Source organism: Ochotona curzoniae, unplaced genomic scaffold (assembly GCF_017591425.1).
Source record: "Ochotona curzoniae isolate NIBS_2020 unplaced genomic scaffold, NIBS_Ocur_1.0 contig_2599, whole genome shotgun sequence".
NCBI lineage: Eukaryota > Metazoa > Chordata > Mammalia > Lagomorpha > Ochotonidae > Ochotona > Ochotona curzoniae.
The window spans coordinates 3,783,566-3,927,744 of NW_024465520.1; the positions used below are offsets into that span (position 1 = coordinate 3,783,566).

The 144,179-nt window shown below is 40.2% G+C and overlaps 2 protein-coding genes across 2 annotated transcripts; both read right to left on the reverse strand.

The window, feature by feature from the left end:
- Positions 1 to 580: 580 nt before the first annotated feature.
- PLSCR4 (phospholipid scramblase 4) lies at positions 581 to 41,912 on the reverse strand. The gene is made up of 9 exons (XM_040974896.1): positions 41,880 to 41,912; positions 27,766 to 27,793; positions 25,900 to 26,004; positions 10,866 to 11,101; positions 6,713 to 6,755; positions 5,619 to 5,845; positions 3,074 to 3,235; positions 1,283 to 1,441; positions 581 to 628 (listed from the first exon to the last, which is right to left on the reverse strand). The coding sequence occupies exons 1-9, from the start codon at positions 41,910 to 41,912 to the stop codon at positions 581 to 583; spliced, it is 1,041 nt and encodes a 346-aa protein (XP_040830830.1).
- Positions 41,913 to 93,190: 51,278 nt separating this feature from the next.
- Positions 93,191 to 109,686, reverse strand: LOC121152724 (phospholipid scramblase 2-like). The gene is made up of 7 exons (XM_040974907.1): positions 109,583 to 109,686; positions 104,969 to 105,131; positions 103,997 to 104,036; positions 101,598 to 101,818; positions 98,133 to 98,294; positions 94,960 to 95,121; positions 93,191 to 93,339 (listed from the first exon to the last, which is right to left on the reverse strand). The coding sequence occupies exons 2-7, from the start codon at positions 105,059 to 105,061 to the stop codon at positions 93,310 to 93,312; spliced, it is 708 nt and encodes a 235-aa protein (XP_040830841.1). The 5' UTR covers positions 105,062 to 105,131; positions 109,583 to 109,686; the 3' UTR covers positions 93,191 to 93,309.
- Positions 109,687 to 144,179: the final 34,493 nt, after the last annotated feature.

Below are 144,179 nucleotides of genomic sequence, written 5' to 3' on the forward strand. Positions count from 1 at the left end.
TAAACCTTATAATAATAAAGAATACATATTTTACTTTAGTATAAAATCTAATTTCTCATAGAAACTTCTATAAAGTGCTCAGAATAAAATTTTAATACATGCATGTGCGTAACATTTTTTCTGTTACAATAAAAATCTCATTTCTGTGTGGTTTCCTCACTGTTTTAAAGACAAAGAGCAGCACAGTTGTCCAGGGGACCCAAGTTTCTCTTCTGTAACAGGGATTGGTGAAGAAGCACAGAAGCAGGAGAGAGAAACAGAACCCTTGTGACTGTATTCCAATAAAGATCCATCCTTTCACCACGTTCCACCCCAGAGCTTGGGGTCATCTTCCCTTACCTCCTCTTTATAGCATTTTCTGTGTCCATTCACTTGGCTCATAGGTCTTAGATTTCTGGAAGAAATCCTAGTCTCCAGTGGACAGATGCACAACGGAAACACGATTTCTGCTTGTGCTGTTGCAGAAGTTCCCAGCCTACCAGCCAAAGCTAACATAAACCAGTCAGCAAAGCTGAGAAATACAACTGCAAGTGGTTGAGATGGATTGTAGACCCAATAACTCATGATTCTCTGGGCAGCTCTACGCTGACGAATGTTGTGATGGAGATCTTTCAAAGTACATGAAGTCCTAAAATTAAAAACGTAATTTAAATGCATACAGAGTCAGGGATACTTTATGTAATGCATACGATATTATCATTCATAATTTATCAGTTGCATATCCTGGTGCAGCAAAAAAAATCAATCAATCTGATAAATAGTAAGATCTAATGTGAGAAATAACAATAACACATAGAAGTGTTGGTGCACAATATGTTTTCCAATGAGTAACAGTGAAGTAAATTTTATTATTAAAAGGAAGACGAATTTAATAACTCTGACGATATATCATAGCAGACTGACAGAGCAGGGAAGAGAAAGGTATCCTTAAAATTATCACATTTCATTAAAAAATCAGAAGATGGGGCATTTCAAATATGAGAATAATTAACATCATTGCCAAATAATATTCAATGATGGTAAAATGGATTTTTAATATCTCCAGGCATTCTACATTACTTTACTTACATAGTTACTATTAATAATCATGAATACAATATATTGATTTTGCAAATAATAAAACTGGTTTTCATGAATGAAACATTTTATAATTCATGCCATTGGTAAGTGGCACAGACAGAACTTGGCCTGGTTTTAAAACATCTTCCATTTTCTACGGCATTGTATTTCTTGTCCTCAGAAAGACAGTCCTTTCAGGAAAACCCCAAAACCAAAGACTTACAATGAGGAAACAGGTTCCAAAAATCATGGCTTTCACCTTCACATCCATGTCCAGTGGGAAGTGAATGTCAAAATGGTCAGCATCCTCCATTGCTGATAACAAGCCGTTCCACTTCCTGATGATATTGCCAATGTTGGACACGCCATCAAGAGATTGAACCTGGAGTGATAAGGACGTATCCTCACGAGAATTGAAAGGTATTAAAGCACATGGATTAGACATCTCTGCTGCGGCAGTGTGCACTGAGACAGCACACATACAATGCAGGAAAGAATATAATTAGACACAGTTGTGGTGCAGCAAGTTAAGCTACTGCTTGAAACAACATCATCCCGTAACTCAAATAATTATAACTTCACATGAAGACTTTATGGCCAAGAAGGGGTCAGGGCCTTGAAACTAGTTACTAACTGTTCTGAGATATATTTTACAGTTCTTAGGGTAGTTATCTTTTTTTTTCATCTCCAAATGAATTTCAGAAGAGTTTATCAGAGCAGCTATGATTTGAATCGTTTATGTGGTTCTCTATGTTGCAATGGGTGGAAATTTGGAATTGAGAAGTCATATCTGATCCAGGGAAACCTGTACGTATAAGGAGGGGTGTGGCACCATATACTTTATATACCGCAAGTTCTGGATCAGTCCACCTACGTCTTTTAGCACATGTCAGAGTTGCAAAGTGCTTCAGCTTTTAATATGGGCACACAGGCAGCTGCCACGGGGGAAGATCCCCAACCACTAACTTCCAATGTCACTTGGGAATAGGAATTGTTACACACTGCCGCTGCAGCAAGTGGCTTATCTATGTTTTCTCTAGTCGTTTCTTAAATAAGCAATGATGAATCACACAGTAATTATAAATTAAAAAATTAGAAACGTTTAAAAGGCATCATAGGAATTCTCATGTGAAGGAGCAGTTTTAGTATATGGTTAGCTTTCCGAGTTGCAAGGTGCTCCACGAATTCTCTTTCAGCAGTCTGAGAAATGTTACTAGGAATTTCTCTTATCAGATGTATAAGGTAACAAATTACAATTTTACAGTCACTGTGGGATAAGGCAAAAAAAATCTTTTTCTTGAGAAAATATTACAAAATATGATCTATTATGTGTTTCATCTACACTGTCAATGGTATCTTACTACTTGAAAATGTATACAGACTTTGAATAAACAATTCACACACGTAATGAAGCAACCATGTAATCCTTGTTCTTTAAAATACTAAATCATTTTAAAAAGCACTCTATACATCTTGTGATATGTGCAGCACTTGTGTTACCTACACGCTACATTCCTATCTTTGGAAAAATGGCTAATTAATTATATACAATAATTGAAAACTTTTGGAGAGAGAGAGAGAGAATTCCATCATCTTGTCACGGGTCTTCTCCCCTAGATGCTTGTGGAAGCCAGAACAGAACCAAGGACTTGAGCCACACCTGATGCCTCTGAATGCTCATTTGCAGCAAGGTGAGCTGAGAGCAGGGTAGCCAGGACACTGAACTAGGGACTTGGATATGGCACGTGGGCATTCCAAGTTATGCTTTACCCTACATTTTCACAGCATCAGCTCTCAGAGTTTAGAATGTGAAATCGTTTCTTTTGATCCTCATCCAGCACTGAAGTAATAATAATAATAATAAAAAAGAGCTCACATTCTGGGAACCATCAACTTGGCAGCTCTTTTCTTAGGCCACTTTATTCATTCGTGTGAAACAGAAAACACCTAAAATAAAACCATTCTGTAGTCTGTTAGGAAAAACTCTGCAGATAACGTTTTTATAAATCCTCACCTCAAAAACAGAATCGGAACCACAGCCGTACGTTGAGCACGGCCCACGCACGTTCAGTACATTCTCTTTCCTCTCATTTTGGATACTGTAAACCGCCCTGCACAGATTCCAATGCTCTGCAACAAAGCCAAGGGTGACCCCGGGGGGACACTGCACCTCCAGCTGCAAGTGAAATGATGAGGGTTAGGAAGCTACAAAGCCATAGACTTACATCAACACAAGCCAGATGTGTTCTTAATTTATTCACAGATTGGAGAAATGACTGTTGAGAGAGTCATCCTCTTGGTTTATGGGCTCCATTCTGAGGGTTCTGTATCAGCGAGCCACCTGACATGATGCTTCATTCTCTCTAGGACAAAGAGCTTGCATTATTACTACTTGCTATGAAACAGCTAGGAGCCCAAGCTCAGAGTTTAGAAGATCTTTCTTTCTGTCTCTTCTCTCTATAAAAGTGCCTTTCCAATGAAAATAAACAAATCTTAAAAAAAAATTGAAATTACAAAATTATGGAGCTGGAGAACAGGTTAGTTATACCCAAGGCCTGAGGATGAAGACAGCTGCGGGGTAAAGGGAGCGAAAGGGTATAATAAAAGAGGATTCAGGCATAGGCATGTGACATAGAAGTTAAGATACTGCTTGGGTGCTTCCATCCTGAATCAGGTACCTGGGGTTGAATCCCAGATGTGCTTCCTAGTCCAGCTCTCTGCTAACGCACACTCTTAGAGGCAGCAGAAGGGGACTCAAGTGACTGGATCCATGCCGCCTTCCTGACAGACCTAGACTGAGTTCCAGGACCCCGGCTTTGGCACGACTCAGCCCTTACTGCTGTGGGGATTTGTAAACCAGGCCGTGGAATAGCTTTGTCACTCTTTCTCTCTTTCATTAATCATAATTAAAATTGTAAAAGAGAAAATAGGGTTTTCAGTGGTGGTGGTGGACACAGGAATTGTGACAGCTGATAAGACTAAATAAATGCCATGCACGAAATAATGTAAGAATGAAAAAAAGCGTAAATTTGACAAATTTGGGATGTTGATTTGCTTTGCACTGTTCCTAGGTTTCTGTATTGTCAGAGGGCCTCATTCATAGGTTTTCATTTAAAAAATTCATGTTACACATCTGAAGAACAATGGCCATTATGTTGCAAAGATCAAAGAGGTAGAGGTTTACTTCAAATACATTTGTTATTGCAAGCAGTAAAAATAAAGCGGCAAAATGTTTGAGGACAGCAGACCATATTCATTGAACATAATACTGCTCATAGGATACTACACGCACAGTGTGTCAGGTACATATTTGCTCTGCAACTTCCAAACAATAGACTATCCTGACAGACAGGCACTGTTCATAGTTCCACTTTACAGGTAAAAAAAAATTCAGGTATGGAGATGCTTATAACTACAGTTTAGCAAACACTGACCCATAGCGCAGCATGCACCTGTCCCAGTGGTCCTATGTGGTGCCAGTGAGCGCAGTTTATGAGTCAGAACATTGAGCCTCAGAGAGGATAAGGATCTTGTCCCATAAAAGTTTTGTATCTAAAATTCAAACTCTGATTAGCTTCTTTTTTCCCCTGTAACAAATATTTTCTTAGAACTTCAGAGGTAATAAAAAAGCAATTCAACTCTAATTTGGTACATCTATAGTCTAGTTCCAGCTCTGGCTTCCGCCAAATGTGCCAATCTCATCAAGCTCTTAACCTTTGTGAAGCACTCTCTATCTGTCGAAAGGAAGGATGGTTGAGAGGGTGTAGAAAGGATAGCGTTATACAAGTCTCTTAAGATATTATCACTATCTGAACGCACGTGTTTGAATTCAGCATCAGCTATGTGGTGGCATGTAGGTACTTTTAGGAAAACCTGGGTGACTACTTCGTCAGTCCTGGTAAATTTCTAAATCAGTAGACACAACTCACATGATTGTAATCATTGTCTAAATAACCCTCAAATGCTCGGCCCACCAACTTTCCCTTGAAAAACTTAAAACTACTGTAAAAAAAATAATAAAAAGCCCTCTAATACTTCCTTGGTGAGATGATTCCAGCTCCTTCCTTCCTGTAATCATGTTTTGCTCTGACTCAAAGAGCCCGGAAACGCTCCCCTGTAAGGTTTGGAAGGAGTACGGCCATGCTTGAAGAGTTGGATCAAGAAGAGAATAGGGCCCGGCGCGGTGGCGCAAGTGGTTAAAGGTCCTCACCTTGCACGCCCGGGATCCCATATGGGCGCCGGTTCTAATCCCGGCAGCCCCGCTTCCCTTCCAGCTCCCTGCCTGTGGCCTGGGAAAGCAGTCGAGGACAGCCCAAAGCTTTGGGAACCTGCACCCGCGTGGGAGACCCGGAAAAGGCTCCTGGCTTCGAACCGGCATAGTATCGGCCCGTTGCGCTCACTTGGGGAGTGAATCATCGGACGGAAGATATTCCTCTCTGTCTCTCCTCTCTGTATATCCACCTTTCCAATGAAAAAATAATAAAAATAAATCTTTAAAAAAAAAAAAAAAAAAAAAAAAAAAAAGAAGAGAATAGCAGGTTAGACTTCCAGTGTCTGACCTCTTGCCTAGCGGAGGGGCAACAGAAGCAGCAGCAGGTGCATCTGAAAGGCCTCAGCATTGTCATAATTTCCCGTCCCATGCAGTCAGTGACCCGAAGCACAAAGGGTCTTAGTGTACGATAAGAATTTCTGCCGTAGTCATCGGTGTCTTCGGTCACGGAGTAAACCATCTGGTTGGAGTTGTTTTTAATATCGTAGCTATTATTAGTTTCGAAATGTGTTCTCACTAAAAAAGAAAACCATCTTGAGTTAGAGCCACTTTAAATAAGCATCTACAAGGATTTGTTTACTTACTTCTTAGGAGTTGAAGACATCGCAAGTGGAAAATATGCAATTGAATAGAGCATTAAAAATAACCATTCTGTAAATTGTAAGTAATTCTGAATATTTAAAACATTTTTCTAAAGAAGTTGAGTGTAAAGTGACATTTCAAACTCTCCCATGTAAAAGCAGGGACTGAGACACCCTTCCTGGAGTATCTAAATTTGGAACAATTATAAAACCATTAAAGTATAATTATATATTGGACCACAAAGAATGCACCAGAATGACTAGCTTCCACACTAATTTCAAGTAAGAAAATTAACCAAGGACAGTGAAAGGCCATATGTGGTGGCGAGACAAATATGTCAAGCCAGTACAGAGAGAATCAGTAATCTTATAAAGATATAGTAAGGACAGGCATTCGTTTAAGCATAATCAGCTCTTTTTTTCTTCCAAAGCAAGGGCACTGAAACAGAAGGAAGCAGCGCTGGGTTCAAGTTCAGCCCTGCCCTGTGTGAGCTAGCTGTAGTGCCCGCGCTAAGTCCTTGACCTCTTTACTCCTTTGCCTCATGTAGGAAAGGTGCATACAAGGAGAAAGAATGAGCATGCGAATGCTGATTAGACAAAATGAACGTCCTTTTGAAGTTTAAGAACTTACCAGTCAATGAAAAATATGTACACAAATATTTAAAATAATGTCATTTATTTCTTAAAGATAATACAAAAGAATTTCTTGTTGAACTGCTCAAAATGACATAAAAGAATTAGCTATTGAATAATAAAAACAACCGTCTGATTAAAATACTGAATACTAAAAAGTTAGACATACTTTCCAGAGGCTCAAAATGTTGAAGAACGTGTATATTGTCCAGCTGTTGAGAAAGAGCAAAGAAATTATTAATTAGAAAATGAGCGGACGTAACAGGTATCAAAACATATCCCTTGATACCAAAATACATTTTTGAAACTGGACAGAACAATTATCAAGAGAAATTAGATAATTTACATCTGATCGTATGGGTAACAGTGAACTTATTCAGTCAAGAATACCAAGAATACTTTCCTCATGTGTTACTTAAAAGCAAGACCAAAATAGGCAGGTATTTTGCATAGCGGCTGAGATATCACTTGGAAATTCTACATTCCATACCAGAGCTACCTGTGCTTGAGTCCCAGCTCTGATTTGGACTCCTGCTTCCTGCCAGTGCCTACCCTGTAGGCAGAAAGTTATGGCTCATCCGATAGGTTCCCATGTACATGAAGGATGCCGGTGTTGGTTTCCTGGCTCCTGGCTTTGACCTAGTGCAGCTCAGGCTACTGCAGCCATCTCAGAATTGAACTAGTGAGTGGGAGATTTATCTTTCTGTCTGTATCTGGCTGTTTTTCAAATAAATCAAATAACTAAATAATAATCAGATGCCTGGTATGGCAGAACATCTACTTGCTATGGTAACAGCTTCTCGAAGAAGTGGCGTTGTATAGATTTTTTTCTAGATGATGCCTTAGTGACGAATCTCTCTGACATGAAATCCACAGGCTGAAGATGTTTAGGAAGTTCAGCACCATTAAACAGGAAAAGGCCTCTCAGAAGGCAATTCTCTTGATGAGTTGGGGACAGCAGATCAGATGGAGTAGCTTGCATGGAGTGCTCCATTTTAAATCACTTAACAGTAACCTCTGGGAGAAGTCAATCTATAGACTTGTACTCATACTTGAATAAGGACAGTTACTAAAGAGGGCAGAAATCACATGAGCAGTATTAGGAGGGGAGAGAAGATCCTTAGAAAGCAACACAGGAAAAGGGAAGGTTGGGAAGCCTATGGAAAAATCTGTACCTTAACTTAGGAATCACTCTGGAGATAGCTTGATGGAGCAATTATCTGCTCTGAAACACTCTATCTGAAGAGAAGCAATCTCCTTTAGGCCAAACTGATCAATTCCATGGAACTCTAAATTCTTAGAGTATTCCAAAACCTCGAGCCCACAACATGGCCTGAAATGCCATACTTCACCAAATACTCATTGAATGCATTCATTTCAATATGTGCGTGAGGGAATGAATAGACTTTTAGAATATCTGAACATGAATCTTCTGTGCCATTATTAATTACAGGAGGGTATAGCAGGACACCATCCATGCTTACAAACATTCCAGAATGAAAGTACAATTAGGGGAGCGGTTAAAATGTCTTACAAATTGTCAAAAGTGGCCACTAAAGCATATTTTTAACCTCTTGAAGTTTGCATTTCATTCTCGCATAAAAGAGCACGGATGATGCCTACATGATGATAATGTAAAATCCAAGAGATCAGGAAAGTTACTGAGGTTTTAGAGTTAGTAGGGGTACCATTTTGGGCACTGGCAGGTAGTTCAGTAGATTCAGCTGTTGCTAGGATACCCGCATCCCATATTAAAATGCTCTTTGGAATCTTGGCTGCTCTGTTTGTGACTACGCTTCTCTTAATGTGCTTGGCAATACGATGGATAATGGCTCAATTACTTGGGCTCCTGCCAGCCACGTGTAAGTCACAGGTGCAACTCCAGGATCTCGTCTTTGGCTTGGTCTGTTTCCCATTCCTGTGGCCATTTGGGCAGTGAACCAGCAGATATAAGATCTCTCTGTTGCTCTGCTTTGCAAACAAATAAACCTTTCTGGAGTCAGATATTTTTTTAACTGCGAATACGTGATTTACTAGTTTTCCCCGTCATTTTAATTAAAAATGTTATTGAAAGGGGAAATGGAACTAAGTATGTTAATTGAAGTTCAATCACCATTATAGGAGGAATTGAAGAACAGCTTTAAATTGCTTACATAAATGCAGCACACACCTTTAAAAGAGAAATGATTCCTGAGAATATTAAATTGATTTCTTAATTTATCAACAAGTACATAAGGAAACTTTCTAAATTTTATGCATTATAAAAATCTGCAAGCCTGCAAAATAATGTGGCAGTTTATTCTGGTATTTTAAAGCTTTTGCCTAATGCAAAAATCCAAGGTTCTCTTTTTTAAAAGTGTTTATTCTGAACAAGAGAGTTACTGAGCAGCACAGGTGCACGCACGCAAACACACACACACACACACACACTCACTCACACACTCACACACACACACCTTTCCTCCTCCACTTCATTCCCCACAGTGACTGACAAAGCTACGTGACAGGAGTTTCATCTGGATCTCATACAGGGGTTGCAGAGCTCAAACACTTCAATGATTTGTGCTGCCTTTTTCTGAGTGTTAGTAAAGATCGGGATCACAAATGAAGCTTTCAGGACATGGACGGGTACCCACATGGATGCAGATGTCACAGACGGTGGCTTCACCTGCCATGCCAGAACAGTGGTCTCCAAGTCTTTTTTTTTTTCCTAATCCAGTAGGTTAAGGTGCTTCAAAGATTTTGTGGAAGAAATGAAATTGTAAAGTAATGCACATTTCTACAAACCTTTTGAAGATTCCTTGAATTATATTTCACACATAAACACTGTAGTATCATGCCAATGAGTTTCACTGCATAAAACGAACAAAGGCCCTCCCTATCAATACATAAAACTAAAAAAAGAAGTAAGTCAACTCCATGGAATAGTCAACTACCTGCAGAGACACATGAAGTGGGAAGTTCTGTTAATGATGGTTTTTATTTCTTTTTAAAAATGTACATTTGAAATGTAGAGTGAGAAAGAGTAAGGGGCAGAGAGAGTTAAGAGGGAGAGATTTTTATGCTCCAGTTCACTGCTCAAACACTTGCAACAGCTAGGGATGTTAGAAAATAGGCCTGGACCATGAAGTCCATCCGTGTCTCCCAGATGGGCAGCAGCACAAGAACTTGAACCACCAAGTGCTATTTCCAATAGTGGGCATTAGTAGGGAACTGCTTTCGGAGTCAAGCCAAGATTCCAGCACAGGCACTCTAGCAGAGAATAAAGCTACACCAACAGGGTCCCAACCACTACTCCAAACAGCACCCTTTTGATTTAATGATTATTATTTTTAAATTGTTCTTTAAAATTTATTCAAAAGGCATGGAGAAGGCTGCAGTGAGGTGGGGTGAGGGAGAGAGACAGAAAGAGACAGAGTCAGGAGCAAGAAACCAGAAGTGTGAGTCAGGTCTCCCTCTCGGGAACAAAAAAACTCTAGTTATTTGGGCAATCTTCCTGGTCTTTAAGGGCTTGCAATATGAGACACTAGAGTTAGGAGTTAGAGCACAGAAGTCAGGTACTCCAATGTGAGACAACGATGTTCTCAAACTCTTTGGTTAAACTTCTGGTAGCATATAGTGCTTGCCAATGCGTCCTGCTTTCAGAGACAAAACAAGATCAAGAAAGAGATTTCTACCACAATTTGTATTATTTTCATTAAGCAGCTTTCTTTTAAGTTTCTGAAATGGATTTTAAAATAATATTATTTGCAAAACAACTTTGCGCATCACCCCAGTTTTTGCATCAGAATGTCTTTGCAGATAGACATTTGTGCTTTGTCAAGGAGTCTCTGGAACTTGGCTTGAAAGAGAATTCTAGATCGGTCTATAGTTTGCAATTTTACTGTATATTTTGGGGATTGACAGAAGTGGACAGTGACCCTTTGGGAAGATGAGGACAGAAGTGAGCTAAGACTGTCTTTAACCCACCCTCTGTCTAATGCTCTGTCATTTGTTGTTGATTTCCTTGATGATAACTTTCCTTGCAAGAGGTCGGCCTCCACGACTGCTTTTTCCTACCGCTGTCACTATTCCTGCTTTTCTATGTCCATGGAGAATATATCCTGAATGTCATAAAACTCAACAACAATCCTTTATAAAGATTATATTCATTACACAAAGCCACCCCTCTTCACGTTTGGAAATTAATACCACAATTCCTATAGCCTAACAAACTGGGCATCTGCCACCATTGCCTCATCTCTTCATTTACTCAGTCTTTGTCTCCTCTGAGATCCCATGGTCATTCTTCACATACAATAATCCGTAATTGTATTGCATACCTGAGCTAAGTATTCCAGGCCTGGAGGGCAGTTTGGTATAGGAGGTGGCACTGGCATCCAAGTTATTGCAGCATGTTGGTTCGGTGTAGGGTATTTGCCAGGCTGAGACTGGATCAGTTGAGTAGTACCGATGGGCTGGTACAAGGGGAAGGTACTGGGATTCTGAGTAACATGACGTCCTATTGGCAAGCCTGCTGTGTTGGCTGTAGGTGGAGGGACAGCTGTTCCCGAGGGCCCTGTGTTTAAAACAAGTCAAAGTGTTGAACATTATTATCACTGTAAAATACTGAAAGAGAACATGAGCTTTTACATGGACGTGAACTAGACCATACTAACACACTTGCGCAGAATACACTGTTCTATTACCTGTGTATCGTGTCCCAGCAATGTACTCAGTGGAAGATATACCTTCATTTCTTCTTCTTCACACTTGTGAGACAGTTTTTTTCTTTCTCATAGATGCAGAAATAAAGTTGTGGCACTAGGTAACATGCTGACCTCTTAATACATGAGAGCCCTCTTTTGGCAATAACATATTTTATTAGATTGCAGTGGAATTATCACAAGGCTTAGTAGCACAGAATCCCCATTGTAGATTTCTGTTATCTTCATTCTTGCTGTTGCTTAAGGTCACAAACATTGTAGGCTCATTTACTTCCTCTGTTGGGCTGCCTTTGATTCCGTCATGTTTCTATCACCACAATCAAGTTTTCACACTCTTATTTCAGTCTGATGTGTTGGATATTACATTTCTTAAGCTTATTGTCTTAATAATTGGAGCTGATATGACAAAAGTCCCAGACTGTAGTTGTTTAAACAAGTATTCGTTCTTCCAATTCTGGGGACTGGTCAGCACAAATTCAAGTGCTTGGCATGATTGTGTGGAATGAGAACCTTGATCTTGATTTGGAAACAATCACCCTCTTCCTGTGTCCTCACTGGCTAGAGAGAAATGACCCCTGGCACCTGTCTCCTTTAAGGGCACTAATCTCACGAAGAGAGATGAAGGGCTCACCCTCATAACTTAAATGCTTCTGAAAATCCTCATCTATGAATAATGTTATGTGGAGAATTAAAGCTTAATGATGTGGATTTGTGGTGGAGTGGTGGGTCGTGTGAGGGGAATTGTATAAGTGTCCAGGTCATAGAATGTATCTTTCAATTGAATTTCTGTGAATGCAAGAGCAGAGCAGCCCACAAGCCTTTTTTTCTGAACTGCCAGGAACGCCACACCTAGATAAAGACTTCCTTCTTCAAAATATTTTGTAAAATAATGTCTTACAGGAATTCTTGTGGTTAAAAACAAATTACATGATTACATAAGCTATTTTGTGTTAAGATTTTAATACTGATGTATTTCAGTTAAAATTAAAAAGTCAACTTGGTATTATCGGGATGTCCTAGATGCGATCTGACTTTTAAAATGTGATGAATCCTTGGTCACTGGGCATGAACGAATTTGAAAATATAAAACGAGATTTTCTACATTTTCAAAAGGAAACGTTTAAATTTGCTAGTAAATTTAGGAAAGAAAATGTCAATATAGTCTTAAATAGCAGCTCAACATAGCAGGTGTTTTAAAATAATTAGGAAGCTGTTCATAAAACTGCAGATATCTGGACTCCAGGCAGATCTACTGCATGAGAAACTGTACAGCAAAATGCAGTAAGATCTCCTTTTACTGATCCTTTTTTTGGAAAAATATACAATTCAGCATCTTTTAGAATATATGCACAAAGTTGTACAAGCAAAAGTATTATCGAAATTCTGAAGTTTCATTACTCCAGAAAGGACACATTCACATTTCTCCTTCCCAGAGTCCCCAGAAACCACTGTCCTGGCAGCTTTGCTTAAAGTGGACATTTCATGTAAATGGAATAAATCGTGCTGTATGGTCAGTTCCTCTCAATTAGCATGCTTTCCGTATTTATCGACATTATAGTACACATCGATACTTCATTTCTTTTTATTACTAATACTTTACCATATATATATATATATAGGAACACTCTAGGCATTATTTATTTTGTTAAATTTGCATCCACTTATTTGTTTAATGGAAAGGTACTGAGACAAAGAGCAAACGACAAAGGCAGAGACATGAAGCCAGAGAGACAGAGAAAGCCTAGAAGCACCCTCTGCTGCTGTGCTCCTCAGACGCCTACACAACCAGGGCAAGGCCAGGCTGATACCCACAGGCAAGAAGTGAATCTAAGTGTCCCATGTGGATGGCAGGCCCCCCTCCTACATCTGTCAAGATATGTGCCACAGGGGCTGGAACTCCAACAAAGGCACTCCAACATGGAATGTGGGCATTCCATGTAGCATCTTAATAGTTTTTCCAGATGCCTCTCCTTCTGTGCCCTTTAATTAGTGACTGGCATTTGGGTTGTCTTCGTTTTGGTCTATTACAAATACTTCTGCAATGATCCATGCGCAACTTCTGTGTGGGTGTATACTTTCCATTCTCTTCTTATGAGTGAACTTGGCTTGGGTATTGAGTATTCTGAGGCACTAACAGACTACGTTTCAAAGTGACTTCACTGTTTTCCATTCCTGCCCGTAGTGTATAAGTGTCCGCTTCCTCTACATCCTCCGCAGTGCTTGCTCGTTGTCTGGTTTTCGTTTTAATCAAGTGAATGGGTTGAAAGTGATGCATTACTGCGACTTTGATTCTGTTTTACTGAAGATTATTGATGTTCAGCACCTTTTCATGTTCTTGCTTATCTGCACATATTCTTTGGAGAAATATCCATTTGAATCTTTTGCCTGTTGTAAAATAAATTTGCCTTTTTTTTTTTTTTGCTGTTGCATTGAGAGAGGATATTCAAAATAAAACTACCTTGTCAGACAATTGTTTCATAAGCATTTGGTCTCCTTTTGTAAGCTGCTTTTTCTTTTGCTTGATAGTGTCCTTGATAAAAACAATTAAGTTTTAAGACAGGCTTAATTTTATTATGCTTTGTTTCATTGTACTTTGCAGATAATTTTGTAACACAAGATGTAGGGCAGTCCTATTTGCTCTATCTTCCCAGCAGCAAGCCCTCAGTGAGATTGTCCTTGTCACATGTTGATTCTCACAGCATTTCTAATGTTCTCATTATTATTATTGTCTCTGTTATGGTGACCTGTGATCAGTGCTGTTTGATATTACTCTTGTAATTATTTGTGATGCCATGGATTACATCCTTATAAAATTGTGAACTTAACTGATAACTGTGTGTTCATTCTGATTGCTAGACTGGCATCTATTCCTTCAGGACTCTGCCTTTCCTCTGTCGCCTATGTTCCCTAAGATAGAACAATGTTTAAATCAAGGCAGCTAATAATTCAATAATGACCTCTATAAGTGTTCAAACGAAAGAAGAGTCATATACATTCTACTTTAACCAGGAATGGGAAATCTGTTTTCTGCTGAAAGTCATTTGAAAACTTACAACATCATTCATACATCATAAGAAATTATCAGCTTCAAAATTAACCTGCTATAGACTTATTGATCTTTGAATCCTGCCTGTGGTTGCCCTGGCAGGACTAGACCAAATGATTTTGTGGCTCTTACACTGCCCACAGGCCTGATGTTGCCCACCCTGCCTTAAATTCAAAGCTAGGAATGATTAAGTTTAAGAAGTAAGGCGTGTTGCATCTGAGATAGGCCCAAAGCTGTCTTGTGCCAAACAACAAAGCTACAAATGCAAATGAAAAATTCTTGAGGAAAATTAAAGTTCTGCTACAGTAAATCTGTACATGCTAAGATAAATGGTAACAATACCGAGCAATAATATGGCTTTCACAATTAGGTTAAAAGACCAAACCATCTGTAATTTCTTACGCCAAAGCCTACTTCAGAGCAAGGGCCTACACCTCTTACAGTCTGAGGACTGAAACAGGTGAAGAATCAGCAAAAGAAAGTTCCAAGCTGGCAGCACACTTTCCTGGGCTTCAGCAAGTAAGCCCGTTACATAACATACTTGTGTAAGATGATACAGCAAGTGCTGATGTAGGTGTGGGCAATAAGCTAGCCAGAAGGTCCAGCAAACACAGTTGCTGAGTGTGGCTGCATTGCACAACATATTTTTCAATGTAGGCTGAACACCATTATAACAATAGAGATGAATCCATCTTCAAAACTTTAAAGAACAGGCAGAGTCTCTGGTTATAGGCTGAAGCAGAAGTTTGCTTTAAGTTGAAGCCAACACCCCTTCACCATTCCAAAAATCCTAGGGCTCTCAAGAATGATATTTATTCTGTTTATACTCTATAAGTGGTATCAGATATGATCATATTTGTTTACAACATGGCTTATTGGATTGTAATAAGACCACTATTGACATCTACTACTCAGAAAAAAAAAAAAGACTTATTTAAAAACACTGAGGGCTTGGCACAGTGGCTCAGTGGCTCAACCCCTGTTTTGCAAGCATCAGAATTCCATATGCACACCAGTTAGGGTTCCAGCTGCTCCACCTCCCTTCTAGCTCCCTGCTTGTGGCCTGGGAAAGCAGTCGAGGATGGCCCAAAGCCTTTGGACCCTGCACAATGTGAGACCCAGAATAAGCTCCCAGTTCTTGGCTTTGGATCAACTCAACTCTGGCCATTGTGGCCACTTGGGGAGTAAACCAGCAGATTGTTCTCTCTGTCTCTCCTCTCTGTAAATCTGCCTTTCCAATAAAAATAAAATAAATCTTTTTTCAAAACGTACAGATCTTTTAAAATAAGATTTATTTATTTTTATTGGAAAGAGGGATATACAGAGAAGAGGAGTGACAGAGAGGAAGATCTTCTGTTCGATGGTTCACTCCCCAGACAGCTACAGCAGTTGGAGCTGAGACAATCTGAAGGCAGGAGCCAGGAGCCAGGAGCTTCTTCTGCGTCTTCCACATGGGTGCAGGGTCCCAAATCTTTGGTCGTCTTCGACTGCTTTCCCAGGCTACAAGCAGGGAGCTGTATGGGAAGCAGGGCTGCCGGGATTAGAACCGGCGTCCATATGGGATCCTGGGTGTGCAAGGTGAGGACCTTAACCATTATGCTATCATGCCAGACCCTAAAATAAATCTTTTTGAAAAAATGCTTCAACTCACTGATAATGTGCCTTCTTATTCAAGAATAGAGGGGCACAATTAAATTAACATCATTTGCTGGCATACTCATGCATACTGTAGCCCATAAATCAAAATTTAATTACAACTTTTAGGTCTGGTATTTTAAGTCCCAGTATTCCATACAGATGTCATGTTAGTTAACAGATGCTCTGCTATGTTTTAAATTTTTTACTTCTCATGATAAATTTCCTTAGGCTCATGGTTCCCCCTCTCCCACACCCTCCATGATTTATCCCAATTTATTTCAATAATACAGTCCTTCAACAACAGTCACAAAGTCCATCATTCTTCAATTGGAGTGCATCATGACTTAGGTATAGATTAGGGTCGAAAGTCCAGCATCCTATTGTTAAGATATATTTAAGTTTCATTGGGAGTCCATCTTTTATTCAGAAGTATAGATGCCTATTGCAATGCATCTTTACTTCATGGTATACTTGTCTACCAATCAAATGAATAGCAAATAAAAACCACATTGATGTTCCACCTATCTCCAGTGAGACTGGCTTATATTCACACAGCTCTACTAACACCACCTGCTTGCATGGATGTGGGGAGAAAGGTATCCTATTTCACTGCTGGTGTGAGTGTACAAGCATTATGGAAGTCAGTATGGAGAGTGCTATGAGAACTGAAAATTAACCTACCATATGACCATCAATCCCACTTCTGGAAATAGATCCGAAGGAAATGAAATCTGCTGATACCATCACAGTCTACAACAGTGAAGACATGGAAACAACCCAGATGCCTCTAGATAAAGAGTCTCACCATCTACTTCATTTTCCATCCAGCTCTCTGTTGCTGGACCTGGGAAAGCAGTGGAAATGGCCCAAAATGTCTTTGGGTCCCTGTTTTCCACATGGAGAACATGATGAATTCCTTTCTTTCCATTTGGAGAGGGAACCAATGGATGGAAGCTCTCTCTAATTCTCTCTCAACTCTGCCTTTCAAATAAAATTAATCTTTCAAAAATGAATTACTATTAATAATGCAAATGCTGCAACACCAAGTGATTCCTCTGACGTATATATGTAAAGTAGATTGAAGACCTAATGGAAAAGAGTCACTAGTCTCAGAGGCAGACAGAATATCAGCATTAATAGAAGTTTGGTAGAAGTTGATTCTGGTCAATCTTGACCCAAATGTGGCTCAAGATTCAATGGGCAAAGTCATGACAGACACGATAGAAATAGTAAAAGTGCGATCATGCAAGTGAAATTAAGGTTGGAGCAGCCAAAGCTGGGAGCTGAGAACTCAGTACGTATCTCCCATGGATGACATCTGGCATCTTTCGCCTCTGGGAGTGCACACGAGGAGGAGGCTGGAATGAAGAGTGGAGCTGGGACTAGAAGCCAGGCACTGCCACATGGGATGCTGGCTTCCCAATAGGCTCTTAACCATCAGTCCACATGCTTCCCCCTCATGGCAGAACTTTATTTAATAAGCAAGGAGTTGATTCCTGAGATGGAATCTATCCCTGGTGAGTAGTAGGGTTTGAGACAATTCATTCCAATTTAGAATGACTTTCTAAAAATGGTTTAATCAGTAGTTATTCTTGGAGAATGTCCAAGGCACAATCAAGAAGGATGTGTGGTCTACTGTTTTGGGTGGAGTGTTCTGAAGATATCTATTTTCGTTTGTCATGTGCTATGGGTTTTCTATCTCATTTTACAATTTTTGTTTATTTGTTCGAACCACAAATTGAAACAGAGTGCTTCAGCTTCCAACTGTCACTTGCTGTGTTGTCTGTTTTACACTTTGCTCTTGTCCATTTTTCCTTTTTCCATTTATTTCTATCTCATATGTGTGTATGTGTGTGTGCATATATCACTGATAGGACTACTTAACGGAGCTTAAATACCAACTTTTCATGAAGATATATTTTATGTTATTAATATAGTTATTCATTAGCCCTTTGCAACTACTGTATTTAAGAAATATTGCTCTGATTGTTTTATACAAACTAAATGCATATTTGTGAGCTGTACAATGAAATGATTCAAATTTCAATTGATAAAAGTAAAATCAGTGTGAAACCAAATAAAATAGATTGTATCAAACTATGTTGTTTTAGTATATACTCACAGAATCAAGCATTCCTTAATAAAGCTTATTGGGCCTGACGCAATAGTCTAATGGCTAAATCCTCACCTTGCATCTGATGGGATTGCTTATAGGCACTGGTTCGTGTCCCAACCGCTCCACTTCCCTTCCAGCTCGTTGTTCGTGTCTGGGAAAGCAGTAGAAGATGGCCCAAAGCTCTGGGAACCTGCACAGCTGTGGGAGGCCTGGAACAAGCTCCTGGCCTCACGTTAGTTCCGCTCTGGCTGTTGGGCCACTTGGAGAGTGAACCAGCAGAATGAAGATCTTTCTGTCCTTCCTTCTCTCTGTAATTCTGCTTTTCCCATTAAAAGAAAAATCAATCAATCAATAAATAAACCTATATAATATTGAGTTATAGTGTCTTCCTGAAAGTGATTATATTTTTTATCGTGCGTGCGTGTGCACATACATGCATATTTTCTCATATATCTGCTAAAAATGATAGAGTGAGGAGTGCAGATGGCAACAGAAGCTGACATTCACTTGGTGTCCTTCTAAGGAAAGTCTGCTAAAGGAAACAAGACTGCAAGAGAAGGCGCTTGCCTCGGGCTGGGCTGTTTATAACAAATTGTTCTTGATTACACTAAGTAAGCTGGGCTCAGGCCACTGGGCTGCCCTTCATTCTGATGTGGAGACCAGGGAATCTGATGCCTTTTTTGAGCAAAAGGGTAATGCTACGCAGATACTACACAAAAAGTACTGATACCCATGAAAAATTGTGTATAGCCCCATCGGCAGCTGTTTTCAGAAAGAAGGAAAAGACTTGAGGGATGGAGTAACGGGGAGACCGTGCTCTGGCTCCCACCATCCCTGTAGACTTGCACACAACAGAGCTTTGGGAAGAGGTCATGTTAGAAAAGTCCATGTGCCATGAAAACCAAAAACCTCGGGCTTCCAGTGCACTCCAGTCACTGCCCTAATGATTCTACAATGAATAATGTTATAAGATTCTTCAATTACACTTGGTAGCCATTATGATAATCCTTCATTTACATGAGGAAACTGAGATACAGGGTGATTCAGGAACCTGCAAGATGATTAGCTAATAAGTGGCAGAGTGGGACTTGGCAATGCAAGTGTTCTAATAATAGCTGCATGTTAACTGAACTACGGGGCACTCTTCCCTAGATGGGAGGTGAGGAAGCGGAACTCCCAAATGGGGATCTGTGACAAGAATTGCCCCTGTAGCTGCAAGAGCAACTCTGGTTGCATCCTCACCTCCGCAAGACACAAGAAAGGCAAAGCCAGTGTGAGTTAACCAACAAGGAGAAACCCAGATACGGGTACTGGCAGGGAGAGGAGTTAGAAGAGGAGAAGCTGAGACTTGAATCAGCACTGCAGTGTGCTAGGTCAGAATCGTGGGTGGCTTGACTGGCCGAGCCACAATGGCCAACCTACACTATCGTTTTTTAAAAGAGTGGTAGGTTAGAAAACAGGAGTGATTAATCTGTGCAAAGAAGGTAGACAATAACAGAAGTGTTAACACATTAAACCTAGCCAGGACCTCTCTCATAGAAAACGTTTTTTCACAAGGAAACAGACCAGATGAACAGGTACATACTGGAGACTCAGCACTCCAAGAAGTAAAGGCTGTGTAAGGGCAGTGAGTAGATGAGGCCAGACAGAAAGACAGGAGGAAGTAGAAATCACAAAAGACATTTACTCCATGCATGGAAAGCAGAACAATTGGCTTTGTTTAACGCAACTCTTAAGCAAGATTAGGCAGGAGGTGTTATATGTAAAAGATCAGATAGAAGGCAAGTTTGGATTTTGGCAATAAGAGCAGAAAGTAGAAAAGCAATAATTAAATAATTACCCAGTACTGGCTGGGTAATCAACTGGATACAGGGAACGACTCAAGCTTCTGGTTGTTCTGCATGCCTCCAGAGTAGAGAAAGAGCAGTGCGGGAGATGGGGCGAAGCCGGCAAAGCTGGATTGATGTTCACTGGCTTAGATTCCCACAGGTATCCTTGGGAAGAGAAGTACTGGCAGTTGGAAGTGCAAGTTCAGAGAGGAGTGCATGTGGTCTGTGACTGTGGGATTCATATGTGATTACAGACCAAGGGAAGGGTTGCTTTTACTAAGCTCTCTTAGGGCACAGTGTAAACGATAACGTGAAAGGAAAAAGGGAAGTCAGGGCAGGGCAGGAAAGGACAGGAGAGGGACCAAGACTCAAGAGAATATCTTCTTAAGGACAGAGGACGCAGATTCTTGATAAACTCTGACAGTTAATAATCTTAAGGAACAAAAATATAACCAAAACACAAATCTCAAAACAGATGTAGGCAGGGAGAAAAATCCTAACCTCTTTTTAGAAACAGGGAAACCATCAAGTCTGTCATGAAGAAAATACTTTGATATCTTTATTGTGCTCCAATTTGACTAAAAACTAAGTACTTTTCAACCCTTATAATAGTCTTTAATAAAAACAACAGTGCTACTAAAGGCATACAAATTATGCTGAATTTTATATTCCTTCAATAATCTGTGAATAATTTATTATGAGTTTACTTTATACAAATATACCTTATAGGATAAGGATTGAACATTAGAAAGTCAGAAAGAAAATTATAATTTATATTTAAGGCTTATCCTGAACAGAGATTATATCTTTTTTTATTTTTATTTTTTGAAGATTTATTTTTTTTATTGGAAAGTCACATATACAGAGAGGAGGAGAGACAGAGAGGAAGATCTTCTGTCTGATGATTTGCTCCCCAAGTGAGCGCAACAGCCGGTACTGAGCCGATCCAAAGCCAGGAGCCAGGAACTTCCTCCAGGCCTCCCACGTGGGTGCAGGGTCCCAAGGCTTTGGGCCATCCTTGACTGCTTTCCCAGGCCACAAGTAGGGAGCTGGATGGGAAGTGAGGCTGCCAGGATTAGAACCAACGCCCATATGGGATCCTGGCATATTTAAGCTGAGGACTTTAGCTGCTAGGCCTACTGCGCCAGGCCCATTCTCTCTCTCTCTCTCTCTCTATATATATATATATATATATATTTTTTTTAAAAGATTTATTTTGTATTTATTGGAAAGTCAAATATACAGAGAGGAGGAGACACAGAGGAGGATCTCCCATCCATTGATTCACACCCTAAGTGGCTGCAACAGCCGGAACTGTGCCAATCCTAAGCCAGGAGTTAGGAGCCTCTTCCAGGTCTCCCATGCAGGTGCAGGGTCCCCAGGTTTTAGGCCATCTTCAACTACTTTCCCAGGCCACAAGCAGGGAACTGAATGGGAAGCAGGGATGCCAGTATTAAAACTGGCATGTGCAAGCCGAGGACTTTAGCCTTTAGGCTACCGCACCTAGCTGCAGAGATTATATATCTAAGAAAAGTATAGAGGGAGAATCTAGGATGGCAGAATAGGGTAAGGACACATTTAAACAGAGAAACACTAGCTAGAGTGAAGCAGAGAGAACACATTCCAGCAAACAGGAGAAGACAGAAAGACAGCAGAGGGGCACCTAGGACTGATAGACATAGGGAAGCAGCAGACACAGCGGTGTGGTACTGCAGTGAGCAGATATCCTGGTGGCATTCAGCGAGCGGTGATTTGAACTGCACTGGCAGCTGGAACTCCATGAGGAACAAGGTGGGAAGGGATGTTCACCAGGAGCTCAGGAGGTGACCCTAGACAAAAAAACTGCCCTTCCTGCTCATTTGTTTGATTTGACCAGAAACAGACACAGAATTGCAAATCCCCAACTGGCAGTGCAGGAACAAGGTGGATTTCACAACCCAGCCTGTCCCCCACTAGATCAAAATCAGGTGTCATTTTATGTAGGGAGACAAAGGGTGTGAGACAGGACTGCACATGCATTAAGCTGGGAGTGAACTCATTCTTTGCTAAGTGAATTGCAATGTGGGATCCTTTGGGTTCTACCAAAAACCGGACCAAGTTGCCCCCAGATCTAACAGCTAGTAGATCAAGAACTCCACCAGTGGACCTCAGGTACCATTCTGTATAGTGCTTTGAGACTGCAGGGACAACAGTGAGCTGGGAGCAAACCCACTGAGTTCAGTGCATTGCACTGGTCCCAAGGGGAAAATAATATTGACTTTGGCATCATACAGTTCAAAATAAGTTCACATATCCCTCAGATCTAATGGTCAGCAGGTTCTGGCATGATCAACACCATCTACAACCTAGCTACTTAGGGCACCTGCTGTCTCCCTAATCCCGGGACCTGCTCCAACCAGAAGTGGGATAAAGTTTGTACAGACAACATCGCAGCCTTAGCACAGGCAAACAGGAGGTCGAGAGTGGTGAGCCAGGAGCTGGGGCTATGGGACTGTGGCAGAAGTCTGCCACAAGAATTCAGACCTGAAACTCGCTTGAGGGAGTGGCACAAGTGACAGTAAATTAAAAAAAAAAAGTGTGCTATCTCAATAAGTAAAATTCTGAACCACACCTGTGGGTGACACAGCTTAGAAACTTGCCCTAAGGAGAAGAATCTGCTAATTAAAAGTACCATGACCAAGAGCAGAAGAAGAGACATAATCAGAATGAATATCACCGAAGATCCCCCTGCAAAGGAGTCAAAGCCAGCTCTCCCACACGGGTGCAGGGTCTCAAATCTTTGGGCCATTCTCGACTGCTCTCCCAGGCCACAAGCAGGGAACTGGAAGGGAAGCGGGACTGCTGGGATTAGAACCGGCGCCCATATGGGATCCCGGGTTTGCAAGATGAGGACTTTAACCACTACACTATTGCGCCGGGCCCCCACCCTTTCATATTAACACTGAGTGTGAATAGCTTAAACCCATGAAACATCATAGATTAGAGACTGGATTAGAAAATAAAAACACATCAATTTGTTGCCTACAGGAGACATACCTCAGCAACAAAATCGACAGAAACTATATCTCATGGATTTTGAAGTTTTTGCTTTTAGTTTCTTTTATTTAAAACAATTTTCTCATTATATCGTTCCCTGACATGAATTATACATTAGCATCATTTTCTTAAAGAAGGTTCTTGATTTTTCTTTTCATTTCTTTCACAACACATTAGTCATTCAGGAGAATGTTGTTTAATTTCATGGTGTTGTAAATTTCTATTTTTCTTCCTGTTGTTGACTTTGTATTGTGGTTTTTCATTTAAGAGGATATAGAGTAACTGTGTAATAGAGACTATAATATCCAGATGTGAGGATACAATGTAGCATGCATTTGTATTGCCAGATCAAAAATGGACTCCCAATGAAACTGACAAATATACCCTAACAGTAGGATGCTGGGCTCTCTGTCACTGTCCTTGCTTACAATAATGGGCTTGTGACTGTTCATGAAAAACTATACTATTTTAACAATATAGGGAAAATCAGTTGGGACAGGGGATGGAGGGATTAAGGGAAATCCCAGGGCCTATGGAACTGTATCATAAAATAATAACAAAAAACGAAAAAGAAAAGTATACACAAATTTTAGAATGATTTTCATTTAGATATGTATACATGCTCTCTAGTGTTAATTAAGTGGGGAGAAAAATGCTCAAATAATGTGTTGGAAACTGGAATATTATCTCCCTTCTGAGTTTTGAAGCTGCAGTTTATGGTTCTGAAAAGTTCCACAGGAAAAGAAGAAAGACAAAAGCCACACCTGACACTGTAACTGAGTTATCTCACAGTTGGTCAGAGCTGTCTGATGGAGCACTGGAGCAGCTGTCCTTCCAATGAAAACCTGAGCAAGACTGCACCACACTTGAGTTGCCTTAGTTATTTCAGTCAGCTACTTTAGACATACCATTTCTTTTTCATTTCAAGAAATCATGTCAGTTGCTTTTTAAACAGATGGCCTCTAATGACGATGTCTTTATTAACTAGTCTTCTAGACACGAGTAATGCAGAGTAGTTGCCAGCGTGAACATATTCAGTACAATTATTCTAATGAAATTGTAATTGAACAGAAATAAGTTAATTAAGGCCCAGCTCGATAGCCTAGTGGCCAAAGTCCTAGCCTTGCACGCGCCAGGATCCCATATGGGTTCAGCTTCAACCATTGCGGTCACTTGGGCAGTGACTTAAAGGACGGAAGATCTTCCTCTCTGTATCTCCTCCTCTCTGGATATTTGACTGTCAAATAAAAATAAATCTTTTTTAAAAAAAGAAATAAGTTGATTAAAATAAAATAATCCATGGTGGATATTTTCAATTTCTTAATGTGAATTGCTGGAACAGTTATCCTATGTGGATAATCAGCCACTAGGTGGCAATCACAGTGAAGTTTTTCTATATTTCGTAACTAAATATTTTCTATATTTCATAACTTCGCATTTCGCATTTTTAAACAGTCGATCTGAAAGACGTTTCCCCCTTTGCTAATTTTCTGACCTACACTACAAATAATTTGCCAAAGAAGTAGAATATGATTGTAACTACTGTTTGCTCCTTAAAAATGGTAGAATTCCTATGTAAAAGGAATATAGATTCTTGGATACCAGTTGGTTGACGAATATAGGATTGATCGTGTACATTATGTTGATGGTCACTGCAGAAAAACAGGGAAATATTTAGATACAAAACAATAATTTAGGATTGTCACTACTTTGATTTAGAAAACATTGAGCCGGTAGAGCTATAACAGCTCTTACCTGAAAATCATTCTTACAAAGTGGAAAAGGGGAAAAGAATCTTGTTATTTTTTGGAAGATTTATTTTCTTTTTATTGGAAATCCAGATCTACAGAGAATAGGAGAGACAGAGAGATAGATCTTCCATCCTCTGGTTCACTCCCCAAGTGGCCTCAATGGCCAAAGCTGTACTGATCTGAAGTCAGGAGCCAGGAGCTTCTTCTAGGTCTCCCATGCAGGTGCAGGGTCCCAAGGTTTTGGGCCGTCCTTGACTGCTTTCTCAGGCCACAAGCAGGGAGCTGGATGGGAAGCAGGGCGGCTGGGGCTGGGATTAGAACTGGTGCCCATGTGGGATCCCAGTGCATGCAAGGCTACTGCCCCAGATCCGAAGCCTGCTATTTTCACACTGTAGGGAAAGAGACTCAATTCCATGGGTCACATGTTCAGAGTAAAAGCTTTTTTCTAAAAAACCTGTAGACAGTTTTCCAAAACTCAATGCAGTATCTTCCACCTCTAAAATGCCCTTCAGTGCACATTTAAGGAAACATTGTTATAAGTTTTGTTTTTCTGTCGTTAAAATGTACAACTCCGATTAGAATTTTTCTTGGTTAAAATCAAGTGTAATTTTAATTTTAAAAATGTTGTGCATTGTACAATTTTTTTCCCAAAAAGGAAATTTACAGGAGCAGAGTGTGAGTATCCATGAATCTGAGTCACCACCAGCGGTTTCTGCAGACTTCTAGAAACTTCCAGCAGAAAGCCAAGTTCCTTCAGCAGCATGCAAGGGCGTTCACTTCCATTTCTCCGTGATGCTTCAGGGTTTTCCCATGTGCGTGGCATGCCAGAACTTTGTGATCATATGATTGGAGACATATGGTTCCTTCTGCAAGACACACTTCCTTCTCTGCTCTCTTTGACTGCCAGATTCTTTTCCTAACTGTCCCATTTGACTTTCTCAGCCAGGCTTTTCTCAGATGCCTGACAGTTAGGTGACATCTCGCACTGTCACAGCCTTCCCCTCCTGTCTCTGCCTGGAGCATGGAGAGCATCAGTGTGTACACAGGCTTTTGTTCAGTTGCCCATATACTCCGGGAAAACAGGGATGTGTTCTCCTTGCTGTAGACTGCCTAGCATCTGATTACACTTCACTTGTAGTAATTACTCAGCTCATTCGTTAGCTTAAAAAGCAAGGTTAACTACTGATACGGTTTTCTTGAGGGAGAAAAGATATTTCCTGATTTTTTAACCCACCTGGTACAAAGTGAGAACTGTAGTCAGGAGGCGATGGTGGCCTTGGGTCTGGCGACGTGACTTGATCCTCCGTTTCACCTGCAGGCTGCTCAGGTGCTGTCGGTTCTGCATGTTGTCCAGGGGAGAGGGGACAGGATCACATGGCAATAGATTTTTAACTTGCTATGCATCAAAGAATAAAGTCAAGATGAAGATACTCATATTTCATACAAAGGCATAATTCATCACATGACTGACACTCTTATTAATTTTTATATATTTTCAGGCTGAACATGCAGTTAAAAAAAATAAAACTGAAGAATTATACTTGCTTGTCAGCAAAGCAGTGACTTGTTCAGCTGACCCGATGGTCATTCCTAACTATGTTGTAAATTTCTTGAATAAGTAGCAGGCTTTCTACTTCCTACTATGCCAGTACAACATGGAAAACACAGATATATGAAGATGAAAGGAATTTGAAAGAAAATGGTATCTAAATACATTCAAAATGTAACATCATACTTAATAATTTAAAAAATAGGGGCACGTATCATATGTGACTCTATTACTGGGAGGTCAGTCTATACCTGCAGGTGACAATCATTTTTAATAAATACTTTCTAAAAGTGGCCTGGATTACAGCGACTGCTTCAGCACAGGTGTTATGGTTTGGGCATTACTGGATAACCCACCAAAGCACCTGAGTTCAAGCCTTGGTCTCTGGGGAGCTGCTTCTGACAGATGTGGGCACCTCTGGCAGGTGGGGGCAGGTGTCTTCAGAAGGCAGCTCCGGCAGGACTCCCTGGAGTTCTCAGAAGAAAGTTGTTTAAAAAGCTCGAGTTTGGGTCCACCCATCCTAGTCAAAAATGTGATCCTTCCTCCTGCAGGTGCTCCGCCGTGTGTAAGACCCCTCTGTCAAAGCCTGCCTCATGCCTCTTGGACTTCCAGCCTCTAACACGTGAGCTACGTAAACTGTAACTTCATCATTTCAGGTAGTAAAAAGCTCATTCATACAGTCACTTTTCGGCATGTTATGCCTTATTCGTTTGTTACGATTATAGAAGTGCCTCTCCGGACACATGGGAAAGCTCTGGTTAATTCATCTCATGCAAATTCCACAAATATGTTTTTCTCTAAATTACTAGAAAACGTAAGACTTGGCTTCAGCTCTCCTTCATCAAACCATGTCTTAGTACTCAGTACTAAGTACTACCCAAGTAACTAAGTACTGTTACTTAGTACTACCACTTCTGTTTGCAGAATGCTTCTCCTATTCTTATTCTCTTTCCCTATTTCTCCCTGCATGCTTTTTTTTTCTTAAAAAAAAAAGATTTATTTTATTTTTATTGGAAAGGCAGAAATACAGAGAGGAGAGACAGAGAGGAAGATCTTCCGTCCAATGATTCACTCCCCAAGTGAGCGCAACGGGAGTGAGCCAGGAGCCTCTTCCAGGTCTCCCACGCGGGTGCAGGGTCCCAAAGCTTTGGGCCGTCCTTGACTGCTTTCCTGGGCCACAGTCAGGGAGCTGGATGGGAAGCGGGGCTGCCGGGATTAGAACCGGTGCCCATATGGGATCCCGGGCGTGCAAGGTGAGGACCTTAACCACTGCACCACCGCACCGGGCCCAGCCCTGCATGCTTTAAAGAACTCCTCACACATTTGTGCCAGTGCTGGTCTCCTATAAATTCTTCTCTGATCAAGACAGATAGAATTGTCCTTGTGTATAAATGTGTACACTTACTCATATATTCGCCTACATTTATATTTATATTGTCTAAAGGAAAACTAACGAACTACTAAACAAATACAATTTCTTTTCTAAGTAAATAACTAAAATAATTCACATTTTGCAATGAAACATATTCAAATGAATTCACAATTACTTACCTGACATTCTGAAGAATTCCAATTCACCCTGAAAACAAAACATTTTAGTGACTTAAAAATATATAATTACTGCTATGCACAATACGTGGTGAAGATGGCAGAAATTGTGTGAACATTTAAACTTTTTTTTCTTTCACTTATCTTTTTCACTAACAAATACTTACTGAGTATGAGTTATGCACCAGGCAATGTTGCAGAAGTAGAGGACACTGCATTTTTCAGAAGATTGATATATTTTCATTGGAAAGATTTATAGAGAAAGATAAAAAATGATCTTTGATCTGCTGCTTCATTCCCCACATTGTCCCCAGGCCTATGATTAAGCCATTCAGGAGCCAGGAGCACCCTCGGGCTCTTCTACAGGGGACAGGATCCCAAAGACTTAGGCTCTCTCAGACTATCTTCCTAAGCCATAAGCAGGGAGCCGGATGGGAAATGGAGCAGTCAGGACTAGAACTGGCACCCACAAAAGATGGCAGCGCTTGCCCGTGAAGTGTTAGCCTGTTGAGCGGTTGTGCCGAGCCCAAGAATGTTGCAATAAATCAGGTAAGACACTCTGCTACCCACCCTGCTTGATTTTATATTCTAATGGGATGAGATTTTTTTAAAAAGTCACTAAATCCATAAGTTTACATTTAGATACTGTTAGTAAAAAAGAAAAGGAATTTTTCAAAAAACAATGAAAATAATTCTCAGAAAGAGACTTTTGACCTGTTGGAACAATGAAAGAAAACAATACATTAAAATTATAGAGAATCAGGAAGGCATAAAAGTAATTGGAAAGTTCCAGAGATGAGAGTGAGCTTGGGGTCCTCAAGGGAGAGGATGAGAAAGAACCCAGATACGAATAGGCCATGGTGCATGAACCAATGTGATGAGACACAGACAGAGGTGTGACCCCAGCGGAAGGTCATGGCGAGGCGCATGGAATTAGCTGTGATTGCAACTGGGAAATCTTTGGAGGATTTTCAGCAGTGCAGCCATCAGACCTAATTTACAGTATTGCCTGGCGTGGGAAGAGTGCAGGCAGGCATTCAAGGTGGAGGGCAGTGGGCATTCAGGTGAGAGCTGATGCTGACTTAGAAATGGGAGGGTGACAAGCAACGAGAGATGTGACAGGAGGAGGGACTGATGGACTAGGGAAAGGAGCAGTCTTGGGGTCTCGGTCTTTAGGTTAGGGTTACTGAAGTGCGGGTGATGCCTGCAACTAGCCAAGAGGGGATGATGGTAGCCATTGGAGAGCAGAAATAAACAAAAACCAAAATTGAAACTTGGTTACATTACATTTAGGAGAAAATGAGAAGAAAGTGAAACATTTAAATGGAAAAACTGCAAATGTGAGCATCATAAAAATAAGTGAGGGGAGGAAACAGACACTAAAATGAAGTTTCATATAAGGGGTATCAGACTAAGGGATGTCGGTATTTCTGAGTTATCATGATGATAAGTAATAAGGCACGCAGCATTAACACAGGCTATCATTGAGTGATCATTACGTGACAGCAAAGAGCCAAGCAGTTTTTCACAGATCATTTCCATTATAATAACACCTGTTAAATATGTAAATAGCCAACCTATGTCTAACTCTGAATGCCACTCAACTATTAGAGCAGAGGATCTGGTTATTCGCGTTATCCAAGTTGAACTAAAGGCCATCAACCTAGAGGAGATGGGGGAACCAAGATTACAGGAATCCAGCAACAACAGAATCCTGAGTGAACAACATGAAAGTTCCCTGGGTATGTGCCTGTATGGAGAGGCATATCTCATATGATTTTACTCTCACATGCCCCAGCATACAGTCAGTGTGACACCATCTCAACCATGGGGAGCTGAAGTTGGTTTATGCAACGTCATTCATTGTGAGAAATTGTAAAAATAAAACATTACAGGGTGCACCAAAAATGCAGGCCCATGAAGTTATGGTGAAGCAGCTAAAGCTACTACCTGCAATGCTAGTGCCAGTTAGTGTCCCAGCAGCCCTACTTCCAACACAGCTCCCTGCTAGTAGCCTAGGAAAAGCAGAGGAAGACTCACATAGGATGCCAGGAAGAAGCTTCTGGCTCCTTTCCGGATTCAACCTGGTTCATTGCTGGCCATTTTGGAGGTGAACCAATGTATGAATCATGAATCTCTTTCTTTTCTTTTACTCTTTCTGTATCTCTGATTTTGAAACAAATAAATAGATCTTTTCAAAAGCCAGTTCTAATTGTGTTCCAAAGTAGTTCAAATAATTGGTCCTATTCCGCAGTCATGGTAAACCCTGCTGTTTATAGACACGATTACAGCTTTCCAGGACTTTAAATCCCAGGCATTCCCTGATGGGTACACCTGAGTGATTCTGGCACATCCACATAGGATAGAGGCAGAAATGCTCGTGATATCATTGCTTATATCAAAAGAAGCCAAAAACTTCCCTAATGTCCATTAATGGCAGACTGCTATAGAAACTATCGAGAATGTATATGATACAGTGATACGTGCACATGAGTGAAGGCAAGTTACAGCCACACACATTAACAAAGATAAATCTCAAAATTACATCATGATAGGAATGCTGACTCACTGGAGAACACCTATAGTACAATTCCATTTGTAAGCAGGAAATCTAAATGAAGCTATCTGACATATTATGGAATAAATATACAAAATTCAGGAAAATGGCTGCAGATAGAGCAGAAAGATCAGAAAGATGAGGAGTCAATATTTAGCAGTGACTCATGATGAGCTTTAAGATACTGAGAATTCTAGTCTACCAGGATGATGGAAAGCACAGAAAGCTCTAAAGACATCCTTACATTCTAACTAAAACCACTTGGCCATTATATCATATATATGCACTTCTAACTTCAAGTTTTGCTGTTCTTTTTTTCCTACCTTAAGTTCAGGGGTAGAAAATTACCCCAGAGCCACAGTCGATACTAATCAGAACACATAATTAAGTGCTATAATGCAAAAGGACAGATCGTCTGTCCGTGCACCATCCTGCTGGGGACCGTGTGGTGGGTGTGGAAGTCACAAAGGCGTCAAGAGAATTGTTCCATTGCAGGCAGGGCCGCAAGAAATTTCCTGCCACATGGCAGTGCTCGGTGGATGTCTCCACATCCACCTGAAGGCATTTCCACCTCCCTTTGCATGGACACCATACAATCCTGCTGAGATTTCTGTAATCTATTTAGCCATTGTCTGACATTGCGGAGTTGGTCTTTACTGTCAATGTGAGTTTGGAAGTTGATGTTGCTGGTAACGTCTTAGCAAAAGGCCTTTTACTATTCATGCTGTCTCAGCTGCCTCCATTGACCATATACTAATCAAGTCCCTAGGTGTAGTGGGAATCTATTCTTTCCCTCTTTCCTTGATCTTGAGGTCCTTCCTTCTGTGATGCATTTCTCCCTTAGGTGATTCAAGACTAAGTTTTAGAATGAGGATTGCAGTGGGAATGTGTTACTGATTGATATGTGCTGTCTACTGAGAACCTCCTGACCACAGGATTAGGACTGCTGACCTCCTGCCTCAAGGTGAAACAACTGGCAGAACTATCCTTAGGAATGCCCACTTGACCAGGTGTGGGAAGTCTGTGCCAGCCTTTGTGACTGCTTCTGTATAAATAAAGCAGACAGCTTTGTTGCATTGTCCATTATGCTCCTGAAATTTTAGTGCTCCGTTTCTTTTCCCTGCGCTTATTCCATGCACCCTTCTCGAGTTCCAAACTTGGCTGGAGTTGGACTCCAGCACCATCCACTATCCACGTGGCCTCCCATAATTCCTACTAAGATGAGTTTTAATAACTGCCGAATCTAGGTGAACACATAGGTTTGAATATTATTACTATTAAAATATTTCATCTTGGAAATAAAACTTGATGGAAAAAATATAGAATTTCCAGCCTGAAAAGTTTCAATTTTACACAGTTCCAGATGATCCTCGTGTTTAAGTATTTCTGAGACTAATAAAATATAAGGAGAAATAGATCTCAAGGATTATAGGCAGAAATTATGAATTCAAATAGGACTCAAGTGATTTACTAAAATCAAAACAGTAACAACCAGTAAAAGGAAAGCATCCTTGCGCCTTACTGCACAGTCTGCAGGTTCTAAGTGCTTTCTTTGTCCCCCACCCTCGAACACTTTCAGCATATGTTCTCCTCCCTTTATTATGACATTTTAAAATATGATCTTAGTGGAAATGTGAATCAGGATAATATCCAGCTAGTGCAATATTGTTAACTTAAACCTCCCGTAATATTTAGTGCCATCTGTTCAGTTTTTCTTGCCTCTCCCCAATAACAAAATTTCTATATTGGAAGAGAATGACACACACATACAAATAGATTGACACACTTAGCAGACTCCTCTTAAAACTAGAAGCTCCAAAACTCCACACCAGGGATACCTGAAACTTCAATCACAACATCCAGAAGGCAAACATTTCACAGCTGGGCATTTCCTGGACTCTGTATCGCTCTTGACCTTGAAGCTAGGAGAGCTCGGGCAGGGTGAGACTCTTGGGACACAGGCTCGGACAGCTGCACCTGCTAACCCCTTGGTTGTGCCTGCATCCAGTGCCTTCAGCAGCGAGAGGACAGAAGAGAAACCAAGCCACATTCTGGACATCCACTGCTTCTCATGCGCAAGAGAGACTACTCCCAGCAACACCCCATACCACTGAACACCACCTCCCATCTTTCTCTAGGAGTTCAATAGGAAAAGGTATTTTCAGCATGCATCCATCTCCCCTTAAAGAAACCTAGAGGGGCAGAAGAGTGGGAGGTTAATGAAGGGCATAAAGTGGCACCTTTACACAGTATGGAGAGTGATCTATATCATGGGTTCAAATCCTACATCTGTCCCTGGTACCTTTGTAACCTGGAGTGATCTGTTTGTTCCTTAAGCCTGTGTGTTCTGATTGTGTTGACAGCAACATCACTGAACACTACAGTAACAGAAATGTTACAAAGACTGGCTAGTACTTACAGCATGCCAGGACAAAGCAACTCCTGCATAAATGTGCCTCAATAAAATGATCTCACTAGTAGAAAAAAAAATGCCAGCTGATGAAGCGATCAAAAATGTCTGTATGGGAAAAGTAATGTAAGCTCAGGCTGTGTGCCGTTCAGCTGTTGAGTATGCACTGTTGGTCAGTCATGCGCAGGGTCGTATGCTGGCTTCTAGGCTGACAGCACTTCCACCTCCCAGCGCCAGAGATAATGCGTGAGCCATGTTTACACGTGGAAAAACCTCTGAAGGGAAGAAATGAGCACGCTGCTGGACGCCTTCATCTTGTCGGCAGCAATGGTGCTGGAAGAGTTTAAGGGACTCCAGGGTTTAGTTTCATCTCATGACAATGACATTAGCTATGTAATACACGTGAACGGATTTATATTGTAATAGACTTGAAGAAGACAACTAAAATTACACTAAGCACGTTTCATTATATTTTAAACAACTAAAAATAGAAAAAAATCTAAAAATAATTCCACAGAAGGGAACATTGGGATGTTAACTCCTTGTTAAGGCAGTACTTTATAGTATGAAAATTAATGAGATGAAAAAAAAAGCACTTCAAAAATTTCTTGGAAATTGAATAAAAATGTGTGAATCTTGGTACAAAAGACCTGAAACCCATGAATAAAAGGGGTTTTTAAAATTTCATGAAAAATGCATATTATGAAAAACTATACATAGATACAAAAATATGCATAGAAGCAAACTTATTTTTTAAATCCTATTTCCCCCAAAAGCTTAAGTACCCTTTTATAAGCGGGATACTATATTTGATTTACTAGACAATAGTGATGAAATTCTTAACACATAAAACTGATATTTTTCAAATGTCCAAATTTTAACTCATACATTTCAAATGATCCAAGCTATGTGAAAATAAGCTAGAAGTGTTAGTATGCTAGTAGTTCTAATAAGATATTTAGGCTTTTAATTTTATTTTACTTTTATTGGAAAGTCAGATATACAGAGAGAAGGAGAAACAGAGAGGAAGATCTTCTGCCCATTGATTCACTCCCCAAATGGCCACAACGACTGGAGCTGAGCTGATTTAAAGCCAAGAGCCACAAGCCACTTCAGGGTCCCCCACACGGGTGCAGGGTCCCAAGGCTTTGGGCCGTCCTCAACTGCTTTCCCAGGCCACAAGCAGGGAGCTGGATGGGAAGTGGAGCTGCCAGGATTAGAACTGGTGCCTATATAGGACCCTGGTGCATGCAAGGTGAAAACTTTAGCCTCTAGAATATCGCACTAGGCTCCATAGACTATTTCAAATAAATGAATTATCTATCCACCTTTGCTAACTGCCTAATATCAATTATGTTTTAAACTATTTTATTCTGTCTCCATAGAATGTAACAGTTATTCAGTTTTTATTGTGATGTGAGTCATGTTATTAGATAATAACAACAAAAAAATTACCCAGTCTTTGTCCTAAATTCTGGGTAAATGACTTTTTTTTTTCAAATGTCTTACCATTTTTAATATTTGTTGATAATATTCTTTTTTATTACGTTTCATTTTATGACACCATTTCATAGGCTCTGGGAGTCCCCCAACCTCTCCTGTACCTTCCCCCATGATGGATTCCTCCACCTTGTCGCAGTATTACAGTTCAAATCCAGTCAAGATTCTTTCATTGCAAACATGTACAATGCATAGAGTCCAGCATCTCGCTGTCCAGATCAATTCAACGGTTTCTTGGGGAAATAATCTCTGGTCTTAAGGTAGAGCTGGCAGAATATCATCCCGATCAATTTAAAGCCATAACATAACGTCAAAAACAACAATTTACAACATTATGAAATTAATTGACATGGTATTGAGTGACCAATATGTTAGAAAATGCAAGTTCTTAACCACATCCTGTGACTACTTCATTGATGTTTCAATTTTAGTTTATATACAACCGGCTTCTATACACTTTAAAATGGCTATAGGATGCTATTCAGCTGTCTCGTGTCTATTTTCATTTTAGTATTTTGTAGTTTATTGTATTGAAGCATAATTTTTACTGAACTTGGCAGATTTTAGGATAGTCCAAACTAAGTTATAACTCTAACAAGGCATATGTCAACAGTTGAGGTGCAGAACAGTTTTAGGAGGGGTGTGCAGAGAAATCTTCAGTACCTTAGTGAGGAGTAGCTTATGTTCGTGTCCTACCTAGTAAGGTATGTGTGAGTCCAAGCTGACCGTTTCCTGTTTGGTTCTAAGCTATCCTTGTTGTTCTCTATCTATTCTAATTTTTCGTTGTTGTTTTTCTGTTTTGTTTTGTTTTGTTTTGTTTTTTGGGGGGGCTCTCCGGGGCGACCCTGATGGTCATTGCAGGAGAGGGTGGGGATCCCATGTTGGAATTAAGTAAGGACCAGAGACAGCTCCGTTCCTAATCCCGAAGGGAGTTTACTGTTCTGTTTTTGCAGACCACTCTGGGCTCCTGGCTGTTGTTCCAATGACATTGGATCCTGCGAGGAAGGATTTGGGCTTCTTCCATCCCATGTGGGAGATTCAAATGGGAGTGGATGACCTTAGAGTTCTCAGCCTCCAAAAGCATTCCAATTCCCCTTGGTATCCTTGGCAGTTGGGATGTAGTCCTTGGTGCCCATACTGGTAGTCCTTGGTGAGGATCTGGGAGGGTAGATGACTTTTAAACCTGAGAAACTGTGAGCGATGGGAGTGTCTGTGGTTGTTCCCAGGGGCTCCTTGAGTCTCAGTTGGGCTGTGACTCAGGACGGAGGCTGCCACTGCCAGGAAGACCAACCTTGTAATTGGAGAGGACAGCTTTGACAGTGTTTGACCTCTAAGGAGGTGGGTGGCTGGGAGACTAGTTGAGGCACGTGGCCAGTGACTCCAGCACTCATGGCCTTGTCCCGAAGGCTGCCAGCAGTGCCAGACACTGGGGCTCAGATGGGCTTCCTGATTGGTGAACACATGGGTGTTCCTGGAGTTACACATTCTAACTTCACAGGGCAGGGCACACCTTGCACATGCATATATAGTCAATATACATATGTACATACACACAACTATGTGTGTGTGTATCCAGAAAAATGACAATTAGATAGAAATCCATTTGCCTTTTTTCTTGGGTGCCCCTGGCTTGATACTGTTGTAAGGTGGCCCAAGGGGCAGCAACAGGCCCCAGTGGCAAGGACAGCTCCAGGAAGCCCTCCAGTTCTGGCTTGAGCACAAAGAGGGATTCACAAAGTGCAGAAAGAATTGCACAATTCCTCAGTCCCTTTTCCTTTTCTCCATTCCTTCATGCGCCATGTCAATTCCTTCCTGAAGAGAGTGAAAGCTATCAAGGGATGCCGGGAGAGTGCAAATACAGAGGGAGGGGCTCTTCCTCTTGATACACAGAGCTGTGGTCCCAAATGCGTGGCGTGAACCCCCTCTTGCTTCTTTTGTCTCTCTGCCTTCCCTGACTTGGGCTTGAATGAAAGTAAATTTGTGAGAATCATGCAACAGAAAAATATACACAAAAACTTAATGTCCAGGATGCTGAACAAAAAGACAGAGGCCTAGAAAACTGATAGCAAGAAGATCATGAGCGGGTAGTTTGGGAAAGTGTCCCCATAAAATTATCTATGAAATCCTGGAAGCTTTGTAAGAGGTGCCTGTATATACCTGGCCCAAATAAAAATATTCGGAACTGAAATGAAAGAGACCACTGCCTTGGTTTCAGACAGGCCACTGGGCTGTGTACACATGAAAGAGAACTGAATATCATAGAATAAACTTTTTAGGGGAAACAGACATTGCACAACACACAGAACGCTGGCCTGAACCCAACTGGGTCAACAGCTTGCCAAAAACAAAAATAAGAAGAAAAAAATCATTTTTTTTTCATGGCATTTGAACAAGACTCAAAAAATCTCAAAAACCCGCAAAATGTCAAGGATAAAATACAAAATTATGACATATAAAGAACTAGAAAAATCTGTACTCACGTGGGGGTTTGAAATGAAAAGATGCCAATGCCAATACGATAGATAATTACATCACCAGCAAATTTAAAAGCTGTGATTTAAAAACACTCCAATAAGTCGGACAGAGGAGGAAAGGCTGAAGGGACCAGAACAAAAGATAAAAGACAAAGGAGAAGATGAGAACTCTGTCAATTATAAATGCAGCAAAGCTATCTGTCCCTGCCTCCTGGCCCTGTGTGGTGTAGCCATGGGATTCAGGGACTGATGGCAAACAGGAAAAAAACAGAGAGCATCCTGACGTCAGGGTGCAGGTGCCGAGCCGAGCTGCACTGAGCTGGTCCGTCTTTTCCTCCTTGTCCTCCTCTTATCATCCATACTCACTGACCGCTTGGGTCTTTTGTCTATTGTGTGCATCCACTGTGTGTGTGCATGCATACACACCTGAAATTAACGGGCTCTCATTTGTGTCTTTATTAATCCGTGAGCTTCTCAAATACATTCCGCATGGAATACCCTCTATGAGGCTGCAGGCTTTCAGAGGCGAGTCATGCATGGGCTCTCTCCCTGCAAGCAGATGGAACGAATTCATCTGTTGCTGGGGTCTAGCTTATTATGACCTTGAATGCCGGAGAGGATGATCCTCTTTAGGTTTCCTAGAGGTGACATTTTAGCTTGACCTTGACAGCTCGGTGCGATTGGCTTTGGCACTGAGAACAGAACGCATGGCTCTGCCGACAGACTGAGATGAGTCTGGTCTCACTTTCTAATCACTTAGTTGCTTGAGTGGCAAATCAATTGATCTTTATGTGCCTCAGTTTCCTCATCAACAATATTGCTCAGCTCATAGGAATTAATGATGTCAAGCTCCTCACTGGAGCACCTGTCTTCCAAGGAGCCCATGAGTTGCAAACACCTAGAAACACAAGACTTATCATGTCAGAATCCCTGAGGTCTGATGACGCAGAGGCACTTCCAAATCTGGGGGATCCTCCATGCCATGGTTACTGAGAGAGTTCTGGGGTACTGATGAGGTTGACCTGGTAAGTGGAGGACCTGAGTGGTCTCTAACTTCAACCATACATGACACTAGGGTGTCTGGGCCACAGCCTGGGTTGCAATAAAGCTGGGGAAAGGTTTCCTGGGCCACTTTTGGTGACTCACCTCATTCGCTGTAAGGACTGGTGCGGAGGCAGTAACACCTGACTCTGACTTCATATATCCCATCACACTTCTGTCTCAGCATCACCTGTATATTACGTTTCTTTTTCAGTTAAATCAGTTCTGATTACACAGGTATTGCATGATTCAACTCTCATCCAACTGCCGACCACTACGCCTCTTGTTCCTTCTCCCCTCTCCTGTTGTTAGACTGGCTGTACTTCCACCCAGACTCTGTTTTCACATTCTTTCACATAGAAGCTTATCTGGACTATTCTCTTAAAGAGAGTAAGCAAATACTCAAAAACCTTTGCATACAGGGCAGGCATCTGGGACAGAGTTTGACTCTGCCTGGGCTGCTCAACTCTCTGTCTGTTTCTAGGTTTGAGTGCAGCTTCTGCTTCCTGTGTTAACCACGTTTTGATGGTCTCCCTGAAGGGCAGCAAGGGACAGTCCGGGAACTTGCTTCTCTGCCTTCTGCGCCACCCACACCAGAGAGGTACACCGGTTCCTTGGCCCTGGTCTTCCTGCTTTCTTATCAACGGATAGACTATCTTTCACTCTCTCTGTAATCCTGAATTAAAAATAAATAAATAAATCTTTTACAAACGGAATATGAATCTTTCCTAAATCCCTTTTTCTACAAAAGATTTACTCATTTTTTATTTGTAAGGGCCGATTTGCAGATAAGAGAACAGAGAGAAAGAAATCTTGTATCCCCTGGTTCATTCCCCAAATGGTTGCAAAGGCTGGAACTAAGTCCCAAAGCCTGGAGCCAGGGAACTTCTTCCTAGTCTCCCACATGGGTGTAAGGTCACAAGGCTTTGGTCCATCCTCTGCTGTTTCCACAGGCTGTATGTAGGGAACTGGATTGAAAATGGAGCAGTCAGGACAGGAACTGACATCCATATAGAATGCTGGCACCACACCTGGAGGATTAGCCTGCTGCTCCACCAAACCATTCCCTTTTCACAATACTTTTAAGAAATAAAAGAGGGAATAGGCAGAGAACAACAAGGAAAGCTTAGAATCAAAAAGGAAATGGTCAGCGTGGACTCACACATACCTTACTAGGTACGACACAAAGATTAGTTACTTCTCACTAAGGTATTGAAGATTTCTCTGCACACCCCTCCTAAAACTGTTCTGCACCTCAACTGTTGACATATGCCTTGTTAGAGTTATAACTCAGTTTGGACTATCCTAAAATCTGCCACGTTCAGTAAAAATTATGCTTCAACACTATAAACTGCTAAATATAAAAATGAAAATAGACATGGGACAGCTGAATAGTACCCTATAGCCATTTTAAGGTGTATAGAAGCCGGTTGTATATAAACTAAAATTGAAACATCAATGAAGTAGTCACAGGATGTGCTTAAGAACTTGCATTTTTCTTAGCATATCAGTTACTCAATACCATGTCAATTAATTTCATAATGTTGTAAACTGTTTTTGACGTTATGTTATGTTGTGGGTTTAAATTGATCGGGATGATATTCTGCCAGCTCTGCCTTCAGACCAGAGATGGTCTCCCCAAGAAACCGTTGAATTTATCTGGACAATAAGATGCTGGACTCTATGCTTAATATGTGCTTGCAATGAAAGAATCTTGACTGGATTTGAACTGTAATACTGCGACAAGGTGGAGGAATCCACCACGGAGGGAAGATTTGGGGAGGGGAGAGGGGGGAATCCCAGTGCAATGTAATTAATAAATATATATATTTTTTTTAAAAAAGAGAAAAAAGAAATAAAAGAGGGAATATATCTTAGTTTATCTAGTCACAATGATTCTGATATAATCAGACAGACATTACAAGAAAAGAAAAGCTAGGTTGGTATCCCTACAAATCCTCAACAACAGACTAGAACACCAAGTTCAGAAACATATGTAAAATATACTTTGATGATGAAGTGTGACTTATCTCAGTAACACAAATCTTTAATCATACCCAAACAACCAATATGCCACAGTAATAAAAAGACAAAAAATATGTCATATCAATGGACTGCACTGAAAATATTTGAAAAGAAACCAGATCATTTAGCAAATACCACACTCAAAAACCTAAAATGTGAAATTCTTAATCTGACAAAAGCACCTACCCAGCACTCCACAGCAAGACTGAACACACTGACTAGTCAGACCAAAGACAACACAAAAGCATTCACTGCCACGTTCCTAGCAAGCAGTGTAGTGAGACTCTAGCAGGAAAATTACATTTGAAGAAGGAAAGTGGCATCCATACTAAGAATTCAGAAATGTCACATTTCAGGACCATACAATGGCTCTACTGACTAATCCTCCATTTCCAAGAGCCAGGATCCCGTATGGGTGTCAGTTCATGTCCCAGCTGCTCCACTTCCCATCCAGCTTCCTGCTTGTGGCCTGGGAAAGTAATTGAGGAATCACAAAGCCTTGGGACCCTACACCTGCATGGGAGACCCAGAAGAGGCTCCTGGCTCCAGATCAGAGCTCAGCTCTGGCCATTGTGGCCATTTTGGGACTGAACCAGCAGACAAAAGATCTTTCTGTCTTTCCCATTTGTAAATCTGCCTTTCCAATAAAAATAAATAAATCTGTTTTTTTTTAAAGATATGTGACATTTCTTGTTTATGAGAGTTGCCAAAGAATCCACAAAACCTGACTGACTTAGCAGCAAGCAATTTGCACAGTGCAGTTCGTGTTTGGGACAACAACTTCCCACATCTGAGTGCTTGGGGTCAAGTTCTGACTCTCTCTGGATCCCAGCTCTCTGCCAGCTCTGGGATGTGCCAGGTAATGGCTCATGTCTTTGAGCCTTTTCTATCCATCTGGGAGATACAGATTGACACGCTGGCACCACGGGCTCCAGGATTAGCCTGTCTGCCACTGCACCACCTCCACATTACCAATTATTATTTATAAAATATTATGCCCTGGCGCAAATGGAAACATGCATATGTATATTTCTATATATCCTGATTTTAAATTTGTTTTCATTTCTTCTTGTTTTAATTCACAGTACACAATATGGGTATGTCCACACTGCACTGTTTAGCGCTCCTCATATTTTAAATCACATATTGATCCACCTTTTAATGAACTCTAAATGTTGGAATCAGATCTCATGTAATGGTTGTAAAATCGCATATTTTCTAGATCAAAAACAATACCACTACTAACATTTTGACACTGATTTCTGTTTGCCCAGTGGGTGGTATGTTTTGTGGGAAAAATTGCAATAAGAAATGATTGTTTGAAAATTTCAGTAGCTATTAAGAAAAGTTTGACCAAGTCACATTTCCAGCAAGTCTGTAAAAGTATATTTCCTCATCCAATTATCAACACAAAATATTATCAGACTTTTGAAATTAGTAAAGCAGGCAAAAACTGCTCTCTCATTTTAATTGCATTGTTTAGATAATTAGTTTGGCTGGATTTCTTCATTATGTTTATCATTTGCCTCTCTCTTGCTTTGATGGACTATCATTAATTTGCTTGTTGATTTGAAATGTCATTGAGAGCTCTAGCTATATTCTGGACATTGTCATTTTCTGTTCACAATGTTCTCCTGTTTGTGTTTCTGCATGCAAATGTTCATAAAAAAAACCAATGTCTTTGCATGGGTTTTTGTGCAGATTTGTTTGTTTAAAAGGCAGAACTACCGATCAGGAAAAGAGATGGCAGGAGCAGCCATGTGTGGAACAGGCCACAGCCCAGAGCCGGAAGCCTCACCCCGGTCTGCCAGCCACGCTCTTGGGCCGTCTTCTGCCTCCAACGGGAGACCCAGGCCTTCATCTGGCCCTCTAACAAGGAGGCCAGGCACCTGCACAGCAGCTTCACCTGCCCTACTGTCACCTCAGTCCCCTGGAGGTCTTTGTATATCCGTAGAAATGCTTTTCTCACATTTCCTGTGCCAAATTGTTCATTCAAGTTTTCCTTTTCCAATTTTAGATTTCATATATGTTCAAGTGGCCTACCTGTTAAATCAGTGTATCACAAGTAAGAAAGCATTCCATATTTATCATTGGTTTTCCAAATCAATACCTGGTTGTCCAAGTACAATCGGTTCAATGTCATGTTTGCCCTACTTTCATATTTGCAGTGTATACTTATCAAATGCAGTTTTCCCTTAATTCATTCACTCTTAAATAGTTATTTGGTTCCATTAACATATCTGATAGCTAACTGCTGCAATGCCCCAAGCATGATAGATTTAACACACATTTTACTACATAGTAAATTTCCCATACACACACAAGAACTCACTTCATAACTGAATGTCCCTAGCTGTTTTCTAGTGTTTATTTTCAACAATCCAGCTTTAAAAAAATCAAACACAATCCTATTTACTTAATACATCATATTACCTAGATATATGTGATATATTTTATTGGATTCATAAATATATGTGTATGTGTGTACTTTAAAATATCTTCATTTAAGTCCTTAGACTTTTAGGTCTTTCATAAGCCAAGTTCTTATACTTTTGCATTGCCTCAATGTAACTTGAAGTCCAATTCTCCCTATTACATTTTCTACCTTATGCACAGAACAGCAGTTAATTGGTTTTTATTAGCTAGGTATAATATACTAGAAAACTTTTTTCTAAATTCTCTCTTCTATGACCTTTAACGTTGTGTCCTGGGAACGGTGTACCATTGGCGAGTGAAAAGATCAATTGTGTCTTCTTTTTTCAACAGGATGTGTTCTCCAGCCTGATGCTGCTAGCAGTGAAAGCACACAACAAACTGCAGTGTGTTTTACACTGCGTGGAAGGATACGTGAGGGTTAGGACTGAGTCTGAAAGAAGACAGATAAATAAGGTCATCTACCTATCCACCCATTTATCTGATAAATGGCTGCACCATCCATCCATCCATCCACCCATCCATCCATCCATCCATCCATCCATCCACCCACCCATCCATCCATCCACCCATCCATCCATCCATCCATCCATCCATCCATCCATCCACCCATCCATCCATCCATCCATCCACCCATTCATCCATCCACCCATCCATCCACCCATCCATCCATCCATCCATCCAGCCATCCATCCACCCATCCATCCACCCACCCATCCACCCATCCATCCACCCACCCATCCACCCATCCATCCATCCATCCACCCACCCATCCATCCATCCATCCATCCATCCATCCATCCATCCATCCATCCATCCATGGCTATAATACAGCACAAACACAACACACTGCATCAACAGTTGTTTATAAAGTTGGTTAACTCTCTTTACAGTATTTTCATTTCCACTTGTTTCATAGGATCCATTTTAAACGTCTAAAAAAATTTTTAAAACAACTACGTTGCAGCTTCTAGGAAAAGATAGCCAGGACATAAAATAGAGAATAAAATGTCTTGAAATAACGCCTTATGTTTTAGAAACAACACAAAAACTTTACTCCTACCCCTTCCCCGGATAGATAAACTACATCTCACTGTCTGCTCAAACAATCTGAGCTCCGGGATCTCTGCAGCGGCTGACCCCGTCAAGCCTGTGCAGAAGTCACGCGTTTTTACCTGAGTGCTCTGGCCGAAGTCGGTGAGAGACGCGAAGTTAAGCAGTCGCGCGGGCCGTTCCCCACCTTCCAGCAATGTGAGGGTAGTCCGGGCAGTAGGGTGAAGGGCTGTCACCTCTCAACTCCTCTCCATGCCTCCGCAGCAGACAGTTGCACTCCGGCCTCTGCTGCCACCTTCACTTCACCGTCCCACTTGCGGCGGGCCACCACTTCTTAAGACCAGGGTTGGAAAGGACTTGCTGCCACCAAACGCGCCACGATTCCTCCGCAGGCGCGCGCTGGCCGCCCTGAAACTTCCACAACCACCTGAAGATGCAGAGCGCACTGTGGCCTGCCTGCCCGAGGCTGCGTGCCGCAAATGCTGCGCTGTCCCCTGCGCTCCCGACGCCCAGCGCTCCGGGACTTCAGCCCACCTGGTCCCGCTCCGCACCCGCTCGGCCGGCCCCTCCTCACCGCTGGCCGGCTGCGCACCAGCTACGCCAGACGTGGAATCCTAACGTTATCGGTGCAGGAAAGGGAAAGATGAGAAGGCGGGAAAAGGAGACGGAAGAGGAGGATTTTTCAGATTAGAACAGAGTGAACTCGCGGAGGGCAGGGCCAGGCGCGGGACGTTCGTGCTCCAAAACCGATGCTCTCCCGCCCGCCGGTGCGGCGTTTTGCAAGGGGTGGTGCACCTGAAGTGGGCAAAAACTCAAATCGCTGGGAGCAAAAGCAGAGCACAGCTAGTCACTGCACTGGGCAGGTTCTAGAGCCCAGCGAGACTCTGCTACTGGCGCGTTACTGCCCTGGGAGGGAGAAGAAAGCGCTCTTATGCAACAGTCTTTTACTTTGCATTTGCTCCCACCCCGGACCCTTGGCTTGGAGTGTTGGCCTTGGCAATGCATCGATGGTTGGAAACACTGGGCAAGGGGCCCAGGCGTTTTGTTTTCTTTTCCACAGGACTGAGAGAGGCCAATTCGATTCTGCAGCGAGGGAGGATGGAAGGGACGCCAGGAGCAAAGGTTGCTGGTGTTTTCAGACACTGGGAGAAATATGCTTATTGTTAATTTTGATGGATGGCCACAGCTGCTTCGTTCATATTCGTGGGATCCGCCTTAAGACAAGTAAACGCTGGCGGGAAGTGGGTAAACCCTAATGCCCCCTGCCTTTAGGAAGACCCAGAAGCGGAGAGAAGTCCGCGTGCCTGCACGAGAGTGCTTGGTGCTGCTCCACGCCGGGGGAGGGGGAGGGCAGGGGGAGGGGGGCAGAGCTGGAACAGGAGAAGGCATGTGGGAGTGCAATTGAAGAATTTTTCCATTTTCATGTGTTTGTTTGGAAATAGCGTTAAGATTCACATTGTGTTTCTCTGTAATAATTAAGGGAGACATTTCTCCAACACAGAAGTAATGCTTTATTGAAAACATAAAACAGAAACCGGTGCCAATGCCTTGCAAAATAGAGTGGTGCTTATTCACATTGTTATAAAGTCACGAGAGAGTGTGAGAGAGAGAGGCAAAGAAAATTAAATTCATGAATGTAACCACCCACAGTGGCCACATGAAAGATGCCAGCAGAGGCAAGAGCCAAATGACAGTTTTGAATTATAGCTTAGGACGAAAAACAAACAGAGCCATGTCACAGACCCATGGACCCAAACCACAGGGTTTTTTTTTTCCTTTAATATTTATTTATTTATTTACTGGAAAGGCAGATTTACAGAGAAGTAGATAGATAGAGAAATATATTGCATTTACAGGTTCACTCCCCAAGTGGCCACAATTGCCAGAGCTGAGCCATTCTGAAGCCAGGAGCCAGGAGCTTCTTCCGGGTCACCCACACAGGTGCAGGGTCCCAAGGCTTTGGGCCGTCCTCAGCTGCTTTCCCAGGCTACAAGCAGTGAGCTGGATGGGAAATGGAGCAATTGGGATACAAATTAGCACCTATACTGGATTCCGGTGCTTACATGGTGGGAATTTAGCCACTATGCCATCACACTGGATCCCCAAACGTGGGTTTTGACAGGGAGAATGAACCAACTCATGTCTTTCTGAAATTCCTGGCTTGATGTCCTTGGAGGTCGAATAGATTTTGTGAGGGTAAATGCACGATTTTCATCAGGATCCCATTTTTGTTTCTCCGTTGCTGCATAGCTACCCCTCTTTTTACTAGTTCCTTTTATTGGTTGCTTTTATGTCTCTACAGTGTCCCGTACCACCAAACACAAAATTAAAAAAAAAAAAAACATTTGCAAGAGCGCTTTTCATTTCTTCGGTCACACATGCCATTGCTATTATTTTTATAAGCTATCCAAGGAAATATTACGGGTGTGGCTTAAACAGCCACCAGTCATTTTTTTCCCCTGAAATTAAGATAGGAATATATTTCACCTAGTGAGGTCCTATGGTACTTGACAATGAGAACATGTTTTGAGAAATTAAACATCAGAAGTAATTGAGCCCTTTGTGCCGTGTAAGCTATACTGCAAGACTCAGCTGTAGCACCAAAGCTGTCAGCCCGTGGAGCATGGCAGAGAGGTCAGTGCCATGAGCTGCTGTGGTACAGCAGTATTTGTGTGTCTAAAGGTTTGTATATAGAAAGGGTGCAGTAAAAAGGTGATGTAGATTTAGTATGGATGGGGCTTATAGTATTGAAGATATTTCCGGGCAGGTCGGTGAGTTAGTGGTAAGCAAATTGTAGAGCCTGCCTACTTTGCATTTAAGAAACATTAAATTTATTGTTAAAATTGTGCTTTTTCAATAAAAATTTCTTTGCTTACTATAATGTATTTGCTGTATAATTGTAACGTTTTTTGAACTTTTGATCTAACTGCGTCAACAGTCCTTAAGACAAAGTGTGTACAATTATGCCAGAATACTTTCTGTAGAGAATTTTTTTCCCACTTATTTATTTTGTTTTATTTGAACTTTTTTGTTAAGAATGAAAGTACAAATGCACTGGCTAGCCTAGGCTTCCAGCGGACATTGTATCCTTGAACCGGAAGGTCTTCGGGGCCCGTTGTTTCACGTGGCGATGTCATTTCCGGTGATAACACGGCCATTTTCTGGCATGTCTCTTGGAAGTCCTATGTAAGTCTCTGCAAGAGAATACAGACCTTTCCGATATACAGGCTTGCTGGGTTTCTTCTTTTCCTCATAGACTGTCCTGTAAGCAGATGTTCTACCGTATTCTCTAGTAACGACAAGTATGTTTTCAAGCTCTTCAGGAAGTTATCGAGGTTTACAAAAGGTTCTGATGAACTCTGAATTTGTTGGAGATTCTTTTTCTTTCGCAGTTGCTATTGCTTCTTTTGAAGTGTGTGTGGATTTACTAGCTGGTTGGAATTCTTCAGCACCTTTAACATGAATGGAATTACTGCCCTATTTGTAGATGTGAGGTTGACTCAAACATTGCTGTGGGGTTCATTACTATCTTCAGCTCATATGTTCACAGTTTCATGTGTTTTTCATTTTTTCCTGTAGCGCTTAGTTTATGTATGGTCCTGTCCCTTCAAACTACAGACTTTCACTTAATATTTCTTGTAATGAAAAACAGAGACAATTTTTTTACTCCTTCTTCAAATCTGAGCATTTCTTTTATTGTCTATATTATTTATTTATTTTATTTGAAAGACAGTGTTACAGAGAGGAGGAGACAGAAAGAGAGATCTTCCATCCACTGCTGCATTCCCCACATGACCGCGACTTCTGGTGCTGAGCCAGGAGCCAGGAGCCTCCTCTGAGTTCCACAGATGAGTGCAGGGGCCCAAGATCTCGAACCATCCTCTGCTGCTTTCTCAGGCCATAAGCAGGGAGCTGCATGGGAAGTGGAACAGCAGTGGACTCTGACGCCTGTATGAAGTGCCGGTTGCTCAGACAGAGGCTTAGCTTACTGCACCACAGCACTGGCCTCTATTTTTTATTCACTTACCTGTGCTTTTGTCTGGTGAAATTCACATTGTTTGTTTCCATATTAACTTTATAAAACAGATTTACTTACTTACATGAAAGTCCTAGCTACAGAGAAAGGGGAAGAGATAGAGGTCGTCCATTTACTAGTTCACCCTGCAGAAAGCCACAATGACTGGGGCTGGGCCTGGTGTGGTGATGGGCTGAGATAGGCATGATCATGGAAGCCTCAGATGCTTGTAGGTGCTGGAATTGGGATCAGGCCAGGATGGTCCAGACTGCAGTACCTACATGCACACCCAAGAACAGGATATGGAGCGGTATGGGACACAACATCCACCAGCTCATACAAAGGTCAGGACGGAGAAGGCAGACTATGCCGGGTAAGGGCCTAGCTCCCTCTGGCACATGTGAGAGCTGGGTCCCAGGATGGGCCTGGTGGAAAAACTTGGGAAACTCCACCAGTGGGCCATTACCCTCAGTGGTTAGCATTTGATTCAGATGTTGGTGGGTGTTGGTCAGGCCAGGCAAGGTAGCACCACCTGTTGGCAAGTGTGGGGGTTGGTTCTGGAGGGGGGTGGACCAGGCTAGGCTGAACCAATCTTAGCCCACTGGCATGTGCAGATGCCAGGGTGGAATACAGGTCATGCCAAGCTAGGCTATCATACCTATCAGTTTGCATGAGCAACAGAAGGGAGAAGACTGGGCAGGGCTAGTATCCACCAGTGAAAGCTGGAACTGGGGATGGACTGGGACAGGCCAGACTGCATAATCAGATGGTAAAGACCAAAGGAGTGGATAGGCTATGCTGAGATGGGTCAGAGAAACCACTGGCATGCCCGTGATGGGTCTGGTTGGGGAGCTAAGGGGATGTCCTAGCTGGGTTGTGGTTCCCACTGGTGAGTATGAGAGCTGGAATCATGGCAGCAATCTGGGCTGGACATGACTGCAGTATCCTCCAGCATGGATGTCAAAATGGTCCATAGTTTTCAGTGTGAATACTTTGTGCCATCCTCAACATTTTGGAATTCAAAGTACTCCATGGATTGCACAATCCAGAGTATTGCGCGATGATGATAAATTTTCCCATTGATCAATTAACCTTCTAGCCAGTCAGCATTAGAGCACTGAACTAGGGGACCCATTTCATTGTGTGTGCCGTATTAGATGGGAACAGGTTGGCAGCAACAAGGGGTTTCAGGGTACAGTTCCTCAGGATCAGATTCCTCTTCAGGAATGTTCCTGAGCCCCCTCACGCCCCAAAAAAGACTCATGTTGTCATTTTGCAAACTAGTTTCTCTGGCCTATTACTCAGGAAAAAGATCCATTTCACTTTAAGGCAGAGTATGAGAGAGAGAGAGAGAATCTCCCATGTAAGTGAAGGGGCTGAAGGGCTTGAGCCATCCTCTGCTGCCTTCCCAGGCCACCGTCAAAGAGTTAGATTGGAGGCAGAGCTGCTAGCATAAAGTTATGCCCACATGTAATGCCGGCATCTCCGGTGGAGGCCCAGCCTGCTTTTCCATGGTGCCAGTTCCCAAAACAAACGTTTTATGGTGAAATTATTTGTCTCTTATGAGTGTTCTGGCCAATTTTGTTGTGATCTAGCAAAATAATTGAGGCTTGTTACTTCATAAGGAAAGAAAGTTTACTTGGCCTACGATTCTGTCAACTGGGAGTCTGAATTGTGTGGTGTTGGCATTCTGGCAAGGGCTTTCTGACTGTGTCACAACCTTGTGGATTAGTGGACAGGGCTGGCCATGAGCACGTGGATATGCCTGCCTTGCAGTCTCTTGCAGGAAGACATTTACTTCTGCAACAGACACCCTAATTCACTCGTTAGTGTAGACACTATCCCCTTATGGTAAGCCTCACCCTTCCAATGTCACTACCTCACCATGACAACACGGTGCTGCAAGCTTCCAGCACATGAAGCATTAGGACACAAATCACATCCAAGTAGTAGCAAATGCCCACCATGGACATTTCTGCTCTTTTTTTTTTTTTGAAACTTATTCAGTGACTTAGGGCTAAATTAGAGAGGTCTCACAAGGAAACTCAATGGCAACTTAAGAAAACTCCCTAGGGTGGCATTCTTGTACGGGTTGTTAACTATCTGCTTCTCACACCCGCCTCCCAAATCACAGTAACAGCTCAAGTTGTAGGCACTCCACTTCTGACCCAGCTTCCTGATCAGGCACCCTAGGAGATAGGTACTCCACTAATGACGCAGCTTCCTGATCAGGCACCCTAGGAGATAGGTACTCCACTAATGATGCAGCTTCCTGATCAGGCACACTAGGAGACAGAAGCAGATGGTCCTTGCTCCCTGCCAAGCAGGCCTGGTTGGAGTTTGGAGATCCTAGTTTGTTCCAGCCATTCTGTGGCTGTTGCATTTTCTCTCTCTCTCTCTGCCTCCCACCCCACCTCCTCACAGGTGAAAACAAACAAACAAGCACAACATTTTGAAACTCTTGGTAGTCATGATTAGTAGTCTCAACAAACTAACACTCCAAAGTTACGAATCCATCTTTCTGTGTGTTCAACTGATTTTTTTTATTTTAGAAAAAGAAATTTGAATTGTAACTGCGTAAGTTCATTTTCATCCTCAAGTCCATTTAGCTTCTTGGATTTATGATTAAAATTAAATGTGACACGTAAAGTTTATTTTGAATCTTTGTTCAGTTCTCGATCATGTTAGATGTTTCCTTAGATTTTGCCAAATGAAATTGGGTAATCTTTTCAAAAATAATTATTTGAAATGTAAGGTGAGAAAGAGAGAAAGAGTGAAATCTTTCTTTCTCTGATTCACTCTCCCAAATGGCCACAACAGCAGGTGTTTGGCCAGGCAGAAGCTAAACCCAGGAACCCATCAGACATTTAGCATTCGAGGCAAGGACCTAGGTTTTTGGACCATCATCTCCTGCCTTCCCAGGTGCAATAGCGGGAAACTAGATCCAATGTGGAGTAGCTGGGACTGGAATCAGCTCTCCCATACGGAATGCACGTGTCCGAAATGGTGGCTCTCCCAACTGCATCAGCACGCATGCTCTGAATCTGTGGGCATGTGTGTGTCTGTGTATATGCACATTCCTGTTACTAATGCAAACGTTGAGCCAAATAAATGTCCCAATAAATCCTTTCTAGACATTAGCCTCGAAGATGACAGAGTGTTGTATCAAACGATAAAAACTTCCTGTAATTTTCCAAGAGGCTAAAAGCAAGAGGTTGTCCAACTATGTAAATCTACTTATAATTTCTTGTCCACAACAATAAAGACTAAAAGTTGTGCTAAATGTGTGTTATAAACGACATGCAGAGGCGGGTATTTGGCAGGTAAGACGCTGCCTGGGATGGCTGCAGTGCTATTGCAGCCTCCTGCTCTGCATGACCTGGGAGCCAGACACGTAGTCATGTCACTGCCATCCAGCAGGGGAATGTGAATTGAGTTTTTCGCTCCTGTTTTGGACTAAGTTAGCCCCAGCTTTGGCAGTCATTTAGCAAATGAACCAATGGATATAAGAGTTCTGTCTCTCTGTGTGTGTGCATTCCCTTGTCAAATAAATAAAGTAAAAATCGAACAATAGGAAAACATGAACACATTTTATGATTTCTGTGTGCCACGAGCCCAAGGAAGAAGATAATTCCATTTATGAGATGTGACATTTGAGAAAACAAAGTTGTGAAAGCTGTTTACCACTTTCTTCAATGAATGCCTGCATGCAATTACAAAATTCACATTGACATGTATTGAATTGAATTAAATTTTCCCCTCCAGAGTATCTATTGAATCTCCAACACATAGATATAATCATGTTAAAATGAAACTAGACTAACTAGGGTAGTCCCTAGTCTAATACTTGAGTTCTTGAAGAGGAGAAAATTTGGCTACGAAGACAGATACATAAGGAGAACCTCACATAACGATGGAGTCAGGCTTAGAGTAATTTTCCATAGCAGGGGTTGCAGGCAAACATCCGAAATGTGGATTTCTTTTTTTTTTTTTTTTTGAAATGTTTCTGTGCTTTTACAAACTCAATACTGCAGACCCTTCCTTCAAGCTTACTCCAACCTGTAGTGGAATAAAATTGTTTGGTTTAGAAGTGATTCAGCTTGTGAGAATGTATTAGGGTAGCACTAGAAAACTAAAACAAGTGTGTGTGTGGAGGAGGGAGGATGAAGAGAAGAAAAGAAAGGCAGAGAACAAACGAGTTTAAGTGCAATTCTCAAAAGTCAATATTTTCTTCTTTTGAAAATCGGGACAGTTTCCTTTTCACTAGGTTCTAAATCTTCCATTATGGAACACAGAAAATATAATTGCTTAGTAGTTTTCAATAGATATTTTTCATAATATTTTGTGCCTGTGGAGGTGGTTTATACAACATTAAAAGCTTAAAAGGATTTTTATTATCTGGACAAAAATGACTTCTATATATGGAATGGAAACTGAGTTGCATCTCCAAAAACACAAGAATAAAGTGTATGAAAGAGAGACTAAGTGTTTGGAGAACACATGATACTCCCATAAAAATAATTTAAATATCACTTCAAGAAGCACAATTAGGAATGATGACTTGAGGAAAAAAGATGTGAATGGTTCCCAGATTGTTTTGAAATGAAATTGCCCTGCAAAGCACAATGAGTCATTTTGTTGTTGTTGTTGTTGTTTAAAAAAAAAGAAAAACACATATGACAGTGTCTCAGAATGCTTGGCAAATAAATGTTGCCTTTTAATTCCATTTGGCATGGACAGTTGGAAGGAAGTTCCTTTTGTAAAAGAACATATTTAAACATGGATATTGTTGTGATCTAAATGCTAATTTCCCCCAAATTCAAGTGTTAAAAACTCAGTAACTATGGTGATAGTGCTGAGAAACCAGTTCTCAAGACAGACAGGTCAAGTCTCTGCTATGAGATCAGGATCCCACAAGAGCATCACTTCCAATCCAGCTCCCCACCAACATGTCTGAGATAACAGTAGAAACCTCCCCAGCCTGACTCTTGTAGCCACTGGGGCGTGAACCAGCAGATGGAAGATTCTCTCTCAAACATCTCCAGCTCTACCTTTCAAATAAGTACAAATAAATCTTAAAAACATGAAGAAGTTAATTTACCTTCGTGAGTGGGATTAATGTCCTTAAAAATGTCACATGGAGAATCCCTGCCTTTCATGATATGAAGACCAAACATTTGTCCCTTGCATCATTTGAGAACACGGTGTCTTCCACCTTCTGCCACAGGAGGACACAGCAGCTGATGCCATCTGTGGAACAAAGCAAGCCATCAACAGACACTGAACCTACTGGCACTTCGATCTTAGAATTCCCAAATTCCAGAATTGTAAGAAACAGATTTCTAAGCTATTTATAAGCTATCCAGTCTTCTGTTAAGGCAATAAGAATGCATCAAGGAAAAAGTTATCACCTGGAAGCCACCTGTAACCAATACCTAAAGCTGTGGACGTGGCTTTAGAGCTGTGCAATAGCAGAGGCTGGAAGACTAAAACACGTTAGCGCTCATGTCAATGGACCACAAAGGAAGATTCCAGAGAATGCTCAGAAGACAACTGTAGAGAAAGTCTTCCTAAAGTTCGTGTAAGTATTGGTGAACAGAATGTTGGTAGAAAACCGAAGCGTAAGAGCCACTATAAAGATCAGAAGGAAATGAGAAACATTGGAAACTGGAGGGAAGACTGTTCTTCCTGTAAAATGGCAAAGCACTTTAGATTTTGTTCATGTCTTCATGTTTTATGGAATGAAGAAGTTATGAGCAACTACACAGGATATTTGGTGGAAGGAAGCTGAATGGAAAGTGTGGAAGGATCTGCAGAATCTGTTTCGGTTCTCTTGACTTCCTATAGCTTATTGCAGGAAAAGAGCAATGTTGGAATTTAGACTCAAAGAAGGGAATCAGAGCAGTTTGAAAATTCTCATGTAAAAAAAAATTGCAAAACCTGCTTGAGACTTAACACCAAGCATGCGACCAGCATTGACTATGGATATTGGTATAAGAGGTAAGAACTTGTGTTAGACTTCCATTGCCACATCTGAAATAACTAGGAGAAACTCATTTAGAAAAGAAAAGATTTTCATGCACAGTTTCGGACAGTTATAGTCTAAGATGGGATTCCCGTTTGCTAGTGTTTGGGTAGAAGCTAGCAATGGTGGACTGTGTGTCTAGAAATGATCACCTGGTAAGCGGGAAGCAGAGACACGCGTGTACCGTTTCGTGTGTATGTGGTCTTTGTAGTATCTACCACGATTAGGTCCTAACAACCCAATCCAATCCTACCACAGCTCCAGATCCTCACCTTCAGACATCATCATTGGAGCAGGTGTCCACCTTCAGTACATTGGCCATGAACACTAACTCATTATCATTAATATGAGACTTTGAGATCCTTAATACCTGGGCCTTCCAGGGCCCCCCAAACTAGTGTTCAAACCACAGTGGTGCTATTCAAGATGGAGGATGAGTGTCTGCGAAGGCATTCTAAAGATTTTCAGTGCTCTCTCTCCTGTCAAAAGCCCAGAGTGCCAAGGCAGGGAGATTAGAACTATGTCAAGAGAGGGGCCTTGGCACCCAAAAAGGCCTCAGAGCAAGTTTCTTGGCACTGTCCCACGACCATGTCAGTATTTAACACGTGTCACTCTCATGATTGTATTTTGGAAGAACATAACACGTTTGATTTAATAGCTGCAGCGCATTTTGTTTCAAGGTGTATCATACTTGGAGTCTCATACCTGTCCCATTTATATGATATTCTGTTGAGTGTTTGATGTTTTAATTGGTATTTGAACTAGTTACAACTCTGGATAATGCCTCTAGTCTAGCAATTAAGACACTTCAAGCATTTCCTATGGAAGTGCCTTGGTTTGACTCACAGTTTTTGTTCCTGAGTCCAGCTTCCTACCAATTCAGCCCCCGGGAGGAATGGTGACATACTGGGTGATTGTTTCTGGAAGATCTGGATTCTGTCTCCAGCTTCTGGCTCTGAGCCTAACCCAGCTCCCAGGCTTAAGGAGAGATGAAACAATGAGAGCTTTCTCTTTTTCTTTGTCAACCTTTCTTTTTTGTATTACTAAAAATGACAAAACAAAACAAAAACCTTTGCCTATACACGGGATGGCATTAATGCACTTTTCTGGAACAATGATATAAACTTTTTATGGAGTTTGGGCAAAAGCAGAGGTAGAATTCTATGATCCAATCTTGGTGTTCCCTCCCTACCACCAAACGAAAGCCAAGAGGACTAAAGAGTCCAATTATCATGTGAATCCCTAGGGTACTTTCAGAAAACTTGCCCGATTCTGCCTCAAGATTCGCATCTCCATGTTCAACCCATAAACATTTATTCAGCTGCAGTTGCAGTTCAGCTGGGCCAAACTGTGGTCCTTGCTTAGGGAAACCTTGGGCTTGTCTCTGAGATGCTGGCTTTCCAGCACTTCAGGATGCAAGTTATGAGAGTTTTTCAGCTTCCACCCAAACTTCAAGGTAACACCGCAGGGAGCAGGATGATTTGTGCTGTGGGACTGGAACCTGGGCATGCAGTCCTTAACAGTATGATACCTCGTGACGTTGTGGGAGTCAGCCGGTTGGCACGTGGGAATGGCAGAAAAACAAGGCAACAGGCAATGAAGATACACCCACTCAAGAAAGCCATTCACAGCAGCAGGCAGCCTCAGAGAGCAGCCATGTGGACAGAGATCCATTGTAATGGAAGCCAGAAGACATCCCTCTAGATGCCAAACAAGGTTTTGGAAACCTGGAAGGCTCAGGAACAGACATGTCTCAGGGATGGAGTCCCTGTAAAGGGCTCACAGGGCAATATTAAGAAGATAACGTGCGTTTGGAACTGCTGCAGAGTCCTCGTAAGAGTCAAACGCTGCTGAAATGAAAACCCACAAAGCAAAGCCACACGGCCCCTACAGGCCAAGCCTTCAGAGGCTCTCTTGCTACAGTGTGCTCAGTAGGCAAAACTCAGAGTCTTAGGAACTAATATGCGCTCTGATGGGTTTTGGACTTGATTTGGGCTCATTATTCTACTCTTCCACGTCTCTTGTCTTCTCCCTTTGCAACGAGAACGTTACTCTATGCCTGTTCCATGATTACATCTTGGAAGTATGAAGCATGCTTTTGATTTTGCAGAGACTGACAGCTGAAATGTTTGCCTTCAGTCTCAGATGAACTCCCGTTTTGGAGTTACTGAGACGGGAATGATTGCATGTTACATATGAGAAAAATACGGGTTTCTGGGACATAGTGGCAGAACGCTATGGTTTGAATAGAATATAGCTTTCCTACCCTGTAGATGTTTAAGCCAGTAAGTCATAAACTCTAGCGGGTGAAAACTTGGTGTGATTATAGTGTGATTATGGCTTCTAGAAGACTGACCTAGTTAGGCGGTCCTTAGGCTTTGGGGGATGTACCTGTGGAAGATAGTTTTGGGGAGAGAGTTGAATATAGCCACTGGTCTTCAGTTCTCACTCACCATGCAATCCTGTATCCTCACTCTGTCCCTGGGACCTCTTGCTTCACCCAAGGCTTAAACGAATCAGGCCCATCCTATCTTGGACTGTGAACTTTCAAAACTAGAAGCCAACATAACCTTGCTTCTTTTAAAAATCCCTTATTTAAGCTTTTGGTTGTAGTGACAAAAAAAAAAAAACCAACACAACAACAAAAGAAGTGTTCTCTTTAGAATCCATACACAAAATAACAAAGCATTATTCAGTGCACCTGAGCCTTCTCTCACGCCTATGACGGTGTGTCAAGAAGCCCTGGGTTGGGTGCAGGTAGTGGAGTTTCTTGCACACTTACGCAAAAATCACTGCTCACTTCCGCAGTCACTTCCCGCTGCTTCCACAGCACCGCAGGAATCCAGTACGCTGTTCATTTGCATCAGTAGTGCCTCGTCTCATATTCTTTTAGATTAATGTTTTCCTATTCATCTGTTAAATTGCAGGGAATGAATGATTATACCATGTTTGAAAAAGGAAAAAACTAAAGAATTATGATTGTTCTTCACTCTCATTTCTCCGTAGCACTTTAATGTCACCAAACTGGGAGCAGAGATTGGGGGAAGAATGACAGAGAAGGGAGAAAAAGCACTGGAAGATACTTTGAAGAATGTTTATGTTTTTTGCGTGGTCTAAAGTGGTTAAGAGTCTCGGAAGGTTCATGTTCACACTGAAGTGCAAATAGAACATTCGAGTCCAAGGAATCGTCTAAGTGGACTGCTGTATGCATCAAATTGTGTGATGAAAGCTGTAAGGGGGATAGACAATGATTTGTACAATGGAATAAAGACGGTGTATGCATATTGAGTAAACTGCAGAGTTGCCTGTTTCATGGCAATCATTTTGGACAGTGCCTTAACATTGGAGATACTACAAATACGTAAAAGCACAGAATGCATACCATATAGTTAGTTACCTGTTAGATGCATTAAGAGGTGAAAACTAGTTCAGGCTTAGTAGAAAAAAATATCTGACTTGCTCCGGATAATCTGTGGTGACCCTGGCTATCTTGGCAGAAATTGGAGTGAAGTACATCAGTGTGCCTGACATGCACCTGACATTGAATTATTTTCAAAGGGAAGAGAGATCCAAGTATAAAATCAGAAACAGTAAGCACGATTAGCATTGGACAAATTGCTTAGGCAAGAATTTGTCATTAAACAAACAATCACATTATATTCATTTGCACTAAAAATTATTTAACCTATAAAGAATAGTAAGAAAATAGTACCACTTGAAAGTTTTTTTTTCTTAAAAAATGTTTTTTTCTAATTTAAATTTCTTTAATGTCTTAACCATTAATGTTTTTTTTTTTTATTAGAGTAAAAGTGTGTTACTAAAGATTTTTTTTTAAAGTCCACTGAAGGGGTCCAATGCAGTAGCCTAGCAGCTAACATCCTCACCTTGCATGTGTCGGGATCCCATATGAACACTAGTTCTAATCCCAGCAGCCCCAATTTTCATCCAGCTCCCTGCTGTGGCCTGGGGAAGCAGTTGAGGACGGCCCAAAGCCTTGGGACCCTGCACCCCTGTGGGATTCTGCACCCCTGTGGGATACCCAGAAGAAGCTCCTGGCTCCTGGCTTCAGATTGGCTCAGCTCCAGCTGTTGCAGCTGCTTGGGGAATGAATCAATGGACAGAAGATCTTCCTCTCTGTTTCTCTTTTTCTCTATACATCTGCCTTTCCAATAAAACTAAATACATCTTTTTTTTTTAAAGTCCACTGAAAAGGAATAAAGAGATATAAATTCTGCTTTGATCCACGGTAGGCCATTGAGTCTTTATTCCTCTTATTGTACAATAACGCCAATCACCCTCTTTCACAGAAGTGTTCTGATGGTTAAGACAGGAGACTGGGCTCGGTGAGGGCGACTTCACCTTTCTGAGGATGGAGCAATCCCTGGCGCAGCGTGCCTCTAACGGGCTTGCTGGGCGTTTCACAACTGAAGTCTCACTCAAACGATCTTTTTTTTTTAACTTTGAAAAAAATTTTTTTTCTTTTGACTCTTTCTTTTGCTCACTATTTTGCCTCATTCTTTTACTTTTTAGATGACCTGATTGCCATCATTTGCTGAACTATCAGAACAAGATATTTCTGCAAACTCTTACACACCCCAACCCTACCCGGGGAAATTAAAACTTTTCTTGTTATAAAGTTTGAATCATTTTGTTTTCCACCTTATTTGTAAACAGTGAATCCATTTAATAAAATGAAGGAATTATTTCTCTCCTCATCGGTGTGTTCTATATCTAGGGAATAAAATATGCAGGTAAGCATAAATTTTCTGAAGCATATTAATTGGCATAAAAATGTAAATATTAACTAATGGAACAGCAAGACAGAGTTATGAGAAGGTAAAACTAATAAGAGACTATTAACAGTTAGGGTGGGGCTGTGCAACAAAATAGTGAAAATGCAAAGGCTAATGAGGGTACATTGAAAGAACAATCTAGTTAGAAAAGTAAAAATGGCTATAATGTTACTTAACTGCTTCTACGAAATCCTGGACAACTGAGTGAAAAGTGGCAAGATTGGCAGTGATTCATAACTGGTGAACTATCAAAACCACTTGAGCAAGAACCTCAGAGCATGCCCTACAACCGGGACCTGGGGTGGGTGGGAAATTGGGTGGACCTTCTCCCTTAATACCTCCCTTTAAACATAAAGGAAACAATATGGAAATAATAGTCTTACCCACTTCCCTATGGCCCTTGAATGTTTTACCCTAATTAACTATGTAAAGATTGTCAAAAATGTAATTTTAAAAATTGTGTACGAGTGGCAGTGATCTTGCACAGGGGGAGTAGAGAGAACGTTACTGCCAGTCTCCTTTTAAAATAACTTACTTTATTTATATCAAGCGAGCACAGTGCATGTGTTTTACAAGACAGGTTTGTGGAAGATCTATGAATTGTGGAGGTCTGTGCCCTGAACCAGAACACCAGATGTCCGGGGGACCCCAAATCTCAAGCGTTCTCAGTAGACTGAGAATTTACTGCTTGTGATGGCTGAGTAGGATCCACAGTTTCTTTATCCAATCAAGTAGTAATGGGCATCTGGGTTGATCCTGTGTTTTAGTTTTTGTGCACTGAGCATCAATAAACATGGCTGTACAAATAACTCCAGTGTTTGCTGGGTTAATTTCATCTGCACAAATTCACAGGAGTAGGAGATCTGGGAATATGGTATATCTATTTTCAGATTTCTAAGGAATGTTTGATGCTGTCCTCTTTAATTATTGTAGAAGTTTAGAATCCCACCAGCAGTGGGTTAAGGTACCTCTTCTCACACATTCTTGCCAGAATCTATTGTTTTTTGATTTTTGATGATAGCAATTCCTCTTCTTTCTCCTCTTCCTTCTTCTTTTGCATTTCCCTTAATGCTAGAAACCCTGGGCATTTTTTTTTTATGTGTCAGTTGACTATTTGTATTTCCTCTTTTGAAAAGTAGCTGTTCACAGCTTTTGTCCATTTCCTCGGTGTATTAATTGTTATGAGTTTCTGGAGCTCTTTATAGATCCCAGATACTAATCCTGTTTGATTTCAGGAACTTACGGATGGTTTCCTCTGTTCGGTTGGTTGCCACTTCGTTGACAGTTCTCTTTGCAGTGCAGGTTCTGGTGTGTGCTGGGAAATGCCATCTCGCCAGCTGGCTTGGACAGAGTGATGGCCACATGGACATCTCCACTGTCATAAGGCAACACTCCAATTGTCCTGTACCTGACAGAAAGTCAAAATGCAAGTAGGCAGAGCTCCACCATAATTAACAGCACAAGTATGTGATTTAAGTGAGTCCAAACACATGGAAACCAAAAACTAAGGTTGAGAGATTGCAATGAAGAATAGATAACACATACATTATGCTCCAATCATAAATATATAACTTTTATTTAAATGTTAGAAACATATTAAATGAGCATTTTTGGATAAAGAATCTAATTTATGATTGGTAGAATACAGTTGGAGATGAGAAGAGCAAAACTTTTAAAGCCAAAATATTATTGTAACTAATACATTATTGTGTGAATAATATATATTATTACAATATTAATATTGTAATACATTTCTTGTCCTAAAAGTAATACCAGGATATTCAAGCTATTATAAATCCACATACATTCTAATTTCTAACGCATGCTTTTATTTATAGATTCTCAAGACTGAAATTCAAATATATAATTCATATGTTCTGATGGAACTTGAATAAAATGTTAGTGTGCATGGTTATATTTGAATGATGAGCTAAAGATAACTTTCATCCAGTTCTAGGTGTTGGTATGTGATGAAGCTAAGCTATATTTGCTGTATTTTATTGCTTCTTATATGACACATGACACAGAAGAGAAAATATACAATTTGCTTCATTGCAACGTGACGATGCCCTCTGCCCAGGGCTGCTCTCATTCATAATAATAGTTGTGTATTGCATAACCCTGAATATGATTTAATATTTTCCTGTCTTCAAATTCTTAGTTTTTGAACAATGAACTTTTCCATTTTAGTTCACCCTGAATCCAGCAAATTATATAGCCCATTCTGTTTCTGAAAAAATTCTGTAAAGTGTTATTTGCATAGTCATGCACAGTTTGATAGACTGATGACTGATCAACTAACATAGTTACTCTTGGGCAAACTTTAGACTGATACAATTCTGTTCATCTTTACTAAAGAAGCTTTCTCTCTCAGATTTCAGTATGCTTGAGTCCAGAAGGATGGCTCAGTGGCCAAATCCTCACCTCGCAAGTGCCAGTGTCCCACATGGGCGCCGCTTTCATGTCCTGCCTATTTCACTTCCCATCTATCCCCCTGCTTGTGGCTTGACAAAGTAGTAGAAGATACCACAAAGCCTTGGAAACCTGCAACTGTTTGGGACACCCCATGGAGGCTACTGGCTGCTGGCTTTGGATCAGCTCAGCTCCAGCCATTGCAGCCATTTAGGGAGTGAACCAGAAGACATTTCTGTCTCTCCTTCTTTATGAATCTGCCTTTCCACTAAACATAAATAAATCTTTAAAAAAAGAAAAGTTTCAGCATGCTCACTTGTTGCTGAAGAGCTCTCCATTTTGGGGGATGTTATCTGCAGTTCTCCAAAAGCAGGCAGCCCATGGACATTTGTGTAACTTTGTGGAAAGTCCTGCACTCTGCTTGAGTGAATTACTCAACTTACACGTGACTTGCTCCACTGTCCTGTAGGAATCTTGCAGTTCTTCTCAGAATTGTTGCTCTGTGTGAGCAAGGATAGTGGTGAAGTGGAGAAAAACAGGGAAAGAAAGGAGAGCTAAAAAGGAAAGGAGAGAGAGATACCCACACACGTGTACTCACACAGACACACAAACACACACACACACACACACACACACACACACACACACACTGAGAGGCTGTAACAGGATCTGCAGGCTTTTGTGCCGACACGGAAGAAATGACCTACTCTGTCATTGGTTGCCTCAGATTTCCTAAGCCTTTTTCAATTGTTCTTATCACCTGATAAAGGTTTCAATGTATTATTTCTAATGGTCTAGTCCGCATTTGTATTCTTCTCCTTGAACCACAAAAAAAAGTTAGATTTTTTTCTTACATTTTCACTTTTTCTGTTTTTTTTTAATGTTTTTAAAAGAGACTTGTTTATAAAATAAACAAATGTTACATATGTCACAATAAAAATTTAGGAGCATTGTAATGCATGCTACTCTACTCCCCTTACTTCCTGTATTCTCCTTTATTTATTTCTTCATTTTCTTCTAATTTTTACAATTGTATGCTTTCCCTTTGAAATGATATGCCTGACATTACATTAGATAAAAATGTCAACACATAGTCAAGTAGCAACATAATAATAATAATACTAGTCCTCAGGAGGCAAGACATAAGCTATGAACAGTAACCAAGTCCCAGGAAGTCAGTCTTGTTCATATTGATTGAAAACACATTATATTTGTTTTTTTGGGAATGACTTATTTCATTAGGCGTAATGGTTTCCAATTGCATCCATTCTATTACAAATGACAAGATTTCATTCTAAACAAATGGCTGAGTGGTATTCTGTAACTCCTCAAATGAGTTGTTCATCTTGTTGTTACTGTTTCTTGAGTTCTTTATAGATTCTGGATATTAATCCTCTATCAATTGCGTAGTTGGCCACTCTTTTCTCCCATCTGGTTAGCTGCCTTTTTGCTGTGTTGACAATTTTCTTTGAGGGACAGAAGCTTCTTAGCTTGTTGTAATGCTGTTTGTTTATTTTTGCGTTGATTGTGTGAGCTTTGTGGGTCTTTCCCAAGAAAGCTGCTTACACCTACGTCCTACAGATAGTCCCCAATATGTTCCTTTTGTAATCTGACGGCAATTAGATTCTTGATCCATTTTGAGTTGATCTGGTGTCAGGTGCACCTGTAACTCCCGTTCTCTCAGCACCATTTGTTGATGGTATCGTCCTTTCTCCTGGACGGATTTCGGTTTGCTCATCAAAACGCAGTTGGCTATAGATGCAGATGTGTAGATGTTTTAAAGTTGGATGCAGTATTTTGTGAAATCAAATTAAATGAGATAGCAAATCCTCTGGTGTATCGGCTTTGGCATTCACATATTTTTATAAAAATTGTAAATCTTGTGGCCAAAGTTAAGTCAAAGCTTCCTCAAACTAAAACTTAGTGAAACCCAAACATAAATCTGTAAGTGCGTCATTATCTAAAAGCTATGCTTCCAACAATTAGTTTTTTTCCCCATGAGTTTTATTTTATGAATGCAATTGGGTTAATGTTTTAGCTAGAAAGAAAGTGAGAAACTGATTAAATGGATGTCATGCTATTAAAGCGAACCCTATTAGCATAAATCCTTCTCAGCAGCATTTCCCAAAAATCCCTCCTGATCATGGAGCCGGCTAGAAACGCCCCCTCAGGTGGAACGATCACGGGGCTCCCTTAACTTCCGATTTTCTTTTTCACTTTTTGTCTTCTCTTTGCTGAGATATAACACCTATATATTTAATAGTTGTTTCTCTGGAAAGACACAATGGGATTGAGACCATGCTTCTCTCAGAAAATAATGTGTCTTTTTTTTTTTTCTAGAATAGGCCAAATTACTTTGAAGAGGACAAAATCACTATTCAAATTATCCATTATGATCTCATGAATGACAACAATGAGAATAGTAACCATGGGTTCTGTAAACAAGCGGATGTATGCTATTTCTGGGCAGTCTTTTTTTTTTTTAAGATTTATTTTTAATTTTTTTTTTAATTGGAAAGGCGGATAGACAGAGAGGAAGATCTTCCGTGCAACGGCCGATGCTATGCCGATCCGAAGCCAGGAGCCTCTTCCGGGTCTCCCACGCGGGTGCAGGGTCCCAAGGCTTTGGGCCGTCCTCGACTGCTTTCCCGGGCCACAGGGGGCTGCCGGGATTAGAACAGGCGCCCATATGGGATCCTGGGCGTGCAAGGTGAGGACCTTAACCACTTGCGCCACCGCGCCGGGCCCCTGGGCAGATGTTTTAAGAACCAGTCTGTGCGGTGCTTTGTTTTCTCCTTATGCCTGGTACCTCCCTCCCCACGTGCTAGCCCGTGGGAAGGATAAGGTCAAATATGAGATCTTCTCAGCATGCTGTTCTTGAGTGTCTGAGGACGAAAAATTTCTGCATGACCTGCTTGAACTTACAAGCAAGAAATAAATGATTCTTTTAAACTTCCATATCTCTGGGGTTGCTTGTTGCAGACCCATCCCTTGTTACCTGAACAGGCAATCCACCCAGATACATCACATAATCTGATGAGATCATTTTGTGCTACTAAATATCAGCTTCTCCCTTTAGAAGTCGTTTTCTGTCTCCAGTGTGTTGTGATCTGTGGAAGTCATTTCACTTACGTACTTATCCATGTCAGGCACATAGATTCTTCATAGAGATTTGAGTTTGTGCTGCTGCAATGTATTCTATACCAAGAATAATTGTGTTTTGCAAGCAATATGTGAAATGTTTAAAATCATCCAGGATAAATATTAAAAGAGATAACTTTAAAAATAAATTTCAGAGAGTAGAGTCTATTCCTTGATGGTGCATCCATCAGCTGAAAAGAGAATAATTGTACTTCATGCACTGCCTTGATTTCATACTTGTGTTGTGAGTGCTTCTTCGCATTTTGAGAATAAGTAGATGCTTGGAATCATTTGACCATCAAGATGCAGAGAAAGAAATATAGGATATGAGCTGCCAAAATTAGAAGGAATCATTTTTGTTTGTAGGGCAAATATAACAACATGTCACATTATAGGAAGCGGTTTGCAAGTAATCTAAGTTCTCTATACTTTGCCAAGAATATTGTTTAGAAAGAAATGTTCAGGATAATCAATTGTTCTACTGTAAATAAATCACTCAATTCAATCAATCAACTCGGGTAAGTTTAAAAAAAAATGTACCTGAGTTACATATTTAAACTAATTGAGTGTTAAGAAACATATCTTTTAGTGCTCCTTCTGTCGGAACACAGCCCCTAGGAAAGCTGGGACAGCAGAGGCCTGTGGAACCTGATGAGAAGAGGCTCCAGGAAAGAGAAGGCGGAAGGCCACTCACCCACGGTGTGCTCCTGTGCCCAGTGAGTCCTTGGATGCGCTTTTGTGCTCTCCTTGAAGATAGGCGGACATCTGTGCTCTGTCCCGTCAATCAAGGACGGACAGCACTCTGTATCTATTACCTGTTTCAGTAACTCTTTGACTAAATCGTCTTGTTAGCTTCTTTGTATCTCTGTTCTTAGACATGATCTCATTATGAGTTATGTTTGAACCGTTGACTCACAAAATGTATAAAATCTGAAACCGTGGAAATAAACTTTGTCAGTTGCCAAAACAGAGCACTGTCCCCCCATTTCTACAGGTTGCATCTCCTCCCCAGGAACCCGCAAGGTGAACTTGCAACTTCTAGGCAAGCAACTGAGACCCGAAGCAAAACTAAAAATTTCCTTCCTTGTTATATTAAAATATGTCATTGGGCAGTGTACAAATCATGTGGCAGCTATCTTATAGCTCTGGTTGCCCTAGCAACTCTGCGGGAATCCAGAATTGTTCTCATTTCTCTACTACTTTCTTAGTAATACTACAGAGTTCTTATTCTTCAATTCAGTTCACAGGCCTGGAAGTGTTTGCTTCATATTGTATCCAGCAGAATGAGGAAACAATCGAGGAAAATGCACATACCTATTATATATTTATTTATTCATTTATGTATTTAGAAGATTTATTCATTTGCTTGAAAGGCAGAGAAGAACTCTCCTCCATCTGTTGGCTCACTTTCCACATGGCGGCATCACTTAGAGATGGGTCAGGTGGAAGCCTGGAGCCGGGATCTCCCTCTGGGTGTCACACAGGAAGCGAAGGCCCCAAAGACTCCGACCATCCCCTGCTGCTTTCCAGGTCCGTCACTAAGGAGCTGGATCGTCAGTGGAATGACATTCAGTTGGGAGATCCAGCCTGTCGGTGACCCTTCACCACGGTGCTGCCTGCTAAGTTTTAAAGACAGCACAACTCACTTCTATTTGACCTTACTTTGCTTTCTCCACAACTTTAGAGGAGGGGGGATTGTCAGAAATAACTCTATTTATTTCCGGTTTCTCATGGAATTGGGTGTTTATAATGGGATAAGGGGGTATGGTATAACAATGTTAAGAGGACAAGTACAAACTCTAACACAACTAACTTCCACTCAAGATGTCTCCCTGTGGAGGAAGCAGGATTCGAGGACACTCCTGATCCTGCTCTGGCTGCTCTTTTGCTTTAGAGAGCAGCGATGTAGTGTTGGAGAGAGGGTTTGAAAGAATCAGCTGTGAAAGTGTAGTTCAGCCAGTTGCCAGGGGTCTTGGGTTTCTAGCTTTCCCGTGCAGTAAGATGCATAGTCACAGGGCTCCATTAAAGGGCTGCTTTTGTCCTAATCTGCTGAGGTAGTGAGAGTAATGTTGTTTCTGTACTGTTCTGTGGAGCTGGTGTTGCCAGGGAATGTATCTCTGTGCTCTAAACACCTTACCAGGATAAAATGAATGCCTGTTTAATTTCTATTCTCGCTCATGTGGTTGCATTCAGAGAAAATAGATGGTTTTGTGATCCCTCAAAAAAAAAAAAAAAATATGGCAGGTCCCAGTGCAATAACCTAGCAACCAAAGTCCTTGCCTTGTATGTATCAGGATTCCATATGGCCTCTGGTTCATGTCCCTGCGGCCCTGCTTCCCATCCAGCTCCCTGCCTATGGCCTGGGAAAGCAGTCAAGGACGGCCCAAAGCCTTGGGACCCTGCACCCATGTGGGAGATGATGAATAAACTCCTGACTCCTGGCTTCGGATCAGCGCAGCTCTGGCTTTTGCAGCCAATTGGGGAATGAACAGACAGGAAGATCTTCCTCTCTCTTCTCCTCTCTCTATATCTGACTTTCCAAAAAACTAAAATAAATCTTTAATGAAAAAATACAATATGAACATATTTTCTTTCTTGCAAGTTACAAAGATATTGGCAAATAAAATAGAACCATGTCTCCCTGATTTGCATGGGCCGGAATGAATCCAGGAACCTGGGACTCCACTTGGGTCTCCCCCAAGAGTACAGGGGCCCGGCGACATGAGCCATCTTCCTTTACTTTCCTCGGTATACCAGCAGGGGGCAGTATTGGAAATAAAGCCTCCAGGACTCAAACTGGTACTCGTGTGCAATGCTGATGTTTTAGGATGCCGCTTAACCCACCGCTCCCTTTCCCAGGCTTTGGCACAACCCCTGAAATTTTAAACTTGATTGGGATTACTAACCGTGAAAGGATACGGACATAACAATAGATGAATGAATAGAATAAATCTTTGACCGTCATGGAATAAACATTTGAAATGCTTTTGGATTTGTGGTTTAATAATCTGGTCATTCCTTCATGTTTGAAAGAGTGCTGTGAGGTTACTCTGAATTACTGAGATGTACTCTAGTACAATGTAGTTTAAAATAATTTAAGAATGCATAAAGATTTAAAAATAGCTTTTATTGGAGTGCTTTGAACTTGTTTTTTTTTTTTTTTAAAGATTTATTTATTTGTATTGGAAAGGCAAATTTTACAGAGAGGAGATACAGAAAGAAAAGTCTTCCATCCACTGGTTCACTCCCCAAGAGGACACAAAGGATGGAGCTGAGCCAATCTGAAGCCAGGAGCCAGGAGCTTCTTCTGGGTCTCCTGCGTGGGTGCCGGTACCCGAGGCTTTGGGTGGTCCTTGACTGTTTTCCCAGGCCACAAGCTGGGAGCTGGATGGGAAATGGGGCAGCTAGGACATGAATCAGTGCCCATAATGAGATCCTGGAGTTTACAAGGTGAAGATTCAGCCGCTGGGCCACCACACCAGCCTCCAAGCTTTCAACTCTTGAAAGACTTTTAGTGTGATCACAAGAATATTGGGCAAAAAGAGTGGACCATAACTTTAGTTCTGCTCCTGTCTGTTGATGCCCAGTGTGCCTGGACATGCGACCTGGGTCTTTCTCACTTCCCTCACCTGTTTATTAGTTTATATAGAATATAGTACTTAGAGTTCTTCTGAACTCTAAAATGCTTATTTCTATTTAAAAAAATGTACATATTAGTATTATAATAACTATCTAGCATGTGCATAATTTAATAAAGGATGTAAGTTTCATAGTGTCCCATTTGTGCTTGTTTTATTTTATTTGTATTTTTATTTTTGTATAAATAGATTTTCATCTGCTGGCTTACGCCCCAGATGGTGGCAATGGCCAGAGCTGAGCCAGCATCTTCTTTTTTTTTTTAAAGATTTGTTTTTATTGGACAGTTAGATAGAAAGAGAGGGACAGACAGGAAGATCTTCCATCTGATGATTCACTCCCCAAGTTGACTAACGGCTAGAGCTGAACCTATCTTAAGCCAGGAGCCCAGAGCCTCTTCCAGGTCTCCCACATGGGTATAGGGTCCCCAGGCTTTGGGCTGTCCTTGATGGCCTTCCCAGGCCACAAACAGGGAGCTGGATGGGAAGTAGGGCCACTGGGATTAGAACCAGTGCCCATACGGAATTCCAATGCATGCGAGTCAAGGACTTTGGCTACTAGGTTGTTGCACTGGACCTTTTTCTTATTTTATTTGGTTTTATGATAAGGAGGGACAAAGTTGTGTGCAGCAATAATTTTGCAACATTAAATAATATTTTGCTGTTCTCTCTGGTATTCTTCTTATGCCTCCCTTTGCATAAGCATACATTTCTGATGTTTTTTTATTTCCTAAATCCATTTTGCTTTGATCTAGAGTTTCATAATAGCAATAAAAACTAAGTACATATAAGCAGTGACTGTCAGCTACAACAGTGAAGAAAATACACTTTTGAGACTTTCAAGAAATCATCTTTTCAGGAGTTTTCTCAAACAATGTGTTTTTTTATGCCCGAATTGTGAAATAGTCACTACCTATTAACTGAATGGTTTATTAGGTAACAAAACAAACATGGAAGCAAATTTTCAAAAGATCTGGAATTCCACATGGTAATGATAGAAACATCATGTGTCTGACCCTCACCCGGACAAAAACAAAATATCTTTTTAATTTATTTCCCAGAATAATTCAAAAGTAGAAAACTATTTTTATAGTAAGTCCTTGCATGCCCCTCCTACTAATGCCACTTCCACTAATGGCAATATTTCAACAAAGACAATACGAGGCTCTAAACATTGTGAAGGAAGTGTAATTACAAAAGTGTTCCCATGACAAGCTGAGCTCTGAGGGAGGTCAGAGAGTTCTAGAAGGCAAAAGGCAAGGAGCCAGATAAAGACAATGAATGTTGATTGGCTGGCTCGTTCCCTGCAAGGTGCAGGCAAGCAGCTGCCAAGGTCCTGTAGCAGAAGGCTTTAATGTCACCCATCTCATCCAGACATGGATGAGCATTGAGCACTTAACAGAGTATGTTATAACAGAGGTTCCCAGTAAACGGGGTAAGTCCTTGGTAGAACAGGAAAAGTGGGAAGATTGGCTATTTGAACCTCTGTCCGGTATACAGCAAGAGTTACTCACTGAAAATTTACTATCAAATTTTGTCAACATGAAATAGGATTTCACGTTGAAAATAGCTGAGAATAAACACAAAAGAAGGTTTGCATCAGGTGACACCAAGGAGGTTCTGGCAGAGGGAAAAGCAGCCTGCGTGGAAATCCTTCTCACAATATTGTTAAACTTAAAAACATAGTTGGTAACACATCGCCTGTCTCCATTATCTTTGCTTCCCGGTGCTTTTGTTCTACACAGAGAAGCCAAGTATTACGCAGAAATGGGTCACATGACGTAGTGGTTCAAGGAGCCACCTTTGGCTTCAGCCTCAAATCATGTTTAAGGGCAAATATTTGGTGAGTAACCTTGTGCAAAATATTGGAATCATCTATAAAATGGATATTATCATAGCCACTTATTTCACAGTCTTGCTACAGCAACCGAGTGAGTTAATATGCAGGAAGTGCTTAGAACAAAACCACGCCTATAATAAAAAAAGCATTAAAGGGCAACAGCTGTTCTTATCATGATCAGCATAACCATTATCATCGTTATTACCGCAGATAATTAGGCACATTATCTCACCTATTTGATAATGAGGTTGATTTTTCTTCCTGTATGTCCAGATGTACCTCCATCTGGTCTGAGATTAAATCTTGATGTAAACCTAGCAACGGAACATCTCTAAATTAGGTGGTTTCACATGACTGGCTTCTTTCTTGAGAAATGAATAGGATGAAAAGTCACAGAAAATTTAAAGCAACTATTAACTAACTAATGGACCGGCATCGTTTCACAAGCCACAGTCTGTAATAGTCAGTGCCTGACTCAATCCTGCCAACACTACTTCCGATCCAGCTGTTTGCTCCTGTTCCTGGAGCACAAGCGCGTGGGCTCCTACCACATATGTGGGATCCCGGGATGGAGTTCGTCATTGCTAGCTTCATCCTGCCCCAACCTAGCCGTTGCTGCTGTTGGGGTGATCCCGTTTTGTATCCCTGCTTCTCTCTCTCTCTGTCTCCCTCACTCTGCCTTTCAAATAATTACATAATATTTGAAAATAGGAAAGGATGATCCTCTATGCATGCAAATCTATATCAAGGGAAAAATAAATACATCTCATAAAAATAAAAAGCATATAGATTTTCTCTTTTTCCTCTGTGAGACAGTGGTTGGGGGGAGTTGAGATCAATGAGGGAAGAATCTGGGGCAGGATGAGGTTAAGAAGTCTGGAGAAGATGATGGGAAAAGACTGCCTTGAGGGGGAAGAGGGCAGAGGTCTGCTGGAATCTCATGGGCTGGTTGGTCTTTGCCAAGCATGAACATTGAGTTATCTTCCTTTGCATGCGGTCACCTGTTTCAGACGTCTAATTATTCAACAAAGACAGCAGATGTCACAATCTGAAAAGACTGATTTTTAGCTTTATACAACATACAATCCAGATTTAAGAATTGACTTTCTTTCTCAGAACAAGTTAGCATTAGATAGTCCAAGGGTTGCTTAGTTGAGGAGTACTTTCACAGTTTCAGGTTTCTGACTTCATATAGAGGAAATTTAAGATAATCACCACATAATGAAGACGGAACGCTGTTGACGACTGCACTGGGTGACGTTGGTGAGGCTGTGATCTGCTGTCTCACTGGCAGCCCTGATGGGTTAAACGGCATCGCAAAGCAAGAAGGCGTTTATCTGGGTATCATTCGCTGAAGCCAGGAACTCAGGACAGATGTTCTGTAGTCGCAGGAATCTGACAATTTCACCATCACCTACTGCCTCCCCAGTACATGGTTAGTAGGAAGGCGCAGTTGAGAGGTAGAGTTAGCAGTCCACGCGGCTACTGATGTGGGCATCTTAGCCAGTACCCTAGGCATATAACTACTTCAACATTGGGCTTTCTAAATCAAAGGCATGGCTTAGAAAAAAAGAAGAAAAATGAATTATGTTTACTTGCAACAGTTTTATTGGTAATAATTAGTAACACAGACTGGTTAAGTTGTAACAAAGTTTTTTTTTGGCTCATAATTCTGGTTCAGAGTGAAGGGTTCCATGCTACCTGCTGATGACTTTCTTCCGGGCTGTCACGTGGTGACAGACAAGGAGCTTGTATGTATATGTGTGTGTGTGTGTGTGTGTGTGCACATGTTTCTGTGTATTCCCTCTCCTTCTCTTCAACCCACCGTACTGAGTCATGCAGAATATGTCAGTTTGATGACCACATTTAGTACTGATTTACCTGCCCCAGAGTCTTCACCTCTAAGCTTTCCAATTATCTTTCTACCCTGGTGACACCTCACAATGGGACTCATACATGTATGTTAGTTTTAAAAGGGAAATACCAGCACAATATAATATGTGTACAGATGTACACGTATGTGACAAATGTACAGATGAGCTCCCATGGGCACAGTCCTTTTGTGTGCGGGGGGCCTCTGTGGGTCTGCATGGCGAAGGTGCTATTATAGCAAAGTTAAGATCAACAACAAGGGTGGCAATAGTCGCGCATTAAAAAAAGAGTGGTTGGGCACGTGCAAGTTCGCGATGCCCTTTGTGCAAGGCTGTGCTTCGGGCAGACTTTTGTGAGTGAATCCTGTTATCGGACACGTGTGCTTGAGACTGCTTTTTTCATAGACTTCTTGCTCTATTTGCTTGCTTCCTCGTTGTGACCAGACAAAACGACTTCTGTTCAACTCTAACAAGTTTTACAATTGCACTCCTTACTATTGCTACGTTGTCTTGGCAAGCCATGAGGCTTAAATTGTTTTTTTTTGGATTGTATACTAGGAACTAGGCAGTAACCCTGCTATGTGGAGTTACCTGAGAGTGTTATTTAAAACAAACAATTTGCTGTTGTTGAATGTAAAGCTAATACTGACTTCAATGTAATTACAGTGGGGAAAAAAATGAAATCTCTTTAAAGGAAACAATCTAAATGACTTTTTTTAGTCCAATGATTATTTGTAAACAGTTATCTGTCAAGTGCTTCTCTCAGTTATGTAGATGCTTCTTATTTCGATTCTCATTTCTCATCTTCCAAAGGTGACAAAAACCTTCACCCATAAGAAATGACAGCTTTGCAGATTGAGGCTTAATTACCTATGCCACAGTGCCAACTTCTAAGCCTGATTCCTAAGACTAATAGCTTGTGGCAACACACCAGCCAGTTTGGGTCACCTTACATGGACTTTTTCAGTTGCTGAATTGCCCCGTTCTCCAGCTTCGCCAGCCCAGTGCCTTGTAGATCATGGGACAGATGAAATCATCCCAAGATTTTGTCATTTTCTATGCTTGATTAGCATGCCTTTAAGATGGGCTTGACTCACCACTGTGGGACATGGCATGTATAACAACCTTCCTAACCTAAGATTGTGGTTTGTTGGTTATCCCTATGCCAGGAGAGACTCGGTGTCAACAGGTCAGTCGCTGTGTCCACATGCACACGCATACTTTGTCTACTCACTCACTGATAACAGAATAAGATGATCTGTCTGTCATTGTTTGATGGATGCTAAGCCTGTGGGATTCCATTTGTACAGATCAGGCAAGGCCCTGGGGACAGACAGCTCAAGCAACAGGGCATACACTTGCTCTACCACCTGTCATGTTTCAATGAACTTTGGCAAGCACATGAGCACCGTGGGAAAGTTCTATCTTCCCTTTATCTCTCTGTGCATCCACTTTGTTCAGCAACCCACAGTATGTCTTGCTCCTGGATGGCTGCAGAGCACATAGGCTGTGAACTGCTACACGGTGCACTGACAAGTCAGCACGGATTCTTCTATCCAGTTCCTACGTTCTGCCACATTCCCTGCCCCCAAGCGGGTGTTCTCAAGATTCAGCTCATGGTTCATCATTTTCATCTCTTGTTTTCCATGACCTGATTTGATAGCCCAATTGGCATAAAGAGAGATGAGGGCCATTCCAGCACAGATGGCAGTCATATAGACTGCGATTATGCCCCACTGGCTTCACGGGTGTACCCAGAACCCAACCCTAACTGTGTGTGCTTCAGAACATTGAGTATTATGCTATGAATGGAGACTGCTTCACCACATAATTGTCAATGCTTTCCACCTCTTGGAAATCAAATGGGAATTTTTCAAAAACCTGTGGCATTTCTGAAACTGCATTTTCACCAAAAGAGGAACTTCAGTTATTGAAAAATAAAAGTAGAGTTAAGAAATAAGGGAAATGTGACATTAATTTTGGACATCAAAGTCAACCTTAGCATGAGAAAACGAAACCGAATAATAACAGAACTATAAAGCTGAGACCTCAGCCAACCCTAAGGCGGACTTTAGTGAGGAGAGCAAAGTTGGTGTGACCGCACTGCGGAGTTCTCAACAGTCTTGAGACCTGAGACAATAAATTCCCATTGCTGTTCTATGGTAAGGTCAAGAAAATCAAAATTTATTCTGTAAAGTATAACCAGTCAAATCAACACGATGTGCGGTAACCATGGTTTAAGATAAAACTCTAACGGAATGGTTTCAAGACACAGTCCACCCTGCAGATGGACAGAGACAGTCAGAGAGAACTTGAGAAAGAAAATACGGGGTTTGTGTGAACATGAGGAAAATGGACAAATCTTGCTAATGAATGGCAACACGATGAGCTTTTTCTGTTTGGGATTGAACATAATCATAGGATGATCTTCAACAGCAGCTTGTTGAACAAAGCAGCTATCATCTGAGCCATGTGAAGATGCCCTTTTGCACCTGTCACTATATTCTGACATTAGGTGATAGAGAAAGGCAACAATTCAACAGGTTCAGTGTGCAATCACTTCTTCCACTTTTAGATATGGAGAATTCTGGTACAGGGCAAAAACAGAAATCTCTATTAATCAAATGAAACACAATTGTGTCAAAATTGAATCAGTTCTTTAGAATATTTCTTAGAAGCTGGAGCAAATGCCTAAAGAAAAATGAAAAAAAAAATCATCAAAGAATGAGAAAAAGTAAAGTCTAGACTGAAGCATTGAAAGTGAATGAAGCCGGAAGTTTTCAAGTAGAGCAAACAAAACAAAACAAAAATATGTGTAGAAAGCTGCTTTCTTTTCAAAAATATATTTATTTTGACCCAGAGAACTAGCCTAGTGGCTGGAATCCTGGCCTTGCATGCACTGGGATCCCATGTAGTGCAGGTTTGTGTCCTGGCTAAGCCACTTCCCATCCAGCTTCCTGCTTGTGACCTGGTAAACCAGTTGAGGATGGCCCAAGGTGTTGGGACCTTGCAGTCCTGTGGGAGACCCAGAAGAGGCCCCTGGCTTTAGATAGTTTCGGCTCTCACCATTGTGGCCACTTGGGGAGTGAAGCAACCAAGGGAAGCTTTTTCTCTGCATATATTTGCCGTTACAATTAAAATATAAATATATATGTGTGTGATTTATAGAAAAGTTAGAATCACGCAGAGAGGAGAGACAGAGAGAGAGAGAGACAGAGAGAGGAAGAGAGTGATTGTCTATCCATTGATTCTCTCCCTGAGTGATCGCAGTAACCACGTCTGAAACATGCCAAAACTGGGATCCTGGAACCTGAGCTGGGTCTACCACATGGGTACAGCTGCTCAAGCACTCGGACCATCTTCTACTGCATACAAGCAGGGAGCTGGTCATACAGGGAACAGCTGGGATTCGAACTGGTACCCAGACTGGCACCCATACAGGATGTTGGCATTTTGCAGGTAGCCACTTAAAATGGCACACCTTAATGCAGTCACTGAACACTTGAACCTGAAGACACCCAAGAAAACAAATGCTGAAATGCAACCAACATTTTGGAGCAAATACCCAAAGATAAATAAAATGCAATTCATGAAAATCAGTGCTTTAATCTAACATAGAAATCCCTAATGACTTTTAAAAATTATTTCAAAATAATTTGTTTGTAAAAATTTCTAAAAGATTTCTAAAATGTTCAACTGTTGGGAAAAAGTGACACAAAATAGACAAACATATATAATGCATACATAAATTAAATGATAACCATGTCTGAATATTTCTCCCATCACTGTGCTTTCAAAATAATTATTTTCAATTCATATTTTTACTTTTCAATATACAGCTTCTTAATATTCTATACTCAAACATATGACCGTTGTGAGTTTTTTCTGATCTGTTTTATACTTTCATTTTGTGAAAGTATCATGATGTATTACATTCTACCATTATTTAATATTTGTTTATAATTTTGACATAAAAAATTCAAACGTTAGAATATCTCTAAACTCCGGAACAAGCAGTTGAAAAAGGATAGAGTACTTTTTAAAGATTTATTTATTTTTATTGGAAAGCATATTTTACAGAGAGAGATGGAGAGAGATCTTCTGTCTGCTGGCTCACTCCCTAAATGGTGCCAATTGTCAGAGCTGAGCAGAACCAAAGCTGGGATCCAGGAGCTTCTTTCAGGTCTCCCACACAGGTGCAGGTTCCTAAGGACTTGAATCATCCTCCAGCGCTTTCTCAGGACATATTCAGAGAGCTGGATTGCAAACAGAGCAAGCAGGAACCACTGATCCCTACATGGTATGCTGGCACCATGGGGCAGAGGATAGAGCATTTCTAAAAATGTTATTAGTGAAGATAAAAATTGAATACACCAAAATTTGTCTCCATTTCATCAGGATTAGCATGTTTTAATATACAGATTTGTGGCCTTCTATATCAGAAAGAAATGAACATTGTGAATTTTCCTTTAATTAAAGTTGGGCACATGTTTTGTTTTCACTTTCCCAGGCCATCCACTCTGGTTTGGTTGCTGTGTTTTAATGAGAATTCTTGAGAGGATCAACACCAACATGTTGGATGAATAGACTGGGAGAGAGGCTTATGTTTCAAAATTGGTTGAAATATCTGGAGGATGGTCGTTCCAAAATCTGCAGAGTCTGTGTGCAGGCAAGAGGTCTGGGAAAAGGCTGAGGCTGGAGTTCAAGTTCAAAGACCATCTACTGGCATGACTCTTCTTCCATGATGGCCAGTCTGTCCAAATTCTTCAGCAGATGACATGAGAACCATTCACGAAGGACCATAATCTGCCATGTCAAAATCTACTGATAAACATTAATGTCACCTCAAAGAGACCATTACGGGACTATCTAAAACAGTATTGGAGCGAATGTGTGGGAAATTAGAAGGCCTATCCAAGACAAAACAGAAAGTTAACCGTAACACTGTCAAAGTAATAGTGAGATCCATAAACCAGTGAAGACAAGAAAGTTGGAGCAGGTAAAAGCACCAACACAGGAACTCACGAAACACAAGGAAATTTGCTATTTGTGTTTCATTTCAGAGTCCTGTGTTTTAAAACACAAAACATACAAGGCAGTTTTGAGAATGCCTGTTGCATGAGGTGTTCTGGTCCAGAACACATTTTGCCACTTCCAAGAGTGATGTTTGCTTTGCAAAGCCACAGCACCCACAGGGTACTGTCTCACCAACTTCCCCTCCTTTGTCCTGGCTGACTTCTGTCCTTTCTATGCCTAGATTTAGCAAATGTCTCTTACTGCCTAAGCTTTTCTTGGAATTGGGTAATTTTTAGACTTCAGGCACGTGGTGAGACCGACAGCTTCATGTGCCTGTGCTGCAGAAAACAAGGCAAAAACAACAAATCAGGGGGTTCTGAGACAGACAAAATGAAGGAGATACAAATCCCATGGCAACTGCTTCTGTGTTCTGGTTACCTTGGTTACTGAAACATAACACACGAAAAGGTTAGCACTTTGCAATTGCAGGGTTAATTGGGATCAAATGTTAGTGTAATTTTAGAACCTGTTTTGTTGAGAGGAAAACATTGAAAAACTCAGGTACTTTGTTTTGTTTTTCCTCTGAATTTCAAAAGCCAAAATGCCTGGTTTCAAATTGTAGACCATCCACAAGCAATACAAAAATTTTCCAACAGATCTCCACTTACATCGGCCCAGTTGTTAACATTTTTCTTGCTATTGGCTTAACCACTCTCTACCTCCGTATCACTGGCCATGCATGTGCATGTGTGTTATCTATTTAATCTGAAGCACTATAGTAAATTGCAAGCATAGTACTGCTTTATTTCCTGATTCTTCAGTGCGCAATATCTCAAAACACAAATATTCGCTTAATATTAACATAATATACTTATCAAATTAGAATATTGACATTGATAAAAATATATGTACACGTTCTTTCTAATTGCTTGGTTTATGATTCACATTGCATTAAAGTATTACTTTCATGCTTGAAATATTGTGCTACATGGTTATTAAGCTAGTTGAATTTGTTTTTCGCTCAATTCTATGTACTGAACATGTTTTCGATTTAATATAGAAATGTATCATTATCTTTCTTCCTGTATAATATTGTATTTTAAATATTTATTTTTGTAGTATAAACTCACCACAGTTTAATTCAGCAATGTGATAGGCAACTTTTTTTTCAAAAACAAAATCGAAGGAATATGCATGCAAAGCAATGGAATATAACTAAAATTACAGTTTGTCATAACAGAGTCAGATGAAACAGACCATCTTGGTTGGTATGAATTCCCATAATTTCTTCTACATTAAGGCACTTATTAAGTTGGAATATTATTGCTCATTCATACAACTTGAAATTACACTAGACTGTGAAATTGGTGCGAACAGACACCTTGTCTCCTTCATTAGCCAACAGTTTGTGGCTGCTGAATCAATTCTGCGAGTAAACAAGTGCATAGTTAGGAAGAAGCAGAAGTTCCTGACTCACCTGCCAGCTGATTAAGAAGCAGGTGCATCAGCAGTGAGCTCTTCCAACTTCCTCTCTTACCTGCACACACTTACCAACGCTTCCATCTGTTCTCACCATGTTTCCTAATTCTGCAAGAGGAAATGTGCCCTCCTCGTACCCTGCTCCCCTTTTCATCTTCACTGTTCTCCATTCTTGTTTCCTTGGTCATACAAAGTATTCCTCCTCTATAATTTCATCTTTTTCTTTATTTAATGGATTCGCTTTCTCTTAGTGAAACTTTAAACTTATGTTTACAATCCAAGAAAAGCGTCATCAATTTTGTTCACTTATGCAATATAGCCATCATCTGACGAGCTTATGATCTATTTCCTCTGTTTACTTTCCATTTGTTTCCCAGCTATATGCAACCTGGATTTATTTCCAAATACTAACACTTCAATATGATCACTCTGGCTTAATTCATCAATGACCTCTACCAAATACAGTGGAAATGACTTAATTCACAACTAGTAAGGCCACAGTATAGAGCCAGTGCTCCCCAATACTTCTCAAATTGTGTCTCTTGTTTTTCATTTATATTCCATGAAATGATGCTTGTCTCCATTGGAATGCAGCCGTTATTATCCAGTCAAATACAATTCTAACCATGTTATTCCTCTGTTTCAATCTTTCAGTGTTTCACTGACACATCCAGCATAAAGCACAACTTAAAAGCATTTGTTGTTTCTCTCCCAACTCTTCCTAGAATTGGGCTCTTCGGAGCCCAACTTGTACCAAACTCCCCACATAACACACTGTTGTGTCTTTCCCTTGGCTCATGGCTTTTCCTGCTGGTTTAACCTGTGACTTTCCAATTTCTATTTCTGCCGTTTACTGAAGCCAGGAGCCCAGACAACTCCTACTTCAGATTTGTCTCAGGTTTAACCCTGAAAGTTTTCAAACTTCTCACCATCTCCCCTTCCCTGCCTTGGGTTAAATATTCTTTCTGTGAGTTCACCAGCTTCTGCCTCATTTGTCATCCACACAAAAAAAGATACAAGTACACAGCTGCTTTCCTTCCTGATTCTTAACTTTATGAGGAAAAAATCGTGTCCATGCAATTAGTACAGTAACTAGTAATGGGTAGATTTAACATTTCCTGAATGGACACCTTCCATTTTATGGGAACATCTAGTGAGTGTCAAGTTCATGAAAGCAGAATAAGCCAACACACATTGTCCCATTTTTTTTTTTATTTGACCTAGTTTTATTTACATTATGATGAGAAAGTTTTTTAAATGCATTCTAAAAACTAACGAAACACCAAAAAATATTGTTGTTAAATGTTTTTATGGTGATTGATATGATACACTTTATCATCAGTTAGATAACCAGTGAGTATTAAGTTTCCTTTTCATTTACCTTGGAGTGGGGGAGACTGCCAAATTAAAATGTTCTTAGCTTGAGAAATGCTATTGAATCTCCGGGAAAATTAAACTGAGTTTCATCCACAAGCTGATGAGATACATTGTATAATGTTTTCGTTCTAATATTTACTTGTTTTCAAGAAAGCTCGGCTAAATCTTCAGTGATTTACTTGTAAAATCAGGTAGAGTTTTCTGAATGAGCTTCATGCTGTCAAGAAACTACAAGAGGAATTTTTAAGTAATGGACTAAATGTTTTTAAATGATTATGAATCATGAGACTTTGACACATAATGGCTGAAAGGATTTTGTTTTTATTAAACTTTTAAAAATATGAATGTTTTGAATCTGCCTTTCTATCCTGATCACTTTGATTACAACAGAATAAAAGATAAAAAGCATCATGCTGCCATGATGGTTTCTACATCAAGAAAGGTATTGTAATCTTCATGACTTTTTCATCTATTCTGCCTGTGCCTTACTCTTTTGACTGTACTGTTATCCATGCGTGGATGGTGCTATTTTATTGTCAGGTCTGCGCATCCACTAAGATGTTTTCTTAAAGAAAGAATCTGTGAGTCATAGTTACACAGGTTAAAACTTAAATATCTGCACTCTTAGAGTCTGTCTTTGCTCTCAGCACAATACTACCCTCTGACATCTTCGTAATGAAGGTCCTCAATGACAGGGCCCTTCATCATTTTGGTCTCGTAAGGTCAAAACCAAAATAGAAGCAGATCATAAATATCACTACCTTTATTCAGAGCCAAAGAATGGCAAGGGGGGAGCCAATGCGATAGCTCAACAGGCTGCATTTCCACCTGTAAGGACCAACATCCCATATGGGCACTGGCTTGTGTACCAGCTGCTCCACACAGTGTCCAGCTCCCTGTTTGTGGCCTGAGCAAGCAGTCAAAGATGGCCCAAATCCTGCGACTCTGTTCCCGTGAGGGAGACTGGGAGATGTTCCTGGCTCCCAGCCTCAGACGGCCTGAGATCCAGTGATCGAGGCACTTGGGGAGTGAACCAGCAGATCATTCTCTGTGTCTCTCCGTCTCTCTGAAATCTACCTAAATGAGTCTTTTTTAAAAAAAAATGGAGTGATGGAAGCTTACTTTTCTGATCAACTTCTCAGATTTTTGAATGGAGGTATATTCATGTCTTTTCACAGAACAGGCAGGGATTTCTCAAAATTTTAGAGACCATCATTCCCCTACTCTCCAAACCCCCCACCGCATCTATAATGTAGTGTTTCTGGTCAGGGTCCGATTGGCATATCACCTAATTTGGAAATTCTTTTATAATAAATGTTGAGGTCTACTGGGGGTCACTGAGGTGGCAATCTTGTATCCGGTCAGACTGTGAATGAACTTCTGATTACAGGACATCCTGTTCTCAAAGAAAAGCATCATGTGGAGGGGTGGAGCTGGGGTGCAGAAACTAGCAAGGCATGCAAGATTTACCCAGGTACCGCATTACTCTAGTAAAAAAAGAACTTACAGAACACTGGAACTCACAGTCATACAGGCACCCTGGCCTACACACCAACTTGGCCCTTGATGGGTGACCTTTCTGTTGCCACAGGAAAAAAAAAAAAAAACAATTGCTTGCTCCAGGAGCAGTTCCGGTTGGTTGCTCTCCCATGTCTGGGAAAGCGTGCTGAGTCCTCATGCTGTCTCAGTCATGCTATGGTGATACACCCAACTCCGGTTCCATTTGTGTCTGAACTTCAGCTTTCCAATTCAATCACACAGGGGATTTCAGGGAGTTTCCAAAGTTCCTTAAACCTCAATAGCTTCCAATCTAATGAGGGGATCATTTTATTGCCTTCCTAGAGGCTTTTCATAAGATTAAATGCATCAACAATGAGAGCTGCTTCTGAGAGAATTTGCTAACTATGTTGACTATTTTCACAACCATATATCACTTAAAAGAGAAGGTCAAATGAGTAAATTTATGCCATTGAGTCTTGATTTAATTCAATTGGTTTCATATTTGTCATTTATAAAATGGACTTTGTACTTTCTGTCCTCTTTATCCCATAAAAGTTGAATCTGGTTTCTCTCTCAAAGATTCCAAGTGGCCAGGAGCAAGCATCTCACGTTATTAGTGGGAGCTCAAAACAGCAGTTCAATAAGAACCAGAGCTCTATGTCCCATATTTCCTTTGGCTCTCATACATGTCAATGGGCAATGAAGCCCAGTTCATCCCAACCAGCCCCACTATCCAGTTCACATTGGTGCCAGCGGGTGACACCATCTGTCTAGCCATGTCTGTGCCTGATAGAATTTGCCCCCTATGCCAGCATTTGCCAGCTGATGCTGTGGCAAAGCCCAACCCACCCACACCCACTCTGACTTATGCATAAATCAGGAGGTACAGTCAGCCCAGCCTGCTCTTCTCCTGATCCAGCTCATATGTAAGCCATCAGATGTTGTGGCCCTGCCAGGCCTGGTCAGCCCCATCCCAGCTCTCATGATCACCAGTGTGAATAGCGGCCCCATAGAGGGGCCCCAGCAGCCCCTCACTGTGTTCATCCCCCATACCCCTGGATTTCACATATGCTGGTTGGGTGCCCGGTCTGACACAGCCTGCCCCACCTAGGCATTTGCCAGTGGGGGCTATAGCCTGGCCAGGCCTGGCCCACCCCCAATTCCAGCTCACGCTTGTGGGGGCTATAGCCTAGCCCAGCCCTGCCAACCTCCAGTTCTGGCCCTCATGTGGACTAGTATTTCATCCTGACACAACCCAATCCACACTCCATTGTGGAACTCAGATTCTTCAGCAGGTGATGTGAACTGACCCAGCCTAGCCTGCCCTCGACCTGCGCCAAATATGTGCTGATGGGTACCATATTTTGGCCAGGTCTGGGCTGCTCTCCATCTTGGTTCTTGTATTCACCTACAGGGAGTATGTCCCAACAGAAGAGTTCTCCAATCTCCTCCATCAAGAGCTCTCCAAGTGCCAGATCTTGCACAAACCGGTGGGTCCTTGGGTCAGCCCTACTTACTCCACCTCCTGTCACACAGGAGCAGTGGCCTTTCCTTACCAGTCCTCACCCATTCTAGTTCTAGTTGTTGGGTACTAACAGTCCAGCCAAGCCTGGTCTGCACCCAGACACAGCTCACACATGGCTCAGCAGGGGGCAGAGACATAGTGTAGTCCATCCTACACCCTCCCAGGTTCTCATGCACACCAGTGGGTGCTGGAATCTAGCCCAGTCTGGTGCATCCCAGACCCAGCCCACACTCATGCCGAGGCACCTTGCACCCATATCCAGACCTGGCCTGCCCTAGCTCCTCATCTGTCTTAGCCTTTGCCTTCAGATGCTGCAGTCTGCCCTGGCCCAGCCAGCCCCCACTCCCAACTCTCACTGGCAGGTGCTGCAACCTGGCCCTGCTCAGTCAGCTCCAATCCCTCACTCATGTAAACCAGTAGTTGTGCTACCCTGGCCCAGCATAATCTGTACTCCAGCCTGGTTTCTGCACTTGCCAGTGGGCTAAGGTTTGCTCAGCCCTGCCTGTTCCGCCCTCTTCTAAAATCAGCCCATACACCTGCCAACGGATGGGGCTATATTGCCCAGCTTGTGTGACACCTAGTTCTGGACCATGTGTTCACCAGTGGGAGCTGACCTGACCCTATAGGGGAGTTTCCCAGTTTCCCCAGCTCAACCCACTCCCAGACCCAGATCTCACATGTGTCAGCAGGTACTAGGCCTTTGTCCAGCATAGCCTATCCCTCCATCTTGGCCTCTATGAGCTGAAGGATGTTGCGGACTGGTCCACCTCACACCCTGTTTTAGGATGCACATGCAGGTGCTGCAGCCTGGACCTGCTCAGCCTATTCTTGGCCCCAGCTCCTGTGAGTGTTGGTGGGTTCCATGTTCACACCTAGGACAGCCTATCGCCATCCCAACTCTTGAGCTAACTCACAGGACTTGTATTTCCACAGGGTTTGGCCCACTTATCCATCATGGATTCTACTCCCTGACCTGGTTCTCTTGTGTGCTGGTTAGTGCCATGGCTCTGTCTAATGTGACCCATCCCCTGTTCTGACACTCAGTCAAGTACTGGGATCCAGCTCTGCTGGAAAATTTTTCTACATTAAGAAATTACATATGTGATACATAAAGAGAACCCATATGATGAATCAATTAATATATAATATTTCTAGTATAATACATATATTATATTAGGTTAATAATCTGTAATATAATATTTATTATTTATTTTGTAAATGTACATGTAATATATAATTTATATATAGCTATTATATCTTATAATCATGCATAATTTAAAGAATAACAAGATCAGTGTTCAAAATCTATAATTAACATTCCATACATACCAACAGCAACAGAAAAAGGGATTAGTAACACTATTACTACACACGTAGTTCAGAGGATAAAATATGATAGTAAAAATTTCACAGTTGCATTTTTTTTTCATGTCTGAATAGGATGTGCCGGTTCCTAATAGCCAATTGTGAGCAATTCCTCTACATTCACATTCAATGACCCAGCATGGGAGAGTCAAATTAACCAAGTCAGAGGCATATATGTCAAGTTAATCACCAGCACTTTTAAAACAAGGTTTTTATTACCCCAGAAATCCATTAACATAACATTTACCAACATAGCACTAGGTCAGATTAAAACTTGATTTTATAACTCAATACAGATATCAAAAGGAGAGAAAATTACAGGCACCAATTAATGTGGCTGTGTCTGAGTAATACAACCTCACAAAATAAAACATCATTATCACAAGAGATAGGGAAGCATAAATGATGTCGTTAAAAACGTGTGGTTAAATAACCCAGAATTAGGCAAGTAATCAACCTGCTTATTAGAACAAGGAGAAAAGACATAGGAATTTGTGAATGGATATATAAAACATACATATAACATATTTATAACCTAAAATGGTAAAAATTATCAGTAGCTTAGAGATAGTATTAGATTTCTTTAGCACAATTAACAGTAACTAAAAATCTGAAGTTAATGCATATGGGTGAACTATCAGAAGTTTTCATTAAGAAAATTAAAGACAACAAAATGTCCCTGCTATCACTCACCATCAGTCAATATCCGGCTCAAAAAGAAGGAAAACAAGGAAAAGGAAATCCAAAAACACGAAAAGGAAGAGGATAATTGCTTTATTTGCAAGTCATACTTATGTATACCATAATCCAAACGAACATACAGAAAATCTACTAAAATAAATGCATGACTTTAGCAAAGTAACGGTGTAATGTCTATACAGAAAAGCAATTACACTGCCAAGTACTAAGGAGAAATGAAAAAACATGAATGAAGACATTTATATATAATCTGATCAAACAGCAGTTATCTGGTAATACGAGTGATAAAATACACTGAAGACACATTTTTGTGTAGACTAAAAATTGAGATGAGATAGTGGAAACCACGAACTCTTAAGTGAAAGATACATTTTCATTATTTCTATGTTATAAAATATCAGTTTTGCATGAATTAATCTATATATTCAATTAAATTCCACATAGAAACCCCAGATGGGAACAGCGTTGTGGTTCAATAGGCTGAACCTCCACATTGGAGTGTCAGCATACCATATGGGCACAGGTGTGTGGCTCTACTGCTCCACTTCAGATCCAGCTTCCCACTTATGCACTAGGAAAACAGCAGAGGACAACCCAGGTCCCTGAGCCCCTACCCCCATGTGGGTGACCTGTAGAGAAAATGTCGGCTTCATAAATAATAAAAGAACTGCAAGCATGTTAAACGTGGAGATAGATGGGTGATTCAAGGAATTGTAGAAAAAAATGAATCCTGAGCCTGTTTATTCACTGACAGGAAAAATACTCTTTGGAGTGTTTCTTAACATTTTTGTGTCCACAAGATCAGGAAAACTTCTGAAAAGTTCAGTGCCTTATATAACCTGTAGGCAATTCCTGTATCAGTTGCTCAGTTTTACTGTGCACAGAATATTGCTCTATCTGGGCTATTACTTAGACAAATGGATACAAGCTTTGAGAATGGGATTATCAGCACCACGATCTAACCAACTGAGCTAACCAGCCAACACTGAAAATGGGATTAAAGCTTGAATAGTTTATCAAAGATACCACGTGATTGGGCCCCGGCGTGGTGGCGCAAGTGGTTGAGTCCTCACCTTGCACGCCCAGGATCCCATATGGGAGCCGGTTCTAATCCCGGCAGCCCTGCTTCCCTTCCAGCTCCCTGCCTGTGGCCTGGGAAAGCAGTCGAGGACGGCCCAAAGCTTTGGGACCCTGCACCCGCGCGGGAGACCCGGAAGAGGCTCCTGGCTTCGGATTGGCATTGCATCGGCCGTTGCGGCTCACTTGGGGAGTGAATCATCGGACGGAAGATCTTCCTCTCTGTATCTCCTCTCTGTATATCCGCCTTTCCAATAAAAAATAATAAAAATAAATCTTTAAAAAAAAAAGATACCACGTGATTCCAGTGTGTAGCTAGGACTGAGAGCTACGTATTATGCTGGTGCTTTCAGCACTTAAGTAGTGAAATTACCTTGACTGTTAAGTAAAACACAGGAGGCTGGGCCCCATCTTGAATTTCTGATTTTATAGATCAAGGGTAAGGCCAATGAATGCGTGATGGTTCAATGGCTATATTTTCACCTTGCAAGTGCCAGGATCCCATTTAAGCACTAGTTCAAGTCCAGATTGCTTCATTTCCTATCCAGCTCCCTGCTTGTGGTCTGGGAAAGCAGTAGAGGATGGTCCAAAGCCTTGGGACCGTGTACCTTGTGGGAGACCCAGAAGATGCTCCTGGCTTCAGATTGGCTCAGCTCTGGCATTGCAACCATTTTAGGAGTGAACCAATGGATGGAAGATCTTTCTCTCTGTCTCTCCTTCTCTCAGTAAATCTGATCTGCCTTTCCAATATAAATAATTTCAAAAAGCTTCCTTGATATCATTAGCTGCTTGGGGAGACAGGCTGGAGCAGTAGTATGCGCTGCTCAGATGGCCTTTCTGATGGGAAAATATGTAGGCAGCAAAAAGAAAAGCCATTTAAGTGTAAATTTAAGTAAGTTGTTGGAATATTAGCAGGAAGTCCAGGAAGGTCTGATCTCATGGTATCAATCATTTTAGGCTCAAACACATAATCTAAAATTATACACAGCTCTTACTTGTACATAGTCATGATATAATTCTTCAGCAACTACCCATTGGATGGCAACATTATCTTTCCATCTTCTACTTTCACAAATGACATTCATGTATGCAACAGGACACGTTAGCCCAAAAAGTGTTGGAGTTACCAACACATTGCCTTTAGCAAATTTTTCTTCTCACAACCAAATAATCAAAGCAGCCCTGTATCTGTTCAATAGTAAGGATGACTGGCTTACAAGCAAAAATTATCTTTGAATGGTTGAGACACAAATGAGTTATAGATGTATGCATTCTAAATTAAACTGAGCAGTTTAAATGAAAACTCTTTACTTGCTATTTAGTATTTCAAATATTGAAATTTTATCAAAATCCTTCCCCCTGACTTTGCATGTACAACGGTAGCCAACTGACACTCGAGTTTCTAATTTCACTGGAGACGCCGATCCTTACCAATGTTTACAAAACAGGCTGAGAATAGAGTCCTTAAGAGGCCTTCACTGTTACCACTCCACATGCACAGGAAAAAGCAACAATTATAACAATTCTTGGCAGAGATGGGCAAGTCCCCAGTGGTAGTGATGCTCTGTGAGCTCATGTATCTGTTGGGATCGTGTTAGATCCAGGCTACTCGCAGATTCCAAGGCAGATCCCAAGCCATGATGCTGGCACACTGGGTGATGTGGGTGGTTCCAGAAGTTCTCCAACTTTTAGCAAGTCTGTCTAGTGTACCCAGTGTGATATCTTCACCATTCATAGAATTTGGGCTGAAATAAAGTTCCTCGCCTCAGTGCTGCAACTCCCCAGATGTGATCCTTATCAGAAGCAGCTGCAACTTTACCTGGAAACTTGGTAGCAGTAGGAAATGCCAGCTTATCTAAGACCCACTAAACTGCATACTTGGACAACAGGTGCAATGGTCTATCTGAAAACCCTTCGGATTATTTTGAAGCCGACTAAACTTTGAAGTCTAGTTTGTTGGCATAAGACCAGAAATGAAATGCCAGGGTCCCTGGAGTTTTCAGAAAGTGTCAAACAAGGAGTTATTTTGGCAGATTATTCAAGGAATATCTTCTAACAGAATTTGATTTTCTGAGAGATGGGTGTGGCACAGGCCGACACTCCTGTTGTGACTAAAGGGTGATGTATGTTTATGCACAATAGCGTTTTGTTTTGAAGTGTCTTTTAAGATTCTAGTAATCTTGGTCTAAAATCTGATTGAAATTGCTGTGTTTTTCTTTTTTTATTGGAATGTTAGATATACAGAGAGGAGGAGAGACAGAAACGAAGATCTGTCCAATGAAATACTTCACAATTAGCCACAACTGCTGGAGCTGAGCCAATCTGAAGCCAGGAGCCCAGAGCCTCTTCCGGGTCTCTCACACGGGCACAGAGTCCCAAGGCTTTGGGCTGTCCTCGACTACTTTCCCAGGACACAGGCAGGGAGCTAGATGGACACTGGGGCCACCGGGATTAGAACCATCACCCATATGGGATCTCGGGTGTGTAAGGCGAGTATTTTAGCCACTAGGCGTCGCACTGGACCCTATTTATTTTATTTTTAACTGAGGCATACAATTATAAATATTTGGGAGATACCAAGTGATATTTTGACATACATACATTGTTTAATATTTACATCACAGTAAACATTTCCCTATTTTCATTTGTCTTTGCGTGTATGTGTGGTGAAAACATTCAAAATGCTCTCCTTTAGCTGTCTTTTCTCTCCTTCCACCTCTAGAAGTCAGTTTTAAGGGTGCTGAGACGACTGAAACGTGGTGTACCACCTGAGCCGGCTATCCCACTTCGGAGAATATATCCAAAGCATCTAACTTCTAATGCCCAAATCACGCACGGTGGAACTGGATCGCACAATTCATCCTATTTTTTAAAAAATGTGTACGGTGAATATGCTTCCTTACATAAATGAATTAGATTTTTATTCTGCAATGTGAGGAAGGTCGTTGTAATAGTCAGGGTTGAGCCTTGGAAATATCAAAAGAAAGTATGAGCTTTTCTACTTTAACGTTCTATTAATATTTCAAACCAAAACTCCTTTTCCTTTTTTTGTTTTTTTTAAAGGTTTTTTTTTTAAGGTTTTTTTTTTTTTATTGGAAAGGCGGATATACAGAGAGGAGAGACAGAGAGGAAGATCTTCCGTCCGTTGATTCACTCCCCAAGTGAGCGCAACGGCCGATGCTATGTCGGTCCGAAGCCAGGAGCCTCTTCCGGGTCTCCCATGAGGGTGCAGGGTCCCAAAGCTTCGGGCCGTCCTCGACTGCTTTCCCAGGCCACAGGCAGGGAGCTGGAAGGGAAGCGGGGCTGCCGGGATAGAACCGGCGCCCATATGGGATCCCGGGCGTGCAAGGCGAGGACCTTAACCACTGCGCCACCGCGCCGGGGCCCCTTTTCCTTTTTTAAAAAAAAGATTTTTCATGAATATATGATTTGAGACAAGCAAACTGGACACTTGTATGTAAGTTCCTACTTTCTTCTTATGACAATATGCCATTGTGGGAATAAAATATATGAACTCTTAGCCTTCAATTGAATACGGCTACAGTTAGATAACCCAGTCTTATTAAACATGAAGTATCATGGACTATGATAAAAATTACCTAGTTCTGTATTTTATACTTTCATTTTTAGGTGGTTTCCATCATAATAAAGTGTAGAGGGAGATTGTGAACCTTGCCCCAATAGTGGCAATCGCTGATTCACTTAAACTCATATAGGAGGGGCAACTTGATGTATTATGAAGCTAATTTGCTCATGAAGTTGCCCTACAGAATTTTGAAGATATATACATACGTATGTACATATATATATGACACACATATATATGCTGCTTTGCTATTTTCATTAGTTTTAGTACTTCTCACAAACATAGCAGAAATCCCATTTGACATAGCAGAAATCCCATTTGACATCCCATTTGATATTTGTATTTAAGGAAGGAATTATGTGATGTTTTGCAACTGAAGCTCATGAAAGACTCCTAGTGATTGTTATACACTGCAGGAAAACGAAAATAAAGGCCGTCCCCGACCTTGTGGTCCTCTGGTCTTCAACTCGCTCCTAGCCAAGCCGGAGCAGGAGGGGCCATCTCGGCATACCTGAACGGCCATTTATCTCTGAGGTTTAGAAGGGGCATTTGCTCTTCTCGCAAAGTATCCTTAAATGCATCCCTTTTCCCTTCGGATGTGAAATTTCTTTTTAAAACAAATTTGATTTTATTGTTAATATTGTTTACATGGTTGGGAGGGATGCCCGCCTATGTGGGCCTCTGCTAGGGTGGGGAGGGTTAGGTGTGGAGGAAGGAGGGTGGGACCAATGTTTCAATTTTTTCCTACTGTTTCCATAGGGGAGAGGGGTTGGAAAGAAAGGGTAACTTTGCTGCTGAAATTACATCCACACGCAGGGTTGCAGGAAGGGCAGTTGACGAAGCCTGAAAACCCCGTTGTGGAGGAGAAGGCTCCGAGGGTGTGACTTGAGTAGTTTCGACTCGTGAGACACCATCAGCGTGATGGCACGGGGTGTGGTGGCATCAGCATGCCTGGGGGCTGGCAGTGACGTGTCCCTGTCCCGTCCCTGCATCTTCTGCCACATGTCACTGCATGGCAGCGCGCAGTACCCCACATATCCTCTAAAACAATAGAATAGGCAGCTGTGCTAGCATACTGACTGATAGAGTTAACACAAATTTGACATTAAGCAGGTCCAAAATGCCCACCAGCTATTGGCTGCTGTTCTCCCAGTAGCATTTAACATTTGTCTGCGTACAAGGCAACAGAGGCAGTTGCCTAGAGCCTTGGTGAATAACTTCTGATGGCTTCAAATTGTGCATACCATACCTTGCTTCAATAATCTGAGCAATAGTCTTTCAAACTACTTGAACTGCAAATAGCGTTTTCAAACAAAATCCTCCTAGTTACTCCTGCAGACAGAAATTCCTACTAGAACAGGGTTTAACTATGTTTCTGCTTTTTTATAAGAAAGACTAGCTGCTCTGTGGGAATATTCAATCCTCATACAATTATATTTTGCTAGGTTTTTTTTTAAAGATTTTGTTTTTGTTAGAAAGTGGGATTTACAGAAAGAAGGAGATCCAGAGGAAGATCTTGCAACTACTGCTTCACTCCCCAAGTGGCCTCAATTTCCAGAGCCCAGCCAATCCGAAGCCAGGAGCTTCTTCCAGGTCTCCCACGCAGGTGCAGAGTCCCAAGGCTCGATGCTTTCCCAGCCCGTAAGCAAGGAGCTGAAAGGAAAGTACAGCAGCCAGGGTAGGAACCGGTGCCCATATGGAATCCTAGGGAAGATGTAGCCACTAGGCTACCGTGCCAGGCCCAATATGACTTATAAGCTGTTCATGTTTCTTTTGTTTGCCTTAGGTAAGTGCTTGTGTAGCTGTGATATTATCTCTGAATGAAGCCAACTCTATTTAAGATGCCTCATACATATCAGCGAGGTAAATAATGCCATATAATTAAGAATAAGATAAAAATAAAAACTACTCCAGAGGTAAGGCAACAAAAGCCATCTGCTAAATCTATAAGGACTTTGAGAAATTCATGAAAAAAATGGAAATAAAGCATCCAAATTTAAAACATAAATCATATTTCTCAGCGAAAGCTCCATCAACTTTTGTGGAAGACAACCATTTAGGCCATCCCTAAACAAATGAAGCTATTAGAAACTTAGCCATGTCAATGCAGTTTGCTTGTTTACACTATAGCTAAAGGACAAGTGCCTTTTAAAATTAAGAAACAAAAGGAACAAATTCAGGTCTGAAAGTCAGATACCTAATTATTTCCTGTGGAACGGCTCTGCAAACTGCTTTTGTTCCGTAAGAAGGTGCCGGAGCCCTGCCCTGGTGGAGGGGGACCGATGCTTGCCCTCGTGTTGTCCCACTAAAGCTTTGGCTAGTTTTCTCAAAACACTCCCCTACAAGAAGATATTGTCATTCTCTGGGCCCCAAGAAAGTTTAAAAAAAAAGAAAACAAAACAAAAACGGGGAGCTGAGTGAGCACCACCCCCAAACGCTGTGGCCACAGTCCATTCTCTTGACCTAGCAAGATTTGATCAGGTTGGGGCACGACCATTTGCCTTTATTATTGTGCTTTGTCTTCAGAATTATTGATAACGTTATACTTCATCCGATGTGACAATTCTCCAGAGAAATGTCTTAGGATATTTAAACTACTCATTTACAGTTTCCGGTGAAACTTTTCTGCTTCTTTGCAGCTGATAAGGCAGAACAGTCTCGGCATCGATCAAGCTGTAAATTTGGTTCACTTTATTTTTTCAGTCAAAATAGTTTGGAATTGAAATGTCTCTCTATGGTATAGTATTTTCACTGATATTTCTAGTTCGCGTTAATTATGACATACACAAGATTAGTTTTTCCTTGCAAATTGATATGCACATTTTGCTGCTGCATGCTTCGTTTTCGACGTGGCCTCGTCTCTTGGTGATTGAGTTCCTCATTTGTAAACTGCAGATTTTTTAGGGGCCTTGTGCAAACATACCACTCATCATGCAGCAATGACTGCCGTCCTCTCACTGAAACTTCATTTCGGATTCGGTATTTTGTCTTGACTCACTTTTAGTAGAGTTTACATTGCTGTAACAGAGGCATTTTTAAAACTGACGACTTTTCTAAGTGCGTCAAACTGCATCAGGTTTCAATGAGTTTATTTTGGTGCAAAAAGTGAATAATTTCCTTGTCATACACAATTTTCACGAACTCTTTTGAATATCACTTATACTATACTAGGTTGTAAAAAACGTGTACAATATAGCTGCACCCCAACAAGAGGTGGGGTTTGCTTCAACATCCTTGTCGTGTAGCCTTAGCCATGCAAGTTGATTTAGTCTATGCTGTGTTCAAAAATATATTGCAAATGAAGCTTGAAAAGGTGTTTTTGAGCCGGCATTTACTCTGTTTAAAGTGAAGAAACACTTGTCCTTAAGGATGAATTTTCCAGCAGTTCTGCAATTTGATCAGCATGAAAAGAAGGTAGGCTATAACAAGGTCAGAAAGAGACAAAACACTCTTGAAAATAGTGAATGTAACTTTCTTTTTTCAAGCCAGTATTGTGTATCAAATTTGAAACCTGGCCATACCTAGAGCTGCTAAAATTATCCAAGCTCAGAAGAAAACAGACTAAAACAAATTAAAATGAAGAGACTAGTTCTTCCAATTTTCCTGAGTAAGAAGAAGGTTCCAAAGCCCATTTGGATGACAAATGTGGCAATTTCACCCAGGGGGGAAAAACAAAAAAACAAGTTCTGAGAGGCAGAACCAAAAATTTCAAAGTTGAGCAACAGGTCATACTCTCCATCCTTGGGTAAGGGGAAATAAAAACCACGTGCTCATCTCAGTTCCATAGTCACTACTGACCAGCAACTGCCACATGGGTTCCATTCGTTTATTGTAACTATTTTGAACTTGTGTCATTCATGAATGTTGGGTGAGGTACTTTTAGCTTTCAAATTTCTGCATTTCAAAAGAAATTGCATTCCAGTGTCGGCACTTGCATCCACAAAGCATGCATAGCACATGTTACTGGGCTTGAGTCTTACACCACGATGGAAAGAGAATTTAGGAATCTGTATAATACTGAAGACATTTTGCATATGGGCATAATATGAATAACTGTGACTGGAAGATGGGATCCAAACATCCTATTTCCATATGCCCTGAATCTGATCTTAGCTATGCGATTTGGTCTGGCCAAATGGGATGTTTGTAAGTGTGCTAGGGACGAAGTTTGGGGTAAACATGAACATTTGAACTTGCCTTTTGTCTGGTTTTCTAAATATTCACCATGCAAAATGGCAACGCGACCTATTGTCGCTGTTGTTCCTGTCAACAGCCAGATATTGGATTGAAGCCATCTGGAATGGAACCGTCCACAAGCCCGTTAATTAACTGCACATGCATGAAGGATCAGCATGAACAGTCAACTCATGAGCTAAATACGAGGGTATTTCACAGTGTTAGTGGAAAAAATGAGTCACAGATAAGATTATCTTGGTGTAAAATATATTAAATCCATCCATACATTTCTGAAAATATGTAGTTTCTCTTAGCTTCTTTGAGAAGTCACACACATTTAAATTTTAACTTTCTCAGTTTGAGTTAATTTATTACACAGAGAAAAATTTACACAGATCATCTCAGTGGCCAAAATCTTTATTTAGATGTTTCAGGGACAGTAATGTAATGACCGTGGCTTAGGCATGTCAGCACTTAATGACTTCATGTAAACACTTTTGTCATGGTCTTTCAGGCTGATTATCAGGGCCAGAGTTCATAATACATGTAGTTCTAGAATGAAATTGAAGAGTTAATATAATTAGATTAGGCTAATAGTTGAAATACTATAGGCATTAAACATAAATACTGTGTTACCATGATATGATTATAAAACTTATTAAAATTAGAATTCTAAAGAAAAACTGCATGAGGAACTGATTTTTAGAGCAATAAAAATAACAACTGTTTGATAATGAATTTTATTGTAAAGGCCCTTATTGAGCAGCAACCTATTGGATCTCATTCTATTTGTACATGTATTTATATATACACACACATTTATTTGCACGTGTATATATATGCTTTTCATATATCCTCATTGTGGAGAAATTGATTAAAAGAGAGAATGTTACAGTCTCAACTCAGCCTAAATCTACTCTTAATAATTTCATTCAGAGTCCAGTAGTCGTACACATTTGTAGTACAACACGCTTACATGCTACTTTTTCACTGTATGTATGAACTTTAAAGTTGAACACTTCACAGATGACTTACTCGAGAGGGAGAGAGAGAGAGGAAGAGAGACAGAGAGAGAGGGATAAAGAGAGAGGGGTGAAAGGAAGGGAGAAAGAGAGAAGGGAGGAGAGAGGGAGTATGCCCATCTCCGGGTTCATTCTCTAAGTACCAACACAGTCTGCGCTGTGCTGTGCTGAAGGCAAGAGCAGTGAACCCGCCTTCACTAGATGCCAAAGACCTGCTCCCTTTGGTTGCCTTGGGTTTTCCAGCCTCCAGAACTATGAGAAATGCATTCATGTCACTTTTCTGTGACCTAGTCCTGGTATTCTGTTACAGCAGCAGCAGCAGTAGATTAAAAACAAACTATGCTATCGTCATAATTTCCAAATTAGCAATACACTTTTTTCAATGAAATATGATTTAAAAAAATAAACCTTTATAAAAAAAACCTTTACATCTAAGAAATAAGTCACATAGAATAAGTCACGTTGCTGGTGTTTTTAGTGACAGTCTCATAAAATCAAGGCAAAGGACTGCAGCCTCAATGACCACATTGGCAGGATACTCTGTGGGTTTCCTCTGCCAGGTGACACTAAGTCCATAATACAATTGTAGGACTGAAGATGAGGTCAACAAGGGGAATTATTCCAGATAATTTGAGGAGAAATATTAACAAAGATATAGTGGCAATTTTCTACAACATAATTTTCAGTGAAATTTTCACAAAATAAAATGGATTTAAGGTTAAGATGCTTGCACCCCATATCAGAATCCCAACTAGGACTCCTGACTGGCTTCCCTTGGTTGAGCGCCCAGGAAGACAGCTCTTCAGGGTACAAAATTAAGGTTCTGGCCACCAATGCTCAAATACTCCAGTTGAGTTTCCAGCTTGCAAGAATGGCCATTGCAGGCATCTGGGGGAAAACAAAACAAAACAAAACAAAACAAAAAAAAACTTCTGTTGGTCCACCTCTTTCTCTGTGCCTCTTAAATAAATAAATAATAAATAAATAAACAATAAATACAGCTTAGACAGGTTAGAAGCTGATTTTATGTGATCAGTCAGGTCTTGTGGACTTCGGCAGAGTGGAGCAGCTGGTAGGAGCTCTGCCTGCCTCTGTTTCTGACTCTTGAATAAATAACAGAGGTAAAATAAAAAAAGGAAAATCAACTTACAACGAGAAAGCTTGCCGCGAGCACCAACGCCTTAATTTTAACATCAAGATCAAATGGAAACTGGATCCCAAATTTTCCAGTATCACTCAAGAGTCGCTTCACAACTGCAGTGCACTGTTTTGAAATATTTCCAATAGCTGTTTCCTCATCCAGAGACAATAGCTAGAAGGGGGAAAACACATCATGTTGGGAGAAAGAAAAAAATCTCTAAAATTAAAAAAAAACCATTTTGACATCAATTTTAGTAGATGAATACGAGGCCTTGTCATGAGACTCTGTACCCTACAGTTAACAGAATATACAACACACTCAAATAGAAGCCTGGGAAAATACGTACAATTTTTACCTACGAATGGATTTTCACTTTGTCTACCACTATTTGTGTGTTTCTCTGTGTATTACTCTACCACACACCCTCTAATTCATATATATAATTTGTTGAACTTTGTTAGGAAAATCAGCCTAACTCCAAAATAAAAGCTCCTGGATTTTTAACTCCGATACTTCGTTAACTCTTTCCTAAATGATGCTGTCTATATCCTCCCACTTTTCCTCAGCCCCTGTTCACTTGTGCCCTTCTGAACTGCCTATTGCATTATTTGTCATACAAGTACCACTCATTCTTTCACTATAGGAGATGCTTACGTAAATATAAGAAACCTGAGCTACATCCCATTTGCTTTGAATGAGTGCCCTGAGACAAAACACTGGGTGTTGCCATACGAGCACAGTGGAAAAGAAACGAATAGACTAAACAAACCGAGGTCATCCTTTTAGTGATGACATTTTGGGTACAGTTCTGTGAAGCCAAATTGTGGAAGAGTCACAAAGAATTAGGGACCCAAGCAGCAGGGAACAGGGGTGGCACCCCAGACAAGGGCCAAGAGCCCAGAAGAAGGACTGGGATTAGGAATTACAATCAAGTATGTGACAAACAAAGCGAGGTAACACACCCAGTAAGTCATGTTAAGGGATTTGGAGGAAAAGAAATTTGTATTTTAATTTGATGGGTTTTTTTTAATTTCTCCATGTTTTTCAAAACTCTAAATATGCCATTCATTCATTTTAGTCCTCAGCAAAGTATTTTCTGTCTCTTACATGGGAAAACAGAAGCTACCAACCAGGAACTCTCTGAACTTCGACATGTAAGCCATGCATACTGATTGCAAGTATATCTGCACTTTCTGGATCCTTCTTCTTGTGAAGAGTGGACCCCCCTCTCAGCCCACATGAGGCTGCTTCTCTGCCTGGGACTCAAAACTGGTGCCAAAAAATGAGAGAGTGGGTTCATCACATATTCAGCTTCTGTTATATATACTATGTATTCACATGTTTCTTCTAATATGACTCTTTCCCCATTAAAAAAAAAAAAAACAAGATCAACAAGCAAGCTAGAGTTGTGAGACAGCGGGTTAAACCTCCATAGCAGCATCCCATTGAAGTGCCTGATTGAGTCCTGACTGCTCTGCTTCCTGCCTGGCTCCCTGTTAATGCATCGGAGAGAAGCATTCTGATTGCCCAAGTACTCGGGCCCCCACCATCCGTGTGAGACACCCAAATGGAGCTTCCTGCTGCTGGCTTCAGCCTGGCTCAGACCCTGTTGTGTCACCCCTTTGGGGGGATGAACCCATGAACAGAAGATCTTTGCTCTTTCCCTTTCCTCTCTCTAACTCTGTCTTTCAAGAAGATAAGTAAACTTTTAAGACAAACATACAAATAAAACTACATGCAAAAGGCATACTTTTCAGAAAAATATCCACCACCACCACCTCCTGCCCCCACTCCTTTACATTGCTAAAGATAGGGTTAGAGTAGGGCTGTGACACAGGTCACGCAAACTCATTTCCCTCAGCTTAAATTTGTGATATTCGTTCATAATGAAATTTTGTCACTGATTTTGGCTTCTAAAAAGGCTATGTTTAGGGATCACTGCTGCTAACTGCTGATGGTGCGGGTGCTCCCTCTGACTTTGCATCCGAGACGAATGAGCAGCTCACGTGCCTTCCCCTGGTCCTTGTTCTACAACCTCCTGTTGTGACTCACCTACTCTGTCTCTCTCTTCATTGTCATAGCAGAAGTATTTGAAGGACTGTGTACATTCTTGGACAGGAGGACTTTCTGAGAAAACCACGTGTTCTCTTTCTTGCTCCTCATTTTTAAGTTTACACAAGAATGCCAACCTAAAAATTATTTTGGCTCAAGCTTAGAATGACAGATATTTTCTGTATTAGAATATAGTGGGATTTATCGTATCAAACTGTGATACGCAGAGATAGAAAGAGCATTGTGACTTGATGTCAGTAAAAACGAGCTAAAGTGGTTGATGCTTCCAGAGTTTCTGACTTAAGCCTTCTGTTTCTTTGGCTTTCAACTAAAACTGACCTCTTTGTGCCCATTTTATTATTTCTCAAACGAAACATATTATTGCAACTAGTTTGCTTAAGGATCTTTTGCTTTGTCAGTATAAATAGGTAATAGTGACACTCCATATTAATGAAACTATCTGACATAATCCTAGGAAACAGGTTAAAACTAAGTAGCATAATAGGTTTAAGCAAATTTCTGAGTAGTCATCGTACATATTGAAAACACACAATGATGTAATTGATGAAAATTTGAAAAATATTTTCATGAAATATGCCATCAAATCAATACAATGTTGCCTGTTGTATGGGAATTTTTAGATACAATTATATGTAGCAAGTTGTTTAGTTTTATTAATTTTACTCAGTACCTGCATAGTTAGTAGCTATGACACAAATTATGGTTATATATTGGCCATAATTTGAAAACTAAATTAGTAAACATATCCACTTTTTTAAATGTATGAATCTTACAAAAGCAGTATCACAATATGTAGCTTATAATTATAAACATGTTATACTACAATGATGTTTAATTTTCTCTTGATACTCTTTGATATTAAATATCAAACTTATACTTGTTAACTACAGACACAGAAGATAATATAAACTACTCTATAAGTCATATGAATTTATAGTAATTAATTGAACACAGACATTGTAAATGAGTAATTTAGATTTTTTTGAAAGGGCAAACACCATATTGTTGTTTATTTTCCCTTAAAAACGTCTACTAGTTGTATGTATCATGAAATAAGACAAATACATAATTTTAACACAGTGGTTCTTAAAATGCTATGAAGTACTCACATCAAAATTTAGATTCCTGACACAGCTGGAAATCAAACACGGTCCTCTGATTTTCATAATATCTTCCTTATTCTCGTTTTTTATTTTAAACTTTGGCAAGAATGGGTGGAAGGATTGACAAACGTATCCAATTTTGTTGCCAGGTGGAGCCTCAACTTTTAGCTGCAAAAGATTGGGAAGAGCAATATTGATCAATCGTGATAGGTTGCATTTTTAATGCTGGTTTAATTACACCCTACATGTCACCTGCAGTTTTGTATATTGGAGCAGACTTACTGTCCTTAAGACATGTTTTATATCTGCAAATGGACATGGAGGTGAAGGACTCTGTTCTTCAGATGTTAAAGCACTTGTCTAAAGGCAGACTGCTGATGCTTACCACTGCTTGAAATATGGAAAAGCAACTAAAATCTCTGAAACACTGTGCATTTGGAAAAGTGGAATGAACCTGCATTAACATATAATTATTGCCCATATCAATATCACTAAAGGAGATATGAGAACTGTAAGCAGATCATAGCAGAGAGCAATGCACACATTAGCGTCACTACCGCGCATTGCTAGCGCCTGCAGCGCCACCCAGCTCTCACCCTGGGTTCCTGGCCGAGAGTGCCGTCTCCACCACAGGAGTGTCCTCAGTATTGCAACTGATGACAGTAACTGCAGAAAGATTTTAATCAGAGGTGATTCTACAGAGAGCACAGGGCTCTCGAGGCCAGAGAGAGTATCCAACACAATGTTTTCTGCCAGCACCCACCACTCCTCCATCCCCTCTGCTGGGGGACATTTTCTTGCCAGGAAGGGGTGATCCTAAATAATGACCACATATGTAACAATTTGCAACAGTATAGCTAGCAAAAGTACAGGAAATGGATGTTGGGGGAAAATTGTGAGAACCATATAAAATGATTATGCTAGCAATTTGGTTATTGAAATAATGGAATGAGAATGGAGTTAACTTTCAGAAATGATTCTGAAGACACACTTGAAGTAAGGAAAAGAGGAAGAAAATGATGGTGGCTGAGTTCCACATTATATATGGCTTCTTATTTGAGAGCTGCTGCCAGTTGGGGCTATGAGTCTTTGTGAAAACATCAGTAGACACTTGACATTATTGTGGGGAAATGAGAGAACCCGTGTTGAGGAAACCATTGCTGGTAGAAAATCCCGAGCAGAGAGCCAGAGAAAGGCAACCACAATGTATGGTTATATTCTTTCAAACGTTCTTGTTTATTCCTGAGCTGCACACTGAGTACACTTAAAAATAAAACTGATAAACAGAAATTTTGATTGCTACACTTATGGGGAGAGAATTTGCACCTTAAATTGACCCAAATCGTCTTTTTAACAAATGAATGCAGAGAGGTCAGTATTCCACAACAACAGAACCCTTAGTCTCTACAACATATTATTCTAGGCATCTGCAGTGACCTTGAAAACTAGTAAGAAGAGTGAAAGGAGATTCAAACTCCAGAGAAAAGTTATTCAATGATAACAACATTTGAACTGGGAGATAAGATAAACCAATTGCCATAATTATGTGGGAAATATGTTCATCATAAAGAAAGAGAAATATATCATAGCACAGAAACCAAAACTTAAAAATTTGATGCTGGGCAAGGTGGAGGAATCCACTATGGGGGGAGGGGTATGGGAGGGGTGGGGGGAATCCCCAGTGCCTATAAAACTGTATCACATAATACAATGTTAATAACAATAAAAAAAAAAAGAATTTGATGCTGGGATTACCATGCTACTTAGAACACTCACACCCCATATTGTAGCACCTGAGTTCAATTCCTGATGCTGGCTGCTGATTTTAGCACAAATCAAAGCCACAACGATGTTTTGCCTCACACCAGTTAGAATGGTTATGACCCCAACATCAAAAAACAATGAAAGCTGGTGAAAACACGAAGAAAAAAAATGTACCTTAATTACATTGCTGCTGGGAATGGAAACAAGAAAAATTGCTATGGAAGACAGTATGGAAATTCCTTGGAAGTCTGAAAATAGATTTACAGTCAGACCTAACCGTCCCACTCCTAAGAATTTAGCCAAAGAAAATGAAACCAGAATATGAAGTTATCTGTATCCTCATGTTTATACCAATTCAGTTAACAATAGCTAAGATATTAAATAAACACAGATGTCCATCAACTAATGACTGAATACACAAAATGCGATATATAATGAAATCCCATCTTTACAACAAAATGAATGTAACTGAAGACCATGTAATTAGTGAAATAAACTAGTCCCAAGGAAGACAGATATCGTATTTTTTCTGTTTTGTGGTAATTCATATATAGAAAAAAAAAGGTATACAAGTGAAATGGACATTTTGAAACTCCATTCACTGGCTTTCCTGTTTCTCGAGTCTCTCTTCCATTTTTCCATTGATGTGTGTGTGTGTGTGTGTGTATGTATATACTTCTACAAGTACTCACACACACACAAGAGAGACAGGGAGAGATTGAATGAATATTGGAGGTATTCATGCATGAATATATGTGTGGATGAATACTAGATGTTTGGGTAGATGAACAAATACGTAGATACTAGGGATATAAATACCAGCTAGCTAGATAGATAGATACATATCCAAAATGAAATAAGCCCCAGCCCATGGCTCTTGTCTCTTTTGTTTTCTCCACCTGCTTGGCTGAGTGTGTTCATTGGATGGATCTGTGGCCCCATCCCAGCTATGTTCTCTAGGACCTAGAAGGTCAGTACATGTGTTTCTGTTTCTTTCCTGTGCCCTTCCTTGTGGCTACACTTGACTTAATATTTTATGAAAGAATACAAACTGTACTAATGAAGCCTTCCAGAAACTATGCACTTGAGACACTGTAACCTGTCATTTATACAGATCATCAACAAGCACAGGTCAAAATAAAATATTGAATAGAAATATCCTATAATACAATTATTGAAACAAGACACGTGTGATATACGAATCTTGGGCTACATGGGGTGAAAATTCAGGGCATTCAAGTGTTTTCATTCTAGACAAGTCTTGGAAGCCAAGCTGAGCCTCTGAAATTTTTATTTTTTTAATTAGTTTATTTTATTGGCATGGCAGATATACAGAGATGAGATACAAAGGGAAAGATCTTCCACCCACTTGGTTCACTCCCCAGGTAGCCACGATGGCTGGAGCTGAGCTGATCCAAAGCCAGGAGCCAAGAGCTTCTTCGGGGGCTCCCACATGGGTTCAGGATCCCAAAGATTTTGGTCGTTCTCAACTGTTTTCACGGACCACAAGCAGGGAGCTGGATGAGAAGTAGAGCAGTCGGGACAGGAACCAACACCTATGAAGGATCCTGGCACATGCAAAGCGAGCCCGTTAGCCACTAGGCTAGCATGTTGGATCATGGAATTTTTCCTACTGTCTAGTATCAAGGCTTTCTTGAGAAAGTTAAATATATTTGAGATCATGTGCAATTAATAATGTTTACTGACCTTTTGTAGGCAGCAGCGACTGAAGCAACAGTTACATCTCAGAGCCTTATGGATAGTAACAATATCTTGGCCTAAGTTGTCATAAATTGTCATAGTAAAAGGTCTTGTCGCTCCACAAAAATTTTGGAGGAACCAATTGTTTTTCTCTTCTGCAAAATAGAGTCTGTGTCCTTGATTATTCATGACTTCATATGTTTTATTAATTTCCAAGAGACCGAGTACTGAAGAATGAAGCAATGTAAGAATTTGTTAGCCTTACTGATGCAAATCTTATACATTACACACCAACTGACTGTTAAACATGGAATGTAGGTTGGATAATAAACTGCTCTCTGTTACTTGCCTTCATGTATCGCCATGTTCTCATATGGAAAAATGCAAGGCATGAGCTAAGCGTTACTCTCTTACTGTTTTTGTTCCTAAAATTGTACAGAAATCTCTTTCGTGTTATTTTGAATTTCACAGAAGCTAACCAACATGACTATTATCAAATGTTACTGCTCCTCATCTTTTTCTTCCAATAGGAAATAAAGAAGATGTAATTAGAATTCAATTGAAAAAAGTAAAAGGTAATAATTAAATCTAACTCTTGCATGCAAAACTACTGCACTATTCAGAATGGAAAGAGCACAGTGGAAGAAAAGTATTGGTCCAATAAAAAGCAAAATGCTGCCTCCTTAGCTGGAAAATCATGGGGTGGCTATTTAAATTCTGGAGTTTTTGGGTAAGAAGACTAAAAATTAAAAAGGAAAAGATACAAAATGAACAATGATTAAAAGTGGTATTTTTGAAATCTCATTAAAATGGTAACCTGAGCTAGCCTGTAGAAGAAATATGTCACAGCTGTGCGTGGATGGCCCAGGAGAGAGCTTTTGGAATCTTTTCACATGTTTTTAATGGATAAATGTCATTCCAATACACAAGATTCAATCTATAGTTCTTCTTTGTAATAGACAAGCACGGATTTTCCTGATTGATGATTTAATGGGCATGTGAATATAACTTTTATTTTGTGCCAGTGTATTTTAAAGGTACATACTTTTATTAGATATTGAAAGCTAAATCATGATTGATTCAGAACTTATAAAATTTTTTTTGGAATTCCTTTTAGAATTAGTTTATTTTTATGAGTAATAATTGCACATGCTTAGCACAAAATTTTAAATTCCAGACGAGTATAAAAGGAAAAATGATTTTTTTTTCTACCCATATCCCACTTTCCCCTTGACCTACAATTTCATTTATGTCTCACAGAAATATTACAAACATGCACAAACTCTCTTCCTAATTTAAACACACACAACTGTCTTCTATCTCTATCAACGTAGTGGAAGCATCGTTAGTTACGTAGAGCTTATGCGGATGATAGCAGTACACTTTGGTCATCTGGTGGTTGTGTAATGGAGGCTGGGAATGTCGATCTCTGCCATATTCTCAGGTGATGACTTTGTTCCCCTCCTGGGGACCACACTTTAAGGATCACCGGTTTGGAAAATTGGTTTCTTCTGCATAAATGTTTAGATTTTTTTCCCTCTATACCTGTTGCTTCTTAAGTTGGGATAACTGCAGTTATCTTTCTCCTTTGAGTTCTCACAGCTAGCTTTTACCTTTCCCATGATTTTTATGACTTATTGATAGTTATATAAGCATATTAGTACCTCACACTTAAGGGAAAGCCCTACAAGGTAAGCCCAAATCAAAATCTTTGAGTCATTAGGTACCTGCAATGAACAAGACATGTGAGGAATGAGGAATCTTCCATAAAATATACATTTTTTTGTGAAATGAAGCAAGAAACACACAGAACATGTTCTTCCATAATATTACCAAGTATAAAAGCCTTTGTGAGTTACATGAAACTATAAATGCCTATTATAATAATGGAACCACTAGTACACACAAGAACGCTCATCAGTTGCAGTAACATGATTTCAAAATTAAAGCCATCTTTTATTGACATGCATTACAGCTTCATGGCCATGAGAGAGCATGCTAACTCTGTTAGCATAGATGATGGAACTGTAAAAGACAGCTTGATTTCCCAGCTTGGAGAAGAAGAATTGGATAACTGAGAAACTTTCCAACTGGCAGGATTACTGAGGAATCTGGAAGCTGAAACGCCTGTATTTGAGGAATTCAGGATGCAAAACCACTTCAGGAGTGAAACCTGTGTTTAGCAAAACTGGTAGGATGGAACAGGTTCTTGCAGCATGACCACGGAGGCAGTGTCTTTCTGCTTTCACACAAGAAGAAAACTGATGCATTCTCTGTCACATTGTCTGAGGACCCTGGGGACAGGCTCTATGCTCGCATGGTCTGCTTTTCTTCAGACGAAAGACTGAACTAAACCAAACAAGTAATATTCTCAGTAACTGATATATCGATATTTTGGTACATACCTTCCATATCAAAACGTTGGCACACTACTAACTGATTCACCTATTAGAATGGAAAATAAAAATGGTTGATATGAAGTAGTCAAAGTAAATTTAAAGAGCATACCAACATGAATGAATACATTGGAAGTGTCTAAAATAAATAACCCATCAGCTACATCTCTGCTTTTTATTCTCTTACATGTATTAGGCTATACTGATCTAACATTGCATTTTAGTATTTTATCAAAGAAATTTAAAAATATACAATTATTAATCTGTAAATTGATTCATCATTTTGGTAATTTACTTAGTATTTAGATTTATATAAATTATAAATACCTTTTTGAGATTCAAGGAGAAATAACTACAGTGTAATTTTAGATAAAGTTGTTAGTACAGCTTTTACCAAATTCTAAACATCTGATTTATGTCATTATTTGAGACCAAATTGTAGCTCAGTTGTAAATGTCAAACATATTTTCAAGAAGCGGCACTCATGTTTGATTTTCAAATGCTACAAGATAGGATATGGCTAATATTAATATAAATTTGAATTGTCAAAGTTAAAGATTCTGAGACAGTACTACAAGAAATTTAGTCATAACAGATTGCATAAACAAATTGACAGGTTATTCTTATAACATCTGATTCAAAACAGAAGACATTTTCTGACTAATGTTCATCTTCTGTGTTCCCATTTCAGACAACATGAAAATTACTACAGTAAATGTTAAAGTGCATTCTTAAAATTGAATTACCTCTTTCAATAAGTCAGTGTTTCTTTTTAAAATGGGCTTCCTAGGAAACAAACTTGTGAATAGCCACATTGTAATATTTAAAAAAAATATTATTACCTCAGTCAAAACTGAAGATGTAAAACAATGTCAATTTTACAATATTTTGATCAAAAGCAAAATGTTTTAAAGAAAATTAAAAATTCTGAAAAATATGAGTTCATATTATCATGGGCCAAATAAGCATGGATTGTCTTACCTTGTCCAAATGCTGTAATCCCGGTGGGCAATAGCCAGTATTGCTTTGTGTACACATCCATTGCATTGTGGGATGCAGATCATGCAAAGCCATAATACAGATTACATAAAAGTTCTAGGGCATCAGGTTGCAGATTTACTGATGTTGTCTTTCAAACATAATGCTATAGAAACAAGAATCGATTTCATCTTCAGGATTTTTTTTCTTTATTTTGTGGAATAAATATCAACCATACTCAAATTTTAATTTTTTTCAATGGAAATATTTGTGACTTTATAAATCAGATCTGCTTCTAAACTAAAACTGAAAAATAAATCTTAGGAATACATGAAACCCTACATTTCTCTACCATAATTAGCTCAAGTGTTGATAGTTACACACATTTCTGTATGATGTTAATCTAATATAGAGATTAAATTTTAATGTTTCAGGATCATTTTAAATGATTGGACAGATTTCTCCTAGCTCTTCCTCCCATCTCAACAGTCTTGGGGGAAAAAAGTGTCATGGTGAACGTGGGGATGCTTTGTGCTCAATAAAGAGTATAACGGAACATTCATCCAGACAAAAGATGGACTCCCAATGAAACTGTTGGACATGTATAGACAATGGGATGCTGGACTGTCTGACATTGTCTGTACCAACAAGGTCGGGGTACACTTACATAACAGACTGATAGAATTATGAAGGACTACACTATTGTAACAAAATGGGGAAAATCTGACAGGGGGTGGGAATTTGGAGAGAAATTCCAGTCTACACAAAATGGTACCTCACAATTCAATAATCAAAATAAAAATATATTTTAAAAAAAAATCTTAAGTAACAGCAGAAATTTGATTTAAAGCTGATTCTTTGAATACAAATCTTGTTTTTGTAAAGATCTTAAAAACCAAGTAAATTGAAATAAGATGAAAAAAAAAAAGAAAAAAATCAAGTGTAGTTTAAGGAGATCAATTCAGAGTATCAAAGATATGGACTCAACCAGATAGCCTCGGTAAAAAAAAGTACATACCCATAATGGAATACTACTCTGCCATTAAAAGGAATGAAATACTGTATTTTGCAACAAAATAGATGCAGCTAGAAGCCATTCTGCTTAGTTTAAAAAAAAAAAAAAGGAAGACTGTCTTAAGAACACGAATACTGTATGTTTTTCTCTGCTAGGTGTCAGTTAAGAGAATACCAAAAAAAAAAAAAAGAAAGCATAGGAATTAATTGATCCCTTGGGAATATGATTGTCTTTAATAGCTGCTTATACTCTTGTGGAATCAGGGTCTTCCTACTTTTTACTTGTTCAAAGTTGGGTCTGACAAATTAAGCCTGTAACTATAGAGTGATTAAAGTTATGTCTTAGCAAACACGGATGAAGGATGAAGATGAAGCAGGCTTGGGTGTGGTTGGGGGCCTGTAGTTATCTTTTTAGAACTGCACATACAGAATGCATAAGCTTCGTTTCCTTCATATTAATAAAACATTTTTAAAGGAAACTATATATATACATATATAGTTTAAATATATATATATATTTAAAGAAGAGTGCAATTTAAAGAGCTTTGCATACCAGAGATATGAGCTGTAAGGTAAAGGTGATGTAAAGAAAAATGAAGAAAAGGTAAACTTGACAATAATTCTGTTTAGAATGTTCTCATGGTAAGTGTGCAGTTAAACTTTTGAGGAAATGCAAAAAGTTTTCTAAAGGGACTGTGGTGTTTTACATTCTCTGATTCTCTATCCAAACAAAACATTCGCTATTGTCTCTCTTTAATTATAATCATCCTGATAGCTGAGAAATCATATCTCATTCTGGTTCTGATTTATAATTTCCTAATGACAGATACTTTTTAATATCTTTCCATACATAATGGAAATTTGCATATCCTCATTGGATTACTATTTGTACAAACTATTTTCAAATGCTTTTATTTGTATTCACATTATATTGCTAAGTTCTTGAGGATTTTCATGTAATCTGGTCAAAATTTTCTTATAAGAATTGAAGACATATTTTTCTTTTTGTTCCTGTTGGATTTTTTTCACTTGATCATGTCTATTAAACACAAAAATTCTTAGTTTTTAACTAATTTACCTATTTTGCTATAATTATTTCTTACACTTTATATGCCATGTCTAACAAAATACTGTCTTACTCTATGTTTACAGTGACTTATTATTATGGCTTTTAAATTTAGTTTCAGCACCCTGGCCCATTTTGAAGTTAGTTTTGTATATAGTATGATGTAAGGGATTCAACTTCATAGTTTTATATGAAGATACCAAATGTTCTAGAACCATTCATTGTAAAGACTGGTATTTCTCCATTGAATCATGTTGGCATCCTTATCGGGAATTAATAGTGATAAATATAGGATATATTTCTGTACTCTCAATTATTCTTAATCTTAATTACACATATTTGTGTTTGTACAGATATTTGGCTATGCATGTATTTATGCTAAGTTTTTTAAAAATTATTTATTTTTTATTTGAAAGACAGATTTTACAGAGGGAGACAGAGAGAGAGGTCTTCCATCCACTGTTTCACTCCCCAACTGGCAGCACATTCAAGTTGAGCTGGTTGGAATCTGGGAGCCAGGAGTTTCTTCCAGGTCTGCCACGTCAGTGCAGAAGCCCAAGAAATTAGCTTGTCTCTACTATTTTCCCAGGTTACAAGCAAAGAGTTGGAGCTGAAATGAAGCAACCAGGACATGAAGTGATATTCATATGGGACCCAGTGTTAGCAGACAGAGGATTAGCAAACTGTGCCACCGTGCTGATTCTTTACTACTAAGTTTTGAACTTCAAGAATGTTCTCTTAGATTACACACACACAAATATATATACATATATAACTTGTAAAATAATAATTTGTAAAATATATATAAAATATATAAAATTTATCAAGTTGACAAAACTTCCCTTTTTTTTTAGTTGTTGTTTTTTTCATTTGTCCCAAGGAAATATTTCACATTTTAAGTAGTTTTTTTTTTTTTAACTACTGACACTACCACCCTCGTCTGTATTATATTCTACTTACACACTGTAGTATATGAACTAAACCTTGCTTTTCTCGGGTAGATATTATTTGATACCGATATCACTTTTCTATATCCTGCCTGCCTGCCTGTCGGGGATTTTCTACCTTGAGTGGAAAGACTGATCGTCTTACCTTTCCTGTGTCTTTGGTCTCTGAATCCAGATAAAAATGACCTCAAAGCACAAGTTGAAAATTATTTCTCCTGCTCTTTATGAAAAAGCTATTCATTTTCTATTTGATAAACTTTACCGATTACACCTTTTTGTCCTGGAAGTCATTTGTTACCTAAATGAATGCAAGTAAATCGTTTTATGGTTTTTAAGGTCAGAATTCAGAAGTGAGTCCTCAGGGCAGCCATTGCTCTGGCAGCTGTGAAAACAAAAGAAAAAAACAATCTCTCAATGAGCCCTTTCCAGCTTCTGATATTCTGACTTGATGTGATCTCTTAAAAGGGTGCTAGTAATTACAGTGGATACACCTGACAAGCCAGAATCATCTCCCCAACTCATCATCTCTGTACTAATCATATTCATAGATACCTAGGAATAATGTATATATAGTTCAATGTCTTTAATATCCATATGTTGATTTTTGAAACAAAACAAGACAAAATGATATAATTGTGCTGGGTAGATTTCAAGTGTTTCCTTTAAAAATATTCAACTTTAAAATTGTTGTTGATTTTAGATTTCTAATTTGCTAAAGAAATATGTTGCTACCAGTGGACCTAAAATGCAAAATTTTTTAAACACTGTCATGATTTAAATGTTTTTTTTTTTATGTTACAGGTGTTAAAAAAAAGTGACTATCATACAATTGCATAAAATGGACCAGTCACCCAAATATTCAAGGAGGATATGCACCTCACGTCATGCTTTTGAAAGTACGCTGGAGTCTTTATGATGTGGGTCGTTCTCTCTCACTCCACTGGATCCTACACATTAAACAACTATGCTTACTTGTATATGAAATTTGAAGTTGGTTTAGTATGAGGAACCAAATATCTGTATGTAAGCCTAAAAAAATGCTGCTTTGTCTCCTAGATTTGGAAAAGTTTTATAAAAAAAAAAACCCACTCCCCCAAAAGAGGAGGAGGAGGAGCAGCAATTGAAGTGAGTCTTATAATAAGAAGGGGTCATGGAGGGGAAGAAAAATATCTCAGGATGGAAAGAAGGAGGAGGTCCTTGGAGCAGCATATATTCACACAAATTTTATATTTCATGCAATTGTAAGTTGAAAAGAAGATGAAAAATAGGTTTTCTTATTCTACAAATATTATTTTCTCCAGTCTCTGGGCAAAAGCATGAAGATTTTTTATCATACTTTGGATACTGAAACCTAAATGTAACTTAGAAATCAAGTCATCCTCTAAGAAAAGACAGCAAAATTTTCTCATAGCTGATCAGGAACAGCATCCAAGTTTTGGATATTTTAACCTGAATATTCCAATTTCTTTACATAAGTTAGAAAAAAAGTCAATCTGATGGGTTGAGGGGGACATAAACATAAGCAAAGTGGAGAAGCCGGTGGTACAAGCGAGGTACATTGGTGTCTGCAAAGCACACGTGCACAGCTACCTTCGATGTCAGTTTGAAGAGGCTTGCTTCTGGCCCAATAACTGCATCTCACGGTTGCTACTAGAAGGTCTCCTCCAAGGTCAGCACATCCACACAGCCACAACAATCAAGATTCCATTCAGAACTCTGCAGGAGATTGGTTCTGTTCCAGCGTGTGTCCGAGCACATAAAGCTGATCATTTTCTACTGGCTTAAGATGGCACAAGAGGAATTTTTAAAAACGTCAAGCACTACACACTGTAAATTTGAATAACTGGCCAAGTTGGGCTGCTTTCCCGTGGATATATTGACAGAAAATGTTCAAATGTTCTTACAAGTCTTTATACAACAACAAACAGGAAAATTATTTTAAAATCACATTATCCCCATAACTAAACCATGTTATGTATTGTTCTCTGTTACTGGTTTCTGGTTTTGTACTTTATTATAAAGGGGATGTTATTGAGAATCTGTAAGAGAAAAAGACTGAATGGAGTGTGAACAAGAACATTATCTTTGCTTATAGATTTGGGCATAGATTTGGTTATAGACTTAGCCGGAGACTCCTCAGCACACAGCAACTGGGAGGCAGTGTTAGGGCCACTCTAGAGAGAGGATTGCTTCCTTGATTCCTTTTGTGAACCCAAGCTTTGAATGATGCACAGTCTATTCGAATCCCCTCTAGAGGAACCTAAAAAACTTTGCTCCTGTGAACAGATGCAGACCTGGCAGGTGTTCTCTTCCTGCTTGTCTTGTCAATGAAGCACTGAAGGAGCAGTTCTGGCGAAAGGACAGGGGCCCAGCACCTCCCAGAATCAGCTGCTCTGGTAAGACAAAGAGTTGGAAAGAATGTAGGCTGAAAAGATAAGCTCAACCTGGACAAGAAGAGCTGTGTCCTGGGATAGCCAACTTCTCCCCGGAGAAGATGAAGGAGCTGGGGGGGGGTTACAAAGGGGGGCAATTTCTAAAGCCCCTCAGCTGGATTCACCTGCTTCAATTTCTTCCTTTTCTGGGGCAAAAAGGAGCAAGTGAGCCTCTCAGAGCTATGGTCCATTGACCCCCCCCCCAGTTACTGAGTTAGAGCTTGTGGAAAATTGGCATCAATGAACAATTTTCCTAATTAGATATGCTGAGTCTCACTTGGAAACCAAGTGTCTGCAAACTTCAGACAAACAGAAATATTGCCTCTCTCCAAAACAGAACCCTTTCCTCCCCGTCTCTTGAATCAGAACTGCCTGTCAGTCACTGAAGATAGATGCTGTTGTCCACACTGTACCACTAATATCAGAATTATGAGGTTATCTACAGCTCTCAAAACCCAACATTAACAGAAAGACTCATATCATGACCTTTATCATTCACTTGGTAGTATCAAAGCTTCAGTATGTCGTTTAATTATTATAATTCAGCGTGTCCTCCAGTCAATACAACTCTGTGCTTATGCATTCATTTTCAAATAGACATTTTTTTTAAATTCTGAAGAAAGTTGAAGCGTTCAAGAGTTGATATGCAGAACTATGCTAAATTAAATGAAGGGGTTCCCAATTACAATAAAATTTCAAGACAACAAAAATTTAGAAAATTAAAATTAGAAAAAGATAAATTATATATGGGCTGATCATTATACACGTTTGTATTATTTTTTCCAGATAGCAATTATGTTTCAAAACCTGAAATAATTTCACAAACAGAAGGCATGTTTTCCTCATTGTATAGGGAGTATTCTCTATTAAAAGCATCTGAGTAAAGAAATCATTATTTTCTGTAAGCATAATCTCCCAGCTAGAGATAAATGCTTCTTGAATGTTTACAGGGTGATGACATCTAAGTAGAAGACAGAATCTGTGGCTCATAAGTCATAAAATTAAAAGCAATAAACATTCACATTTTTTTACCTTAACAAAAGCCCTAAAAGAATAACTTATTAAACTAATTTTAAAAAGGAGAACCAGAAGGGCAGAGAGATCCAGGATTATATTTAGATATTATATTTAGATTCATCCATCTGAAAATCCTGCCCTTAATTGGATTTTAAAAGCAAAATTATACTTTTACCTGTTTCTTAAATCTGATGATATCATTGACTTAAATGATTGACCACTTAACTGTTTAATCTCCAAAAATAAGATGCTGGACTCTATGCTGGGTATATGCTTGCAATGAAGGAATCTCAACTGAACTTGAACTGTGGTTATGCAGCAAGGTGGAAGAATCCACTATGGGGGGAGGTTTGTGGGAGAGGTGGGGGGAATCCCAGTGCCTATAAAACTGTATCACATAATACAATGTTATTAACAATTAAAAAAAAAGAACTAAAAAAAAAAAAAACAAAAATGGAAGAAACAACTGCTGAAAAGATGGAGTTGACAGCAGGTTTGACTGATGCTAAGCCAATTGTGGGTTCCTACATGACCTAGTAGTGTGGGCATAAAGCTGACAGCAGGACTGTGTGCAGTATCAAGAAATTGACATTCAGCCATATTTCTGTAGAATATTATGTTCCGAAACATCCTGCTATACTAACGGAACGATAAAGAGACAATTCTTTCTTGTAAGTGTGTGATCACTTTAACAACACATTTCATTCAATAAAAACATGTAATAAGTGTGATCTTAAATGTGTTTCTGTGACTCGGAACATCCAATTTTTGAAACTTCTAATTTAGTTGCTTATCAAATTCGTAAAACAAATAATAAATATGGGTCAGAAAAGCACCATCCATGGAGCAATTTGAGCCCAACTTCCAGCATATGAGAAGCTGACCTCATTTTATAATACAGGGAGAATCAGTGAATTCTTCATGTGACCCTGTTTTAATTTATGGGCGACTTTAGGTAAGGAATTTCTGTTACAGACCCAAGCTCATTTTCATTCGCTTGGCTCTCCTCTTCCTTAAACTATTCACTCCCACTATGCAGTGATTAATTTTTCAAGCTTCAAGACAGCATAGCCTTGCATTTTTGTGGATTGCATTTTTGTGAAAAGCAATACCACTCAGTACAAGAAAACCCCAGGGAGATTCATCCATATGGACACCGATTATATATCTGGAAACAATAAAATAGTTTTTCTTTTACTGACTGTGTTATTTTTGTTTTATTAGTGCTTTACTTTACCAAGGAGATGCTGGGCACAGAGTGATTGGGCCAATTAATAACTTTTAGAAAAAAAAATCCTAGTTTTATGAACTAAAATACCCAAATCATGTTTCAGTAATTATAATCCAGATACAAAGACTATTTGCATGTTAAGTGGCTTATATATTTGTGCTACGTGATTATTTCGGAAGCCCTGCTCTTTTCTCTAGATAGTAAATGGTATTATCAGTTTTATAGCAATCATATTGTATGTATTGGGACTGGCATCACGGCACAGTGGATTCAGCTGCAGCCTCTGACACTGGCATCCCATATGAATGCCAATTTTGTCTGGGAAAGCAGCAGCAAGATGACTCAGAACCATGACGGAAATGGATGAAGCTTTCGGCCTCTGGCTTCAACCTGGCCGGGCCTGGACATTGCAGCTGGTTTATGAGTAAATCAACAGATGGAACATCTATTTCTCTTTGTATCTCTGTGTCATTCTGCCTCTCAAATAAATAAACCAATGTGGAGGCTTAGGCAACTATGTAAGTTTCTGCTTCCAAAGCCAGAAGCTCTAGATTCCTGACTGGCCTGGCCCAGCCCTGGCTGCTGTGTCCATTTGAGAAGCGAATCAGAGGATGCCAGACTTCTCTGTTTCTCCTTCCTTCTCAAAAAATTCTGAGTGTGGATTTATACATATGACTATATATACAATGCATGTACGTATGTGTACAGTTCAATTAGTGTTTGTACACAGCAATAAGATTAGATTTCATTTGATGATACAGTGGTTCAATAATTTGCCAAATCAGCAGGAACTGCACCTCATTAGCAAGTATTGGAGCACAAACTCTACTTATTAAATCTCAACATACCTCAAGAAACTATGGGGGGCTGGGCTGAGGCCCAAGGTGGGAGCTGAGAATACAACCCATGTCTTCCTGCTAGGAGGCAGTAACCCAGACACTGGACTGTCACTTTGTGCCTCCCAGGCTGTGCATTGTTAGCAGAGCCGTGACTTGAACACAATATTCTGATACACAAAGTGGGAATCTCAACTGTTGCCTTAAGTAGCAGGCCAAAGGAGGCCCCTTCAAAAACTTCAAATACTCTTGTGCATATCAAAGTTTGACAGCACTGTATCAAAAGAGCCTTGGCTATTTGGTTAGGGATAGTGGGTATAACTGACAAACATTCTATAATTGCAATAAAAATCACCTACAACACCTGTGGGCTTCATGTGAGCTAGACTGGGGAAAAGCCAGGCTGGGCTGATTGTTCCTACTGGTGCAAACAAAATCAGAGTGGGTGAGAGTTGGTTGGGCTTTGCCACAGCATCAGGTGGCAGATGCTGGCACTGAAGGCTAATTCTGTCAAGTTAAACTGCAGAACCACCTGGTGAGCGCATGTTCCAGGAGTGGGAGTGGACCTGGTAGGGAAATAATGGGCATCTCCCTCTCAGATTATCCCTCCCACTAGAGGGCATGAAAACCAAGACTGGGCAGGCATGGCTGGACAGAACAGGCACCCACTAGCATGTGTGTGGGATGGATAGTGGGACTGATTGGGTTGAACTAGGCTTCAATGTCCATTGACATGTATGAGAGCTGAATGGGATGTGGGACAAACTGGACCAGTCTGCTGTCCATACTAGCAAGCAAGGGAGCCTGGGCTGCGGGTGGGCCTGGTGAAAGTTGTTAGAAGTCTCCCCATCTGGGCTGCAGCTCCCACTGGTTGACGTGGCCAAGGGTGTGGTGGGCAGGATTGGGGTGGGCTCTGACACCCATTGGTTCACGTAGAAGACAGGGCTGGAAATAGAACTGACCCAGCAATTGCAACCACTTGCATGTGCGTAAGCAACGGACTGTGCTGGACCCTGTACAGGCATGCACACACGACGATCACCTCAGACAAAGTTTGTTTTTGGATCCTTCCCACTGAACTGCTGATCTCACAACCCCAACCATGAAGAGAAGCACAGGATCCGTGGTCTAGGCATGGAGTGTGGTTGCCAAAGCTGAGCCTCCTCAGAAGCTCAGGCAAAGCAGTGACAACATATCCAAGTGCACATGGAGGACAGGACAGATCATAGGAACCTGCACAGGACACCTGGTACCACATCAAAGGAAAGAGAACAGAACAAACAGATAATCTACCCCAGCCATGGTTTGGCAGTGATAATCTGGGCAAATGGAGACTCTAAGGTGTACTATGACAGCCAGTGGATTCTGGAGAGATTTCATCATACTTGGAATGGCGAGACTAGCAGCAATTCAGAATGGTTGAAGTCTCAAAACCACTTGAGCAGTGTCCTCAGAGCGTGACCCACGTTGAGGAACCTGGGATGGGTGGGAGGCTGGGTGTGGCTTCTACCTTTATCTCTCCCCTTACCACAGACACAGAAAATAATAATAATAATATGGAAACAATGGTCTTACCCATTTTCCTGTAGCCCTTGACCCTTTGTACCCTAATCAACTACATAAAGATTAGCAAAATAAAAAAAAATTTTTTAAAGAAACAAACAATAAAATTCCACATCACACAAAAAATCACTTTTTATGTATCTTTTTTAAAAATGGATTTAGTTTCAAGAACAACAACAAAAATCAAGTCAATTCTAGACAACAACTTAAACTCTTACTTGAAGGGGGGAAACTCAATAATACCATCACAGTTAATATTATTGTGGTGTTTACTATCAATGTACCAGGCATGGTTCCATGAGGTTTTCATACATCTCATTTAATCCTCACAAAATCCTATCAAGGTACATTGAGAATGTTAAGATAAGTAATTGCAATTGGACTAATTGGTGTTTTTCATTAAGATTGTCACACTTTGGTAGGGACACTGAGATGAAAATGCTTACTTGCTAAAACACAGTGAGTTGGAAGCAAGGGCACAAAGCCAGAGATGGCACAGGTGGGATACCATATCTGACCAAACACTTTCATAGAACTCACTGGGAATTACTGATGCTCATAATTTATTTTAATTTCAGATGATATTTACATAGTCAGGGTGGGAAGGATATGGGGTTAGGGAGAAATGGGTGTGATCATTGTTTCCAAGCTTTCTATTTCTTCTTCCCATTTCTGGTGGGAGGGGGGAGATAGAATAGTTCATACCCAACCTCCCAGCCATCCCAGTAACCAAAAATGTTTTGATTACTTACATTTTATTCATGGACAGTTTGCTCACCAACTGCACTTTGGGAGTAGGGGGAAAAGCATTGGCAAATCAAGGGAAACGGAGACCTTTGGGTTGAATCAAACCAACTTATTGGTAATGATTTGGCTAACAAAAGATTTACTTGTCTCTCTCAGCTTGAGCAATCTAAGCTGTGTTGCACTGTGAGTTTACTGTCAGCATTCCCAGAAGTCTGAAATCATTTCAGAATCTTTTTTATATAACTTACCTCACACCACGCTAAGGATGATCCCTCTGAGACCGGGACCCAGGGTGTGACAACCGCTCCAAGAAAGATCGGGACACAGGGAATGCAAGGTGAATGAAATCATGCCCACTTTATTGAACTCAACAGGGTATATATTTATTAGGCAGGTTACTTAGGCAACCACACAAAGGTTCCTCTAAAGACAGCACACAAGGAGATGAAGTAAATCACCAGAGTCAAAGGAATAAGCCTATTGTTCAGAAACAGATTCAGACCTTCAAACCAATTAACTGAGGAAGGGGATACGCTCATCCACAAGCAATTAACGAGGAAGGAGGCACAGGGAAGCACCGCTCATCCCCAGCCGTGCTTGGCTAGTATGGCAGCCACAGTCCCACGCAAGAAGCCTGCTTCCTGCTGCCAGTGCTCTCTGTCTGCTGAGAGTATGTGTTCTGGGGTCCTCGGGCATCCTAGCGACTGGTTCAGGGGCACATTTCCGTACCACGCAGCAGTTGTGTCATGAAAAGTTTGAAAGTTTCAATTCACTTGCCAGTATGAGTGCTAAAACATAGCTCTCGAAAGATAGGAGGTTTCTTTATTCTTCTGTAGGTATCATGGTAATTCGAACATATTCATCAGTTTCTCTATGGGATGTCATGACCTTCTTCCTAGAATATTGGGCGTGACCTGGCAGGAACAACAGTGAACAAGAAAACAAGCAGGAATCAGCAGAAGTTGTTTGATTATTCATGCCACCATGTTAAATAACAATTCATTGTTTAAGTTGAATCACAGCTTAGAAAATGGGCCAATGAATACAACTGAGGGAAATCTCATGCCAAGTTTTCTGCTTTATACTAATTATGTGAACTGAAACAGCCACTGATCCAACCCTGCCATACATAGGTGTCTGAAATTCCTCATTTTTCCGCACAGTCAGAGGAGCTGGGTTCATACTGATTGCAATCATATTACATTTGATCTCAGCCAAAAGGCTGAGAAGCAATTGATTGCAATCATATTGACTTTTTTTAAAAAGATTTATTTTATTTTTATTGGAAAGTCAGATATACAGAGAGGAGGAGAGACAGAGAGGAAGATCTTCCGTTCAGTGATTCACTCCTCAAGTGGCCACAATGGCTAGAGCTGCACAAATCCAAAGCCAGAGCCTCTTCCGGGTCTCCCAGATGGGTGCAGACTCCCAAGGCTTTGGGCCATCTTCAACTGCTTTCCCAAGCCACAAGCATGGAGCTGGATGGGAAGTGGGGCAGCTGGGATAACTGGCACCCATATGGGATCCCAGCACATGCAAGGTGAGGACTTTGGCTGCTAAGCTACTGCACTGGACTTATCATACTGACTTCTATGACAAATTTTATTACAGTCTCAGAAAATGAACATCTACTATACCTAATTATGGGTTTTCAGAATGCTGAAATAGGCTAACAACATGTTCCCACATCATAGAGCAAGATAAGGTAATGACATACTGTATCATTGCCATCTGTGCTAACTGGCTTCCTATAGAGTTTATTTATTTGAGATGCAGAAACAGATCGAACACACAAACACACACACATTTCTCACTTGCTAGTTGTGGCAATCAAATATAACAAAAAATGCTTACAAAGCAGGCAGTAGCTAATAATCTAATTTAGAGCATAAAGTTTATCCATCACAGAATTACTTGGTATTATTTCCAGATATTTGTTGTTTATTCGTATTGCCTGATTACAGTTGAACTGTCTCCTAGCAACTGATTCTTGAAAGAAACTCCCGTTTCAGGAAGAGGTCACTGCTTTTTCTGTCATTGCCAGAGAGCAGAGCCTCAAAGGTTAATGACAGGAAAGCCAAATCCACAGGCAGAAGCAGGTTAGTATGTTTTGAATTATGTTACTATTTCTCCCTCCTTTTTGTCCTTTTACCATTCTTCCCCCACCCCCAATATTATTATAGTAATACAGTTTTTTAGCAACTGTTACAAGTTTAACATTCTATATTTAAGTGCATCATGGTATTGAAGATATAGGCAAAGCTGGAAAATCTAGTGTCATATTGTCAAGGTACATGTCACAGTTTCATTGGGAGTTTCTTTTTACTCAGTAGCGGAGGTATGTGCTGCATTGGGTCTTCATTTCCAGGATGCTGGTCTCCATTATATAGTTTATCTATGAGTATATATATGTATATATTTGTTTGCCTATAACTATTTGTTTTGTATTTTGCATGAAGGTTATGTAAGAAAGAAGATATATTTCTCCATTTTGGACCAGCTTTTTCCACTCAGCGTAACTGTCTCCAACTGGGAGCATTTTGTTGCCGCTGGTAGAATTTCATTTGACATTTAACCACTGCATAGGATCCATGAGTAGACATATCACAGTTTCTTTATCCATTCTTCTTTTGATGAATATCTGGTTGCTTTTATGCCTTTGCTATTGTGGATCATGCTACTATAAACACAGCATTGCAAGTCACTTTATCATGTTCAGATTTCACCTCAAGAGGCAAATTGTTCCAAGTGGCATTGGTTTCCTAAATCTGGTTTATCCTCATATTAGCTGAGTTTATACTCTGATGTTACCTTGAACAGATCATATTTAGCACATGAGTGTTAAAGTTACACTTAATCTTGACTTGAAAATGACAAGAGGTAAGTTCAGGAATCTGTGTCCAACTGACTCTTGATTATCAGCCCTTGCGTTCGGACTGTATTTCCCACTTATATTTCATCCTGATCTCATGCTCTAGATTTTTGTTATCCTATTTCTGGGGTTCGCCACATGTGAAGCCATGGGCTAAGTAAGAAAAGTCAATAATATGGTTCATAGTGGTGCTCCACTATTTTGTGATAGACAAATCTTTTCCCAGTTTTCTGCCTTAAGATGCAGGATCGGTCCAGTGTTGCAATCTGGTGTGTTAAGCTGCTACCTGCAAGACTAGCATCACCTTTGAGTATTACTTCAAGTCTTAGTCATTCCACTTCTGATCCCACTCCCTACTAACAAGACTGGGAAAGTAGCAGAAGATGGCCCCGGTGCTTTGGCCCTGCCACCAACATGGGAGACCTAGAGGAAGCATGTGGTTCCCGGCTTCAGCCTGGCCGTGACACATAAGTTTTCAATCTAGTTGCACCAAAATCCTTCTAATTTCAAAGGGAAAATGAGTAATATTTACAAGCAGAGTCTAAATAATCAATCTTCTAATCAAATGATCCAAGTGTACACTATCAATAATAGGAAATTTAAATTGAATACAATATGAAATAAGATATACATCGCATACATCTTGACATCCTTACAAGAAAGGAGATAATGAAGTTCTTGTGTTTTGGGTTAGATTCCAATGGCAGTTAAGCAAAATGTCCCTTATACCAATCATTTTTGTGCTGCAAGTGGATCTGGTCCAGAGTTGGTGTAGTTTGATGCTCATTGTATGCTTACCTTCAGTGCCCATCGGACTTCAAGTTCCTCCACTTATAATTTCTGTTTAAGATAAACAAATTTGCCAAAATAGTTTACTGAAAGTCTGCTCTGTAGATTCGTTTTCATGCAGAATTTATAGGCTCATGCAGTCGATTGGTCTTTCCACTGAATTCTAACCAGTGGCAGGCAGACAAAGGTTTTTGTTGTTGTAACTTAAGCATCACTCTTCAACACTATAAACATGCTGAGTGAACTCTGATCGGGAGCAATACAGAACTTTACTCATTTATCCATTTAGGAATATCATCAGGCAGGAAAAATTTTACAGAAAAGCTACTACTGGCTATCTGGGTATGCTTGTGTGGAGGTGGTGAGGCATGAATAAAAGGGAGCTGATGATACTTTCATTCAAAATATATCTTAGAAACATACCGGTGTACACAAGTTCCTAAGATCAAACTGGGAACACTCTACTTTATGCCCCATTGCCTTCAGAATCTTGGTGGGCGTGAGGGGATAGCTGAATTTACTCTCTCTTCCATTACCCCGGAGTAGGAAGTGCTTCCCCGACAAAGCATCTCATCTTCTGATGTCTTACTGAAAGTTGAGCATCATAACACAAGAGTGAGGCAAAAAGGAAGCATCTCTTCCTGTTTTTAAGGTCCATTGCCCTTAAGAGATGTTTTAAGAACATATCTGGGGACTAAGGCTTTGGATCATTGTAGGGCATTGGTTTCCTAAATCTGGTTTATCCTCATATTAGCTGAGTTTATACTCTGATGTTACCTTGAACAGATCATATTTAGCACATGAGTGTTAAAGTTACACTTAATCTTGACTTGAAAATGACAAGAGGTAAGTTCAGGAATCTGTGTCCAACTGACTCTTGATTATCAGCCCTTGCGTTCGGACTGTATTTCCCACTTATATTTCATCCTGATCTCATGCTCTAGATTTTTGTTATCCTATTTCTGGGGTTCGCCACATGTGAAGCCATGGGCTAAGTAAGAAAAGTCAATAATATGGTTCATAGTGGTGCTCCACTATTTTGTGATAGACAAATCTTTTCCCAGTTTTCTGCCTTAAGATGCAGGATCGGTCCAGTGTTGCAATCTGGTGTGTTAAGCTGCTACCTGCAAGACTAGCATCACCTTTGAGTATTACTTCAAGTCTTAGTCATTCCACTTCTGATCCCACTCCCTACTAACAAGACTGGGAAAGTAGCAGAAGATGGCCCCGGTGCTTTGGCCCTGCCACCAACATGGGAGACCTAGAGGAAGCATGTGGTTCCCGGCTTCAGCCTGGCCGTGACACATAAGTTTTCAATCTAGTTGCACCAAAATCCTTCTAATTTCAAAGGGAAAATGAGTAATATTTACAAGCAGAGTCTAAATAATCAATCTTCTAATCAAATGATCCAAGTGTACACTATCAATAATAGGAAATTTAAATTGAATACAATATGAAATAAGATATACATCGCATACATCTTGACATCCTTACAAGAAAGGAGATAATGAAGTTCTTGTGTTTTGGGTTAGATTCCAATGGCAGTTAAGCAAAATGTCCCTTATACCAATCATTTTTGTGCTGCAAGTGGATCTGGTCCAGAGTTGGTGTAGTTTGATGCTCATTGTATGCTTACCTTCAGTGCCCATCGGACTTCAAGTTCCTCCACTTATAATTTCTGTTTAAGATAAACAAATTTGCCAAAATAGTTTACTGAAAGTCTGCTCTGTAGATTCGTTTTCATGCAGAATTTATAGGCTCATGCAGTCGATTGGTCTTTCCACTGAATTCTAACCAGTGGCAGGCAGACAAAGGTTTTTGTTGTTGTAACTTAAGCATCACTCTTCAACACTATAAACATGCTGAGTGAACTCTGATCGGGAGCAATACAGAACTTTACTCATTTATCCATTTAGGAATATCATCAGGCAGGAAAAATTTTACAGAAAAGCTACTACTGGCTATCTGGGTATGCTTGTGTGGAGGTGGTGAGGCATGAATAAAAGGGAGCTGATGATACTTTCATTCAAAATATATCTTAGAAACATACCGGTGTACACAAGTTCCTAAGATCAAACTGGGAACACTCTACTTTATGCCCCATTGCCTTCAGAATCTTGGTGGGCGTGAGGGGATAGCTGAATTTACTCTCTCTTCCATTACCCCGGAGTAGGAAGTGCTTCCCCGACAAAGCATCTCATCTTCTGATGTCTTACTGAAAGTTGAGCATCATAACACAAGAGTGAGGCAAAAAGGAAGCATCTCTTCCTGTTTTTAAGGTCCATTGCCCTTAAGAGATGTTTTAAGAACATATCTGGGGACTAAGGCTTTGGATCATTGTAGGGTAGGTTGGGACAGTGAATGGATCTGTTGGTATCCCTGAGCATGGCAGAAGGGAGAAGGGGAGAAATGACTGCTGGGAGATGGAATTGTGTTCTCAGTCTTGGGAGGAAAGTTCTGAGCATGCAGTCAGTGAAGAAAAACAAAGACTTGAGATAATGGGAAGAAAAGGGCTAACAAACAGCAAGGCCTGACATTGCACCTCTGAGACATTGAGTCTAGGTGCAGAGAAATTAAGTCAAAGTGAAGGAAAAACAGCATCAGGAAAAACAGACTCTAAAAATAGCTCCAAATTATCTGGACTCCTGACATCCTGTGAGCTGTTCTCTGAGGCTCAGTTAAGTTTTTCGACTAAATTTAGGCTGAAAAATATCAATGGAAATTTTAGCATTATGACAATGAACTAACAAGGAATCCTGTCATCATTCAAGTGAAAGTACATTAGAAAATGCTTCAAGTCACTATTCATTACTGGTTATGAGGTTTACCAGAAGTGAACACATATGTTCCCTCCACACCCTACCCAACACCTGTCCTGACCATGCCTGCCATGCCCTGAATTATTTTTCTAGAAGAATGGATGACCCCCTCTTTCTTCTCCTTCCTTCCTTCCCTCCTTCTTTCTTTTCTTCCTTAATTCCTTCATTCTTCTCTCCCTCCCGCTCTCTCTCCTTCCTTTCTTCTTTCTTTTTTTCTTTTATTTCTGGAAATACCATTTATTTACTCAAAACACAATGAGAGATAAAGAGAGAGAGAGAGAGAGGAATCCGCTATCTGCTGGTTCATTGATAAACGGCTGCCATGACAGAGGTTGGGCCAATAGCTCCCTTTGTCCTTTTGAGTTACTGTCATCATTCTTTGAGTACTTCCTTGTGTCATACAACTCATCTGGTATGTTTCCTTGCCATAAGTCTAACATCAACCATGTCTTGAAAAGGCTTCATTCCTTTGAACAAAAAGTAGAATCTACAAATCGAGATCTGGGACTTGATGAAGAGGACTTGTAAGGAATGAAGTTCTTCCTTTGCTCTCTTCAAGGAAAAAGATAAGCAAAGGCAGCCCCTATGCAGAGCAGCTCAAGATTGAAAGTATCTGCATGAGGCACATTGTAGTGTGGGAAGACGCCCTGACGTGGCAAGTTCTCTTCTTGGTGAAGGGTAAGTGTCAATGTCAGGCAAGACTGAAAGTACTTTTATGAGATTTACCTTTTTGATCCATATGTCTTAGTCCTTTGAAAGTCCTGGTATTATTAAAGTGTCCTGAGTTTAGCAAATCCTTCGGCTATGATTTAAAAAAATGAGCAAAAAATTTGAGTATATAAATAAGTTAGACAACAAAAACCATAGTACAAATGCTTAACCATACCTGCCATATTGCGCATGTGAACTGTTTGTTTTGTGAATAAGTAAACACAAATAGGTCATTTTCATTCACTGTTTTCTGATTTATGGTAAATCCACTCACCCCTGTAATCTGTCTTGAATGCAATTGATATTTTACAGCATTTTGATTAATTTTCAGCTGTATGTGTAATCATTACTCTCCAGTGGGAACCCCAACCCAGAAGGGTGTATTCTCACAGCTCCACAACCAAGTCAGTTCCGATCCCTAGATTATGTGCGTGCCAGTGGTTGCTCAGACCCAGTTTGCTTAGCTCCTCACCTGCCTCAGCCTTTGCCTTCGGTGCTGTGGTATAGTATCCCTGCCTCATGCAAACCAGTTGGTATAAGAGCCTTGTTCGGCATGACATGTGCTCCATCCTGATTTCTGTTCTTTCTTGTGAGCTGAGGTTTGCTTGGCCCCTTCCAGTTGCACTTCGGCCCACCCCACATCCTTTTTCAGGATTCACTTTCGGGTGCTGCTGCCTTGACCTGTCCAGACTGCTATTGCTTCCTTTACCCATAAGTGACGACAGGTGCCATGGTCACACCTAGCTCAACCCATATCCATCCCAGTTCACAAGCTAACCTACAGGACTTGCATTTCCACAGGGTTGGGCCCACTGGAGGCTTGATCTGTCAAGTTAAACTCCAGAACCATCTGGAGAGTGCATAATCCAAGAGTGGGAGTGGCTTAGTAGGGAGATAGTGGGCACCTCCCTCTTGGGTTACCACTCCCACTGGAGAGCACAAAAACCAGGAAAGGAACAGGGGTGGCTAGGCAGAAAGGCACCTGCCAGTATGTGTGTGGGCTAGATAGTAGGGTTGGTTGGGTTGAACTAGGCTTCAATGCCCATTGACATGTATGAGAAGTAAAGGGGATGTGGGACAGACTGAACAAATTTGCGGTACATATTGGCAAGCATGGGAACTAGGGTAGGGGGCAGGCCTGGTAAGGGGTTGCTGGAGGGGGAGTCGCCCCAACTGGGCTACAGCTCCCACTGCTTTGCCTGAGGGCTGAGTATGAAGTGGACAGGATCAGGCTGAACTATAATGGAAGCGTAGTCGAAATAAATATATCCATAGATAGAAACAGAGAGAAGTATGCCCCCATGCATGCAGTACAAGGATGGGCTCACAGTGAAACAGCAAGTCATCTCCTACTTCATTGGGAGATACCTCGGTGGAGAACAATGGAGGGGGGGAGGGCAGATCCCAGTAACTATTAAACTGTGCCATAAAATAAAAAAATAATAATTAAAAAAATTCGTAACTGGAGAAACAAAAAAAAAACTACTCTATTGGCAGAGAAAAGGAACAGAGCCTACCAAAACCAAAGGAAAACATGGAGAATGTCCCAATAAGACCGCAAAAGAAGACTAATCAAACAATGAACAAGCCATTGCTAAAATGACAGGACCATATTACCACAGATCCATATTAATTCTGAATGGAAATGGTTTAAGCTTATTAGAGGCTAGCAGACGGGATCAAAAACCAAAACCCATCTATCTATTGTCTACACGAGACACATTTCACCTACAAAGATATGTGGAAATTGAAAGTGAAAGGATTGCAAAAGATATTCCAGGTTAATGGAAAAGAACAACCAGCTGGTGTAACCTTTCTCATACCCGACAATATAGACTTTGAAGTGAAAAATACTAAAAGAGATGAAGAAGGACACCCCATAATGATCAAAGGATCCATCCACCAACAAGAGATCACCTTATTCGTTTCTGAAAAGGTTTTTTCCCTCATGGCTAAAAGTTTGTATTGCGCATCTGCTTAAAAAATGGCTCTTTCTTGTTGCAATTTGCATATTTTTAGTTTCGATTAAATTTGTTATTATTGTGACTTTTATCCTTTCTTGCTTCCTCTTCATTTTTCTTTATTAACAAGTCCTTGGGATGCATTATCGGATCGTTTATTTCAGATATTTTGATTTTTTGTAAGCACCGGATGTTATATCCCTTTCCTTATTGTTTTTTGCTACATCTCATGGGTTTTGATATTTTTGCTTTTATTTTTATTTCTTCGATAATTTTTTATTATTAGTTTCTTCAGTGACACACAGGTCATACATTAGCAAGGTTTTCTTCAAGAAGGTTTTTGATTTTCATCTCCTCAGAGACACATTGGTCATTCATTAGCATGTTTTTAACTTCATGATGTCATAAATTTTCTATTTTTCTTACTGTTGCTCATTTTGTTTTATTGCTTTTCATTTAATGAATGTATAGCAATCATGGGATAGAGACTATTATATATTCGGACGTGAAGATAAAATACAGTATGCATCTCCGCTTCCAAATCAAGAATGTACTCCTAATGAAATTATTAAATCTCTCTTGCCAATAGGATGCTGGGCTCTCTGTCATTGTTCATAGCTACAATGTCAGGACACACTTAAATACCAAAATGACAGACTTACGGTTGTTTATGAAAAATTACACCACTGGGGCATTGTGCAGTACCTTAGTGGCTAAAGTCCTCACCTTGCATGTGCCAGGATTTATTATGGGTGCCGGTTTGTGTCCCATTGGCCCTGCTTCCCATCCAGCTCCCTGCTTGTGGCCTGGGAGAGCAGTCAAGGACAACCCAGGGTCTTAGGACTCTATGCCTGCGTGGAAGACCCAGAGGAAGCTCCTGGCTCCTGGCTTTAGATCGGTTCAGCTCCAACCATTGTGGCCACTTAGGGAGTGAATCATCAAATGGAAGATCTTTCTCTCTGTTTTTTCTTTTCCCTGGAATATGCCTTCCCAGTAAAAATAAATAAATCTTTAAAAAAAAAACCCACATTAACACTTACTTGACAATATTTGAGTACTTAAAAAATAATTTCAAAAGAAACTGAAGATATGTCACTTTGTAAGTTTTGGACTATACACTGCATATTAGTTTTTGTTGATGAAATAAGTTATAGCTATTTAATGAGGGTATGATTTTATATTAAAGTTAGACTTAAATTTTTCATAAAACAGAAAATCAGATTATACTTTAACATATCGTATCTAACTGTAAAAATTCTTATATACCATCTTTCCAAAACACAATGAATAAGCAAAGGAATTTTTAAAAATTGAAAGTAGATAATACCAAAAAAAACTCTATATTTTGAAAAATGAAATCACATATCTGGAAGTACAGGTTAATCCATGAAGGTACTAACAATTTTAATATGGTCTAGAAAGCTGCACTTTTATATATTGCTAGCATATAAAGAGATTGCAGTTATTTGAGATTTACATTAATCCACTTACAGAAAGAGAAACTGTTGAAGATAGCTCCTGCTTTCAAAAAAGATGAAGTCCTAGATAAAATGGAAATACAGAAATGAGTTTTTGGCAACAAAACAGGTAAGTTCCTCAGTGCAGAAAAACTAAAGTATCTGATAAGACAGAGAGAAATATCTGTTACATAAGAAAAAGCTAACTACCATAAGTAAATTTACCGAATGTTCAAATTTCCCTGAATGCTTCATAAACGCGTGTTTACACTGTCGTGTTCACACAGATATTTAAACATGCATCGCAAACTGCAAAGGGATGGTACCTTTAAAAATCCATTTTATTTTAACTTTTTTTTATTTTGAATTTTACGGTACAATTCCCTAGGGTCTGGGATTTCCACCCCCCAAAATCCCACCTACCCTCCCCGAATGCTTTTCCCCATATTATTACAATAGTATAGGCCTTCCTAAGCAGTCATTAATCCATCAGTCTGTTGTTTAAGTGTGCTCCAGCATTGCTGGTACACACAGTGTCAGCCAGTCCAGCATCCCGTTGCCTAGATATGTCCAAAGTTTCATTGAGAATCCGTCTTTGACTGGGAAGTAGGGGTGCGTGTTGTATTGTAGCTTCACATCTGGAAATGGTTAGTTTCTATTATGCCATCACTCTATATTCCCTTTAATGAGAACTCACAAAACAAAGGGAACAGCAGGTATGAAGTTCAGCCTTTTTTGCTGGGTTTTATCGATCTTTCTTTCTGATCACATCCTAACAACCGATGTTGTGGATCCTAACAATCCAGAGTACGGACTGGATCTATACTGCTACTAATATGTGCATAGGGAATTTGACTTAATAGTGAGTCACTTTAAAAATCTGCATGTTTTGCTAAGATTATCCATTTCAGCCAGGATTACACAAGTCCTAAGCACCAACTTTGGTTTTTAAGAAATATTTCTTTATTGAGTTGAAAGGCAGAGTTGCTGAGGGAGAGAGAGAAAGAGAAAACTATCCCATCTGTTGTTTAACTCCCCCAAATGACCACAAATGGCCAGCAGTAGGTCAGGAAAAAAGCTACGAGCCAGGAGCTTCATTCAGATCTCCCGTGTGGATGGCTGGGACCCAAGCACTTGCGCCATCTTCCATTGCTTTCCCAGACACATTAACAGGAAGCTGGAACAGAGCTGGTTAATGCACGACTCCCACAAGCTCTCAAATGCTGTCATTGCAAGCAGCAACTTAACCCCTGCACAACAAAGGTGGACCCCACAACTGGGAGCTTTTTAAACAATCCCCACACCCCAAACCTCATCCAGAGGCCCCTCCTTAACATATAAATTCGTACCTCGCCATGTGACAATGCATAGACTCTTGGGACAGAATCTAGTCATTTCTGAATTCAAAGTGTCACGTCCTAACAGAATTTCAGAGCTGGGATTAAAAGGGAATCTTGTTTAAAAACTCTATATTTAATCTTAAAATGTACTGAATTATTTCAGAGTGATTCCAGAAAATGTATTCTAACCAAGATTAGCAATAATAGACTTACAAGGAGGAAGCAGGCACCGAGCACCAGAGCTTTCACTGTCTCGCTAACGTCTTCAGGAAACTGGATTGCAATGTTACCAGCATTTACTAAAAACTCTTTTATAAAGCCAGATGACTGCTTGGAAATCTTGCCAACCACATCATCTTCATCAATAGATTTAATCTAAAGTATAAAACAAAACAGACAGAAAGTAGTTAAGCAATTCTAGAAAATAATGTAACTACTAACAAAGTTGTGAGAAAATCAAAAATTGCATTAAAATTATGCAGCACATGTATTGATGAATACTATAATCCTCGTTTAATGAAGACAAGTTGCGTTATCCACTTATTGATAAGAAAAAAAAAAATGTCACTTTTCAGATTGGTTAGTACAGCTAAGTGCCGTGAAGGTGGTTTGCCCCAATTTCATAGTAACACAAGCCCCTATCTTCTGACCACTTTCAGAACTCACACAGACAGCCTCTTCATCTGGCTATATCCTTTACAACACGTTGGAAAACAGAATTAAAATGTGCCAGAAATTTTCAAAAGATTTTATTTTATTATTATTGTTTTGGAAAGTCAGATACGCAGAGAGGAGGAGAGACAGAGAGGAAGATCTTCCGTCCGATGATGCACTCCACAAGTGACCAATCATCAGCCAGGAGCCTGAAGCTTCTTCCTTATCTCCCACGTGGGTGCAGGGTCCCAAAGCTTTGGGCTGTCCTCCACTGCTTTCCCAGGCCACAAGCAGGCTGCCAGGATTAGAACCTGCATCAATATGAGATCCTGGCACATACAAGGCAAGGACTTTAGCTGCCAGGATACCGCCCCTGGCCCTGTGCCTGAATTTTAAGATTAGCCACTTTTGAAGTCGAAGAGGAAGTTGTAGGATTTCTAGTTTGTAGTTTGGCTAGACGTGCGGGTGCTCCTGCCTGTGTGATTCCGGGCTTAGCTCCAAGAAGATCTTGTGACACAGAGTCCTTGATCTGTGCCAGCTGAGTTATGGTCATGTCCTAACTAAAGCAAGTTCCAGGGCACTCAGCCGGTGCCTAGAAAGTTAGCAAATGTATTGGTATAATAAAAAAAAAAAAAGGTAATCCACATGTTTGGTATCAAAAGTGTAAGTAATCAAGGAAAAGTTAAACATATAACTGCTACTAAAGGACAATATTACTGTGATAATGCAGTAGAAAATGGCAAGGGGAAATGGGTTGGGTGGAAGGAGAGAAGGAGGCAGGAATCCCCATACCTACAAAAGCGTATCATGGAAAATGGTGATATAAGAGTAAAGCAAGTGAGGGAAAAAAAAGGAATTGTAGTGTATTACATTAGCAGATTTATAAATTCATGAATTCAATTGCAAACAATTACTAAACGTGTTCCAAACAGAAAACTAAAGAGTCACAACTAATTTAACAACTTTAGATAGAGTACTAGCAACCAAACAAGTATCAAACAAATATAGTACTATAAAGTATAAAACTATCAGAAAATGTATATAACAAAAGCCATGACCCTTGAAATGGTAGCAAAAGAAAATTTATTTTAAATTATTGTGGCAGAATTTAAATAACATTTAGTATATTACTTGTTTATAGAGCTATACAATTAATGAGCAATACAATCCATAGAACAATCTCTCAAGACACATTATACTTTATTTTATTCGGAAAAAAACTGAAACAAAGAGAGATTAAGCAATGGAGCTAAGTCCTAACAGAAAAAAAGTTGTAGGGTTAAATTTCACATCCAGATAATCCAGCTGTTTAGTATACCTTCTTGGCTCTTATAATAGTCTGATTTTTTAGAAAGTTAAGAATCAAATCTCAACAGATATCAGGACCAGGACCACAATCAATAATCAATGGACTCAATCAGTCTCCAACTTATTTTTGGCAACATAAACCTTTAAGAACAAAGCTACAGAGGCTGGTACAGTCAGGTAGCAGGTTAATCCTCCTGCTGCAGTGCCAGCATTCAATATGGGCCTGGTTTGTGTCCTGGCTGCTCCATTTACAATCCACCTGCTTCTTAACAGCCTGGAAAAGCAGGAAAAGATGACCTTGCACCCCTGTAACCATGTGGGAGATGTAACTGAAGCTCCTGGCTCCCAGCTTCAGACCTGTTCAGCCGACAGCCATTTGGGAAATGAACCAGAGCATGAAAGACTTCTCTCTCTCCCTCTCTCTCTCTCTCTGATTCTCTCAAGTAAAATAAAGCAATCTTTTCTAAAATGGAACATAACTATGCATGTTCATTTGTGTGCTTTACATTGCTATGTTCATGCAATAATGAAAGAACTGACTAATAGAAAAAAGTGACCTAATAGGGCCCGGTGGCGTGACCTAGTGGCTAAAGTCCTCGCCTTGAACGCCCCGGGATCCCATATGGGAGCCGGTTCTATCCCTGCAGCTCCACTTCCAATCCAGCTCCCTGCTTGTGGCCTGGGAAAGCAGTTGAGGACGGCCCAAAGCCTTGGAACCCTGCACCCGCGTGGGAGACCTGGAGGAACTTCCTGGCTCCTGGCTTCGGATTGGCTCAGCACCCTCCGTTGTGCTCACTTGGGGAGTGAATCATCGGATGGAAGATCTTCCTCTCTATCTCTCCTCCTCTCTGTATATCTGACTTTGTAACAAAAATAAATAAATCTTTAAAAAATATAAAAATAAATAAAATGTGATATAGACAAAGCATGTGTCAGTTAATAATTAAGTCAGTACAATCAAATCATACGGCATTGCTATAAAAAGATGTCCTGTCCAACAGGACAGTCAACGGGGGTCACAAACCACCTAGGAGAGATTGGGGGACAAGAGACATGAAGAATGGACAGCAAGACAGGATGTCTGATCAAGCTGTCAGTTTATTGATTTTAGTTGAGGGTTTTTATATTCTTCAGTAACTAAGGCTCAGGGAGGAAAGGAGAAACTAGGACGCAAGCCATGGTCTCCAGACCGATTGTTCTTGAGCAGTCACCATATCCACAATAGTAACCAGCATATCAACAATAGCATAGGTAATCAATAACAAGATGTTGGCAGGTACAGCATAAATCACATTCTAAAACAGTTGCTAGAAACAATTGAAGCTAAGCGTGTGATTAGTTTCATAACTTCTTTCCCAAGCATCTAGCCAGCGAGGGACTTTCCACTGGCCCATAGTTCTACATTCAAAATGGCTTCAGTGTGGCTATAGTACAAGGCTCCTGACAAAAAGATATTTAGGCCAAAAAAACAGAGAAAAGATTCTGGCGATGTATCATGTGACATTTGGAATCAGCCTACTGCAAGGAAGGTAAATCTATTTCTATAGAAAAATAACAGCTTAATTAATAAATAGAGATGCCAGCTGTTTTGCTATCTGAAAGAATATAAACTGCTTACCTATCCTATATCAATAAAGCATCAGATGAATTAAATATTTAAATCTGGACATAAACAGAGAAGATAAAATGGAAGGTTTAAGAAGCTCTTCATAGCTAACAGAAACAGAAAACTACTAAAGTGGATACATTTCACTGCATAAATCTGAACATTTATGTCTGCAAATACACATATACACCCCATAAACATAATACTGTGTGTGTGTGTGTGTGTGTGTGTGTGTTTATAAGAGAAGGCAAGATCTAGAAGAAAAAAACTTGCAGATCTGAGGATAGTTACACGGTCTGTATCTTCAACAATAAAATTATTTTTACATTTTTACAAGAGAAGGTAAATAATCCAACCATGAAGAACACAGTGGATTGTGTAAGAAAAGCAGAGAGCAAATACACGTCAACAGTAAGCCTCCTAAAGCTGAGAGAAGTACATATTAATGGTAATGCCTTCCAAACAACCGTCCCTAGCTTTCCTTTTTGATTGGCTTACAAGTTACTTTGTTGAGTCTCAATGTCACATATTTTTATTAGACAGGACATCTTGCATGTCCTAAATCTGAGGTTCCATGACTTGAAGTCAACAAAATTATTAGTCATTATGTGTTTCAGTATTATTTCTACATATTCGCTGTTCTCATTTTTCTTGTAATATGTCTTTTATATAAGCAGGTCTTGCTCACACTAGCTTTATTTCTCTACTTTCCTACTATTTGTCTCTACAAATTTACATTCTTTTTTGACTTTGCCATATTTTTCTTACAGTGATTGTTGAGTATATTAATTCTCCTTTCATCTGTAATTAACTTACAGTTCCACCTTTCAAGTGAACGTTTTTACTGATGATCATTCAATACCTGTAGATTTTTTTTTTAATTTTATCATTTTATCATATGGTTCCATAGGCTCTGGGATCTCCCCAGTGGCTTGTCTTCAGATAGTCCCATGCTTATTTAATCTGACTCTTCTCTCATGGCTCTTGTTATTATCCTTTTAGCTATTTCATATATATTTGGATTTTATGATGTATTTTAGATTGCCCTATGATGTACAATTTGGTTTGAATGTTGACTCATTATCGATAGATTATTTCCTAAGATACGATGCAATCTTTCACTTCTGTAAAGATAGGCTTCTGTGGGCACTTGATAAGCCGCATCTTCATAATGTGCTTTTGCAATGAATTCTTGTACATAATCTGCATCACCACTTCGGGATAATTTCAGTGTTTCCCTGTGTTGTAACAGTCTTTCAGATTCAGACATAAAACTCACAGTACAGGCAACATGGTATGTGTTTCTTTTGGATAACAACGAATGTCCTGGAAGAGGAAAGACGCCTTAATGGCAGACTTCAAGCATAGGATCTATTTATATTTTTTCAGTGTATTGTGGGAAAATCTTAGAAATTCAACTACCACACATGTGACAGCATTTTAATATAACTAAGGCTGAGCATGACCAAGTATAAGTCATTTTCTTGCTCCAATAAGCTGTTTTTCCTTTAAGAGTCTTAAATTGGCCATTGGTATTATTACTCATTCTGCTTGCATTAGAATAAGAAGCCATGGGAATAGTCTCCAAAGTTGCTTTCCTGCCCAGTTGACATTCAAATCCATGAATCGGTCTCAGTGCACTTACGAAATGTCCCTGTAATGATCTTTTCCTTTACAATCAATTTTTGCCCGACTAAGCTTTAGTCCATCCCTTGGACACCCCAGGTTTCCTTGTTTACTGGCACCATGACAGTCCATGCTCCAATTTCCCATAAACAGACCTGCAGAAAATGATTGAACCCTCCATGAACAGCTCTATAAAAGAAAAAGATTCAAGTGGATCTTTGCTAATTTTTTTTAAAGAGTAAACGAAGATGTGGTCTTTCTGGATGCACAGAAGTAAACTCATTACTAAATGGGAGGCTTCAATGCTTTTTGAGAATGATTGTTGGATGAAATCTAACATTTTTAGAAAGTGGCATTTTATGTTATTATTTTATACTTGAAAGGCAGAGAGAGACAGCCAAATATTCTTTCTACTTCCTCATTGTCCAAATGCCGGGAGTACCAAGAACTGGTGTTGGCCAAAAATAGGAATAAGAAAATCAAGCCAAATCACTCACTTTGGTGGTGAAAACCCAAGTAGCCAGTCCATCGCTCTAAATGCATACCTTAGAAGAAAGCTATAACCTAAAGGGTGGTTGGAATTTGAATGCAGCTACAAATACATGGTAAGCAAGTGTTCCAAGTGGGATCGCAGAGAGCTGAATCCGAATGCCTGTCTTCAACGAAAAGATTTTAGAATGAAATAAAAGAATTTCAGAATAGTCTCCTAAATTGTGCTTACATATATTCCATCCAAATAAATCAAATGGCAACTAAATTTCTTTTTTTAAAGAATTCATGTATTTCAAAGATAGAGTGTTGAGAGAAGGAGAGGCAGGGAAGGAGGGAGAGAGGGAAAGAGAGAACAAAAGGAAATCATCCATCCATCTCTTACTGTTCAGGCAGTGGCAGCAGGCAGCTCTAGCCCAGGCCCACACTGAAAGCAGAAACCCCATCCCGAGTTAGCATGTGGGTAGCAGTGGCCTAAGTACTCTGGCCGTATTCTGTTGCTTTTCCGGGCATTTACAGGAAGTCAGTGAGAACAGCTGGGACTGGAACTCTGGCTCCAGTATTAGAAGTGGTTGCGTAACCTGCTGTGCCATAACTGGCTCCTTCTCAATGTCTATTGATACAGTTGCTTAAAGGAGAGATAACTTTTCGCTTTTTGTTTGGATTTTAGGCAGGTCTGACATCTCATTTGGGAAAAACCATCATTACATATACCTTAATAATATAAGATCTTCATCCACACATATTATACTCTCACACATCCATCTCTCTCTCCATGTGTGTATTTCTTCGGAACAGTTTTCTCCCAATCTGTATCACATATGTTTTCTTGGAATTATCCACCTCTATCATTAGACCATGAAGTCTAAAAGGGAAAGAATCTAATTTTATCTAATCAGAAATTAATTAAATTATCTGACCACAGAATTCTTAACTAACCAGATATTAAATGTACTTAATTATCTAATCAGAAAAATTGAAAGCTGTGTTAAAAGAGAGGTGGGAAATAACAGAATGGAATTAATCTGGAGAGTAAAAACCCTTAGGAATGCGAAGAACACTGCTGGAGCCCCCACTTCTTATTACCAAAGAGTAGTTCTTCTCATCTCTAGATTTTTGTTTCTCCTGTGGGAAGGTAGCCAAGTTTACCTAACTTCCAGAGAGGCAGAAAGTTAAACAATCCCATGATATTTAGACTGCAGTTTAAAAGTGTGAATTATGAAGCTCCGCCATTTGTCAGAGAACAGGTATAATAATGTTCCTGCAGGAAATAAGTATGTGGCCATATTGCAAGCTGCCATGATTCGGTTTGACACAGGGTTAAACGCGAGGTTACAGAAGAGCACTGGCGGTCAGTACATACTACGCCTCCACCAACTTGCTTAACGTTGTCTTTGCATAGTTGACCTTCTACTAGGAACTTCAGAATGACAGATCTCTTAAACTTGGCCTAGGAATTTTCAATACGTATTTTGAATTAAGGATAGATCCACGCGCTCTGACCACCAGATTTAGATATTACACAATGTCACCATTCGAACACCACCGTTTATGTTTTCGACATTATGTTTGGTTTGACATTAACCTTGAGTTTGAGAACTAATGACCTTTCTGACCTACGGTAGCTGTCTTACCACATTATGTCCCTGTTGAGATATTCATCCACAGGTATCTGCTTAATGCATATATAACATCCACACAATTCGATTCTGTTTGCATTTAGAAAGAAATTCAGGTAAACCTTATCATAGCTGTTACCTCAAAGTTAACTTCTCGACAACAGTTCCATAAACAACATGGGCCACTAATACTTAGCACATCCTTCCTCTTCTCGTTTTGAATTATGAACACTGGGAGACGCGGGTGCCAGATTTGAATAACATAACCTATCGGTTCACCAGGAGGAGCTTGGACGTTTAGCTACAAATGAAAAAGAATTAAAAAATGTGATAATCAACACGATTCTGTCAGGTACCAGCTCTTAATTACTAGGCACTTATGCAATGCCATTCTTCTATTTGACAACGCATCTTTACTAGATCGGCGCTATTAATATCCTTACATCATAGAGGACATAAGGGTGGGACAGAGGTAAATTAACTTACATCAGACTTTTCACCTGCTGTTTCAGGTAGGTGAGTAGGAATTTGGGCAGGCTGTAGTAATCTTCACAGCCTTTAATCATTGATCTACTCTCCTTATATAAAAAATATGTATCACAGAGTTGTGTATGTAGAGATGTACATATGTGCATATAAACATACATATGTATATATATTTCTGCACATAAGTAAAATGGCTAACCCATGTAGGAATTGCCTTCTTAAAACTCCTTAACAATTAAATAAAACATAAACGTGGAGAGCAGCTGGATCATGGTTACAATTTTCAACCTTAAGTGTCAATGATGCTGACATGGAAAGAATCAGAGCAGTTGGACCTCAGCTGTTATTTATGTGCAGCCATGAGACTGCCTCCTATGTTCATCTGCAAAGGACAATTTTTAGGACCATTTGGAAAGATCAAACAGTAAAATGGATGTTCATGAGCTCATTCTACTGCAGAGCATTTGCCATCCAAATATTTGTCCTCAGCTATTCTCATGGACTATGCCCAACCTAACTTAGGCAGAAAAGAAGGCAGTAACACTATGAATAAATTCAGTTCTTTTTTCAAGAACTGAAACTAACCAAATGCCTGTACTTGTGTGCCATGCTCTCCCAGAATCATCTGGAATCATCTGGATTACCCAGAAAGAGCTGATCTTGGGCTAATGAGCTGTAGCAAGGCCAACTTTCGTGTAATGACTCTGTAAGAGGGTGTTGCCCCAGCAATTGTCATTCTGTCTGAGTAGGCTCTTGAGTGATGCTGTCCCTTACAAAGTTGGAAATACTCCCACAAACAGCATTATGAAGACCAAGGACACGGATATGCAAAATGTTACTTAATATAAGAAAAGCATAAAATATGGAAATTTGTTTTAGTTTTCTTCTCTTTCTCATTTAATAGGCTGTCCAAACTTATGGACAAAATCATAAAATGAATGTCCTTCCCCCGCATTTTTTTCCTATCCTGTGCTCTTAGAAACATATGAACAGATAGTCCCGGTGGTGCAACACAACTGGATTTGGCTTGAAGAACTTCTGGTAAGCGATTTGACCAAAGGGCCCAGATTCTTCTACGGATATCAGGCACTCTAATGTTAATCTCACAAGGCAGACCACTCAGAGACATGGACCTTAGCTGTCTGAAAACTCAAAGTAGAGGCCACAGGTCAGTTTTCCTTTCAATCGCATTGGAATACATGTGTTCAGTAAAAGAGGGAGCAGTATTGCTGAAGTGCCTCACCACTTGACAACCAGCCCTAGTAGCCACTCACTGACCTCTTGAAGACAACAAGGGAAGCAACACCTGTTACATCGCAGCGGTCTCTCCAGAGTAATCACTTCTTGCTCCATATCATTAAAAATCCTCAGAGTAAAAGGTCTGGCTGTCCCACAGCAAAGTCGGGAAGAGTAGGAAGAATCTTCCACTGCGAAGAAAATCATCTGTCCAAGATTGTTTTTAATTTCGTACTTGTTTCTTTTTAAAGAACTTGCAATGACTAAGAACAAAAAGAGAAAAGCACAGCCATCATTAGGTAAAAATCACTGTAAGATATAAACAAAGCTATCCCCGTTTCAGATTGTGTCTAGAGAGAAAAGAAGAACTAGAAGAATATTGATGGGAAACCCTGACTGAGAAAAGAAGGGAAGGAGAAAAGACAAGAAGTTATTGAAGTTCAGAAGTTGGCATATCTTACGCAGACCCAGAGGAAAACATTTTTTAAAAAATGACCCGGCATGGTAGCCTAGCAACTTAAGTCCTCACCTTGGATGGGTGAATATGAGTTTAACACATATATTCTATAAAATAGTTGAACTATCACGGTACTCATTTCTAGAAGAAAGTCATTGATGTTTATGATTCTACTAGAATCTCATCCACCATGACAATGAGCTGTGGTGTGGCATCCGATGGCTTCTGAAGCGTGGTCTTACACGTCAGGCACACAGAACCCTGGGAAGCAGAAGGTGGTCTCCTGCCCGTTCAGCAGAAGTATGCGTGCTCTTCCTGGTGGCCAAGTCTCCACCCCTGCTGATGGGTGTGCACTAACTCTCCAGTGTCTTTCAGCCAAGTTAACAATCCACAGCCCTTGGGACAAAAGTTGAACTGGGTCCATCTGAATGTCCGAGGGAAACTGTGGCTAGGAATATTCTCATCCAAGTGTAAACACACTACTCACTGGCAATGTTCTGATAGAAGTACATTTTTCACATGCTTCTGTCCTATTTTCAAGATCACCACAAAGAAGGAAGACACCGGATGTGGTAGAAGCTAGGGAAATGGGTGGACACATCTCAAGTGATTTGCAGAGATGTAGATTGTTTCATTAATTGTGAGGCAAAACATTTATAAATAATCAGGGTTATGGTATCATCCACAATGTTATGCTTATTTCTTTTTCTGCATTAACCTCTTTTCTTTCTCAAATATTATGAAAAAAATAAATACATACCACTCAGAAATGTAATTCTCTGATGAATTAGTGTTTCATTCACCTAAATAAAAAGAAATCTAGTTGTAAGGATGTCAAATGTTTTCTTCAACCAATAAATATTCATGTTTTATGTTTACTACTACATATTATTAATCATCAAATGTATCAATATTATCACTTTATTGGTACATTGTATTATTATTTAGTGCAATGCTAAAGTTAATGCTCTCAAAAAGATGGTTATCAAAAACATTTATTATTAATAAGTGCAAATTTAAATTTTTGTAAGAATTTCTGTAAAAATTATGAAATCACGATTCTTCTAGAGTAAATTTAACAAATATGCAGTTGTCTTTATTGCATTCAAAGAACTTTTTCCTACATATCTTAAATCAGTTTTTGTTGTTGCTGCTGCTTGAAACAAATATCTTAAGGATAGTACCAAAATTTTGGCAAATGTGTCAAAACATTATCTAAACACAATCCTTCTCTTTCAACTTTTCAACACTTTGAACACACAATTAAATAAGAACACATACTTCAGGGCCTGTGTGATGGCCTAGTGGCTAAATCCTCGTCTTGTGTGTGCCCGGATCCCGTATGAATGCCAGTTCTTGCCCTGACTGCTCCACTTCCCATCCAGCTCCCTGCTTGTGGCCTGGGAAAGCAGTGAAGGGTGGCCCAAAGCCTTGGGACCCTGCTCCCATGTGGGAGACCCCGAGGAAGTTCTTGGTCCCTGGCTTCGGATTGGCTCAGCTCTAGCCATTGAGGAGTAAACCAGAAGACAGAGGAGGGTCTTTCTCTCCCTCCTTTTCTGTGTAATCTACCTTTCCATGAAAAGTAAATAAACACAGCTAGACTTCACATTGTTAAGGTAAGTTGTAGACTAATACCGTGACATCCAGGATTTTATAAAATTGTAGCTTTGAAGATTTCATTTGTAAATTTGAGTGTTCCAAAGAAGAAAAGCAACGTTGTAAAAGTCTAATTTTAAGATTTTGAGAAAATGGTGTTGTGGTATACATAAAACATTTATTTTATTTTTATATCATTTACTGAAAATGGACTATAAAATTTACTAGAACTTTATTTTCAAATGTCAAGAAATTATTCCTGAGATTTAAGGATGCTGGCTATAGAAGACTAAAAGAGAGTTCCATTTTAAGTTGTAAATCCTGAAAAAGCTACATAATACCTTTGAGCCAAAATTTTCTGTTGGGCAAAACAGTGATAATTAGGACATCTGAATATCATAGAAGTTCGTAAGTATTATGTAAATTTATACTCACACATGCGTATATTATATATAGGACAAAACCTAAATATTTACTCTTCATTGTTTCATAGATTATACTCAAGATCACAGGAAACAAGTTTTCTCATTCAGATTTTGCTTAAATAAAGAATTGAATCTAAAAGAATTAGACTTGACTATTAAGTGAACATGCTTTTGGCATTCATTACTTTAAGAACCGTAAGCGCGCTAGGCCGTTTTCATTGCCAGTAGCACAATGCTAGAGGCTGAGTAAATTTTGAAGAAAAATTTGTTTGGCACACAGATGTGATTCAGGACTAATGGGTCGCATCTCATAGCGTTCTTGCTGACTTGGGTACAGGGCATCGGGGTGTGAGAGGTAGTCCGTTGTCATTCTCTTCTTACAAGTCACCCTTAATTAAATCAGGCATGATCCACCATAACGGCTTTAAAGTATGATGCTGCTCATTGCCCAGATGACCCACTTCAAAACATCATGATCACTGTAAGGTTTTTCGACCCCTCTTATCCTACACAGGAATTCAGTTTTAGCATATGAAGGCTGCAATGGCTTCTTCAAGCATATCCAAAGCACATCATTAAGTAACTGATTCACTGTTATTTTAACCTGGTAAACAAACTAGAAGCTTGTTTTGATTTTATGAGCACTCTATGCATGCAAAATTACCTTTCTTAAGCATTCCAATCCTGGCGGACAGTTCCATGAACATAACGGTGCTGGCATCTCTGCTATTGCTACAGTTTCGTTTGACAGATGACATCCTGGCTGGTTTTGAACAGGCAAGTTGATGGAATCCATAACTAAACTACCAGCTGATGGGCCTGGGTAGACCTCTGGAGAAACAACCTGGGCATGTGAAGAAGCATCCCCAGTCTCTGAATTGGAATCCTCGGTCTGCTCAGTCTCTGAGGACAAGCTCTTAGCCTGCGCATCTTCAGCCAGCAACTCTGCACCTGCAACCCTGTGCTCTTTGTAAGCAGCTTGGGGATCTGATCCTGCATCCTTAGCCTGTGAGTAGGCACCGTGGGGTCCTACCCAGGTCTCCTCCGCCTCTGAGAAGGAGCTCTTCGTGTCTGGATCTACAGACTTTGAGCAAGAAAATCTGTCCTCTTGAGAAGCATCTTGGGGATCTGATTCCACATCTTCAGTTTCTGCACGGAAAGTCTGAGTTTCTGCACACGTCTGCTCTGAAGACGAGCTCTTCGTGTCTGGATCTACAGACTCTGAGCAAGAAAATCTGTCCTCTTTAGAAGCATCCTGGGGATCTGACTCTGCATCTTCACTTTGTGCGTAGGAACCCTGAGGTTCTACACTCGTCTCCTCGGGTTCTGAAGATGAATCTGCAGCCGACGACTTTGAACCAGAAAGACTGCGATCTTCATTATCACTTTGGGGATCTGAATCTGAATCTGCATCCTGGGTCTCTGAAAAGGTGATCCGTGGCTCAGAATAGGCACCGTGAGAGTTAGAGAAGCTAGTATGGCCTTGAGGTCCTGAAATAAGAACAAGTAATTTGTATCAGTACTGCAGGCTAACCGATTGTGCAACTGGAGCTCTGGAACAAGTAATTACATAGAAAGATTATCATCAATTCTTTCAAGAATAACATACCATTTACAAACTTACCTCACACATTGGAAATCCTGAATCTGTAATATTGAGGCGGGGGGTTGCTTGTTTGATTTGCGTTGAGATATTTTTTTCAAGTGCCATGTGTTTGGCTTCATTGCCATTTATTATTATTATTATTGAAGATTGTTGGTTGTGAATATAGTTGTTGCACCGCCTTCTAAGACTTTACAGTTGAAAAGTCAGATGCAAGGGCCTGGTGGCGTGGCCTAGTGGCTAAAGTCCTCGCCTTGAACGTGCTAGGATCCCATATGGGCGCCAGTTCTAATCCCGGCAGCTCCACTTCCCATCCAGCTCCCTGCTTGTGGCCTGGGAAAGCAGTCGAAGACGGCCCAAAGCTTTGGGACCCTGCACCCATGTGGGAGACCCAGAAGACGTTCCTGCCTCCTGACTTTGGATCGGCATAGCATCGGCCATTGCACTCACTTGGGGAGTGCATCATTGGACGGAAGTTCTTCCTTTCTGTCTCTCCTCCTCTCTATATATCTGACTTTCCAATAAATAAATAAATCTTTAAAAAAAGAAGAAGAAGAAGAAGAAAAGCCAGATGCAAGAAAAATGCCTTAGTGTCTGAAAGAGTAAGGGAAAATGCACAATGATCTACAGGAACCTACATGAAGATTCTGGAATGCCTTTGATGAAAAAGAATGATGGAATTTGGTTGAAGGTCAAACATAAAGACTTTGTGCCAATATCCGTAGGATCAAAGCTCCTGGTAAAAATCGATAATTCTGGATTTCTACAGAAATGACTTCTACAGAAATACAACTGGGATTAGTTGCACTTCATTCCTCAAGGATGTTTGGTAAAGGGTGGAGACATTATTATCCATCCTAACTGGAGTTGGGTCGGTTGATACTAGCACTTGGTAGACAGGGGCCAGAGACCCTGCTATGCATCTGTAAGTGTCCATAGCAATTGCCTAAAAATAAGCAATCATGCTGACAAAAATACTGCAACCCTGCTATTGTGAAATTCTAGCATATGGGTAAACAAATCTATATCATTTCATCTGGGATATTTCAAATATTTTATGCGTTAATAATTTTATTGTAGCTTTAATTCATCGTTTACTCACTTGGGCTTTCAATATGTTTTCCAAAAACTGAATTGTGGTACAAACTTAAAAAATGAGATTTCGTCATTTAGCAACTTCTGATATCGGGAATGTGCAAATTGAGACATAAGGACGGAAATATGACCGGAAACATTATTTTTAGTACTTACTAGGCACAACAGAGAATAGAATTTAAGAATAGACAGTGATTTTTATAATCCTTGATGACAATAAGTTGTCACAGCTTTATTTTTATAGTACGCAAAGTAGAAATTTCACCCTTAATGGGAATCAATTTCAAAAAACTGTACACTGCAATATTTTTTTCATGGCACAGCTCCAAAGGCTCAGTCATTTCCCCTCCCTCCCCCCATCGCTTCCTCAGATTATTAGAAAACTATAGGTTTTCAGCGACAGTCTCAACTCCATCAATCTACTATTTAAAGTCAAGCAATTGACAAACCTATCGTCAAGACATATTTCGTTGCTCTTCATTTTGACGGGGGTAACAATAGATACTGCAGTGTATCTTCACTCCCCTGTGTGCTAGTCTTCGTTATATAGTTCCTCCAGGCACACATAAGTATACACAATATTACCTATATAACTATCAATCTAGCACTTTGCTTGAAGGTTGTCTTGTATCACACAGCTAAAGGCTATGCAAAATATAATACTTTAGCTAGGCAATGCATTTACATGGGACACTAACAAAAAAATCATACACCATTAAGAAAAGTCTGGGGCCCAGCACGATAGCGTAGTAGTTAAAGTCCTCGCCCTGCATGCACCAGGATCCCATATGGGCACTGGTTCTAATCCCAACAGCCCTGCTTCCTGTCCAGCTCCTTGCTTGTGGCCTGGGAAAGCAGTCGAGGATGGCCCAAAGATTCAAGATTCTGCACTAGCGTGGGAGACCTGGAAGAGGTCCTGGCTCCTGGCTTTGGATTGGCTCAGCTCCAGCCATTGCGCTCACTTGGGGAGTGAGCCTTTGGACAGAAGATCTTCCTCTCTGTCTCTCCTCCTCTCTGTATTTCTGCCTTTCCAATAAAAATAAATAAATCTTTTTTAAAAAGTCTGAATAGATATCAAGCTTATCAAGCTTCATCTTAATGCCTCATACAGACAAGGGTTTTGTTATTTATCCACTCCAAAATGAATTATTATTGATAGATGATCTACAAAGTTTAGAATTCTAGAATGGCCCTGTTAAGATGAAATCTAATCTCAATTTCTGGAAGAAAGAGAAGCAAAATAATTCAGTTGAAATAGTGTCAGAGGCATTCATTTTAGAGATAGTTTTTGTCATGATAAAAGATGAGAAGGAGGAAGTATTATGGGAACACACAGTGAGAATTGTTCAAGGAAGGAAAGCAAATGCCAAAACATTGACTTGCAGTATTAAATTGGTATGCTTGAGAAGAAAAGAGGAACGTCATTAGTAAGAAAAATAAGAATGGCTATTAGCAGAGCAGGAAGAGACCATTCCCCTAGAAGGAGATTTTAGTAAGAGTTCTGGCTCTTATTCTCAATGCAATTTGCAGAGACTGGGAGAACTGCAGTTAACAGATGTATGCTACAGGGAGAACAGGAAGCACAATGCAAATTACTTACTTTGCTTTTCCATGTTTTAAACAGGTCTGAAAAATAAAACAAAATGATATTAATATGTTATCTTAAAATCAGATATTCCAAAACCTTACGATTGTACCCATGGGATGTTCCCTTTTCTTCATTGTTGCATGTCTGAGTAAGATTTGTGAAGTGGTTGTTGAGTCTATGATGGTGGAAACTTCCTAAAAATCTTTCAGGAGAGAGTCTAGTGAGGCAGATAATCGCTAAGGAAAACTGATGTCTAAGACCCCCCCCGCCAATGGGAACCAAGCTAAAACATAACACAAAGAAAGCTGGCTTCATTTACAGCTTCCGGGCTGGACTATAGCAGTGGGCAAGCAGGAGAGCAGGTAAGGCTGTGTCACACTGCTGGGGCTGCCCCAGTAACTTCCCAGATTCTACAGACCCATTCCACCCACGTGGACAGATAGGTTGAAACGGAACCACAATCTGTCCTCTGCGTGCAGCGACACTTTTTGTCAAAGAACTCACTCTAATTGGCCGCCATAACTAGAGCGCGTTGATAGCATAAATGACTCTTTGTACTTAGTTATCGCTGCAGAAGCATAGATAACAACAAAGAACATTTTTGGCTCATACTTCCGCCTTCTC

Coding starts and splice junctions, on each gene's coding strand:
- PLSCR4 (XM_040974896.1), bottom strand. CDS start 41,912: ATGACATTGAACCGATTGTACTTGGACAACCAG. Junction 11,102..25,899: donor CAGTTCTCACTTTGTACCAG/GTGGGTTAAAAA, acceptor TTTTAAACACAG/GGCCCTCGGGAACAGCTGTC. Junction 5,846..6,712: donor ACATTTTGAGCCTCTGGAAA/GTATGTCTAACT, acceptor TTTCTTTTTTAG/TGAGAACACATTTCGAAACT.
- LOC121152724 (XM_040974907.1), bottom strand. CDS start 105,061: ATGGCTTTGCATGATCTGCATCCCACAATGCAATGGATGTGTACACAA. Junction 104,037..104,968: donor GATTACAGCATTTGGACAAG/GTAAGACAATCC, acceptor CCATTCTAATAG/GTGAATCAGTTAGTAGTGTG. Junction 101,819..103,996: donor CCAACGTTTTGATATGGAAG/GTATGTACCAAA, acceptor TTCATTCTTCAG/TACTCGGTCTCTTGGAAATT.